The following is a 121,896-nucleotide window of genomic DNA, read 5'->3' on the forward strand; positions in this document are numbered from 1 at the left end:
ATATTCCCCCTATGATGTAACCCTGCAGTTAAAATTAGAATTGGCAGAGGGGGAATTATTCCTATAATCTGCTCACAGACAACTTCTAAACTGCTGGCCAACCAAGAACATTCCCTGAATTGATGGTCTTTCAGTGTTTAATACAGGTTTTTCCCAAACTCAGTCCTGGGGACCCCAAGGAGTGCACGTTTAGTTTATTGCCCTAACACCTCACAGCTGATTCAAATGATCAAAGCTTGATTAATTGATCATTTGGATCAGCTGTGTAGTGCTAAGGCAAAAACCAAGATGTGCACCCTTGGGGTTCTGAGGACAGAGAAACCCTGGTTCAGTGCTTTAATAACTCTCCACAATGTAAGGTCCTTGTAAAACCGGATAATGTAATAACACAGGATATTATATATGAACTCATCAGGTCCTGTCAATGCCAAATACATTTTATGTTGCTTGGTGTGCAGAATATGTAGTACAAATTAATAAGAAATTAGAAAGTAGAAATTAATCTATCACCAGTTCAAAAAGTTACATTTTTACAGTCACAATTCACATAACACTGTTTGAATAAAGGTCCATTAGAACTGTAATGTACAACCTGGTAATAAGGAATCAACTATTACCAGTCATGATACCTCTGGTGTTAAAGTCACTTCAGCAGTCTTTTACTTTGTCTGCCTCTGAAATCAGAGTAACGTTTGTATATTCAGGGAGGTCTGCGTCTGTCTATAAAGTGCTTGTCATTTCCACATCTGTGACAGTAGTCATACTCAGTGTCTCTGGGAGTTTGGGACCCTCTGAACACTGGGTGCTGGTTGCCGCTGGTTACCTGGTAGGGGCCCAGGGATTCTGTGGCCCCTCGGGGCCGGGGGGCTGGTGGCAGAAGGGGGAATTTGATGGTCGCTTTTTCCTTGATGTGTTCTGTGTTCCTCACCCTTCCTTTCTCTGTCTTCTTAGAAAGGGACAAGATGAGACGAGAGGTATGATGACATAACTTGGTGTGAATCACATTTTCAGATACTAAACAAAAACAAAACTGCTAACTAAATGTCCGGTCACAGTATTCTTCTCACCCCTATAAGATTGCTGAGAGGCGTTGTTGTTTCTCTGTTGCCGCGGTGCTTCTGACCGAGCGTTTTGAGCCTCCTCTAAATCCATAGCAGCTTTCAGTGCTGCAATTTTAGTCTTCTTCTTGTTCTCTTCATTTTGCTGGAAATAAAGAAGCAGCTACTATACAGGAATGGCCCCAAACTTTCTGATCGAGATTACAGGGATCAGGGAATGTTTAGTTTAAGCAGTGTGGATGTGGATCCATAACTGCCTCTAATTCCCCACCTGAAAAAATATAGGACTGGCCTCTCTGCCTCCTGCTTATGTTTGTGATATTTGTAATATTGTAGCTTAAATATACTCTCATATCCTAAATAACTGACACTACCCTATAACATTTTGAAATGTTTATTGAAATCGGAGCAAAATGGGCTGTCCATCAGATGATGTAACCTCAGCTGCATGCAGGTGTGTAGATTTGATCAGTTTAGAGAAATTATATACTCTGACAATTGCTGCTCTCTGGTGGACAGACTATGTCAGTGCAAGTAAAACACGGAATATAATAGATACTGTATCAGCGTCAGAACCTTATTGACTTACGGTTTGAAGTTTCTTCTTTAACTCCAGGTTGGCTTGCTTGTAGCTTTTGGATGTAGACTGCAAGTAATAAATGGCCAAACTGTGTAGGAGGGGAACAAATACCAAATGTTTTATTTTGCATTGTTATCTTGTATATAGCCTGGGGACTGCCCTGTGGATGATTAGCCCTGACTACTCACACCATCAGCAGTAGGAAAGGCAGCACCAGGCCAGGGTTGGAGGCGTAGCTGAACACCTTCCCAAACCAGGCAGGGAAATCAGATTCCAGCGTCTCCTGGATCACATCAAACATGCGGCTTTTCCCACTGCAGTGGAGCAATCAGAGATGAGAAACTGTCATCACACAACAAACAACTGGAGTGTGTGTGTGTGTGTGTGTGTGTGTGTGTGTGTGTGTGTGTGTGTGTGTGTGTGTGTGTGTGTGTGTGTGTGTGTGTGTGTGTGTGTGTGTGTGTGTGTGTGTGTGTGTGTGTGTGTGTGTGTGTGTGTGTGTGTGTGTGTGTGTGTGTGTGTGTGTGTGTGTGTGTGTGTGTGTGTGCGTGTGTGTTTACATGCATGTCTTGTCATATACAGAATGCAGGTGTTTTTCTGTTACCTGAAGGGGCCACAGTCGAAGGAGGGGGGGATAGTGACTATGGTGTAGATGGCGGGCAGCGTTGAGAGGAAGAGGATGACCAGTAGCATGGCCATGTAGAAGTTGTTGGAGCCTGAGGCCTTGAACACCCTCTCCTGAGGAACATTACAGCACATGACGGCCCAGCACTGCAGGTACATTGACACATGCAGTCTCAGCACGTTCAAAGCAGGCAGGCAGGGGGCATAGAACGCACCCATCCTAGCAGAGAGAGAAAGGAGGGAGTTAACCCTTAAGGGGTTGGGGGTTCTACTAAACATATGGAGTTGTAACCAAGGATCATTTTAGCTATTTGATTGTGAGTTTTAGGATCCTTTAAGTATCCACCAAAAAAGATATACAAAATGTTTGATGAAACACTGAATTTGGCCTTACTGCTATTAGCCCATAGAAACACATTTTATTACAGATTCAGAAATGGAAAAACAGATAATAACATTTTTATCAAAAGGAAGTTTGTTTTACAGATACAAGAAATGTATTATTATCATTATTAAGATCATGATCCAAATTATTCATTTTTAACCATATAAAAATATATATAAATTGTCTCTAAACCACTTCCATACTTCCATTAATTTGTTCAACTGGTACCGGACTAACTTCAGACGAGTTTTTCGTTTTTAGGCCAAACCGTTCGGACGCTGCAGACTTTTCTGTGAGAAGACCGATTATCGGGATGTCTCATGGTCTGACAAACATCGCTGTAGCTCGGCCACCTTCCACCGCAGATGCGGAAGGTCGTTATTGGCGGATGCGGTAGATTGAGATACGGGCAAAGCTAGATATCTCTAGTTTAAACAGACAGATTTTTATGGGGATTTTTGTATTATGCTTATTAGATATATGCGGGGCGCGCACATCGACTCTGGGGGGTTTAAACAAGAACTGCATATGATAGGGGATGGAATGTCACGTAGAGCAGGTGTGTTGGAATGGGATATCCACACTGCTTACTTGCAAGTTCAATTTATTTATTTAAAATGCCAACATTTTGGACCACTGCTCTGACCAGCACCGGCCAAAAAGTGTATTCCCCCCGAAATATCTAGTCTATCATGGGCTACTGTGACAAGTTAGAGCACACACATTATAATTAATAGAATGGACAGTCCCACTTTAAACAAACACAAAATGTATAGCTTACATTAAACCTTCATAAGCAGCTTCACAAATCATCTATACACTTGCTTCTCAGCCCCAGCGGGGGGCAGACTTTGAGTATGTGACTGCAGAGCGCAGAAGCTACAAGGCACAAGTGTGTATTGCACCCGCGGGCGCTCTTGTTTGAATATACAAACGTCACACGGCAAAACTGCTGCCAAATGGCCTACAATGACTTCAAATGCATGACCAGGTTGCCTAAATGCAAGGCACATTTGCAGCCCCTAAGTTGTTGCTGAGAAGCTCCTGCCTTGTTTTTAAATGGATAATATCTGTCTATTTTTGTACATCAACCCCTGTATCTGTTCATTTAATTCTATATACCAGTGGGACACCTAGCCTTACTTTACTATCAGAAGGCCTCTCATACGTGGAGGTGCCACAATAAGATTACAGCAGCAACTGCCTACCATATCATGCCTTGGTTGAAGATCAGGCCCAGGACATTCCCACTGACATCGAACTCTGAGTAGGAGGGCTTACACAAAGGAAAACAAGAATAGTCAATGTCGGTGCAATTCATCAAATCAATGACCAAATCAGTAACACTTGAAGGGGCTATACATAAGGCATTATAAACTGGGTGGTTCGAGCCCTGATTGCTGATTGGGTGAAAGCCGTGGTATATCAGACTGCATACCACGAGTATGACAAAACATTTATTTGTACTGTTCTAATTAAGTTTATAATAGCAGTTTATAATAGCAATAAGGCACCTCAGGGGTTTGTGGTATATGGCCAATATACCACAGCTAAGGGCTGTATCCAGGCACTCTGCGTTGTGTCGTGCATAAGAACATCCCTTAGCCGTGGTATATCGGCCATATACCACACCCCCTCTGGCCTTATTGCTTAATTATAACACATCTCTGAAACCAGTCATGGCACCTTTATGGGTTTTGCAGTATCATTCATAACAACCTTCATCCCACATTTATTCAACATTATTCAACAGACCAGACTTCAAGTAAAGTGTTACCCCAAAAGCAATATCAATGCAAGTCAATGCAATGACAACATGGACTTGAAGTGTGGCTTAAACAGAGGGCAAGCCTAAATACAGAGTAGAGCAAAGTGTTCAATCCAGAGACTTACAAATCCAGCCTCCAAGTCCCAACACCAGCAGTAGTTGAGGAAACGCACAAGCACAGCACGCAAGAAGTCACCGATCAGCAGCGTGATGTAGGTTGTCATAGTATCCGACACAATGAGTCGGACAAACTCCTACATATTACCCAAAGTATATTAAATGGCAAATAATACACACATCATCACAGTACATTTACGCTGTAAAAACGACACTAAACATACACACAAGAATCATGAACGCAAGCCCCCCTTCCAATTCACCCAAACAAAAAGCTATTTATCATTACCAGACCTGGATTCAAATAGTATTTTACCATTTATTACCTGTCCCACCATGGTTTCCCAGCAGGGTCCTCGTGGGATGTCGGCAGGGTGGACGGTGATGGGAGGAGCTGTGCTATTCGCTCCCAAGGTCCCATTGTACAGACTGGCCTCCCACATAGTCATATTAAGCTTCAGCACCTCCTCCTCCTCCCGCTTAAATCAACAAAAACAAAACATTTAGTGCTCAACTTAAAGACAGGCGTCGTATCAGCCTGTTTCCTATCTACAGTAACAGTGGGCCGATACTTGCGTATGAAAACCTCAGGTTTAAACCAGAGGTTTAACCAGGCTGCAGGTTAAGACTAGTAACTCATTTGTTTCCTTTGTGGGGAAAAAAACAAAGGAACATGAGAGGGTTACACTTGTTCTAATAAAAGTGAAAACTAGATGATGATAAAATGGTGTAAAATAATCATCTGAAAATAACCATAGAATACGTTTTGGGGTCATTCGTATTCCTATTGTTAAAAACCCTTTACAAAGTGTTCAAGGAACCCTAGAGGGTTGTTGGTAGAACCATTAGAAGATAAAAGGATTGTAGGTAGAACCCTTCATGGGGGTAGGTGGTGTAACTAGCCACAGGCTTCCAGATTTACTTTGAGGTTGATCTCATCCATGAGTGCGATGATGAAGGTGTAAAGGTTCCCCAGGAACAGGGCGAAGATGCGTCCCAGCTGCCACTGTAGAGCAATGCGGGGGTGATAGTTCTCTAGTGCACTGATCACATCAAACAGCATGGGACAGAACATCCCCAGGAGGGACATCACCATGTTCACCTGACAGACAATAACACGCAATACAATACAGTATACTGTTATTCACACCTATGAATAAATGAATATAAACTCAATCACACAGACACGCAAGAGCATACAGATCCCACAAATAAACATAATTAATCAAGGTACTGATTGCAAACACATGTAAATCAGAAAAGGAGTAAAACAGGTGGTTTCTATATCTTTGATGTGTATGATAACTGTTCCATTTATACCACTGCAGCCTTTAAAATGAGCCCATCCTCCTATACTCCCTCCCACCAGCCTCCTCTAAGTCAAACACACACACACACACACACACACACACACACACACACACACACACACACACACACACACACACACACACACACACACACACACACACATACACACACACACACACACACACACACACACACACACGCTTGTACCTCATTCCTCTCCCACCAGCTATGGCTCTCCAGTCCCTCTAAAGCAAACTTCTGGGAGCGACGCACCACAAAGTAGATGAGATAGCCACTTCCTGCTAGACAGCACAGCACCAGGAAGTTGGCCAGAACCCGCAGAAAACGGGTCAAGTGGATGTTGTCATCCTTCCTGCTCTCCTGTTCCTCCAGAATGGCCTCCTAGGAAGTTGGCATCACAAGGGCAGAGAACACACACACACACATACACAGACACACATGCACAAACACACACACGCACACGCACACACACACACACACACACACACACACACACACACACACACACACACACACACACACACACACACACACACACACACACACACGCACACACGCGCGAGCGCGCATAGAGAGGGTGTTATGGGATTTTTGTGTTTAATGACTAAAATATGTATACATTTGACTTAGAATTATAACTAAACCGAATACTACTAATGAACCTTATTATAATCATAAATGTTGAATGTTATGTGTTCCTTGTTAGAAAGAATGGGTTTATCTTCAGACAGGCTAGAATGATGTCTCTACCCAGGGAGGGGAAAGACATTGGGTTGGTTGTAGATAGTTTAACAGGTGGCAGACAGTAATGAGAACTCAAACTGTATTGCCATTGTATCCGAGAGGAGGTTGGACATTAAAACCTATGACATCATCTTTATTATATAACCTGATGTAAAATGTATTATGATCAGTACTCTCGAGAATAAACGCTATTGATTGATTGATTTTAAGACTGGTTTCTGTCCATTTAATGCTGATAATTATCTTACAAATTCTTATATATGGGCAGAGTGTTTTAATTGAATTGGTTGATGAACAGGAATCAAAATTCCTTTAACAGAGGGACAACCAATCAAACGTTACCATACTAATGTATAACAGGGTGGAGGTGCCTTTATTAAAGTATACAGAGTTGTCATGTGAAATGTGTATGCTTTCCTATTGGTCCGTTAGAATTAATTGCTTGTGTGCTCTGATTTGTTGCAGGAGTGGCTCTGGAGAATGCACATCTACCTGTTCCTACAAAATGGTACTGCCTTCCCTGAACAGGATAGAACTGCTGTTGTCTCCGAGTCCCACACCAGACCTATGGTAGCTGCAAACTGACATTCATTCACAGTTGACAAATCTTCTGTCCAGTCTCTGTGTTGTGTATGTGTTCATTGTAAAGGGTCTATCAGAGTACCACACGTGTACACGTATGCAGCAGTGTTCTAGAATATTGGATGGTTGGCATTCCTACTTTCAAATTATCAGCGCAGCTCAAGCCATTTCTGTCAACACATTCAAATGAATAGAGGACGAGTACTGGGAGACGCAGATATGGGACTCATACCTACCTCACAATGGGACTCTGGACTATCTCCTCGTCTCAGCATCTGTGGACTGTGATTTACATATCCTGAGTACAACTTGTGTTTGGTAGATGTGGGGACTTGGAGACAGCCAGCAAAGGTGTAATTGTACAGGCGCTTGATTATCAATTGCAATAAGCACTTTAAGTCTTTATGACCCTTTTGATATGTACTCTTACTAGATGTGTTGTGTGAAGTTTGCTGTGCTTAGACTTGTTATCCTGATATGTGCTGTACTTGAGCTACACTACTTGAGAATTGCATATTGCATGTTACACTGAAATTATTATATCTGATTTTTGATTGCCACTTTAAGCCTGTCAGCCTGTACAGCTTGTAAACTATTTTAACCTTAGTTGTTTGTAATAAACAATATTTTTGATAATCCTGTGTTGTGTGAATTCCATACCGGTAGCCAGTTCAGAGGGGTATCCCATGAAGCAAGCTAGATCTACTCAGGGAAGGGCCAGACTACCACATTTGGGGGGGGTTAATTAATACACAAGCACCCTTTTCCCATGCCTATCACTATTTATATTTTATTAAGTCATACAAAAGTTACATTGCGTGGAGTTTAAAGTGCATTATTTCATTACTAAATGTGTCATGTGATATTTTAGCATGACTATTTTTAACACACAAAAAAACATTTAATAAAATATTGAATCAGTCGTCTTCCTCAAACGAAGGGGATGATGACAGAATCCTTGCGAGAGGGACTGAGGGAGGGAATCTGATTTCATTGGTCCTCTACTCGCAGCTCAGTCATTTCATTCAGGGTAAGTGGAGTCAGCTGTGAGTTAGCCTGCCCCGGAGCGGTTAGTTCTGAAGGATTCGTTGCCATAGAAATGTACCTGGCTACAAGGTGAGCCACTCTTGTATGACCGGTTATCCCGAGTTGAACTCAAAAGTTGACCAAAGTTACCTCGCTAACTCCTCAACCCTGTTTCGTATGATACCCCCCTAGGTCTCTATTGACCCTGCCCTATCCTAGTAGCTGTGGTTGTTACACTAACATGTGTTTACCTTAAAGCTGGTGGTGATGGAGGCAAACTTGTTGTCGGCTGTCTCAGGGTTGCCGATGAGGTAATCCCAGCTGGTGAACATCTTCCAGCTGAAATTGAAGTTGTTGTTGTCTCCGCCCCCGTCCTCATTAGCATTCCGGGCCATACTTTAACACGTTTCATAATAAACAGAAGAAGCGTCAAACAACAACATCATCAGAAATCATCGGATTTGACTGAGACTCTATCTGTTTCTCACTGGAAATGCCATCAATGTTTCAAAAATGTGTGTTGTCACAATTGGCAGAAAGTGCACACACCAGGGTCATTTTCGTTAGGCACCAAATGGAATACAACAGACGGAAACAGAGAAGGACCTGGACTTGTCCAATACGAAACGCTCATTTTAATTTCTTGTTTTTGCACAACCTTGTCGAAGTCCCCTGGTGTGTGGGGGGTGGGTGGGTGGGGGCTTTGAGGACCACTGAGAGACCAGTAAACATACAGGTACTCACGTCCTTATCACCACCATATAGCTATAGGCCACAGTTCCCACGCCAACCAGGAAGTAGGAGAGGGGCATGCGGAACTTGAGCCAGCCAATAGCGCGCTGGCTGTTGTAGTAGCCATAAAAGAGGACAGAATACTGGGCGTAGCCCTGGGACAAACACATGATTCAGATTTCATTCAGTATTAACAACTTCTTGACAACTTTAACAACACCATGCACGCTGTGCGGCACACACACATAAAGAGTCATGTTAGTGGTAACATTACACAGTGGTCACATTACACAAATAAACAATTAGTAATGACCCCAAAGTCCCATAGGACAGCAAAGTCCATGGCGTTGGCTTCGTCAGCTCTAGGGACAGTCTTTCTGGGCATGCTACCATACGGCCTGCCCATCAGAGCCTAGACAGAGATAAAAAGTTTAAAGCAAGTGGTGTAGGTGCTTGAGATGCTACTAGAGCCTGCCCACTAAGACATAATTTTAGTCGTCAATTTTTTTTATTTTTGTTTAGTTCTGATTTACATTTGGTTGAGTTGTCAACTAACATGAATACAACCTGAAATCAATGACAAAAACGTCACCATGTCATTGGGTTTAGGTGAAAAGTTGGGAGAAAATAATACGAAATTCCCTTACGTTGATGACTTTTTGCAAATCCAATCAGTTTTCTACATTGATTCAACGTCATCTCATTGAATTGTTTTATTGAAACGATGTGGAAACAACGTTGATTCAACCAGTTTTTGCTCAGTGGGTGGGGCCTCCTTTATAAATAAATACAAATTCTTAATTTTCATATAAAATTACTGAGGATATGAGGAAATGTGAATTATATCATGTCTACACCGAAGTCACAAAATTCGGGCATTAAATTCGGGCCCCAATTCTGATTTGAAGATCAAATGGCCCCCTACCTCTGGCACCATGACCAGGCCAAACGTCAGCCCAAAGAGGATCATGTTGATGCCATACATCCACCTCAGGAATATGAAGTAGGAGGCAACCGAGGAGCCAAAATGGCCTGTAGGAGGCACAAAAACACAGTCATGGTACTGTGTTTCATCACACTGAGGAGAATTACACAAATCAGTCGATCACAGAGTGACTTCCAAGGACTCCAAGGGGGTCGGCAGGGGTCCTCAAAAAAGTGATACACAAATTAGAGAAACAGGGTGTAAGGAACAGAGGTAGCTAGCTGTGTGCTAACCTTTTCAGCCAAGTTGAGAGAGAAAAGACAACCAGGAAGCACCAACAAAACCTTGCAGGGATACAAAAGGAAGAGGTAAGAGACATACTTACTCTCAATCTCTTTGATTTTCATCTCCCATGGAACGCAAGCAGTTTTGAAGTTTTCAAAGTCCCTCTGAAACTTCATCCATTTCTAACAGCAAAACCAGCAGTGTCATGTAATAGATCCCACATAGGCTTGCTGACTATACTTGTGTTGTAAGGGATCATAGATAACTGGTAGCATAAACATGACACAATAAAGAACACATAAAAACATTGGTCCAAGTATCGACAAATCAATGCCTTTGTCACCTATAACAGATGACTGTCCTCACCTTCAACATCATGACTTTATATGCGTACAGTTTTCTGCTCTTCCCTTTCCCAAGAGCTCCCTCATATTTCTCCACAAACTCATGGGACTCCCTGTGAAATATGAGGCAGGATTAGTTACTGGTACCGGTACTGGTAAAATAAATATAATCATATTGCACCATACTCCATGCTCTGGCTACTCTGTGCTCCTCCAATGTGCTAAACATTAATACCCTTTTCACACTACCGAGCAGAGCCAAACAAAGCCGGGCTGTAATGTGCTGGCCTGGCTATGCATCGACTATAATTGCAGGGACCATGCTGGAAAGGACAATGTGACAGGGAAATATCTGAGACCACAAAATATGTTTCGGAATCGAGACATACTGAGAAGATGGATGGACTTGCCACAAAGCCTGTTTTAGCATGGACAGTGCCATGGAAGGCTGTCAACATTCTACATTAGTCAACTGGGTGAGACTTTCCATGGGTTAAGGAAGGATCACTCAATTCCATCCAGGTCAGCGGGAGAGATCAGCCAATGAATCATACTCCTGGGCAACCATCCCAGCATTGCAGGTGGCAGTAAATTACTAAACCAGGCTTTATGCCTGTTCAGACTATGGCCTTTTCTCAATTGCATACTCCTCGCATCCTCTCTCCTCATCTCTTTCTCAAAGTCCATTGGATGAGAAAGCCAGATGTCCCTTTCAGTTTGTTTATTAACCGCCAATTAATCCACAGAAGTAGAAGAAATGGACAACATTAAAAAGGCGATAGCACTCAATGGCACTGCCCACTGAGGCGTCTAATGGCAAAGATAGGTGTACCCTCTTTCCATTTTTATGGGTCAACTCAACACAATAGTGTGAAAGGGGTAATAGTTTAGGGGCTGGGGAAATGCATTTGCTTTAGAGTTGGGGTTATCTCAGCACCGTAGAGTTAGCAGTTTCTTCCTCATGGGCCAAGGCTTTCCTCTTAGGGTTGAGATAAGTTTCTTCCTCTCATCCACTTCCTCCTTCAGCTTCTCCAACTCCTCGGGAGACAAGACCTCTGGTTTCTCCTCTCCCTCTTTCTCTTCCTCATCCTCCTCTTCCTCTGATGACTCATGTTCTGAACTGAGACAGCAAGAAAAGTAGTTTTGTTTTTGTTTGTAAGGTTGGTGAAGGTAGAGGGCAACATTTTTGTCACACAAAAGATAATTATAGAGATTCTTATCTGCAATCCGCAATTTAATGTGAAACCTTTTTAAACAACGTGCATTATGATGAGCCGATTATTTAACCATGAAGAGTTTAATACCCTGCACAAGGAATGTCATGATGCACATGTGATGATGGGTTGTGAGCTGTATATAAACGTGCAATGGATAACTCCAGAGTGGCTCAATGGTCTAAGGCACTGCATCTCAGTGCTAGAGGCGTCACTACAGACCCTGTTTCGATTCCAGGCTGTATCACAACTGGACGTGATTGGGAGTCCCATAGGGCGGCGCACAATTGGCCCAGCATCGTCCGGGTTAGGGTTTGGCCGGGGTAGGCCGTCATTGTAAATAAGAATGTGTTCTTAACTGAATTGCCTGGTTAAATTAAAAAAACTTCATTGCCCTTTGCTCATACAAAATGTTAGCCACAATGTTTTGAAATGTAAAATGCAATGCCAGATTGTACGCACAGGACCTTACCTTGTCTCAACCCTTCTTTTCTTCTGTTTCTTCTCAACTTTCTCTCCTCTTCCATTGTCCTCCTTTTTCTCATCTTTTTTTGAGTGTCCATTTTTCCTCTTCCCCTCGGTATCCCCATCCTCCTCTCCTACAACCTCTATCTCTTTTTGCTCCAGATTTCTGGTGTTTTCATTGCTGAAATTCTTTTGAATTTTTTCAACCGTGTCATTCTTTACTTCTTCCTGCCTCTCATCCTCTCCCCCTTTCCCTTTCCCTTTCCCCTCCTTATCCCTCTTTTTTCGTCCTCTCCTCTCCTCTCTTTCTGGTCTGTCCTCCAATTCCTTTCCTTCTTTTCTTGCACTGGAAGCTCTTCTTGCTACATTTCTTCTTCTCTTTCTGTGCCTCTCTTTCTTTCTCTCCATCTCTTTTGCCCTCTCCTGCCTCCCATCAGAGTCAATAACTGTGTCCTCTTCATCTGCAGTAAAAACACAAAACAGAGACATGGCAGTCGTCATACTGATATTTTAACCAAACAATAATATTAGAATGAAACAATAAGAAACAGGAAACAAATGAAGGGGTATCTCCTGCCACCTAAAGTTTCTTTGAAAACACATTCACTGCTAGAATAAGATGAAAGAGAGGGAAAAGAGATAGACATGCCAGTAGGTGACAGATAACCAACCCCAAAAGGACCCCTAGCCCTGTGAGATCTGAGTGGAATTTAGATGTTCCTTTTATATTAGCTCCACCTTGCCCTCTGATAGGCTAGGTGTAATTTTCACCATTTTACCTGTCAAATCCTCTCAGATCTCCACAATTTCATAGAGGTAGGGTCTTGACTGGGGATTGGGCACAAGAGTCACTTCTGAAATGGAAGATTGTTTTGTGATTTGTTGAGGAACAGGCACAGGCAGCATTTCAGTTTAGTAGGTACTCGCACTCAATCAAACCATAAAACCGGCTCATTTTTTTGTATTATACCTTTTGTATTATTTCGGGCAGGGAATTCAATTTAAGTATATTTTTGCATCGTCTTGTTTTTTTCTTCCTTTTTATGGTTTGAGTGCAAGTACCTACAGAACTCCACAGATATTTCTTCCCTCACACACCGGCCCCCATTCAGTCCTACCTCGAGCACAGACCTTCATACTGGCTTTCCAGAGGTAGCATTTCAGCCACGTTTCATACACAAGATACTGTACATTATCAACTGTGACTCCTGTCCATTTACTCTATTCCTTAACATACCACCCACTCTGCTCTCTCCCATCCTTTTTGCCCTCCCTCCCTCCCTCCCTCCCTCCGATGCAGGCTGTTGTCAGAGAGCCCTATTAATCCGGTGGTAATTGGGGACACAGGTCGTGAGAGGGGGACTGAGGAGTGCACAGGGTCGTGTGACGAGGATTTAGGCAGTAAGAGTGGGAAGCAGAGAAGGAGTGTTTCCTGACTTGGACACAATGCCACATGTCAACACCTCCAGCAGCCCCTCTCTAGTATTCCCCAGCCAACCCAGCCCCTCTCTAGTATTCCCCCGCCAACCCAGCCCCTCTCTAGTATTCCCCCGCCAACCCAGCCCCTCTCTAGTATTCCCCAGCCAAACCCAGCCCCTCTCTAGTATTCCCCCGCCAACCCAGCCCCTCTCTAGTATTCCCCCGCCAACCCAGCCCCTCTCTAGTATTCCCCCGCCAACCCAGCCCCTCTCTAGTATTCCCCAGCCAAACCAGCCCCTCTCTAGTATTCCCCAGCCAACCCAGCCCCTCTCTAGTATTCCCCAGCCAACCCAGCCCCTCTCTAGTATTCCCCAGCCAACCCAGCCCCTCTCTAGTATTCCCCAGCCAACCCAACCCCTGATAAAATACTGTGAAAGCTGGTATACTTTACATAGAAATAGAATGACTAGAAGTTTGAGTAAACCAGAGGGATTGACATGTCTTGCCAAAACAGGTGACCTTCACTAGGGCAGAAGAGGAGAGACTGGGTGGAATTCAACCGTAAAGCATTTCCATTAAGACCAACAAATCTCTGTGCACACTGCTCCGTATTGCCTCCCTGTCTGTGACATCTCGCCAAACGTTTTCAATTTGTCATTCGAATTCAACAGTTGTACAGGGCAGGTATGCCAAGTTAACATTTTGTAGGCTTGAAAATGCAATTTGTTTATTCTCCTCCAGCCTTGGTGAAGTGAAAGCTATTACATAATTTTACTGTACTTGCTGAAGCAGAGAGTAAAGGTATGCTGCTGCATGTGACTGACAGTTGAAAGAAGGTATCAACAATCACCCAGCCCAAGGATCTACTCACCTGCATCCTCCAAGCCAATGCTGACTGTGGGTTGAAGAGAAACAGTCATTCAAAACAGTTGTGTATCTCATATGTTATATTCATGGACATGGTGGAGATGACAAAGACGAGGATATCTAAACAACTGAATCCATTGCAAACATTCGCAGTGCAGTGCTCCCACTGTATCATTTTACCTACCACTTATTAATGACCTCAATAAGGGACGGGTAAAGTGATGCGGGAGGTGATAATATGAGGACCTCAAAGGCAGTCAACTGGAGGAGAGGGCTCAAGCCTGTATTCATAAAGCGTCTCGGGGCATAGGAGTGCTTATCTAGGATCAGTTGTAAGATTATAAGAACAGGGAGGACCTGATCCTTAATCAGCACTCTTACTCTGAAACATGTTGTGAATATGGGCCTAGGAGAGTCTGGGTCAGACGAGAAAGCTGCTGACGTTCGACGGGATTCAGGCTGCCTGTCCCCCTCCAGGCTGACGTGTGTTATAGCAGAGAGTGCCTGTCCCCCTCCAGGCTGACGTGTGTTATTGCAGAGAGTGCCTGTCCCCCTCCAGGCTGACGTGTTACTGCAGAGAGTGCCTGTCACCCTCCTGGCTGACGTGTTACTGCAGAGAGTGCCTGTCACCCTCCAGGCGGAGGTGTGTTATTGCAGAGAGTGCCTGTCCCCCTCCAGGCTGAGGTGTGTTATTGCAGAGAGTGCCTGTCCCCCTCCAGGCTGACGTGTGTTATTGCAGAGAGTGCCTGTCCCCCTCCAGGCTGACGTGTGTTATTGCAGAGAGTGCTTGTTCCCCTCCAGGCTGAGGTGTGTTATTGCAGAGAGTGCCTGTCCCCCTCCAGGCTGACGTGTGTTATTGCAGAGAGTGCCTGTCCCCCTCCAGGCTGACGTGTTACTGCAGAGAGTGCCTGTCACCCTCCAGGCTAAGGTGTGTTATTGCAGAGAGTGCCTGTCACCCTCCAGGCTGACGTGTTACTGCAGAGAGTGCCTGTCACCCTCCAGGCTGAGGTGTGTTATTGCAGAGAGTGCCTGTCCCCCTCCAGGCTGAGGTGTGTTATTGCAGAGAGTGCCTGTCACCCTCCAGGCTGAGGTGTGTTATTGCAGAGAGTGCCTGTCCCCCACCAGGCTGACGTGTTACTGCATAGAGTGCCTGTCACCCTCCAGGCTGACGTGTTACTGCAGAGAGTGCCTGTACCCCTCCAGGCTGAGGTGTGTTACTGCAGAGTGCCTGTCACCCTCCAGGCTGAGGTGTGTTACTGCAGAGTGCCTGTCACCCTCCAGGCTGAGGTGTGTTACTGCAGAGAGTGCCTGTCACCCTCCAGGCTGTTACTGCAGAGTGCCTGTCACCCTCCAGGCTGAGATGTGTTACTGCAGAGAGTGCCTGTCACCCTCCAGGCTGAGGTGTATTTTTGCAGAGTGACTGTCCCCCTGCAGAGAGACCCTCCAGGATCCTCATGACTGACTTAAAAGAGGAGCTAAATATCTGACTTAAAAGCCCGCTGAGTCGATCATGGGCAGAGAGGTGTATGGTCTTCCACCCCTGAAGATAGCTTCCCACCTTACCAGAGGAGAGGGCACTGCCCAGCTAAGGAAGCCAATACGTAATGTTAGAATAATTGACTGAAGGGGTGGGCAACATCGAGGCTCGAGAGCCACATTGGGATTTCAAAATTCATATCATGTGTCTGAATTCATATCAGCTGTTAGTGTTCAACGTTCCTTTGGGCGAAGGTATACAAAATAAAACATAGTCAAGCATCAAAGCTAGAATCCTTAGTTGCTACATTCTTTTTGGACTCATAAATGTATTAGATTTACCCATTGATTCTTAAAGAATAAAACTTATAAATGTCTCATGAGCTTAGTTCAACTGTCTTAACCCATCAGAACCCAAAATATAAGCTTGTTTTACTCCAATGTTTGTAAACAAAGTAAATGTAAACAAACACTGTATAGCCTCAAAACATGGTTAAAAGTATAATTGTGATATCATGGATAGTCAGTCCCTGCATCCATAGCGGTACATTCATTTGAGAGTGGTTACATTTCTCCAGGCCCATCCCTCATCTTTTAACCAAAACAGTTACGGATTTTAGCATTAAATGTGGATTGTTTGCGTGGTCATTGTCCTGTACTGTATTGTTCTGGGAGATAGATAAAGGGGGACCTCTGTCAGGGTGAACAGATGTCACTGGACAGGCTTTATTTCGTTTGTATGTGTGTCCGCGGAGTAACCGGAGTGGCGAGCGATACAGGGGTCATTACAGACATACAGAGCACGTACACACAAAGGACCCAATGAAGCCTAATGATGCATGGCCTGCAGCAAAGGCAGTCCAGGAGAGAAGGGGAGCAACTAGGGGTCAGGGGGCATTACGCCACCTGCCCTAAATTCAGCCTCATCACCTCTGTCTGTGTGTGTGTGTGTGTGTGTGTGTGTGTGTGTGTGTGTGTGTGTGTGTGTGTGTGTGTGTGTGTGTGTGTGTGTGTGTGTGTGTGTGTGTGTGTGTGTGTGTGTGTGTGTGTGTGTGTGTGTGTGTGTGTGTGTGTGTGTGTGTGTGTGGATAAGCCTCTGATCCTCTTCTAGTCTTCAGCTTACTGCAAAAGGTGATCACATTCTGAGGACTGAATTCATAGTTTTTTCATTGCTCATGACTCGATGCGATCGCGCAAATGATCATAAAACGGGCTCTGATAATATGAGCTGGTTTAAAAAAATTGAAACAATAACATTATACTGACATTCAACAATATAGGGCCATAGGCATCATTATAGACAACATATTCCACAAACGCAATAGCAAATGGACCCAAGTTTTTAAGCATATAAATCTCCTTAACATTTTACCATTTGAGTAAGCTCGGAAACAGTACATATCATTACAAATGTCCCCTGGGTCCAGGTAACATGCAGTCTGAAAGATATGAACAGAAACAAAATCGGGAAATCTTACTGTCACTCTCTGAGGTGATTAGACTCTCCCGTGGCATCCTCTTTTTTCTCCTCTTCCTCCTCCTCCTCCTTAGTGGTCTAGTACGACTGTAGCTTAGTGTGTGTCCCACATGTACCTCTCTACACCTACCTGCTGGTTCCTCAGAGGGGGAGAGAGCAGCCACCCCATCCCGGCCCACCCTGACCCAACCCAAACTGGGAGGGGAGTGAGGAAGAAGAGGGGGAGGCGGGGAGGGGGGGGGGGGGGGCATGATAAGGCATCTCGCATGAGGAGTTCACTTTTCCCCCGCCACTCAGCAACCCAAGGCGGGGACAATACAAGGCCCGAAACCCTAGAGCCACGCAATTTCACTACCTGTGAATAATTCATACATGAGTTATGACTGCCTTTATACAGGGAAGGAGAAGGGAGATGCATTAAAAAGGGTTGCCGATGGAACACTGTGGGACGTGTTGATGGGAGTCACAGATTCCATTGTGCGTTGCTCTGCTCCATTCTCAAATGCAGCCAAATTCATAGAGCTGTCCGAAAATCCGCGTGACAGTATTTTCCCTATTTTGTTCCCTCTGAACATGTATTATCAAATGAGTTACATGTAACATTTCCACCTGCAACTAACACCAGATGTCAAATACATACTTTACCAGTAGTAACAAAGGAATAGAAATCCATGAGAGTGAAACGTACTTTTTAGAACACAGCTGTCACGTTCCTGACCTATTTATGTTAGTTTTTGTGTGTTAGTTGGTCAGGACGTGAGGTTGGGTGGGCATTCTATGTTATCTGTTTCTATGTTGGTTTAGGGTTGCCTGGTAGGGCTCTCAATTGGAGGCAGGTGTTTGGCGTTCCTCTAATTGAGAGTCATATTTAGGTAGGCGGTTCACAGTGTTTGTTGGTGGGTGGTTGTCTCCTGTGTCTGTGTCTATGTTTGCACCATACGGGACTGTATACGGTTTGTTCATTTCGTTCTTCACGTTGTATGTAAGTTCGTCGTTCAGGTCTGTCTACTTTCGTTTTGTTATTTTGTTAGTTTATAGTGAAGTTCGTGTTTTTCGTCTTATCTTTAATAAATCATTATGTCTTCACAATCCGCTGCGCCTTGGTTCAATCCCTGCTCCTCCTCTTCTGATGAAGAGGAGGAGGATTATCGTAACAACAGCGCAACCTGCTATTTACCGTTTTTACCTCTAACTGGCTATTTTATGCTTTTCTAAGCAGTGTCCATCAAAATAACATGAAGAAATCAAATGTATGGGTTTCATGTTGCTCCTTAGTATATCAATTCACAATCACCTCTGTAATACATGGTTCTTTCTCAGGCACAGCATATGTTAAAATATGCAACATGTGTGAAACGGTTTTTCTAAACTTTTCTGCTCGGATTTCGGCAATCGGATTGAATTCAATCTTATAATTGGGTATTCCAAATCTGAAACAAGAAAATCTGATCACCCATATTGGGATTCGGTTTGGTATTCAAATTTGACCTTTAAATGAGGTTAAATGTTTTTTCAAAACTCAAGGGTAGTGATTAGGAAAGTTCTGATGCTGAAAATCTGGATAATCTTGATCCCTTTGGAAGCGTGGATTCAGGGTGGATTTAGAGAGGTGAAAGGCACTACAAGCCAGATATGTCAATGTAACTAAGGTGGGGAGGTTTTAAAAAACGTTGTTACATCTGAAAACCAAAGGTTAATTATGTTAAATTGACTGCAGTACAGGCATCTGATCATTTATTTTATTGAGAAGTGTCAAAAAAATGCTTGAGCTTAAAATTGATAGGCAGGTTCTATATTTTTTTATACTGTATTATACTGAACAAAAATATAAATGCAACATGTAAAGTGTTGGTCCCATGTTTCATGAGCTGAAATAAAAGATCCCAGAAATGTTCCATTTGCACAAAAAGCGTATTTCTTTCAAATTTCTCAATTCCACACAAATTTGTTTACATCCCTGTTAGTGAGCATTTCTCATTTGTCAAGATAATCCATCCACTTGACAAGTGTGGCATATCAAGAAGCTGATTAAACAGCATGATCATTACAGAGGTGCACCTTGTACTGGGGACAATAAAAGGCTGCACTAAAATGTGCAGTTTTGTCACACAACACAATGCCACAGATGTCTCAAGTTGAGGGAGCGTGCAAGTGCTATGCTGACGACAGAACTGTCCACCAGAGCCATTGCCAGAGAATTGAATGTTAAGTTCTCCACCATAAGGTGAGCATCTGCCCACTGAAGTCGGTTACGAAACCGAACTGCAGTCGGGTCAAGACCCTGGTGAGGACGACGAGCATACAGATAAGCTTCCCTGAGACAGTTTGTGCAGAAATTCTTCAGTTGTACAAACCCACAGTTTCATCAGATGTCTGGATGGCTGGTCTCAGACAATGTCGCAGATGAAGAAGCCGGATGTGGAGGTCCTGGGCTAGTAAGGATACACGTTGGCTGCGGTTGTGGATGTACTGCCAAAGAATTTCTCAGGGAAGCTCATCTGCATGCTTGTCGTGCTCAACAGGGACACTTGACGTGACTGCAGTTCGGTTTTGTAACTGACTTCAGTGGGCAGATGCTCACCTTTGATGGCCACTTGCATGCTGGAAAAGTGTGCTCTTCGTGGATGAATCCCGGTTTCAACTGTACCGGGCAGTTGGCAGACAGTATGGCTTTGTGTGGGCGAGCGGTTTGCTGATGTCAACGTTGTATTATGACACTAGGCGAGACCCAAATGCAGACACAGGAGGCAGATGGGTGGAGTTTAAGATGTTTAATAAATCCAAAGGGAATAGACAAGAGAATGGTCGTGGACAGGCAAAAGGTCATAACCAGATCAGAGTCCAGGAGGTACAGAGTGGCAGGCAGGCAGGCTCGAGGTCAGGGCAGGCAGAATAGTCAGGCAGGTCGGTACAGAGTCCAGAACAGGCAAGGGACAAAACCGGGAGAACTAGAAAAAGGTGAAAAGGCAAAGCAGGAAAACAGGAAAAACTGCTGGTAGGCTTGGACATACAAGACGAACTGGCACAGAGAGACAGGAAACACAGGGATAAATACACTGGGGAAAACAAGCGACACCTGGAGGGGGTGGAGACAATAACAAGGACAGGTGGAATAGATCAGGGTGTGACACGTTGTGAAAAGAATGCCACATGGTGGCAGTGTGGTTATGGTGTGGGCAGGCATAAGCTACAGACAACAAACCCAATTGTATTTTATGGATGGCAATTTGAATGCACATGAAGGCCCATTGCCGTGCCATTCATCCACCGCCATCACCTCATGTTTCACAAGGGTCAGTACAAAATTCCTGTAAGCTGAAAAGGTCTCAGTTCTTCCATGGCCTGCATACTCACCAGACATGTCACCCATTGAGCATGTTTAGGATGCTCTGGATCAACGTGTATGACAGCGTGTTCCAGTTCACGCCAATATCCAGCAACTTCACACAGCCATTAATGAGGAGTGGGACAACAGCCCACAGACCACAATCAAAAGCCTGATCAACTCCATGCAAAGGAGACGTGTTGCGCTGCATGAGGCAAATGGTGGTCACACCAGATACTGACTGGTTTTCTGATCCACACCCCTACATTTTTACAAGGTATCTTTGACCAACAGATGCATATCTGTATTCCCAGATTAGGGCCTAATTAAGTTATTTCAATTGACTGATTTACTTATGTGAATTGTAACTCAGTAAAAGAAAATGAAATTGTTGCATGTTGCGTTTATATTTTTGTTCAGTGGTCACTGACAGTGTAGAAGTAGTAACTAGACATGTCCAGTAGAAAGCAGAGTGATAGTTTAAAGAGCTAAAAGTAGCATGAAAAGGGTTGCAAAGCTAACGGTAATTTACTAAAGTTTCAAGAATCTTCAGTAATTTTGGTAATTAACAGGTAATATATGGCAATCTATGAGAACTTTGGTAATTTATACTTGAATCACTTTAAAAAGTCTATTCATATATCTACAGTCGTGGCCAAAAGTTTTGAGAATGACACAAATATACATTTCTACAAAGTTTGCTGCTTCAGTGTCTTTAGATATTTTTGTCAGATGTTACTATGGAATACTGAAGTATAATTACAAGCATTTCATAAGTGTCAAAGGCTTTTATTGACAATCACATGAAGTTGATGCAAAGAGTCAATATTTGCAATGTTGACCCTTCTTTTTCAAGACAAGACTACTTTTGCAATCCGCCCTGGCATGCTGTCAATTAACTTCTGGGCCACATCCTGACTGATGGCAGCCCATTCTTGCATAATCAATGCTTGGAGTTTGTCAGAATTTGTGGGGTTTTGTTTGTCCACCAGCCTCTTGAGGATTGACCACAAGTTCTCAATGGGATTAAGGTCTGGGGAGTTTCCTGGCCATGGACCCAAAATATTGATGTTTTGTTCCCCGAGCCACTTAGTTATCACTTTTGCCTTATGGCAAGGTGCTCCATCATGCTGGAAAAGGCATTGTTCGTCACCAAACTGTTCCTGGATGATTGGGAGAAGTTTCTATCGGAGGATGTGTTGGTACCATTCTTTATTCATTGCTGTGTTCTTGTGAGTGAGCCCACTCCCTTGGCTGAGAAGCAACCCCACACATGAATGGTCTCAGGATGCTTTACTGTTGGCATGACACAGGACTGATGGTAGCGCTCACCTTGTCTTGTCCAGACAAGCTTTTTTCCGGATGCCCCAAACAATCGGAAAGGGGATTCATCAGAGAAAATGATCTTACCCCAGTCCTCAGCAGTCCAATCCCTGTACCTTTGGCAGAATATCAGTCTGTCCCTGATGTTTTTCCTGGAGAAAAGTGGGTTCTTTGCTGCCCTTCTTGGCACCAGGCCATCCTCCAAAAGTCTTCGCCTCACTGTGCGTGCAGATGCCCTCACACCTGCCTGCTGCCATTCCTGAGCAAGCTCTGTACTGGTGGTGCCCCAATCCCGCAGCTGAATCAACTTTAGGAGACGGTCCTGGCGCTTGCTGGACTTTCTTGGGCTCCCTGAAGCTTTCTTCACAACAATTGAATCGCTCTCCTTGAAGTTCTTGATGATCCGATAAATGGTTGATTTAGGTGCGATCTTACTGACAGCAATATCCTTGCCTGTTAAGCCCTTTTTGTGCAAAGCAATGATGACGGCACATGTTTCCTTGCAAGTAACCATGGTTGACAGAGAAAGAACAATGATTCAAAGCACAGAATTGGATCCCTTGTTCGTACCCCCCAGTGCAATTTAACTTATCCCAGAGAATGCTCCAAGACGCCTCCTGTGGAGAAGAGGTATTCGGAGTGGACTTCTAGTCCGTCTCAGGAGGCGCTTCCGAGTATATTACTCGCTAATGTTCAGTGTCTGGACAATAAATTAGACGAGCTCAGGGCGAGGATCTCCTTCCAGAGAGACATCGGGGACTGTAACATACTCTGTTTCACGGAATTATAGCTCTCTCCAGATATACTTTCCCCATCCAAACAGCCAGCTGGGTTCTCAGTACTTTGCGCAGACAAGAATAAAGAACTCTCCTGGAAGAAGAAAGGTGGTGGTGTATGTTTCATGATTAACTACTCATGGTGTGATTGTGATAATATACAGAAACTCAAGTCCTTTTGTTCACCCTACCTAGAATACCTCACAATCAAATGCCGACCGTATTACCTCCAAAGTGAATTATTTTCGGTTATAGTCACAGCCATGTTTATTCCCACTCAAGCCGATACCACAACGGCCCTCAAGGAACTACACTGGACGTTGTGCAAACTGGAAACCACATGGTCTGACCAATTGGAATCCATTCTTTTGATCACGCGGACTGAGATATGATCCGGGTAGCCTCTGAGAATAACATTGACGTATACATGGACACGGCGACTGAGACAAAATGGAGACGCAATTCAATGGCTCAGACACGAGACGTATGTGGCAGGATCTACAGATAATCACGAATTACTAAGGGAAAACCATCCAAGTCGCGGACACCGACGTCTTGCTCCCGGACAAGCTAAACACCTTCTTCGCCCGTTTTGAGGATCACACAGTGGCACTGACGCGGCCCACTCCCAAGGTCTGTGGGCTCTGGTTCTCCATGACCGACGTGAGTAAGTCATATAACTGTGTTAACCTTCACAAGGCTGTCGGCACAGATGGCATCCCTAGCCGCGTCTTCAGAGTAGCGCAGACCAGCTGGCTGGAGTGTTTACAGACATATTCAATCTCTCCCTATCCCAGTCGGATGTCCCCACATGCTTCAAGAAGTCCACCATTGTTCCTGTACCCAATAAAGCAAAGGTAAAATAACTAAATGACTATCGCCCCATAGCACTCACTTCTGTCATCATGAAGTGCTTGAGAGGCTAGTTAAGGATCATATCACCTCTACCTTACCCGACACCTTAGACCCACTTCAATTTGCATACCACCCAAATAGATCGTCAGACGATGCAATCGCCATCGCACACTACCCTATCCCATCTGGACAAGAGGAATACTGTTCATTGACTATAACTCAGCCTTCAACACCACAGTACCCTCCAAGCTCATCATTAAGCTTGGGTCCCTGGGTCTGAACCCCGCCCTGTGCAACTGGGTCCTGGACCTCCTGACAGGTGGTCAGGAACTGGGTCCAGGGGGTGAAGGCAGGAAACAACACCGCCACTTTGATGATCCTCAAAACAGGGGCCCCACAAGGGTGCATGCACAGCCCCCTCCTGTACTCCCTGTTCACCCATGACAAGACTTCGCAGCCATGCATGCCTCCAACTCAATCATCAAGTTTGCAGACCACACAACAGTAGTAGGCCTGATTACCAACAATGACGAGACAGCCTACAGGGAGGAGGTGAGGGCCCTGGCGGAGTGGTGCCAGGAAAATAACCTGTCCCTCATCGTCAACAAAACCGAGGAGCTGATCGTGGATTTCAGGAAACAGCAGAGGGAGCATGGCCCTCTCCACATCTACGGGACTGCAGTGGAGAAGGTGAAAAGCTTCAAGTTCCTCAGCGTACACATCACTGACAATCTGAAATGGTCCACCCACACAGACAGGGTGGTGAAGAGGGCACAAAAGTGCTTCTTCAACCTTAGGAGGCTGAAGGATTTCGGCTTGGCCCCTAAGACCCTCACAAACTTTTACAGATGCACAATTGAGAGCATCCTGTTGGGCTGTTTCACAGTCTGGTACAGCAGCTGTACCACCCGCAACCGCAGGGCTCTCCAAAGGGTGATGCGGTCTGCCCAACGCATCAATGGGGACACACTGCCTGCCCTCCAGGACACCGACAGCACCCGCTGTTACAGAAAGGTCAAAAAGATCATCAAGGACATCAACCGGCAGGTAGCCTAGTGGGCGGCAGGTAGACTAGTAGTTAGAGCGTTGGGCCAGTAACCAAAAGGTTGCCAGATCAAATCACTGAGCTGACAAAGTAAAACAAAATGTTGTTCTGCCCCTGAACAAGGCAGTTAACCCACTGTTCCTAGGCTGTCATTGTAAATATGAATTTGTCCTTAACTGACTTACCTAGTTAATTAAAATCCCATTTTTAAAAACACCCAAGCCACAGCCTGTTCACCCCCCTAACATCCAGAAGGCGAGGTCAGTACAGGTGCATCAAAGCTGGGACAGAGACTGAAAAATAGCTTCTATCTCAAGGCCATCAGACTGTTAAATAACCATCACTAGTCGGCTACCACCTGGTTACTCAACAATGCACCTTAGAGGCTGCTGCCCCATAGACATGGAATCACTAGTCACTTTAGTAATGGAACATTAGTCACTTTAATAATGTTTACATACTGCTTTACTCATTTCATATGTATATACCGTATTCTATTCTACTGTATTTTAGTCAATGCCACTCCGACATTGCTCGTCCTAACATTTATATATTTCTTAATTCCATTCTTTAAACGTTTAGATTTGCGCGTATTTGTAACGCTCGTCTAATGCCTCGTCCTCCTCCGGCAAATGGAGGCAGCACGACGACGCGGTAGGAAGCCTGTTAGTCAAGCCCAAAAATTTCTTGGGGGGGGTGGCTAAAGGGTAGTGTGGCGAAGTCAGGTAGGAGACCTGCACCAACTTCCCGATCTTACCGTGGAGAGCAAGAGTACGGGCAGACATCGTGTTATGCGGTAGAGCGCACGGTGTCTCCTGTACGTGTGCATAGCCCAGTGCGGGTTATTCCACCTCCCCGCACTGGCAGGGCTAGATTGAGTATTGAGCCGGATGTCATGAAGCCGGCCCAATGCATCTGGCCACCAGTGCGTCTCCTCGGGCCGGCATACAAGAACGCACGAACAGGAACAGACTACATACACGAACGAAAACGAAACAGTCCCGTGTGGTGCGACATACACAGACACGGAAGACAATCACCCACAAACAAACAGTGAGAACAGCCTACCTTAATATGGTTCTCAATCAGAGGAAACGTCAAACACCTGCCTCTAATTGAGAACCATATCAGGCAACACATTAAACCCAACATAGAAACACAATACATAGAATGCCCACCCCAACTCACGCCCTGACCAACTAAACACATACAAAAACAAGAGAAAACAGGTCAGGAACGTGACAGTATTATTGTTGTGAATTGTTAGATACTACTGCAATGTTGGAGCTAGGAACACAAGCATTTCGCTACACCCGCAATAACATCTGCTAAATGTGGATGTGACCAATACAATTTGATTTGATTATAAAAAATAACATGTGTTTGTATATCTTCCCTCCTTTTCTTCCTCTCTCTCGTCTTACCATCTCACCTCTTTTTTACCTTACCTCCTTCCTCTTCTTATTCTCTGGAAAGATGTTGTTGATCATGAAACCCCTCTAGGAGTACACTTGCCTTTGGTTGTTCTGTAGAGTTCCTCTGTTAGATTCTTGTACATGAGTGGTGGGGATGGAGAGGAGAGAGGTATTGTGAAGGAGTGACAACTGGACTACCGACTCATTTTAAAGTAACTTATTTAGCTTTTGAAGCAAGTGATGGGTTTTTCTTTGTATTTCTGTTAGTTTGCCATTCCATTCAAGCATTCCATAGCCTGTGCGGATTGCCTATTGCACACACCCAAACTGCTAATTGCCTTTTTAATCGTTTCTGTACTTCTTTTAGATCGCGAAAACGTCTATCATACATTTCAGATTTCAATACTGTCCGGTGTCATAACTTGGGAGGTTGTCTTCTCTCGAATGAGCAATTGATCATATTTTTTGTGATATTCCTAGCTCGAGAAACTTGTAATTTGACATAGGGTCCACCACATTTCTCCCATTTTTTTATGTTTCATTTTTTTTATTTTACCTTTACTTAGCCAGGTAAGCTAGTTGAGAACAAGTTCTCATTTACAACTGCGATCTCGCCAAGAAAGAGCAAAGCAGTGCGACACAAACAACAACACAGAGTTACACATGGAATAAACAAGTGTACAGTCAATAACACAATAGAAAAAAATTGTCTATATACAGTGTGTGCAAATGACGTGAGGAGGTAGGCAATAAATAGGCCATAGTAGCGAAGTAATTACAATTTAGCAGTTAACACTGGAGTAATAAATAAGCAGATGATGATGTGCAAGTAGAGATACTGGTGTGCAAAAGAGCAGAAAAGTAAATAAAAACAATATGGGGATGAGGTAGGTAGATTCTAGATTTGATTTTGGATTGGAGATGTTTAATATGAGTCTGGAAGGAGAGTTTACAGTCTACCCAGACACCTAGGTATTTGTAGTTGTCCACATATTCTAAGTCAGAACCGTCCAGGGTAGTGATGCTAGTCAGGCGGGCGGGTGCGGGCAGTGAACGGTTGAAAAGCATGCATTTGGTTTTACTAGCGTTTAAGAGCAGTTGGAGATCATGGAAGGATGTTGTATGGCATTGAAGCTCGTTTGGAGGTTAGTTAACACAGTGTCCAAAGAAGGGCCAGATGTATACAGAATGGTGTCGTCTGCGTAGGGGTCGATCAGGGAATCACCCGCAGCAAGAGCAACATCATTGATATATACAGAGAAAAGAGTCGGCCCGAGAATTGAACCCTGTGGTACCCCCATAGAGACTGCCAGAGGTCCGGACAACAAGCCCTCCGATTTGACACACTGAACTCTGTCTGCGAAGTAGTTGGTGAACCAGGCGAGGCAGTCATTTGAGAAACCAAAGCTATTGAGTCTGCCGATAAGAATACGGTGATTGACAGAGTCGAAAGCCTTGGCCAGGTCGATGAAGATGGCTGCACAGTACTGTCTTTTATCGATGGCGGTTAGGATATCGTTTATCTCCTGCCTCTTGTCTACCTCTTCAGTCCAGGGTGCTTTGCATGGTGCTGTTGCAAATGTCAGACTCAACTCTGCAAGGCACATCGATCTGGTGAGATTGTAGAGTCCTAAATTGATAGTGCAGTTTCTTTTGGGGCGGGGAAGAAAATGTTCCCATGTGCAGACCTTAGAACTATCTTACTGACTTTCTCTTTGATGTGGGTTGAATAAACGTCAACAGAAAAGGGAGGTGTGTGTGGTGTACAGAGATTGCAAGAAAACTGTGTTGCATTCATTAGGGCACACAACGGACAGCTTTGGAAACATTTTGCCAATGAAAACGAAAATGAGCATCTCTTGGATATTTTCAGATAGACCCTGTTTCAGTCCATTTTCTTCCGTTTGGCGCCTTTACAGCAAAGTGGTGGGGCTGCTGTTGGGCTGAAATGTAAATGAAGGATTGCACTTATGTCTGTTTCTGTGTACATGCATGTGTGGGTCTGTGTGTCTGCCTGTGTTTCTTTGTGTGTAGAGAGCTCATAACCAGTGACCTTTTACTGTGCAATAGTGTTGAAGAGTTGTTGACACTAAACATGAAGAAGCATGGAGGGTTTCAGCCCGGGGGAAAACAAACTCTGCTGTTTGTTTCGGGAGAGACAAGTTCAGTGAACGGTAGAGGTGTCTCAGGTGGGGGAAGGGGTTTGGGTGAGGATTGAGTTTCAGGCATGGCGCACATTTTTCCCCAGGGCTCCACACATACTACTCTTGTAAGAAGTCAGAACAATTGATGTGTTGTTTCAGCATGACATAATTTATTTTCCTCTGCAGACAGTTGCAAAGAATCATTGTGGCTATTATGGGCTTGGCAATACACTTTTATTTAATTTTTTATTTTATTTCACCTTTATTTAACTAGGCAAGTCAGTAAAGAACAAATTATTATTTACAATGACGGCCTACCCCGGCCAAACCCAGACAACTCTGGGCCAATTGTGCAGTGAATACATACAGATATTAACGGTGGCTTTCAGTAAGGTCTAATGTCTATTGTTAATGATAACTTAGTAGCGCAGTTGTTTTGGTATTTTAGTCTCTCCAGGATTTCACCGGGATGTTTGGTGATATTTACGGGGGGAAATGTTTGACTGTGCTGCAGCAATTCTCACATTTTGCATGGGACTAAGCAATGATTTTGTCCAATTTGACATAGAAATCACTAACAAGGGAAAAAGTTGGTAAATGTGGTAAATGTGCGGTGATTGTTTGAAAGTGGGAGCCCACTTTTTGTACTGCGGTGATGCTCAATTACAAAACTACATTGGTTTCTTTACCCTGTAAGCAGTCTATAGATAAGGAATGACAACAACCCACGCTTTGGTTTTGTTTACCTGGCCACTGTTTCAAATGCTAACTTTTGTGGCACAAATCCAATGCAAGTGAAATGGTACCTATGAACATGCTAATATAGGTACCATTGACTTGCATTGGATTTGTGCCACGAACGCAAAAAAGTTTGCATTTTAAACATTGGGGGGGATCTAACTTGTTTCACCTAGTAACAGCAGCAGCAACAGCACCATCTAGTGGTTGAAACCTGGTAATATCAGGACGTAGTATGGGACATAAACCTAATAACTTTAATGACTCATTTCTCTGAATGGGGGAATCATCAAATTCACTGGGAATACATCACACAGGATGAAGAAACAATACTCTGAGCTGCAGCTCCATACTCTTGATAAAATGGTGCCAGAGAAGAAGGCAGACGTTTTACGTGCCCCCAACCGATTGTGTTTTTTGATTGCAACTAATTTTTGTTACTTATTATGTACATAATGTTGCCGCTACCGTCTCTTATGACCGAAAATAACTTCTAGACATCAGGACTGCGATTACTCATCACGGACTGGCAGAATCCTTTTTAACGTTTAACGAGTCTGACGAGCCCGACGCGAACAATATACTGCTTTTTCGGGAACAGGCGCAGATCCCCGTGATTTGCGTGAAGAGGAGGAGCCGGAGGGCGGGCTGCCTTCGGAGAATTCATAGGCGATCGAATAAACCCCCACTTCCTTCCATTTTGATAGCAAACGTGCAATCGTTGGGCAATAAAATAGATGACCTACACGAAAGATTAAACTACCAACGGGACATTCAAAACTGTAATATCTTATGCTTCACCGAGTCGTGGCTGAACGACAACACTATCAACATACAGCTGGCTGGTTATGTAATGCACCGGCAGAATAGAAAAGCGGCGTCTGGTAAGACAAGGGGTGGCGGACTATGTATTTTTGTAAATAACAGCTGGTGCAAGGTATATAAGGAAGTCCTTGAGCTATTGCTCGCCTGAGGTAGAGTATCCCATGATAAGCTGTAGGCCACACTATCTACCTAGAGAGTTTACATTTGTATTTTTCGTAGCCACCACAGTCAGAGGCTGGCACAAAGACAGCATTGAATGAGCTGTATTCCGCCATACGCAAACAAGAAAATGCTCACCCAGAGGCGGCGCTCCTAGTAGAAGGGGACTTTAATGCAGGGACACTTAAATCCGTTTTACCAAATTTCTATCAGCATGTTAAATGTGCAACCTTTACTCCACACACAGAGACGCATACAAAGCTCTCCCTCGCACTCCATTTGGAAAATCTGATGATAATTCTTTCCTCCTGAATCCTGCTTACGAGCAAAAATTAAAGCAGGAAGCACTAGTGACCTGATCAATAAAAAAAAGTGGTCAGATGAAGCAGATGCTAAGCTACAGGACTGTTTTGCTAGCACAGACTGGAATATGTTCCGGGATTCCTCCGATGGCATTGAGGAGTACACCACATCAGTCAGTGGCTTCATCAATAAGTGCATTGATGACGTCGTCTCCACAGTGACCGTACGTACATACCCCAACTAGAAGCCATGGATTACAGGCAACATCCGCACTGAGCTAGAGCTAGAGCTTTCAAGGAGCGGGACTCTAACCCGGAAGCTTATAAGAAATCCCGCTATGCCCTCTGACGAACCATCAAACAGGCAAAACGTCAATACAGGACTAAGATAAAATCGTACTACACCAGTTCTGATGCTCGTCGGATGTGGCAGGGCTTGCAAACCATTACAGACTACAAAGGGAAGCACAGCCGCGAGCTGCCCAGTGACATGATTCTACCAGACAAGCTAAATCACTTCTATGCTGGCTTCGAGGCAAATAACACTGAAACATGCATTAGAGCACCAGCTGTTCTGGAAGACTGTGTGATCACGCTCTCCGCAGCCGATGTGAGTAAAGCCTTTAAACAGGTCAACATTCACAAGGCCGCAGGGCCAGACGGATTACCAGGATGTGTACTGCGAGCATGAGCTGACCAACTGGCAAGTGTCTTCACTGACATTTTCAACATCTCCCTGTCCGGGGTCTGTAATACCAACATGTTTTAAGCAGACCACCATAGTGCCTGTGCCCAAGAACACTAAGGTAACCTGCATAAATGACTACCGACCCGTAGCACTCACGTCTGTAGCCATGAAGTGCTTTGAAAGGCTGGTCATGGCTCACACCAACACCATTATTCCAGAAACCATAGACCCACTCCAATTTGCATAGAGCCCCAACAGATCCACAGATGATGCTATCGCTATTGCACTCCACACTGCCCTTTCACACCTGGACAAAAGGAACACCTATGTGAGAATGCTAGTCATTGACTACAGCTCAGTGTTCAACACCATAGTTACCTCAACTAACCGGTGCCCCCGTACATTGACTCTGTACCGGTACCCCCCTGTACATAGTCTCGCTATTGTTATTTTACTGCTGCTCTTTAATGACTTGTTTCCTTTATTTCTTATTCTTATCCGTCATTTTTTAAACTGCATTGTTGGTTAGGGGCTCGTAAGTAAGCATTTCACTGTAAGGTCTACACCTGTTGTATTCGGCACGTGACTAATACAATTTGATTTGATTTGATACTACTAGAACTGATACTATACACTTGTTGTTGGGGTTGGATTGGCATGGGGTGTGGGGGGTGGGGTGTGGGGGTCCATGGGTGCCCTTTCATCATTCCTTTGAATTCCTCATGTCTAACTTACTGTTAGAAAACAGTTCGGTCCAAATTGGATGTTAGGTACTATATTTATTTGATATTATATGAATCCCATACATTAAAATGGCACATTTTGATGCAATCAATTAGCTTAATTTCTCAGATCAAATTATATTTCAACAAAATAGTGTTGCATGGATATTAATCTTATGTTTCTAACAACATAAACGATATCAGAACAATCTGACATGTTGGGAGTCAAAATCCTTTCTTGTGCTTTTTGAGGTGGAACGACCCTGTAGTTATGATTGACTGGAGAGAGCGAGAGAGAGAATGGGTGCAAATTATTCTAAGCTTTCTCTTCTTGGTAGACATGTGCATAATAGAAGTTTGCAGTCTGGAAGAGCAGGGGGGAACTTAGTGAGAGCAGAGACTACTATGTTTCACTAGAGAACTATGAAACATCATGACAGGTCCCCTAAGACAGAGGGCTGTGTTTACAGAGAGCTAGAGAAGGGGGAAGGGAAGGCCTGCAGAAGAGAGAGAGGCTTTGTGTGAGCATGTGATTGAAGTCCAACTGGTCAGTGTGTGTGTGTGTGTGTGTGTGTGTGTGTGTGTGTGTGTGTGTGTGTGTGTGTGTGTGTGTGTGTGTGTGTGTGTGTGTGTGTGTGTGTGTGTGTGTGTGTGTGTGTGTGTGTGTGTGTGTGTGTGTGTGTGCGAGCGCGAGAGAGGTAACAAGATAGTAAGAGGGTGGGATTAGGGGTGGAGATTGAGCGCTCTGATTGACAGCTCACACACCGATGGAGGCGGAGCAGCACTCAGCAGACACAGATGCACGTGGCCAGCCCCGTCTGCATGAGGGAGCAGCAACAAAGACCAGCCAGTCTGGAGAACAGAGGACATCTGCTGCCCTCACAGATGCACACGTGTACACACACACACACACACACTCACACACACACACACACACACACACACACACACACACACACACACATATTGTGCACAATACCAGGCACCAAAAAAGATACTATAATACTAACACTTAATTTCATTACTTATATTATATTTCAATGAAATTTACCTCATGATACAAACATTAAGTACACATCAATTGTAAATAAATTCTTCACCAACACTACCAACAGTGTTACTACACTGACTGTAGACAGACACGCTGTGTGTGTCTTCCTCTAGACGTGTCTCTCTCTCTCTCTCCCCCTTTGTGTGTGTGAATAGAATAGAACCCGAACGTGTTTTTGAACATCATACACATCAAAAACAGCAGGTCTAGCACACTATATACATAAGCAGAGGACGGTGACACGCTCACTCATAACTGACCACTGCCCTGTGTCTCTCCCTTTCTCTCCATCTGTGTGTGTGCCTATCTTAGCTCAGGGGCTGTACAGGCAGGCAGTTCCAGATATGCATACAGAAACACACACTGTATGTTGCTGTTGTCATGGCAACGTTGTCACCTACTGTATACCCCACAGATTCTCACATACAGTATAGGGGATGCTCCACATGACAGTGTTGGGGGATGGGGTATTTAATCAGTGGACACCACTCGTTTTTATTACGACACACCTGTCATAATTGTTTATTTACTAAAATAGAGGTTTATTATTATTATTATTATTGCTAAAGGTACTGCATAGGTGTAAACATAACATTTTTAGCAAGAGATAGCACTTGTATAGCCTAAGAAAGTAGCTGCAGTCTCAGGTGGATCAGGACAAGATTCAGCCCCATGAACAGCTTTCACAAGTGCTGCAGAGGCTGCTGTGCAGGGGAGTTGCTCCCTTATTTGAATGTGTGGGGTTACAAGTGCCTTTCGCAGCTGCTCCAGGAACACCCTCCTCTTCTTCCGCTTATCAGGCATCCCAAGTAGGGTTGATCTTGTTCCATATCATGAAGCCATTGTATGAGGACACATCAATGATGTGATGGAAGACGACCAGGGGCCAGCGCGCGGTCATGCTCCTGCTTCTGTATATTCCAATCACCTTGTCCAGGTTGTCCACGCCTCCTTTGATGTGGTTGTAGTCCAGGATGATGGCTGGCTTCCTGTCCTCACGATCATTGTTCTCGGCCATGTTGTGCAGTGTGCTCAGGAGGACCACATTCTTGTTCCTCTTTGGGAGGTAAGAAACTAGAGTGGTGGTGGGGGTGAATGCAAACTTTGATGAGAAGGCCTCCCTCCCCTTTGTTGCGAGGAGCGCAGGGGGGAGCTCAGGCTTGTTCTTTCTAATTGTGCCAACCATGGTGATCTTCCTCTTCAGGAGCTGCAAGCTAAGTTCAATCAGTAGCACACATAATCTCAATTTCTCATTGTGTGTGTGTGTCTTTGTGGTTTTTGTGGTGTGTAAATGTTATAACTGCCGGGACAAAAATGACCCCAACACAATCTTTGTACCCTGGTGGTGTACAGCTTTCATGGAAATATGAACAGAGGCAATGTTTCACTTTTTCTAAATTTGGGGTCACTAGGAAAAGTCATCAAATTTAAAGTTGAAAAGGGATCATTTAGGGGGGTTTCTCTGCTGTTAAACATAGTGGCGGATACTTTTTGACCCTTAAGACAACACAAGGGTTAAGCATGAACATATTTTGTTTCATTGTCAAGGAATGGGAGACTGTGTATTGCACACAACACCATATTCGTATGATAAAAGCACATTATCAGTCTCCGTATTAGACTCAGTGGCCCCTGAAAGGCTATGTCGTGCCAAAAGCAAAAGCTTGAGTGGCACAGTTTCAATCGTTATCTTTGCTTCCAAGAGAGAGAGGTCATGAGCAGATGATAGATTTAGAGTTAGATAAACTCTGACATATACAGGATAGGTCATACAGGATACTACGCTCCACAACATAACCTTCACTCCAAATCAAAACTCCAAACCTACAACCTGATTTCGGACAAAATTACCTGGAAGGATTCCTACAACCAAAGATTCTTATTTCCAAGTTATACAGCAAATGCTCTGGTAAACAAACAACAGAAACCTGAAAACACCATCCAACCTGGAACTGAGTGAGTAATGTTTAGTCCGAAACGATGTTAAAGCCAAGTAAAAAAATATATTGTGAGGATTTTTACTTTACTTTATAAGGACTGAAAGCTAAGTTAAGGCTACCAAGCTTGCTAGGACAGAAGAGATCCAACTTCAATTAGCACTGACGTGTGAAGTGACAGGTGTCAAAGCCCTTGAGCACAACAAAGCACTTGAGCCCCCCTGTTAGCCAATGGCAGAAGAGTCTCAAAGCCTATCCAACCCAAATGCAGAGGTCTTTGAAGCCCCCTCCCGTAGTTCAGAGGTAATTACAATACAGTACCCCCTGGATGTAAAAAAAATGATAAGGCATGAAAAGAGTACAAAAAGAAGGTCCTTATGGAAAATCCAGAGACACTTTTTGCTGACTATTATAAAAATGGGAACATAAGCAACTTAATCTTCCACACAGACCATCCCCTTGCAAGGCGCAGTGCTATATTATTACACAATACCCCTCTGTTAAGAGTGGGGGGGGGGGGGGGGGGTTACCAATGGGTGGAAACTCAGGATACTAGACAACAAGGACTCTGAGTCAGAAAATGTGATCGTGTACAAATCTGGAACAGTAATGGTTCCAGCTCTCTCTTGAGAAAGATACCACCACCCCGAGCGTGTCAGACCAGACCTCTTCATGACACAACTACACAGACGAGCAACCCCAAACGGAAAGTCAACCTCCCAGCACAGAGTACTACTCCCTCATGTAAATTATGGATAAATTCACCCAGCTGGAGGTAAGGCAAGTGGAGCTGGAACAGCAGGTGAACACACTCCAGTCATGACAAAAAAATTGTCCAGCTCAACAACACCCCCTCAACCAGACCCGGAAAGCTGGAGGTGAAGAGAGACATAAACTCAGCAAAAAAAGAAACGTCCCTTTTTCAGGAGCCTTTCTTTCAAAGATAATTCGTAAAAATCCAAATAACTTCACAGATCTTCATTGTAAAAGGGTTTAAACACTGTTTCCCATGCTTGTTCAATGAACCATAAACAATTAATGAACATGCACCTGTGGAACGGTCGTTAAGACACTAACACCTTACAGACGGTAGGCAATTAAGGTCACATTTATGAAAACTTAGGACACTAAAGAGGCCTTTCTACTGACTTTGAAAAACACCAAAAGAAAGATGCCCAGGGTCCCTGCTCATCTGCGTGAACGTGCCTTAAGCACGCTGCAAGGAGGCATGAGGACTGCAGATGTGGCCAGGTCAATAAATTGCAATGTCCGTACTGTGAGACGCCTATGACAGCACTACAGGGAGACAGGACGGACAGCTGATCATCCTCGCAGTGGCAGACCACGTGTAACAACACCTGCACAGGATCAGTACATCCGAACATCACACCTGCGGGACAGGTACAGGATGGCAACAACAACTGCCCCGAGTTACACCATGAACGCACAATCCCTCCATCAGTGCTCAGACTGTCCGCAATAGGCTGAGAGAGGCTGGACTCAGGGCTTGTAGGCCTGTTGTAAGGCAGGTCCTCACCAGACATCACCGGCAACGTCGACTATGGGCACAAACCCACCGTTGCTGGACCAGACAGGACTGGCAAAAAGTGCTCTTCTCTGACGAGTCACGGTTTTGTCTCACCAGGGGTGATGGTCGGATTCGCGTTTATTGTCGAAGGAATGAGCGTTACACCGAGGCCTGTACTCTGGAGCGGGATCGATTTGGTGGTGGATGGTCCGTCATGGTCTGGGGCGGTGTGTAACAGCATCATCGGACTGAGCTTGTTGTCATTGCAGGCAATCTCAACACTGTGCGTTACAGGGAAGACATCCTCTTCCCTCATGTGGTACCCTTCCTGCAGGCTCATCCTGACATGACCCTCCAGCATGACAATGCCACCAGCCATACTGCTCGTTCTGTGTGTGATTTCCTGCAGGACAGGAATGTCAGTGTTCTGCCATGGCCAGCGAAGAGCCTGGATCTCAATCCCAAGGAGCACGTTTGGGACCTGTTGGATCGGAGGGTGAGGGCTAGGACCATTCCCCCCAGAAATGTCCAGGAACTTGCAGGTGCCTTGGTGGAAGAGTGGGGTAACATCTCACAGCAAGAACTGGCAAATCTGGTGCAGTCCATGAGGAGGAGATGCACTGCAGTACTTAAAACCTCTAACGCCTCACTAACCCGGATCCGGGAGCACCCCCATCAAAAAAGCTGACTAGCATAGCCTAGCCTAAAGCCACAAGGATATCATATAATAAAATGTTCATGAAATAACAAGTCCAAGACACCAAATGAAAGATACACATCTTGTGAATCAAGCCATAATTTCTGATTTTTAAAATGTTTTACAGGGAAGACACAATATGTAAATCTATTAGCTAACCACGTTAGCAAAAGACACCACTTCTTTACTCCACCATTTTTTTACTCCATCAGTAGCTATCACAAATTCGACCAAATAAAGATATAAATAGCCACTAACCAAGAAACAACCTCATCAGATGACAGTCTGATAACATATTGTATAGCATATGTTTTGTTAGAAAAATGTGCATATTTCAGGTATAAATCAGAGTTTACCATTGCAGCCACCATCACAACTCTCACCAAAGTGACTAGAATAACTACAGAGACCATCGTGTATTAGCTAATTACTCATCATAAAACAGTTCTTAAAAATACACAGCATACAGCAGATGAAAGACACAGATCTTGTGAATCCAGACAATATTTCAGAGTTTCTAAGTGTTTTACAGCGAAAACACAATATAGCGTTATATTAGCTTACCACAATAGCAAACATCACAACAGCATTGATTCAAGGCAAAAATAGCGATAACGTATAAACCACCAAAATATATAAATTTTTTCACTAACCTTCTCAGAATTCTTCAGATGACAGTCCTGTAACATCAAATTACACAATGCATATAGAGTTTGTTCGAAAATGTGCATATTTAGCGGCACAAATCGTGCTTATACAATGAGAATAGTGTCCAAAACCTCAAGCAATCTGTCCGGCGCCATCTTGGAGAGGCACCTATTCTAATCGAAAACTATTCATAAACTTGACTAAAAAAATACAGGTTGGACAGCAATTGAAAGACAAATTGGTTCTTAATGCAATCGCTGGGTTACATTTTTAAAATTAACGTTACTTCAAGCATACAGCGTGCGCTAAAGCGAGGCCGCACCATAATTCATGGCGGAATTATTATTTGACATTTGTCAACATAAGTACGAATTAACAGCATAAAGACTGCTTACTATTTGTTGAGCTTCCATCAGAATCTTGGGCAAGGTGTCCTTTCTCCAGAACAATCGTTGCTAGGTTGGAGAATGTCGTCTTCCACGTTGCAATTAGCAGTAAACAATAGCATGAGAGAGAGAGATACCCAACTTCGTATAATGCCAGAAAATGAAATACCCGAAAATCGCAATATACTGACATAAACTGATATAACTCGGTTTAAAATAACAACATTATGATGTCTTTAACACCTATATCGAATAAAAACAGAGCCGGATATATCTAGGAGCTAAAACAGGAGCTTCTAACACGACATGCCAAGATCCTCCCTGCGTCAAAGCGAAGAGTCAAAAGAGGGGACACCTCGTTTCCAAGCAATTTATAGACTTTCAGATCTGCCTAGAGACTCCATTTCAAGTCCCTCTATTCGCTGAAACCCAGGGGAAGGCGTATGCAGTGCATCTCAACCAATAGAGGACAGGCAAATTAATAAACTGTTCTGGGAACAGTGAGCAGATTTCAGCATTTTCAAATCCTTATAGGAAAATTGCACTAAGTCCAGTTCTGTTTCACTCACAGACATAATTCAAACGGTTTTAGAAACTAGAGAGTGTTTTCTATCCAATAGTAATAATAATATGCATATTGTACGAGCAAGAATTGAGTATGAGGCAGTTTAATTTGGGCACTATTTTTTCCAATGGTGAAACAGCGCCCCCATATTGACAAGAAGTTAATGCAGCTGGTGGCCACCACATACTGACTGTTACTTTTGCTTTTGACCCCCCCTTTGTTCAGGGACACATTATTCCATTTCTGTTAGTCACATATCTGTGGAACTTGTTCAGTTTATGTCTCAGTTGTTGAATCTTGTTATGTTCATACAACAATTTACACATGTTAAGTTTGCTGAAAATAAACGCAGTTGACAATGAGAGGACGTTTCTTTTATTGCTGAGTTTATCTGAGCTCTGGACTGTGGTGAGACAACATCAACAGGAGAAAGAGCAGGAGCAGGAGAAGAACAGAGCAATAGAGGAGAGGATCAGAGTGCTGGAGGAGAGGGTGAGGGGGGTGGCGTGTGACAGAGAACAACCCATTAGAGAGCTGGCCACCGCCACAGAGAAGCCAGCAGAACAGCCCACCTCAGACCCCTACCAAAGTCTTGATACCACAGCAGAACAGTCCACCACAAACCATAGCCTCGATATCACAGCAGGACAGACAAATGACGAACCCAAGCCCAGGGATTCCCGCCCCTCTGAGTAACCCCCCTGTCAGCCACCCTGATAGCCCTCCTGACAACCCCCCCCCCACACCCACTGAGGACATACACATTGTACTCCTTAGGGACTCAAACGGGAAATATATACAAGAAAATAAACTTTTTTCCAAACACACAGTGTCTAAACTCTGGTGTCCAAACACCCAACGCGCCCTAGACCTTCTGTATGAGGACCAACTAGGGTCCCCCAGCCACATAATAATACACACAGGCACAAATGACCTGAGAGCACAGCAGGAAAGGGTGGCCACAGCACTCAAAGGAGTGATTGAAAAAGCTACTTTCCCCAACCCACAAGTAGTTATCTCCACCCTGCTACCACGAAAATACTTCCACCCTGCTACCATACAGCGGGTAAACGCAAGTATTTCCCGTGACTGTGCCTCAAAACCAAATGTTTACCTGGCCCAACACTCCACTCTGGACTTGAACAGCCTTTACGACCAGGTCCACCTATACAAGGCAGCAGTGCCCACCTTCGCCCGGACCCTAAAGGACATCGCCCTCAAAGGCAGCCCCAACACTTCACACACTTCACACAGCCCCCGCCCCCCGGACCTACACATAGAAGACCCACGCCGAGAGGACCTACATCCAGACCACAACACCACCAGCCACATCCACACCCCCACCCCCAACCCAACAATGCAACACCCCCCCCAAGTCAACCATGCCCACACCCCATTTAGGCCCCCTCAGATCAGACCTATGCCCCTCCTGCCCACCCCATGCCCCCCACTCCCGCAAAGAGGGCCTCGACATGAAAGCCACACATATGCCCAGGCCGTGAGCAGGCAAACAGGCTTAACCCCCACTCTTACACTAGCCCAAGACAATGGCATGTACCAGATGCTCAGAAGGCTCTGGTCACACTTACTGGTCTGAGGCCAAACCACACGACTAACAACATTGGACACTTTATGGAACACAAAGCCTTCGATTTCATCCTGGAATATCCAAGGCCTGAGGTCATCTGCCTTTGGCCTAAAGAGCAGGAACCTGGACTTCATCAAAGAAATCAGACATTGTCATCCTACAAGAAACATGGTATAGAGGAGATGGTCCCACTGGTTGCCTCCTAGGTTACAGAGAGCTGGTAGTCCCATTCACCAAACTACCAGGTGTGAAACAGGCAATTGACTCAGGGGGTATGTTAATTTGGTATAGAGCAGACTTAACTCACTCTATTAAATTAATCAAAACAGGAACATTTTACATTTGGCTCGAAATTCAAAGGAAATTATCTCAACAGATAAAAATGTCCTCCTGTGTGCTACCTACAGTATTTCCCCACTAGGATCCCCATTCTTTAATGAAGACAGCTTCTTCATCCTGGAGGGGGAAAGCAATCATTTCCAGGCCCAGGGACATGTACTAGTCTGTGGCAACCTAAATGCCAGAACTGAACAAGAACCTGACACCCTCAGCACACAGGGGGACAAACACCTACCTGGAGGTGACAGCATTCCCTCCCCCATATGCCCCCCTAGGCACAAGTACGACAACATAAACAACAAAAACGGGTCACAAGTCCTGCAGCTCTATCCCACGCTGGGTATGTACATAGTCAATGGTAGGCTTCGAGGGAACTCCTATGGTAGGTACACCTATAGCTCATCTCTTGGCAGTAGTACTGTAGACTATTTTATCACCGACCTCAACCTAGAGTCTCTCAAAGCGTTCACAGTCAGCCCACTGACACCCCAATCAGATCACAGCAAAATCACAGTCTACTTGAACAGATCAATATTCAATCATGAGGCATCAAAGCCAAAGGAACTGAATAATATTAGGAAATGCTATAGATGGAAGGAAAGTAGTGTGGAAACGTACCCAAAAAGAATTAGGCAACAACAAATTCAATCCCTTTTAGACAACTTCCTGGACAAAACGTTTCAATGTAATAGTGAAGGTGTAAACTTGACAGTAGAAAACCTAAACAATATATTTGAACTCTCAGCTTCCCTATCAAATCTAAACATTTCAAACAGAAAACCAAAGAAAATTAACAAAAATTACAAATGGTTTGAAGGATGCAAAAACCTAAGAAAGAAATTGAGAAACCTATCCAACCATAAACATAGAGACGCAGAAAACCTGAGCCTACGACTTCACTGTGGTGAATCACTAAAACAATACAGAAATACACTACGGTAAAAGAAGGAACAGCATGTCAGAAATCAGCTCAATGTAACTGAAGAATCCATAGACTATAACCACTTCTAGGACAAATGGAAAATACTAAACAAACAACAACACAAAGAGTTATCCATCTAAAACGGAAATGTATGGGTAAACACCTTCTCCAATCTTTTTGGCCCTATAACAAAGAACAAACAGCAAAAACATATACATGATCAAATATAAATCTTAGAATCAACTATTAAAGACTACCAGAACCCACTGGATTGTCCAATTATATTGAATGATCTACAGGACAAAATACCAACCCTCCAACCCAAAAAAGGCCTGTGGTATTGATGGTATGCTCAATGAAATAGTAAAATATACAGACCACAAATTCCAATTGGCTATACTTTAACATCCTCCTTAGCTCTGGCATCTTTGGATCTCTGGCATCTCTGGCATCCCCAATATTTGGAACCAAGGACTGATCACCCCAATCCACAAAAGTGGAGACAAATTTGACCCCAATAAATACAGTGGGGTATGCGTCAACAGCAACCTCTGCATTATCATTAACAGCAAACTAGTTCATTTCCTCAGTAAAAACAATGTCCTGAGCAAATGTAAAATTTGTTTTTTACCAAATTACCATACGACAGACCACATACAGTATTTACCCTGCACACCCTAATTGACAAATAAACAAACCAAAATAAAGGCAAAGTCTTTTCATGATTTGCTGATTGAAAAAAAAACACTTTTGACTCAATTTGGCATGAGGGTCTGCTATACAAATTGATGGAAAGTGGTGTGGGGGAAAAACCTATGACATTATAAAATCCATGTACAAAAACAACAAGTGTGTGGTTAAAATTGGCAAAAAAAACACATTTATTTCCACAGGGCCGTGGGGTGAGGCAAGGATGCAGCTTAAGCCCCAACCTCTTCAACATATATATCAACAAATTGGCGAGGGCACTAGAACAGTATGCAGCACCCGGCCTCACCCTACTAGAATCTGAAGTCAAATGTCCACTGTTTGCTGATGATCTGGTTCTTCTCTAACCAACAAAGGAGGGCCTACAGCAGCACCTAGAGTTTCTGCACAGATTCTGTCAGACCTGGGCCCTGACAGTAAATCTCAGTAAGACAAAAATAATGGTGTTCCAAAAAAGGTCCAGTCGCCAGGACCACAAATACAAATTCCATCTAGACACCGTTGCCCTAGAGCACACAAAAACAATACATACCTCGGCCTAAACATCAGCACCACAGGTAACTTCCACGAAGCTGCGAACGAGCTGAGAGACAAGGCAAGAAGGGCCTTCAAAAGGAACATAAAATTTGACAGTTATAGAACCCATTGGCCTTTATGGTTGTGAGGTCTGGGGTCCACCAACCAAAAATTCACAAAATGGGACAAACACCCAATTGAGACTCTGCATGCAGAATTCGGCAAAAATATCCTCTGTGTACAACGTTAAACACCAAATAACACACTCGCTAATTATGAAAATCCAGAAAAGAGCAGTTCAATTATACATCCACCTTCCATAACTAAGCCATCACCTACAGAGAGATTAACCTGGAGAAGAGTCCCCTAAGCAAGCTGGTCCTGGGGCTCTGTTCACAAACACAAACAGAGCCCACAGAGCCCCAGGACAGCAACACAATTAGACCCAACCAAATCATGAGAAAACCAAAAAAGTATTACTTAGTATTATACGTTGGAAAGAATTAACAAAAAAACTGAGCCAACTAGAATGCTATTTTAGCAATAAACAGAGAGTACATAGTGGCAAAATACCTGACCACTGTGACTGACACAAACTTAAGGAAAGCTTTGACTATGTACAGACTCGGTGAACATTGCCTTGCTATTGAGAAAGGCCGCCGTAGGCAGACCTGGCTCTCAAGAGAAGACAGGCTCACTGCCCATAAAAATGAGGTGGAAACTGAGCTGCACTTTCTAACCTCCTGCCAAATGTATGACCATATTAGAGACACATATTTCCCTCAGATTACACAGATCCACAAAGATTTCGAAAACAAACCCAATTTTGAGAGAGAGATAAACTTCGCACTTGTCACGAGAATTTTTATCCCAATGGTTGAACTCAACTATCACTATAGCTATGACCAATTTGCAGAAGTTTGTAAGATCCTGGTTAATGAAGAATTAGACAAAGCCCCCAGTCTGCAATAGATCAATCATTTTATCAGAGAGTACTCTGAAGTCAAAAATGAGAACACAGTAATTTTATAACTCCCACACACACATACCCACACACACACTCTCACAAACACACACACACACACACACACACACACACACACACACACACACACACACACACACACACACACACACACACACACACACACACACACACACACACACACACACACACACACACACAGTAGTAGAAACTCCACCTCCCTTTAGGTGGGCTGTATTTTTTCACAATACTAACACATCATTTCTCATTATCTTCTACAAGCCTTTCCTAACAGTTACTCCCCCTACCTAAGTAGGGGAGGCCTCTTTCCTGTTATTTTGTTTCAGAGTTATCACAAGTCGACAGTTCAGTTGGCCTTGAATGTCTCAAATCTACTCAGCTCATATTGCGAAATAGTAACACAATGGTCTAGTCACACACATTATGGATTTATTACTCTAACACATTTCATACAATTATATGATTTCAGGGTGGAATCCTTTAGTCATTACTTTAAACAAATAAATTCCTTTATCAGCACTATAGTCCGTGTTCACAGAACCATGAGTACAAGCAAGCAGGACGCCTACAAATCAAAATCACATTTTATTTGTCACATGCTTTATAAACAACAGGTGTAGACTAACAGTGAAATGCTTACAGGTCCTTTTCCAACAATGCAGTTACAGATAAAAAATATATATACATATACTGAACAAGAATATAAACACAATGTGTTGGTCCAATGTTTCATGAGCTGAAATAAAAGATACATATGCACTAAAAGCTTATTTCTCTCAAATTTTGTGCACAAATTTGTTTATATCCCTGTTAGTGAACATTTATCCTTTGCTAAGATAATCCATCCACCTGACAGGTGTGGCATATTAAGAAGCTGATTAAAAAGCATGATCATTACATAGGTGCACCTTGTGCTGCGGACAATAAAAGGCCACTCTAAAATGTGCAGTTTTTTCACACAACACAATGCCCCAGATGAGGGAGTTGAGGGAGCATGCAATTGGCATGCTGACTGCAGGAATGTCCATCAGCGCTGTTGCCAGACAACTGAATGTTAATTTCTATACCATAAGCGGCCTCCAACATCATTTTAGAGGCAGTACATCCAACCAGCCTCACAACCGCAGACCACACGTAACCACGCCAGCCCATGACCTCCACATCTGTCTTCTTCACCTGAGGGATCACCTGAGACCAGCCAGGGAAGCTCATCTGCATGCTCATCGTCCTCACCAGGGTCTTGACCTGACTGCAGTTTGGCGTCATAACCGACTTCAGTGGGCAAATGGCCACTGTCATGCTGGAGAAGTGTGCTCTTCACAGATGAATCCCGGTTTCAACTGTACCGGGCAGATGGTGTCATGTGGGCGAGCAGTTTTCTGATGTTAATGTTGTGAACAGTGCCCCATGGTGGCGGTGGGGTTAAGGTATAGGCAGGTGTAAGCTACGGACAATGAACACAATTGCATTTTATTTATGGCAATCTGAATGCACAGTGATTCTGAGGCCCACAGTTGTGCCATTCATCCGCTGCCATCAATTCATGTTTCAGCATGATAATACACGGCCCCATGTCGCAAGGATCTGTAGACAATTCCTGGAAGCTGAAAATGTCCCAGTGCTTCCATGGCCTGCATATATCACCTAACTTGTCACCCATTGAGCATGTTTGGGATGCTCTGGATCGATGTGTACAACAGCATGTTCCAGTTCCTACAACTTCGCACAGCCATTGAAGAGGCCACAATCAACAGCCTGATCAACTCTATGTGAAGGACATGTGTCGCGCTGCATGAGGCAAATGGTGGTCACAACAGATACTGACTGGTTTTCTGACCCACGCCCCTACCTTTTTTAAAGGTATCTGTGACCAACATATACATATCTGTATTCCCAGTCATGTGAAATCCATAGATTAGGGCCTAATTTATTTATTTCAATTGACTGATTTCCTTATATGAACTGTAACTCAGCAAAATCTTTGAAATTGTTGCATGTTGTATTTATATTTGTGTACAGTGTATGTACATATAGGTAGGGCTTAGATAAATGAGTAGGCAAAAGGATAGATAAGACAGTAGCAGCAGCGTACAGTGCCTTCAGAATGTATTCACACCCTTGACTTTTTCCCAATTTTTCCCAACTTTTTCCCAATTATTTTTTACAATGTGGGATTAAATCAATTCAATTGTCTTTTTTTGTCAATGACCTACACAAAATACTTTCATGTCAAAGTGGAAGCCAAATTCTAACATTTGTAAAAAAAAAATAATAATAATAAAAATAAAAAAAAGACTAATATATCTTGATTACATACACTACTGGTCAAAAGTTTTAGAACACCTACTCATTCAAGGTTTTTCTTTATTTTTAGTATTTTCTACATTGTAGAATAATAGTGAAGACATCAAAACTATTAAATAACACATATGGAATCATGTAGAAACCAAAAAAGTGTTAAACAAATCAAAATATATTTTATATTTGAGATTCTTCAAATGGCCACCCGTTCCCTTGATGACAGCTTTGAACACTCTTGGCATTCTCTCAACCAGCTACATGAGGTAGTCATCTGGAATGCATTTCAATTAACAGGTGTGCCTTCTTAAAAGTTAATTTATGGAATGTCTTTCCTACTTAATGCATTTGAGCCAATCAGTGTGTTGTGACAAGGTAGGGGTGGTATACAGAAGATAGCCCTATTTGGTAAACGACCAAGTCCATATTACAGTTCTAGTCAAGATTCTAGCAGCCGTATTTAGCACTAACTGAAGTTTATTAGTGCTTTATCTGGGTAGCCGGAAAGTAGAGTATTGCAGTAGTCTAATATAGAAGTGACAAAAGCATGGATACATTTTTCAGCATAATTTTTGGACAGAAAGTTTCTGATTTTTGCAATGTTACGTAGATGGAAAAAAGCTGTCCTTGAAACAGTCTTGATATGTTCGTCAAAAGAGAGATCAGGGTCCAGAGAAATGCCGAGGTCCTTCACAGTTTTATTTGAGACTACTGTACAACCGTCAAGATTAATTGTCAGATCCAACAGATGATTTCTTTGTGTCTTGGGACCTAGAACTAGCATCTATGTTTTGTCCCGAGTTTAAAAGTAAAACATTTGCCGCCATCCACTTCCTTATGTGTGAAATACAGGCTTCCAGGGAGGGCAATTTTCGGGCTTCACCATGTTTCATTGAAATGTACAGCTGTGTATCGTCCACATAGCAGTGAAAGTTAACATTATGTTTCCGAATGACATTACCAAGAGGTAAAATATATAGAAAAAACAATAGTTGTCCTAAAATGGAACCTTGAGGAACACCGAAATTTACAGTTGATTTGTCAGAGGACAAACCATCCACAGAGACAAACTGATATCTTTCCGACAGATAAGATATAAACCAGACCAGAACTTGTCTGTGTAGACCAATTTGGGTTTCCAATCTCTCCAAAAGAATGTGGTGATCGATGGTATCAAAAGCAGCACTAAGATCTAGGAGCACGAGGACAGATGCAGAGCCTTGGTCTGATGCAATTAAAAGGTAATAAGAAATAAGCAGATTTAAAGAGGAGTCCGTAATTTGCTTTCTAATGATCATGATGTTTTCGTCAAAGAAGTTCATGAATTTATCACTGCTGAAGTGAAAGCCATCCTCTCTTGGGGAATGCTGCTTTTTAGTTAGCTTTGCGACAGTATCAAAATACATTTTGGATTGTTCTTATTTTCCTCAATTAAGTTGGAAAAATAGGATGATCGAGCAGCAGTGAGGGCTCTTCGATACTGCGCGGTACTGTCTTTCCAAGCTAGTCGGAAGACTTCCAGTTTGGTGTAGCGCCATTTCCGTTCAAATTTTCTGGAAGCTTGCTTCAGGGCTTGGGTATTTTCTGTATACCAGGGAGCTAGTTTCTTATGACAAACGTTTATTGTTTTTAGGGGTGCGACTGCATTTAGGGCATCTAGGGTATATTTTGTACTCTGATGTCCTTGGGTAGGTGGAGTGAGTCTGGAAGGGCATCTAGGAATATAGAATTTATAGCACAGCTTTTGATGCTCCTTGATTGGGATCTGAGCAGATTTGTTGCGATTGCAAACGTAACTGGGTGTATTCATACACCATCTAAAGTAGTGGTGCAACGAATAAAAAAACTCACAGTTCGGATCGGATCACGGTTTTGAGTCACGGTTTGGATAATTTTTCGGATCATCAAAAAAAAAAAGGGAGACAAAAATAACTTTAGTTTCCATTTATTACTTAAAGAACACAAAGCAAGGAACTGTTCAATGTTTAAATAAAATATTAAAATAAAATATTCAATACTCAATTGTTAAATTAAAGTGCAATATGAACAATAGTGAATGAAAAAATTGCCTGTGTCAACATCATTAAAAAGAAGTTAAGAAAGAAAGCAAAGCAGACCTGTGCTTATAACTTCAAATTATTTTTCAAAAAGATGAGGATGTCTACATTGTCTGGGGAGAGGGTAGACCTCTTTGCAATCACTATGTCCCCTGCCGTGGAGAACACCCTCTTGCTAGGAACTGAAGTGCCAGGCTCAGCCAGGTAGCATCTTGCCATCATGGCAATGTGAGGGTATTTACACTCATTGCTTTTCCACCATGTTAGTGGATCACCATCCACTGGAATGCCGCTTGCTGCCTTGTAGGATGCCACCTCCTCTTTGATGGTGTTGGCAAACGTCTTGCCTGTGTCCTTGCTCGCAAAGGTCTCCCCGAAAAGCTCCTTCATGGCTGAATTATTTTGTGGAGGAGATGCCTCTGAGTCTGCTCCTGTCGGCTCTGTCTCTTGACCCTGCAGAAAAAATGACTTGATCTATTAAACAAATGATTTATGTTCATATTTCATAGAACTATATTTATGGCAACAACATTTTAAAAAAGCCATTATTATTCCAAATAAAAAATGGATGATTCTAATAGCAATAGCATAGACTAAGATTATACTGCAATATATTTATTATTTAAGTAATTCACTCTTATTTTTGGACCTCTTCAGTGGCCACAATCCTCTGACGTGGGGCAGGGTCTAGGTGAGACAGGGACTTTAACCTTGGATCCAGTGCAGTAGATCTATGAAGATAGTCCTGTACATTAGGAGGGTATCTGGGGTTCAGGTCCTCTCTAATGGCAGCCTTGACATCTCTGTTTTCAGAGGTAGGATCATGGACACAGGCGGTGCAGTTTCAGTGCTCAGTGCTCAGTGCGCGAGGGGATTTCCTAGCGTGGCTCAAGCACTTTCATCATATTTTTAAACCCTTTGTTTTCCACAACAGAGCATGGCCTCATGTCTGCAGCGATAAACATCCCAATAGATTTGGTGATGGCTTCAGCCCGGTCTGATTCTGCAGCAAAGGGCTTAGATGCTGCGGTGAGAAGTTGTTGTCTCTTGGCTGAGTTGCCTCCCGTTACTGACACACCAAGGTGATGACGCTTTAAATGTGTGGCCATGCTCTATGTTTTTCCATGGTCATATGGCTTTCTTGTGTTCACAATGCCTACACACCGTAATGGTGGTGGTGTCCACCCCCCTTCTTCCGTCATCATATTTGACAGGGAAGCCAAAATGCTCCCATACATGAGACCTAAATGAAGCAGGAGGCTTTTCCAGTTCTTCAGCTCCTCCGCTAGCCATGGCTGTCACTGCTCTTTTTTCTTCTTTGCTTTTTGCAACACGAGCATCCAGGACTGATTCCTTGGGATTCAACATGCCTGGTTCATGTGAGCAGTACACACAACTGTTTTTTTTAAATAATCAAAATCAACCTTCAAGCTTCAGAGTAATACACAGCACCCTTCTGTCTTGTCTTTATCTTTTCACTGCAACTCTGTATCGAGATTTAGGGAATTATTACTTTAAAAAGTACCAGCGGCAGTAAAACTACATTTCACACTATGATGGTTAAAATGTGCAATTAATCCACGGTTCACATGCGTGCCGAAACGTAGGAGGTGATCTGTACGGATCAACTACGGTCCGTTACACCACTAAACTAAAGTGTAATTAATAACGTCAACATGCTCAAAGGAATATTCAATGTCTGCTTTTTTTTTTGGTACCCATCTACCAATAGGTGCCCTTCTTTGTGAGGCATTGGAAAACTTCCCTGGTCTTTGTGGTTGAATCTGTGTTTGAAATTCACTGCTTTACTGAGAGACCTTACAGATAATTGTACGTGTAGGGTAGAGATGAGGTAGTCATTCAAAAATCATGTTAAACACTATTATTGCACATTTTTACTCCTGAACTTATTTAGGCTTGCCATAACAAAGGGGTTAAATACTTATTGTGTCACGGCCATCGAAAGAACTAGACCAAAGCGCAGCCTGGTGAGCGTACATATTCCTTTTATTAAGATGACGGCGACAAAAACAATACAAAACCAAATGTGAAGCTTAAGTGCTATAGTGCCACAAAAAAAGACAACTTCCCACACAGAAAGGAGCGAAAAGGGATACCTAAGTATGGTTCCCAATCAGAGACAACGATAGACAGCTGTCCCTGATTGAGAACCATACCCGGCCAAATCAAAGAAATACAAAAACATAGAAAATAGAACATAGAATGCCCACCCAAATCACACCCTGACCAAACCCAAAATAGAGACATAAAAAGCTCTCTAAGGTCAGGGCGTGACATATTGACTCAAGGCATTTTAGCTTTTACCATTGTTAATTCATTTGTAAAAATGTCTGAAAAAACACAATTTCACTTTGACATTATGGGTATTGTGTATAGCCCAGTGACACAAATTCTCAATTTAATCAACTTTAAATTCAGGCTGTAACACAACAAAATAAATGTGTAACAATTCAAGGGGTGTGAATACTTTCTGAAGACACTGTATGTGGGTGTGTGTGTGTAGTGGCATCAGTATGCATGGGTGAGCATGTTTTGTGCGTGGGCGTATGTAGTGAATGTGTGTGTTGGGGTGTCAGTGTAAGTATGTGTGAGTGTGTGGGTATAGAGTCAGTGCAAGAGATTTAGTGCAAAAAAGGGTTAATGCAGGTAGTCCAGGTAGCCATTTGATTATCTATTTAGCAGTCTTGTTTAGCAGTAATATGGCATGGGGGTAGGAGCTGTTCAGGGTATTGATGATTCCAGACTTGGTGCAATAGCGCACTCCAGAAGGCGTATTTTCTTCTGTTGAAGCCATTCTGTTGTTGATTTACTTCTGTGTTTTGGGTCGTTGTGCTATTGCATGAGCTTCAATTGGCAGACAGCTAGCCTAACATTCTCCTGCAAAATGTCTTGATAAACTTGGAAATTCGTTTTCCCGTCTATGATAGCAAGCTGTCCAGGCCCTGAGGCAGCAAAGCAGCCCCAAACCATGATGCTCCCTCCACCGTACTTTACAGTTGGGATAAGGTTTTGATGTTGGTGTGCTGTGCTGTGCCTTGTTTCCCCCTACGCATAATGTTGTGTGTTCCTTCCACACAACTCAATTTCAATTGAGCATCCAGGTGCACTTTAATAAACAGCTATGTTTTTTTGGACAGCAGTGGCTTCTTCCGTGGTGTCCTCCCATGAACACCATTCTAGTTTAGTGTTTTACGTATCGTAGACTTGTCAAGAGAGATGTTAGCATGTTCCAGATATTTCTGTAAGTCTTTAGCTGACATCTTTGCAGGACGGCCTCTCCTAGGGAGAGTACCAACAGTGCTGAACTTTCTCCATTTATGGACAATTTGTCTTACCGTGGACTGATGAACGTCAAGGCTTTTAGAGATACTTTTGTAACCCTTGTTAGCCTCATGCAAGTCAACAATTCTTAATCTTAGGTCTTCTGAGATGTCTTTTGTTCGAGGCATGGTTCACATCAACGAAATGCTTCTTGTGAATAGCAAACTCAAATTTTGTGAGTGTTTTTTATAGGGCAAGGAGCTCTAACCAACATCTCCAATCTCATCTCATTGATTGGACTCCAGGTTAGCTGACACCTGACTCCAATTAGCTTTTGTAGAAGTCATTAGCCTAGGGGTTCACATACTTTTTCCAACCTACACTGAATGTTTAAATTATGTATTCAATATAGACGAGAAAAATACAATAATTTGTGTGTTATTAGTTTAAGCACTATGTTTGTCTATTGTTTAACTTAGATGAAGATCAAATCAAATTAGACTGGCAATTTATGCAGAAATCCGGGTAATTCCAAAGGGTTCACATACTTTTTCTTGACACTATGATGTCTCAGCCCTCATTTGCTTTGACCAAAATGGGCTTTTGAACATCAGAACAGCGATGACTAACCTTGATTTGGATTAAGATTTCTACTTTAACGATTCAGCAGCTCTAGACGTCCTGCTCTCCGAGGCTCCAAACCCTAATCTCCGAGGCTCGAAAGAGGAAACCGCGGCCAAATAGAGGCAGGCTATGTGGCCTTCTAACAAGATTACATTGGTGAAACAAATAGACCGCTAGAGTTTTATTCTACAGTGAGCTCCATTGGTTTTGTGGTTTTCTCCAGCACTTTAGAATTGGAATGATATCATGACTGTCGGCTTTCATTTGATAGTATTTTCATCCATATCGGGTGAACCCGTTTAGAAATTACAGCAATTTTCGTACATAGTCCCCCATTTTAGGGGACCAAAAGTATTGGGACAAATTCACTTGTGTATTAAACTAGTCAAACGTTTAGTATTTAGTCCCATATTCCTAGCACACAATGATTACATCAAGCTTGTGACTATACAAACTATTTGGTTAGCGTTCTTGGGGGTATGGAAAGGCTTTGCTCTAAGATGCCCACAAGCTCATCTGAAGGTTGCCGGTTTACCAGTTTAAAAAATGAATGTAACTATAGTGCATTCGGAAAGTATTCAGACCCCTTGACTTTTTCCACATTTTAAATTACAGCTTTATTCTAAAATTGATTAAATTCTATTTTTTCCTCATCAATTTACACACAATAACCTATAATGACAAAACGAAAACAGGTTTTTAGACATTTTAGCAACAGAAATACCTTATTTAGATAAGTATTCAGACCTTTTGCTATGAGACTCGAAATTGAGCTCAGGTGCATCCTGTTCCCATTGATCATCTTTGAGATGTTTCTACAACTTGATTGGAGTCCACCTGTGGTAAATTCAGTTTATTGGACATGATTTGGAAAGGCACACCTCTCTATATTAGGTCCCACAGTTGACAGTGCATGTCAGAGCAAAAACCAAGCCATGAGGTCGAAGGAATTGTCCGTAGAGCTCCAAGACAGAATTGTATCGAGGCACAGATCTGGGGAAGGGTACCAAAAAATATCTGCAGAAAATGTCTGCAACTCCTCTGTAAAAGACAGATGACAGCACATTTGGTTTGCCAAAAGGCACCTAAAGAGAAAAGGCACCATGAGAAAAGGCACCATGAGAAACAAGATTCTCTGTTCTGATGAACCCAAGATTGAAGTCTTTGGCCTGAATGCCAAGCGTCACGTCTGGAGGAAACCTGGCAAAATCCCTACGGTGAAGCATGGTGGTGGCAGCATCATGCTGTGAGGATGTTTTTCAGCAACAGGAACTGGAAGACTAGTCAGGATCTAGGGTTAGAAGAACGGAGCAAAATGTTCCTCCTTCATGAAAACCTGCTACAGAGCGCTTAGGGTCTCAGACTTTGGCAAACGTACACCTTCCAAAAGGACAACGACCCTAAGCAGACAGCCAAGACAATGCAGGAGTGGCTTCTGGACAAGTCTCTGAATGTCCTTGAGTGGCCCAGCCAGAGCCCGGACATGAACCCAATCAAACATCTCTGGAGAGACCTGAAAATAGCTATGCAGCGACGCTCCCCATCCAACCTGACAGAGCTTGAGAGGATCTACAGAGAAGAATGGGAGAAACTCCCCAAATACAGGTGTGCCAGGCTTGTAGCGTCTGTAACGGATTTCTTCCTGGGATGAAGGAGAGGACCAAAATGCAGCACGGTTAGTGTTCAACATGATTTAATAAAGAAGAGACAATAACGTGAACACTATACAAAATACAAAATAACAAATGTGAAAACCGAGACAGTCCTATCTGGTGCAGAACACAAAGACAGAAGACAACCACCCACAATCCCCAACACAAAACAAGCCACCTATATATGATTCTCAATCAGGGACAACGATTGACAGCTGCCTCTGATTGAGAACCATATTAGGCTGAACACAGAAACAGACAAACTAGACACACAACGTAGAATTCCCACCCAGCTCACGTCCTGACCAACACTAAACAAGAAAAACACATACGAACTATGGTCAGGACGTGACAGCGTCATACCCAAGAAGACTTGAGGCTGTAATCGCTGCCAAAGGCACTTCAACAAATCAGTGAGTAAACGGTCTGAATACTTATGTAAATGTGATATTTCCAGTTTTTGATTTTTCATTATTGGGAATTGTGTGTAGATTGATGAGAAAAAAACAACAATTTAATCTATTTTAGAATAAGGCTGTAATTTAACAAAATTTGGAAAAAGTCAAGGAGTCTAAATACTTTCTTAATGTACTGTATATATAGAAGTAGTTAGCGCCAAAAAAGGGTTAAAAAAAAATACAATCATTTCCTGATCTTTCTTATATCACTCAGATATAGGACAGATGTGTTTCCATTGGCTAATAGCAATTCAATGTTTTCATCAAATAATGTTTTAATATTTTGGGGGATACCAAAAGGGGTCCTAAAATTCAAAATAAAATAGCTAAATGATGCTTGGTATGACCATCTTAAAACATTTCCATATGTTTGATTAGTAGAACCCCCCCATCAGTCCATTTCTATATCGAGCACTGGTACTTTCTGTTTCAGTTTTTGCTTGTAAGCAGGAAGCAGGAGGATATAATTATGGTCAAGGGGAGTCCCAACATGAGAAAGGCAACCAGCCAGATAACAGTTCGGTACATATTTGAACTAGAATTAACAGGTTGTCTATCCCACCCTACAATAACACCTCCCATTTCCTCATTGTGATTCACGTCTTGGGGGAACACGCTCAACTTACCACCAATGGTATGGTTGAGGGGAGCGTGTAGGGACTTTTATGTATACCCACAGGGCAAACACACTGAATGTTCAGTGTTTATTCCCCATGTTCAAATACACACCCACTGAAACCACAAACATGTTTTCAACATAGGGTGCCAAGTGGCACATTTAATGTGTCAATGTGTGAAGATATTTTAGGGTCTAGTGCTGTTTTTGGTGTATAATGGTCTATAATTTATTTTTAGAGTTTGTAGACTATAGGATCTCGACCTCCTTGGCAACATTATCTCACTCCACAAAGATGTTTCTGTTACAACAACACCTGCCGGTCAAGTTTCTCATGAAAGAGCAGAGCAGTCAGTACCTCTTGACAAACAGTAGGTGTGTGTCTGATAGGTATGTCACCCAGTGCTGCCTCTAGCCCATGTGGGGCCCTAAGCGAGATTTGGTTTAGGTGCCCCACTCTGCGAATAGGCCCCTCTGCGTATAGGGGACCCCTCTGCATAAAGGCAAAGCACTGCTGAGCAAATTGAGTGACTGTCAATAACCTGGGCAAATTGAGTGACTGTCAATAACCAGGCTTCCATCCAACATTTTTATGTGAGTAAAGTACATGTCAGATAAGAAATGTCACAACAGGCCTGAAGGAAATAGCAAATTTGTCTGTAAACTTTCCAATCAACAAAACAAAATAGGCTAGACAAGTTGAGACTGTTACTAGCCGGCTACCACCCGGTACTCTACCTTAGAGACTGCATCTTAGAGACTGCTGCCCTATGTACATAGAGTCATTGAACACTGGTCACTCGAATTATGTTTACATAATATTTTGTTGTTCTGAAATCGTTTCTGTAGTTAGATTCATAGCTCACTCTAATATATCTATGCGGTACACATCATTATCAGTATCTTGAGTAAATTCACCCAGTGAACGTATACGTACGTATAGACGACATTTGGATCACTGACTGCTATTTGGGTTTTTAATTACATTCGTTCCGACATTTGATCTTATTTTTTATTTTTTATTGTTATTATCTACATTTTACTGCATTGTTAGGAGCTAGTTACATACACATTTCCATGCACCTGCTATTACATCTGATAAACTGTGTGCGCATCCAATGAACTTTGACTTATTCACATATAAACCATCATATCGAAGTAAACTTGCAGTCACGCGACGATATGTTGTGTGGTCCTCCCACTACGACTCGAGAAAGCATGCAGTTTATTAGGCTACGGATTAAAAAAGTTATGAGGACATTCACAGGGTGAACAAAGTTAATGGTGATGAGCTTGATGCTCCTTTCCAATAAATATGGAGGGTCTTATTATGGTGACATGAGGATCGATGCTTGGCTGCCGTTTGACAAATACAAATTATCTTGCTGAATAATAATCTCATCATGTTGGCTATACCCACACTGCATATGCTAGCTGTTGACTAGAAAGCATATGAAAAGACCAGAGTGGGAACATTCACTATATAACGCAACATTTTGTGGAAAAAAAACATCAGTCGAGTTGAAAATGCAATGAAAAACCATTTAATTTGAATATTTTTGTTTTGTTTTTATGTTTTGTTTTTATTGATCTCGTATTGCAACACCCACACACCTGTCTGTGGATACAAATCTGATATTCACACAGAATAAACACACATATGTTACCACAAGCCTGTCAGTGTTATTTGAAAGACTCATTTAGACACATTGACTCATTAAGAATCATGGTATGGCTCGATATTCAAACTGTGGGTGGATGGATGACAAATGAATGTGCAATAAAGACGGTATACTCACCACACCTCCCCATGCTATTACACGCGCTCCGGGGCTTCTAGGGTAGCGAATCACTGTACGGTATTTTCACCGTGACATCATCTGCCACTCCTCTTACTAAAGTAGGAAACAAACACCGCTCGACAGAGCAGAGGCGGGGGGGTAGAGAAAGAGAAGACATTTACACCTCACAGCCTCGGTCAGAGAAAACAGCGAGAAAAGACATTTGGTGGACAGTCCTCAACCAGACCATACATCGTGTGTGCTTTTGATCAAATTGTGCAGGTGAGAATCGACATTTGAAACGGTTGGGTTGTCGTGGTGTATGGTTGAAGACAGAAAAAGGACACCGAAAATTGGATCAACATCAACTTAATATGGAATTTCGTAAGGAAACATTTTTATCAGAACATCAATGAACTAGAAATATGTGTTGTCTTGTGGAGGGAAGGTCATATTTATCCTTGGTCGTTAGCCTCTGGTAAACAAGGTATGGCGAGCAAAAGCTGTCACCACCACCTCACTGAAAATATCACAAGCCTTCGAACGTGACCAGTCTGTCTGGGCCTGGGGAAAAAAACAAGCCAGGGAGGGTCGCTAACTAGCCATCTATGCTATAGTATCGGTTTTCGAGACTAAGGGTAAAATAGCGATATATAAGCTAATTCTCTGTGCTTGTACTTTATCTGAAAAATCATTTAATACGATACTAGTTAACAGCTACTTGCAATTGCTAACCAATTTTTGAGAATTGATAGCATGTTAGTTGATGCTGGTTGATTTCAATTAGTTTCATTTTAACGCTTAAGGAAATGTTAACATTGAATTCGGACATGCACAAATAGGGAATAGGGTGCCAGCCTATGTGCAAAAATTCATTTTAGTATGGAGGCGCTAACGTTATCAAAAACGTCCAAACAGGAAGAGATGGTTGGCAGACAAAGAAGGCACAAAAGAACAAGGGTCAAAACATGGCTTATATCTAATTTACTAATCTAGTTACAGAACATTGTTAGCTAAATAGTTGTGTTAATTCGTTCCAGACGAGTGTGCGACAAAGCACTATTATTGCCTTTGCTCTCGACTATACTCCTTGTCATGCTAATCTACGTTAGTTAGCTGGCTAACTCTTGTCTCGTACTTAGCACTTTTTAGCTGTAGCGTGACTCAGTGGTTTTGGGCCATATCAATCTATTTAATTTTGTTCTTTGTCTAACCATGACCATATATAGTAACTAGGACTCCCCGCAGCAATGTTTCAACATCTAACGTTAGTGGAAAGCCTTCCCAGAAGAGTGGAGGCTGTTAAAAGGGGGGACCAACTCTATATTAATGCCAATGATTTTAGAATGAGATGTTCAACGAGCAGGTGTCCACGTAATTTTGGCCATTTAGTCCATCTGTAGGCTAGCTTTAGAGAGTAATTTCTTTACATTTATGTTATAATCTAGGCAAATCTGTCGTGAATAACCACATTGTGCCAATTAATAAGCCCCCCCCCCCCCCCCCCCAAGGGTGTGCTTAGGCTACAGTCAGATACATTAATGCGTGTTTTGTTTCGTGTTGATTGCATTAATTAGTTTAAACAAATTAGCCTAGCTAATATTCACTACAGGCTCTGGAGTGGTGGACGCATGTGGAGCACTTTGATTGAAGTGGGCTCATAGACCCTGCTGCTCTCCGACAGATGTCAATGACAGTGAAACTATTTTGTGTTTCCAGGAAAATGGATGATTGCTTGCAAATGCTATTTATTTCTCTTTGAGAAAGCGATGTGTTAGAGCATTTGTGTTCCATGCATACCCAGGTGGCAAACAGGTTGTCGGGCATCTAGCAGGCCACGATCATCCAAGTACCGCTCGTGACAATCGAACATTTTGGCCCAGACAACATGGTCTTCACCACAAAGTCATAAAAACACCACCTGTTTCTACAATTTCGCTTTTGGTGGAAAAAAATAAATAAATATTGACTTTGTGGCTGTGGTAACTGGTGTAAACCAGGCAACGTCAACAATTGTGGCGCTTGCAGGGGGCTTTGCAGTCAGCAGGCAGACACGTGATACAGTCGAAGAGGCTTTTCTAAGGAAATCCTTGCGTGACAGGCCACCTTGGTGGGGGTTGGAGAGTGCAAAGGGCTGTCAGAATTGTATGTTTGTCCTTCGCTTCCTCGCAGGGCCATAACACTGACATCTCTGAATGTTCTGAGCAGGCTGCTGTGGCCCCTTCATGGCAGATTTTTTTTTCTAATGTTATCGTCATGATCTATAATATAAATCTGTTTATTTCTCTTGCAAAGTTACCCGTTGTTCATTACCTGGAACTTAAAGACATGCTCCTGAACTTTGGCGCCTAAGTATTTTTTTTAACCTCCCACTTTGGGCTGGATTTGACAATGTGTAGTTCGTACATGCATAATCTATGAGCAGAATTACTGTTTTACCTTAATTAGCTACGTAATCCCGAATTTGAAAACATGGGCCAGCTCCCTAGCAATTCAAGTTCAACCAATGAGTTTCAGCCCCTCAGCATTTGAGTGACACCAAGCAAGAGGCACATCATGCACACACAGCAGAGCGAGATGGCAATGAGGTGGGTGCACAAATCTGCACATCCAGTGCATTCGCAAAGTATTCAGACCCCTAGACTTTGCCCACATTTTGTTACGCTACAGCGTTATTCTAAACATTTATTCTTTTATTTTTTTCTCTCAACAATCTACACACAATAGTCCGGAATGACAAATGTAGAAATTTTTGCTAATTTATTTTAAAAACAATACCTTGTTTACATAAGTATTCTGACCTTTTGCTATGAGACTTGAAATTGAGCTCAGGTGCATCCTGTTTCCATTGATCATCCTTGAGATGTTTCTACAACTTGATTAGAGTCCACCTGTGGTAAATTAAATTGATTGGACATGATTTGGGGCGGCAGGGTAGCCTAGTGGTTAGAGCGTTGGACTAGTAACCGAAAGGTTGCAAGTTCAAATCCCCGAGCTGACAAGGTACAAATCTGTCGTTCTGCCCCTGAACAGGCAGTTAACCCACTGTTCCTAGGCCGTCATTGAAAATAAGAATTTGTTCTTAACTGACTTGCCTAGTTAAATAAAGGTAAAATAAAAAAAATACAAATAAAAATTTGGAAAGGTTAACACTTGTCTATATAAGGTTCCACAGTTGACAGCGCATGTCAGAGTAAAAACCAAGTCATAAGGTCGAAGGAATTGTCCGTAGAGCTCAGAGAGGATTGTGTCGAGGTACAGATATGAGGAATGGTACCAAAACATTTCTGCAGCATTGAAGGTCCCCAAGAACACAGTGGCCTCCATCATTCTTAAATGGAGAAGTTTGGAACCACTAAGACTCTTCCTAGAGCTGGCCCCCCGGCCAAACTGACCAAGAACCCGATGGTCACTCTGACAGAGCTCCAGAGTTCCTCTGTGGAGATGGGAGAACCTTCCAGAAGGACAACCATCTCTGCAGCACTCCACCAATCAGATCTTTATGGTAGTGGCTAGACGGAAGCCACTCCTCAGTAAAAAGCACATGGCAGCCCGCTTGGCACCTAAAAGACTCTGACCATGAGAAACAAGATTCTCTGGTATGATGAAACCAAGATTCTACTCTTTGGCCTGAATGCCAAGCATCACATCTGGAGGAAACCTGGCACCATCTCTACGGTGAAGCATGGTGGTGGCAGCAACATGCTGTGGGGTTGTTTTTCAGCAGCAGGGACTGGGAGACTAGTTAGGATCGAGGCAAAGATGAACAGAGCAAAGTACAAAGAGATCCTTGTTGAAATCCTGCTCCAGAACGCTCAGGACCTCAGACTGGGGTGAAGGTTCACCTTCCAACAGTACAACAACCTTAAGCAGACAGCTAAGACAACACAGGAGTGGCTTTGGGACAAGTCTCAATGTCCTTGAGTGACCCGACCAGAGCCTGGACTTGAACCCAATCAAACATTTCTGGAGAGACCTGAAAATAGCTGTGCAACGACACTCCCCATCCAACCTGACAGAGCTTGAGAGGCTCTGCAGAGAAGAATGGGAGACACTCCCCAAATACAGGTGTGCCAAGCTTGTAGCGTCATACTCAAGGCTGTAATCGCTGCCACGGTTCTGCAACAAAGTACTGAGTAAGGGTCTGTATACTTATGTAAATGTGATATTTCAGTTTATTTTATTTTTTTTAATAAATGTGCAAACATTTATAAAAACCTGTTTATAGCTTTGTCATTATGGGGTATTGTGTGTAGATTGATGAGGAAAAAATGTATTTCAATCAATTTTAGAATAAGGCTGTAACGTATCAAAATTAGGAAAAAGTCAAGGGTTCGGAATACTTTCCAAATGCACTGTATGTGACATGGTAAACAATTTTCTGCAATCACTTTTGGCTCATGAGCACTACTTTGACAACTACTGGCTAAAAAGTATATAAATGTTCCGGAGAATCTCTATGTGTCTTGCTACAGCACCTTCGAGGGTTAATGACAATCCAACGCGGAACATTGTTTGACGGAAACTGATCAGCAAATGTGACTCCTCAGTCTATTCTCCCCATATTGGCACTATTCTGTCCTTGTTCCACAGTGTAAATAAATATCCATCAACATGTGCTTTAATCGTGACAAGCTGGAGGAGGAACAGCTGACACTATTATAGGCCTAGTCATTTATGGTAATGACTCTTTGACACATCCTAGTCCTGACTCCTGTTGATGTGAACAGCTCCTGCCAAGGAAGGGAGCTGAAAGTCTTAGGCCTAATTCGTCTCGCCGTTCGTTCTGTTTTCTTGTGCACAATGAGGAATTTCAACCCTCTAACTTTGGTAGTAGAATCCTTGCTTCAGTGGATGTCTTTTTTATAATACATTTTTCTCTCCTGTTTCTTCATTATTTTTAATGTTCCTTCCAGGTATGTTATTTTCAAATGTATGTGCCTAACCACCACACCTACATTTGGTCACCTAAGACGCACTGTTACGCATGCAGACACACGCACACATACTCCCACACTAACAAGGCACCTTGCTCCCATTTGTCGACAGCGATGGCCCAAGAGACGAACCCGAGCCTGACGCCTGTGCTTTGTGCCACTGGCTGTGGTTTCTATGGCAACCCCAGAAACAACGGCATGTGCTCGGTCTGCTACAAGGAGCATCTGAACCGACAGCAGAGTAGTGACTGCAGCTTGAGCCAACGTAGCCCAATGGGTAAGTTCCCCCTCCACCCTCTCTCTTACTGACCACACAAATCTACTTCAAACAGTGCGTCCCCCTCCCCTCCACCCCTTAAAAATCACTATTTGCATTAGGGTTGTCACGATACCAGTATTGCGATACTAAGATACTATTTGGTTCTTTAAAAAGCCTACTGTATGATACATATTGTGTGCTATTGCTTGGAAAGGAAGCATGTGATTCTGGGTGACAACATAAGGCTGCTTGTTTCCAACAATAGGACTGTTTTTCTCAGGAAATTTAGCCCGCTTCATGTTTTGTTTCCTTTCCAAGATACCTTGGAGTATTGCGATACTGTTATCGTGATAACGCTAATTTGCATACACGTTATGGACCAGCTGCACTCTTGAGCGGAAACCGTTGAACCAAAATTGAGTCTCGTCTCCCATCTGAGGTTGATGTTTTGCTTTTGCTGTGTCACAGGAGCAGTCGGTAGTCCTACCTCTGAGGCCTCAGCCATCCAGAGGCTAGAGGCCAGTCTCGCCAAAGTAGACCCTTCATCTGGCTCTGCTGCAGACATGGCTAGGTAAGGTGTGCTTGTTTGTCCACATGTGCTACAATGGATGTCTTATTGCTTTATGCGCTCTCATATCTGTAACTTATCATTTTCTTTTCTTTCGCCCCCTCTGCAGAACTATTCATGGCTCTCTTCCAGTGACTCAACAAATGACCGAGATGAGCATCTCAAGAGAGGATAACCCAGATTCCCTAGAGCCTGGTAAAACACACTTCTAGAGGGAAACATTGCTCTGTTCGACCCACTTTAGCATTGGCTATTTCGATGCACCCTGACTTGTATACTTTCCACCCAACTGTGGTTTTACATACAGCCTCCAAAACACAGAGGCTGCCTAAAATAAACCAGTTTAAAAATACCCTTGTATGTGAGTGCTAAAACTGCCTTAGAAAAAACACAGGAACAGTTCTATTTGAATCCTAAGACTGAAAGAAGTGTATATTTAAGTGCTTTTCCCCTCTGTTTTCTCCTTCAGTTGTGATTCAGCCTACTGCGTCTAGCCCCGTCACTGCCAGCGGTGATGAGGCCAAGGAAGACACCCCCAAGCCCAAGAAGAATAAGTGCTTCATGTGCCGCAAGAGGGTGGGCCTCACAGGTGAGCATGCCGTAGCAGGACGTGGTGCTTCTCCATTGAAGTGGGATGACAGGATTGAGCAATGCATACGACGTCATGCGGTTCTTGCCGAAAGAGGTTGGCCATGTTCCAGGCCACCTACACTGCAGTTGCACAAATAGTCCTACTTCCGCAAACTACTTCCGCATTTGTGATTGGCCTCGGATCTCTACTATGCATAAATAGTGTGTAACACGCAGGAACCCCCATCAATAGCACTTATTTATCTGATCATCTGCGCAACACGGCTGTAACGTAGTTGGTTTGGAATGTAACCCTAGTCTTCCTGTGCGTTTGGTCTTATTATCAGAGGTTAATTCTTATTGAGTTGGTGTTTGGTTCATGCTGTGGTTCCCCTCTAATCTCTGACCTTTTGAACTCTACTCCAGGGTTCGACTGTCGCTGTGGGAACCTGTTCTGCGGTGTCCATCGGTACTCCGACAAGCACAACTGTCCTTACGACTACAAGGCTGAGGCAGCTGCCAAGATCCGCAAGGAGAACCCTGTTGTGGTCGCTGACAAGATCCGGAGAATATAGGGTCAAGAACCATCCACACAGAGACTAGAGTATGATGTCGAACCCTTGACATGAACACTGGCACGAGTGGCAAAAGGATGTCATTTTTAAAGTCACAACCTTGAGAAAGGACAGAGATCCTGCCCGTGGGGGAGATGCATGAACGGTCACTTTTTTTGTTACTTTTATTTAGTTGTTTTTTTGTCTTTGCTGATATTCTGTAAAAAAAAATATATATAGATATATTTTAAAAGAGCAGCCCAGGGTAACTTTCCAGGAGAGACGTGTCTGTTCTGCAGAACCCAAATCTATCTGGACGTTCTATCACAACTGAATACTTGTTGCTGGCCACTTTGTTGCCAAATAGCCGACAGCTATTTTTTTCTAGTTGTGTGCACATGCAGTATCCCGACGAGTTCAGTTGAATCTCCATTTCTACGTTCCGTTCCCATTAGTGTCAGTCGGGTCAGTTGTCCGATAGGTAAGACCACTCGAGAACTGCAACGCTCTCCCAGAATGCAGGTGGGCTTTTTCCCCCCGACTGTGACCTGCCTACCTCGCAGCAGCAGGTCATGTTTCTCCTCATCACATTGTCCAGGTGGAGCTTTTGCCTAATCATCTCCTCTTACAATCACTTCATTATTTCCAGAGGAAGGGGTTACCTCTGACATTTTTAAAGCAGTCCTTAGGCACCATTTCTGTTTGATCACCCGAACGCCGCGGCCTGTCTTTATGGTCATTGTAAGAGGTGTGAGAAGAAGGACAAAAACACATTTTTACCAACTATCATGTGGGACAGGACTTTTAGTCAAGTAGGTCCTAGACTAATCTAAGGTCAGAATCTCCCAACTGTGGTCTCGGCAGAGGGTTCCCTGGTGCAGTTCTCTGGGTGAGGCTTGGGCACTACCCATCTGTTTTATTGACTAAATGAATGAATGGGAGAGCAACCCCATGCAGTAATATCTTAAATCATGTAAAATATCTGAATGAATTGCTAGGTCATTATTGTATCTGCTGAGAGACATGTTTAATCCCTGTTTTTTATATACATGAAGATGGTACGGATATTAGCACATGTATTCAGTGCAGTTGAAGTTAGGGTATATGAGACAGCTTTGCTTTGTGTTGATTTTGGTGTGTGTGTTCAGTGAGTTTGAGTGAACACATGGGTGTCAGATTGTGTGCACCTCATTTTGTGAAGCAATATATCCCGTAGCTCTGCACATGTTTCCAAGGCTACAGGAGCATGGCAGAACGGAGGTTTTGAAAACTAGATTCCAGAGTTGGATTCCAACGGATCTTTTCAGCTTTCTTTCCGCTATTGGTCTGTGCGACTGATCTAGAGCAGCAGTGTGTGTGAGACTTTCCTTGGCTGTGTGAAACATTGATACAAGAGTGTGTCCCGAGTAGATCTTTTTTCTCCCGTAGGGATGAGGTTTTTACTTATTAAAAGAAAGGTATCCATTTCAGTTTTTTCCTTTGTTAGTTATGCAAATTTGTACAAAAAACAAACAAACTGATATTTATGAATGACATAATCTTGCTACCCAGCATTACAGCATAATTGTATCATGTAAATAAAGACTGTGTACAGAGACATTACAAGGCCTGGTTGTTTACATTATAGGAGTAAATATGTGGGCCAGTCAGACTGTTTGGAAGCACCCTGTTTTCAAACCCGGTGTTTTTTCACACACCTGTCACAGGCTTGGGGGGGATTGCGTCGGCAGAAGGAGTCATGCTGGCAGCTGCTCCGGGAGAATGCACGAAAGGAAGACTGCAAAGATGACTACTCGGTCCTGCTCCCCCGGTACCTCAATGCCATCCCTCCCTGCCTCTGCATGGAGGAAAAAAGAACGGCTGTTGTGGAACATGTGCCGGGGGCTCAGAGAACCAACGTGTTCTGCTCAACCTGACCGATGAACAGCTGGGGAGGTCCTGTAGCCTCTCTCTAGGGGTTGGAACAGACACATTCCTACCCCCTAGCGGACAGACCCTTAATCTCTTATGGTTGTCTGTGTTTCACTTGCCATTTGTATGTGTGTGTATGTCTGGAAAGCTGATTCAGTGTTTGACATCACAGTGACAGATGTGGATATGACATGAATGCACCTCTGTCTACTGTGGGGAGTTGGGAAGGAACACTGTAAGCTAGGGGAACTAAGGAGATTGTTTCTGAATTCCAAATCGACCTCTAGCCCCTACACCCGAGCCACTGATGTAGATCTGGGAGGATTGGATAAGTGTTATGGTAATAGCTTCTTTCCTTTAGATTGACAACCTTTCCCCCCAGCCATACAGGAGGGGCTTGGGGTTGGTTTTGGATTCAGGGAACGAGAGCACGCTCACAAGTAGGGCCATAGGGGAAAGTGGGAGTGTTTTGAGAGGTCAGGGCGAGTTCACAGTGAACATGGGAAATGGACAGGCTTGAGATTATGAAGGGGTGACCCGAGGTAGCGCCACTAAGCTCTCGGAGCGTAACCAGATTAGACCAGTCTGAGCCCGGACCCAACGATCAGAGACACTCCCTTACCATACAGAACACTCTAAACACTAGAAATACAGACACCTTTTCCATTCCTTTTGACCTATTCTCTTCTTCTCCATCCTTATCTACCTTCTGACATGTGTTCCTCTCTTTTGCCCAGACTAAATGGATAAAGAGAAAATGAGAGAGGGGGAGACAGGTTCGCAGGCTTGCCCTTGTTCTAGGTTTAAGATTAAGTGTCAGTAGCCACCGAGGAAGCTCCTTTGAATCACTGAGATTTGAATCATTGAAATGGAACAGGGGAGGGGTAGTGGGAGAAAAGGGGGAAGATTGATAGCGGGTGTAGGTGAGTCAGTTGATTAGTGATAGAGGAGTGAGTGATCAGGGATGGGGAAAAGTAACTTATTGTGAAAGTCAAGTGTTTCATTAACATGAGGAGGTCACAACTTTTGAGTGATTGGGACAAAGAAAATGTGCTATTTGTCTTGACCTAGTTTTACATGACAGTGTTTGAAAATGCTAACCACCTGCTGGGGACAAGCATTTAGAGGATATTGTGACAAAGGACCTGCCCGGGGATACTAGGCATTCCAGAAATTCTTGGAGTCAACGCAGCAGCCAGAGTCAGGTAAACCACAAAGTCGGCAACTTTGTAGGTGAAGAATATATTTACGAATATATTGTAAAGATGGATCTATTGAGTGCAGTATCATTTTATGTCATTTTATACAATACAAAAGTCATTAAAAAGCTATGACAAATTATTCTTGTTATAAGAATATGGTTTTTGTCTTCTATAATATATATATTGATAATATACACTGCTCAAAAAAATAAAGGGAACACTTAAACAACACAATGTAACTCCAAGTCAATCACACTTCTGTGAAATCAAACTGTCCACTTAGGAAGCAACACTGATTGACAATAAAGTTCACATGCTGTTGTGCAAATGGAATAGACAAAAGGTGGAAATTATAAGCAATTAGCAAGACACCCCCCAAAACAGGAGTGATTCTGCAGGTGGTGACCACAGACCACTTCTCAGTTCCTATGCTTCCTGGCTGATGTTTTGGTCTCTTTTGAATGCTGGCGGTGCTCTCACTCTAGTGGTAGCATGAGACGGAGTCTACAACCCACACAAGTGGCTCAGGTAGTGCAGTTCATCCAGGATGGCACATCAATGCGAACTGTGGCAAAAAGGTTTGCTGTGTCTGTCAGCGTAGTGTCCAGAGCATGCAGGCGCTACCAGGAGACAGGCCAGTACATCAGGAGACGTGGAGGAGGCCGTAGGAGGGCAACAACCCAGCAGCAGGACCGCTACCTCCGACTTTGTGCAAGGAGGTGCACTGCCAGCGCCCTGCAAAATGACCTCCAGCAGGCCACAAATGTGCATGTGTCTGCTCAAACGGTCAGAAACAGACTCCATGAGGGTGGTATGAGGGCCCGACGTCCACAGGTGGGGGTTGTGCTTACAGCCCAACACCGTGCAGGACGTTTGGCATTTGCCAGAGAACACCAAGATTGGCAAATTCGCCACTGGCGCCCCGTGCTCTTCACAGATGAAAGCAGGTTCACACTGAGCACATGAGCACATGTGACAGACGTGACAGAGTCTGGAGACGCTGTGGAGAACGTTCTGCTGCCTGCAACATCCTCCAGCATGACCGGTTTGGCGATGGGTCAGTCATGGTGTGGGGTGGCATTTCTTTGTGGGGCCGCACAGCCCTCCATGTGCTCGCCAGAGGTAGCCTGACTGCCATTAGGTACCGAGATGAGATCCTCAGACCCCTTGTGAGACCATATGCTGACACCATATGCTGCTGGGTTCATCTCACCCTTCTACACACAATACCCTATAATGAAAAAGGAAATGTTTGCAAATGTATTGAAAATTCAATTCAGAACTCTCATTTACATAGGTGTGCACACCCCTGAGTCAATTCATGTTAGAATCATCTTTGGCAGCGATTAAAAGCGGTTAGGTCTCTAGAAGCTTTGCACAATATTTGCACATTCTTCTTGAAAAAAAATCTTCAAGCTCTGTCAAGTTAGTTGTTGATCATTGCTAGACAGCCATTGTCAAGATGATTTAAATCAAAACTCTAACTAGGCCACTCCAGTGTATATTTGGCCATATGTTTTAGGTAATTGTCCTGCTTAAAGGTGAAATAGTCTCCCAGTGTCTCTTGGAAAGCAGCCAGAACCAGGTTATCCTATAGGATTTTGCCTGTGCTTGGCTCTATTCAGTTTATTTTTTTCCTAAAAAACGTCCTAGTTTTTGCCGATGACAAGCATACACATAACATGATGCAGCCACCACCATGTTTGAAAATATCAAGAGTGGTACTCAGTGATGTGTTGGATTTGCCCCAAACATACAGTATGTGTGAATGAGGGTGCCCCCGCCTGGCAGCCTGTTGTCAGATGTAAAGCACATCATGTCCAGGTGATAGTGATACAACGTTGCCTCCTGGTGGCTGTCCTCTGTAACTGCCTCATGTTGTCCAGGCTCACTGCCCAGCAGCCTCTCAGGTCCAGGCTGCTCAGACGCCTGTTAATGGTCATCAGGCCCGACGCAGTCTCCATGGAAACATCACTGCGAACAAGGCTGAGGTGGCATAGTTGTTGTAGTGGAGGGCTGTGGGGTCGGGCGGCGGGGCGCTTCAGAAGCTTCTGGAACACAGGCTCCAGTGGACAGGGCACTGCCACCAGAGAGACCCTCTCCAGGAGGGGAGAGCCGGATAGTACGCGCCACAACGCCCCCCCCAGAGACCTCCAGGACATGACGGTCTTCATCTGGCGCTGGTCATAGGAGAAGCTGGAAGAGAGAGAGACAGATGAGCACTGAACAGGATATCACAACTTCAATGGGAAGGGATATACAGAAGCTTAAACAATGGTGCAGTCAACACCATAGCAGAGGGGAGGGGGGTGCTTACATCCTGGTGAGGTCAACACTAAATACAGATATCCAGAGGGTACAGGGGATTGCATGACCCACTCACCAAGACAGGCCCTGCGGAGAAAATTACTGGGGATTCCCATTTGGCATGTGACCCTTCAGTCATACCTCTTGACAGTGGTATGACGCCCTACAGAGAGAGCATAGCGAGTTAACCCTATTTGTGTAGCAGTTGACCTACTTTAGGGAGAGAGAGCACAGTTGGGGTAGACAGGGTAGATCCCTGTCCTCGTCCTCGTCCTCCTCTTCCTCCTGGGGGGCTAAAGGAGGCTCAGCATGGACGACGAGGCTCCTCAGCCTGGGACAGGCGTGGAGGAGCTCCAGCATGGGTGTGTGAGAGTTGGTTCTGACCCCTTCTAGGGTGAGAGAAACCAGGGAGCCCTTCATAGCACGCAGGGCAGGCAGCAGCTCATCCAGGGGCCCCGGGAAGCGCACAGAGAGTCCCCTCAGCTGGCCCGCCCACCTGGCCAGGCCTGCAGCCAGACAAGACCCCTGGCTAGGCCCACCCTCCTCACAGTCCAGTGATATAGAGCGCAGCTCGGGGCAAAGCTGACTTACAGCCTCCAGAGTCCCACCAGACATGCCCTGCGCCTCCCTTAGACGTAAGGTAAAGCCCTCACCCCCTGCCCCCCCCACTCCCTCTTCTCTTCCTTTCTCAACACTGTCTTCTTCTATTTCCTTCCTTGTTCTCATCTGGGCGTCACCTCTTCCACCTCCAACTCCCATTGTCTCCTCACCTGTACCCTCATCCTCACTCTCACCCTCACTCGCCCACGAGAAACGGTTGTCATTTTCCTCCTCTTCAATTTCCTCCACATCTGCTCCTGATATCTCTCCTGTGTCTGTGGCCCTCCCACTCTGCCTTCTCTCCCTCCACACCTCCCAGAGACTGGGCAGCCCCTCTCTGGTCATGAGCTCCTCAGTCCCTCCGAACTCCCTGCTGTGTATGAGGCCACAGGCCTCCCCCAGGCCCTCCATTGCCACTCTCTCCAGCCACGGCAGGGAGAGCAGGAGGAAGGCCACGGCAGCCACCCCGTCCTCCTCCCCAAAACCCACATCCAGAGCCAGCAGGCTGCTGAGGGGTGGTGGGGAGGCACAGGAGGAACCCCTCAGGCAGAGCAGGCCTGCGGGGGGAAGGAAGTGGCAGCGGGACACGTCGAGGTGGCGCAGCGCGGGACAGTGGCGGGCAACCACCTCCACAACCTGTCTGTCACAAGGGGTGCCAGCCAGAGAAAGGGAGCGCAGGGAAGGCAGACAACCCAGCAGGTCACATTGGACATGGGCAGACACCTGCTGGGCTCCAGAGAGGTCCATGGAATGCAGGCTCTGAGGGAGATAGTGAGAACCCATACATACAGTGAGCTCCAAAACTATTGGGACAGTGACACATTTATTGTTGTTTTGTCTCTGTACTCCAGCACTGAGTGACGATGAGTGAGAAAGTTAGAGGGGTACATTTCATACTCCCCCAGAAACGCTAACCTCCCCTGCTATTGTCATGGTGAGAGGTTAGCAGCATGTCTTAGGGTTATGGTATTTGTGCGTCTAACTTTCTCACTCATCATTATTTACGATTCACTCAGGATTATCCGTAATTATGGTAGCATCCAAATTAATGTAGAATTGTTGCTACATATTCTATTCTTATTTACAATAAAAGTGACTCCAAAATGACACAGATTATTTACAATTAATTTACAAAATAATCTGAAGCACAACCAAAACAAACAGCAAATGCATCCAACAAGTTTGCAGAGTCACAAGCTTGACGTAATCGTTGCGTGCTAGGAATATGGGACCAAATACCAAACTTTTGTCCCAATACTTTTGGTCCCCTAAAATTGGGGGACTATGTACAAAGTGCTGTCGTTTCTAAACGGTTCACCCGATATTGATGAAAATACCCCCCAAAAAGTTGGCAGTCTGCACTTTAACCTCCGTCATTGTATCATTTCAAATCCAAAATGCTGGAGTACAGAGCCAAAACAAATAAAAAAATGTGTCACTGTCCCCATACTTTGGGAGCTCACTGTAACACATACTATAAATTATAAGGGGGACCAAAGCCTGTCCTAACCTGGCAGCGAATCCCGATGAGGGTGCAGAGGCTGGGGGTGACCAGGGCAGAGTAGCCCCCAAGAGATAGGGTTCTGAGCTGAGGGATCAACAGGAGGTGTAGCGCCGCACGGGACAACTCACGCCTGGAGGACAGGACAGACAGGAGCTCCTCCACCAGCTCAGCCGCTAGAGAAAGAAACAGACAGAGGGGACACACAGACACATACACACTTTAACCAGTAACTAGTGGACTAATCATGTGCACATTTACAAATGACCAGAAATGGCATCATATACATACACAATCCCTTCCAGTTCCTATGACAGACTCACGCAGCACGGTGAAGGGGCCCATGACATATCTGAAGAAGTACTGATCCATGTAATTGTCAGCGTAGTCTTTGACCCACACTTCCTTCATGTTCTCCGCCAAGTTCCACAGACAAAGCTGGGTCAGCCGGGGAGGGTGATCATCATCCTCCTCCCATCTTCCTCGTCCTCTAATCTTCTTCTTTCTCACTACCCGTTTCTCAGCCCTGGGCTCCATCATGGCACGGAATAGAGGCATCTCCAACTCTCAGCTGGCGTCTCGCTGGTTCAAGGATCAATGTAGTCTACAATACTGGCACCATTGTGTCCTTGCCGGTATGGAAAATATATGCAGCTGAAGGGCAGAGAATAATAACATTGTATTAAAGAGAGTAATAACATTGTAATAAAGAGAGCAATTACATTGTAATAAAGCTACAGTCTACAGTTCACACACATGCAAAATAAAGGTTAATTACAAAAATAACATTTTTCACATATTTGAAATATAATAAAACTTACGAGTTCGGCTGACATACATTTTTCTCAGCAACCCTTGAGCCAGAGGGAGGCGAATCCGTATTGTTGAAAGTACGAAGTAGGTCAGATCTACTGTTGAATTTACCGTAAAAGGTTTATCAGCTGTACCTTAAAATAACAACTTTTGATTTAGGGGTATCGTTGCCAACAAACAGCACATGAACACAACATAGAGCAAACGTACTATCGCCAATAACAGTTTATTTGTGGGTGCGAAATTGGACGCAACACTGTCAGATCAACGTTATTGTTTACTTAGACAACAGCTTAACTCGCAATATAAAACTTAGCTGAAAACAGGCAATACAATATTTTACAATATTCTTTCCAATTTACCGTTTACTTCCTGGTGTTAGAATCCGACTGTAGGTGTTCGGGTCCGGGGCGTTGACATCGGGTGAGGAATTATGGGGAATGTTCAAGAACCCCAACCGTTAGTGTTTAAAACGGATGTTGATGCGTCTAGCTCAGTCTATAACCTATCACACATATAAATACATTTGTATGTTGCATAAGATGAAAATATATTCATAGTGACGTCCTATGTTTATTTGTTATTGTACACCCAAATAGGTATAGAGGCTACTAGTATCCTAGTTCTAAGTACGCATCATACCTCTTTATCTTGAGAAATTGGTATAACATAATTTAAATATAAATGGTATAACATCCAATGTTGATAGGTATTAGGATGTTAAAAACTCAATGTGTATTTTAAAATACTGTATGTAGGCCTACAGGAGATTATATTTACATTGGAATAATCAAACTAGTCCCAGCAGTTGTAATCAAAATGTTATGCGCTTGATTTCCTCTCTGGATCATTGTCATGCTGGAGGGTCATGTCAGGATGAGCTCAGTCCCTCAATCAGCAGAACGGAGCAGTATCGTGTGTAAAGGTGGTTGGGTTCAAATCAAATGTTATTTGTCACATGCGCCGAATACCGACTTTACAGTGAAATGCTTACAAAAACACAATAGTACAATTGGTTACGGGATCGTAAACTGGCAGCCATCTCCTTTGGCGCCATTCTTCTTAAAGTTAACCTCCACTGTACGACTGCCCCATACTAGTCTCAACCAGTGATCCTCTGCTTCGCACTGATAACACGTACAGCATATGTGCCCACTTGTAAAAAATAAAATTAAAATGCCATGTGTAACGGAGTTAAGAACATATCGTGACAGCCCTCCTTGACAACTTTCCAACGGGTTGAGCCACCCAAAAGGTATCAATTGGACGGCTCCATCCGTGACATTTCAAGCTTTAACTCTTAAACGTTATATTTTTATTTTGGAACATATGCTGTAAATGTTATCTGTCACATAAAGCCTACCTACATGTAAAGTACATCGGTAAACAGTACATCTGTTTACCTACAGTAAATTTGCAAATCGGGAGGCGACGGAACAAAAAGTGAGCGCGAGAGGGGTGTGATCTGGGGAGCTGAGGTACTCGTAGGCAAGGCATACATTATATATATTTTTTAAACATTGCATGCATATGTAATGTTTAAAATGTAATATCATCGCATTTACGTAGTGGCATAGAGCTGTAGAGGCACTTACAAAACTTGCATACATGGGTAACATTTTTTAGTAGCCTAGGGGTCCGGGAAAAATGTGGCCTTTTATAAACGCATTCCATGCAATTATACGTAATTTAACAACAGAGGTAAAAAACAGTTTCAGGTTGGATATTCGACTTGGATATTCGCCTGTAGTTTTCCTTACGTCCACCAACAGCAGCTAGGGACCGTCAACATAGTGACAAATCAAAATGTTCAAATTTCAATAGCTCTTTAACCATTACTCCTAAAACTTTCAAAACGGGTTCTAGATAACCCGATGGCATAGACACACATTGCACACACTTTTTTTTGTCTCGCACTATTTTAAATTATTTATTTACATTTTTGAATTTCAATAGCTCTTTGGTCATATGACCTACTGACTTCAACAAGGTTCAGAATGTACACTCAGTAGACCTACACATTGCACACCCTCCCAGTTTGTCCATTTTCATCTCACACGTTTTTACATGGATTTTTCAAACAAACATTCTAATTTCAATAGCTCCTTGGCCATGTGACCTACCGACTACAAACAAGGTTCCGAATGTCCAGTGACTACCCTTCTATACTCATAAAAAAAAGAAACGTCCTCTTACTGTCAACTGTGTTTATTTTCAGCAAACTTAACATGTGTAAATATTTGTATGAACATAAGATTCAACAACTGAGTGTAACAGTATAACTTTAAACCGTCCCCTCGCCCCGACACGGGCGCGAACCAGGGACCCTCTGCACACATCGACAACAGTCACCCACGAAGCAGCGTTACCCATCGCTCCACAAAAGCCACGGCCCTTGCAAAGCAAGGGGCAACACTACTTAAGTCTCAGAGCAAGTGACGTAACTGATTGAAATGCTACTAGCGCGTACCCGCTAACTAGCTAGCCATTTCACATCCGTTACACTCACCCCCCTTTCAACCTCCTCCTTTTCCGCAGCAACCAGTGATCCGGGTCAACAGCATCAATTTAACAGTATAACTTTAAACCGTCCCCTCGCCCCGACACGGGCGCGAACCAGGGACCCTCTGCACACATCGACAACAGTCACCCACGAAGCAGCGTTACCCATCGCTCCACAAAAGCCACGGCCCTTGCAAAGCAAGGGGCAACACTACTTAAGTCTCAGAGCAAGTGACGTAACTGATTGAAATGCTACTAGCGCGTACCCGCTAACTAGCTAGCCATTTCACATCCGTTACATGAGACATAAACTGAACAAGTTCCACAGACATGTGACTAACAGAAATTGAATAATGTGTCCCTGAACAAGGGGGGGGGGGGGGGGATCCAAAACAAAAGTCACAGTCAGTATCTGGTGTGGCCACCAGCTGCATTAAGTACTGCAGTTCATTTCCTCCTCATGGACTGCACCAGATTTGACAGTTCTTGCTGTGAAATGTTACCCCACTCTTCCACCAAGGCACCTGCAAGTTCCCGGACACTTCTGGGTGGAATGGCCCTAGCCCTCACCCTCCGATCCAACAGGTCCCAGACGTGCTCAATGGGATTGAGATCCGGGCTCTTCGCTGGCCATGGCAGAACTCTAATATTCCTGTCTTGCAGGAAATCACACGCAGAACGAACAGTATGGCTGATGGCATTGTCATGCTGGAGGGTCATGTCAGGATGAGTCTTCGTTCATTCCTTCGTCGATAAACGTGAATCTGACCATCACCCCTGGTGAGACAAAACCACGACTCGTCAGTGAAAAGCACTTTTTGCCAGTCCTGTCTGGTCCAGCGACGGTGGGTTTGTGCTCATAGGCAACATTGTTGCCGGTGATGTCTGGTGAGGACCTGCCTTACAACAGGCCTACAAGCCCTCAGCCCAGCCTCTCTCAGCCTATTGCGGACAGTCTGAGCACTGATGGAGGGATTGTGCATTCTTGGTGTAACTCGGGCAGTTGTTGTTGACATCCTGTACCTGTCCCGTAGGTGTGATGTTCGGATGTACCGATCCTGTGCGGGTGTTGTTACACGTGGTCTGCCACTGCGAGGACGATCAGCTGTGCGTCCTGTCTCCCTATAGCGCTGTCTTAGGCGTCTCAGAGTACGGACATTGCAATTTATTGCCCTGGCCACATCTGCAGGCCTCATGTCTCCTTGCAGCATGCCCAAGGCACGTTCACGCAGATGAGCAGGGACCCTGGGTTTTTCAGTCAGTAGAAAGGCCTCTTTAGTGTTCTAGTTTTCCTAACTGTGACCTAAATTGCCTACCGTCTGTAAGCTGTTAGTGTCTTAATTACCATTCCACAGGTGCATGTTCATTAATTGTTTATGGTTCATTGAACAAGCTTGGGAAACAGTGTTTATACCCTTTAAAATGAAGATTGTGAAGTTATTTGGATTTTTACGAATTATCTTTGAAAGACAGGTTCCTGAAAAAGGGACATTTCTTTTTTTACTGAGTTTATATTGCACACCCTTTAGTTTAACCATTTATCTCACATGATTTTACATGTATTTTACAAACGTTCACATTTCAATAGCTCCTTGGTCATATGACCTACTGACTTCAAACAAGGTTCAGAATGTACACTCAGTGGGCCTCTACATTGCACACCCTTTAGTTTGTCCATTTTCATTTCACACGCTTTTACATACATTTTTCAAAATTTCACATTTCAATAGCTCCTTGGTCATGTGACCTACCGTATTGACTTCAAACAAGGTTCAGAATGTCCACTGACTACCCTTATATAGTAAGTGGACCATAGTTATTCCATTGTACTGGATCTAATACATATTAACATTTTACATCCATTCATACATGTACATTTTTTTCATGAAATACTATGAAAAACTCTCTTGGCTGCTGGCTCGGTCACTTTCAGATATGCGCAGAGCAGACTGAATGGGGAAGGGTAGCGATTGACTTGAACCACAGGGGTTCTCTGTAAAGAGAGAGTAATCCAAAAGGCACAGACACACCCCTTGACTTTCAATTGGCACCCTTGACCTGTATGTATTTTCTCCTGATTGGTCTCCGTGGTGATTAGTCAATGGGAACTCCGTTGCCGGCTCCATCATAAAGTTTTTACACAGTCTGACTAAAGTGCCAGAGGTATGAGGAGAGACATCCTCCTTTGTACAGTGGGGCAAAAAAGTATTTAGTCAGCCACCCAATTGTGCAAGTTCTCCCACTTAAAAAGATGAGAGAGGCCTGTAATTTTCATCATAGGTACACTTCAACTATGACAGACAAAATGAGAAAAAAAAATCCAGAAAATCACATTGTACGATTTTTAATGAATTTATTTGCAAATTATGGTGGAAAAAAAGTATTTGGTCACCTACAAACAAGCAAGATTTCTGGCTCTCACAGACCTGTAACTTCTTCTTTAAGAGGCTCCTCTGTCCTCCACTCATTACCTGTATTAATGGCACCTGTTTGAACTTGTTATCAGTATAAAAGACACCTGTCCACAACCTCAAACAGTCACACTCCAAAACTCCACTATGGCCAAGACCAAAGAGCTGTCAAAGGACACCAGGAACAAAATTGTAGACCTGCACCAGGCTGGTAAGACTGAATCTGCAATAGGTAAGCAGCTTGGTTTGAAGAAATCAACTGTAGGAGCAATTATTAGGAAATGGAAGACATACAAGACCACTGATAATCTCCCTCGATCTGGGGCTCCACGCAAGATCTCACCCTGTGGGGTCAAAATGATCACAAGAACGGTGAGCAAAAATCCCAGAACCACACGGGGGACCTAGTGAATGACCTGCAGAGAGCTGGGACCAAAGTAACAAAGCCTACCATCAGTAACTAACTACGCCGCCAGGGACTCAAATCCTGCAGTGCCAGACGTGTCCCCCTGCTTAAGCCAGTACATGTCCAGGCCCGTCTGAAGTTTGCTAGAGAGCATTTGGATGATCCAGAAGAAGATTGGGAGAATGTCATATGGTCAGAGGAAACCAAAATATAACTTTTTGGTAAAAACTCAACTCGTCGTGTTTGGAGGACAAAGAATGCTGAGTTGCATCCAAAGAACACCATACCTACTGTGAAGCATGGGGGTGGAAACATCATGCTTTGGGGCTGTTTTTCTGCAAAGGGACCAGGACGACTGATCCGTGTAAAGGAAAGAATGAATGGGGCCATGTATGGTGAGAGTTTGAGTGAAAACCTCCTTCCATCAGCAAGGGCATTGCAGATGAACCGTGGCTGGGTCTTTCAGCATGACAACGATCCCAAACACACCGCCCGGGCAACGAAGGAGTGGCTTCGTAGGAAGCATTTCAAGGTCCTGGAGTGGCCTAGCCAGTCTCCAGATCTCAACCCCATAGAAAATCTTTGGAGGGAGTTGAAAGTCCGTGTTGCCCAGCAACAGCCCCAAAACATCACTGCTCTAGAGGAGATCTGCATGGAGGAATGGGCCAAAATACCAGCAACAGTGTGTGAAAACCTTGTGAAGACTTACAGAAAACATTTGACCTCTGTCATTGCCAACAAAGGGTATATAACAAAGTATTGAGATAAACTTTTGTTATTGACCAAATACTTATTTTCCACCATAATTTGCAAATAAATTAATTAAAAATCCTACAATGTGATTTTCTGGATTTTTTTTCTCATTTTGTCTGTCATAGTTGAAGTGTACCTATGATGAAAATTACAGGCATCTCATCTTTTTAAGTGGGAGAACTTGCACAATTGGGTGGCTGACAAATACTTTTTTGCCCCACTGTATGTATGGGAACAAATATTTCCCAACACGTAGGATCCTATTCTTGGGCAGTTAGAAGACACAATGCAAATATATATATATTTTTTTACTAATTACTGTCCATGAGTAACCTCAACCTTGTGGGTCTGTGGGTGTTTGAGCCAATAAAGTGCCAACTCAATTCTACCACTGACTAGTCTCTCATGCCCCTATGAACAGGGACACAGGGCAATAGTTTTTAACCTAAACCAGCCCTTTTTTACTGGTGTACACTAATCCCTAATTGGGGCTCTTGACACACAACAGCAGTTTACCAGATAAGTCACGTGTATTACGTCCTGTGCTGGCCCCATTGTCATATCCATTCTGGATTCTGAGTGGTAAAATCATAGCTGAAAAATTCCTCTATGTATTTGTATATTGTATGTGGGAATGTCCGTCCTACATGTAGTGTTGGTACATGGAATGTTCCTCAACTGCAAATATCATAAATTGCTATTGCAAATACAAGTATTATGTTCAACAACAGACATTTTCAGATATTATTTTGACTAACACACTTTGGTGCTTACAATTAATTATCTATTGTCATAGACTTGATGGGCACTGTCATTTGTAATCTTTGTGATATGACTTTCTTTAAGCACGTACTGATGAAACTGTCACTTAATATTTTTTTCTTAAAGTCTATAAACGCTCTACATTTATTCACTCTGTGATAGGGTTGGATCCTATATGCTACTTTTATTATTGTCCTGTAAAATGGTTCAGTGCCTATAATTTAGGCTGTGTGTAGAATGGGGCATAAAATAAATGACCTACACTAGATTATAGTGATAAGGAAATCAGCATACAGTTTTGGCCTGTGTATTCATTTGCCTATAACTAATCAGAATTCCATTACGTTTACATAAAAAAAGAGAATACTTCAAAATGAGAAGATCCTGCCATGGAAAAGACGACTGGGTGGACATAAAGTGGAAAGGAGGTGAAATAACTCCCACCATGCAGCAGGACACCTTCAGCTGCGGGGTCTTTGTAATGCAGGTTTGATAGTTAAGATTTTCACTAATGAACGCTTAGCTGTTATATGACAATTAGGTCAAAAACTCTATTTGATTTTTTGGTGTAGATGGCCAAGGAAGTTGCAAAGAACTTCCCCAACATCCCCTCCCAAATTAATATAGAACCTTCACAAAGACACATGGAGCAAGTGCGAAAAGAAATGGCTGAGGATATACTAAAAATGTCTGGTATGTAATGACATTTAGTTAAAAGTAAAAGTAAATTCTTTATTTTTATGTAGTTGTGTGGGACAGCCATATGTTCAGTTCATGCCTATGATTTCAGAGTTCAACAAAGCCAACAACTGCTTCATGTGTGCCACTGATAAAGAACCTTCACTGTATATAGACTTTTTCTATTATGTTATTGACTGTAAGCTTGTTTATTCCATGTGTAACTCTGTGTTGTTGTTTCTGTCAAACTGCTTTGCTTTATCTTGGCCAGATCACAGTTGTAAATGAGAACTTGTTTTCAACTGGCCTACCTGGTAAAATAAAGGTGAAATAAAAAATGTATTTAAAAAAACCTGAATGTGACCCAAAGACTGGGTTAGTAACTTTATTTAACATGTTTCTAATCTTTTGACAACAGTGACGGCATGTAAGACAATTTATGATTTAACACAATGGATGGCTAATTCGTCATTCTGCATTGATATTTGATATTATTTATAACGTGTTACGCTTTGTTTTGGATTGAATGTTTTGCATGCCAACGGTGGTTCCATGTGCTGTAACTAGGAATGAAGACAAGAGTTCAACAGAGTAAAGAACACAAACTGGAAGTGCAGTCTTTGTTGTTGAAATGTATGCTATACCCCATCCACACTGAAGAGGCTCTGACGTGTACATCAACCAGGGATAAAGAGAAAGTTAACACTGTGAAATGTTTTGTACTTATGTGAAGTAAAGTGTCTGTTGACATGTTGGAAAAGATTAAAGATCTACAATTTGTTTAATTTGTCAATATAACATTTTTATTCATTGATTTTCTGACCACCATCACTCTGGTTACATGTTCAGTATATGTATTGCCCAGCAAACCCACTGCAGCCTACCTTACTAGCTCACTCTCCATCCCTGCTTTGGACGATGACTCTCGTACTTTGCCATTTTACTTTATGGTTGATATTAACGATGAAAGGAGATCTGTCTCTCTCCTATTGTGTACCACTTAAATACTGTGGCAAAATAAATAAACAGGGAAAATAAGTACTTAGAACTACCAATGATTATAGATAAATATTAAAGAAAAGGGTAAACACTGGATTTAACCCCCTAATTGTCAAACTAATATTAATTTACAACAATATAGAAGATACATGATAAAGGTTATGCAATATGGGTGTATATCCACTGCACGCTTCTTAGGTGTGTAATTGACATGACCAAGGAGCTATTGAAATGTAAAACTATGAAAAATGTGCATTACACTACGTGATTTTACAGGACACAAACAAGAGTGTGCAATATACAAGGCTAGTCCGTGGACATTCTGAAGTTCGTTTCAGTCCAGTAGGTCACATGACCAAGGAGCTATTGAAGTTTTAAATTCTGAAAAATGAATGTAAAATCGAGTGAGATGAAAATGGACAAACTAAAGGGTGTGCAATGTGGAGGCCCACTGAGTGTACATTCTGAACCTTGTTTGAAGTCAGTAGGTCACATGACCAAGGAGCTATTGAAATGTTAAAGTTTGAAAAATGAATGTAAAACGTGTGAGATGAAAATGAACAAACCAAAGGATGTGCAATATAGAAGGGTAGTCAGTGGACAATCTGAACCTTGTTTGAGTCAAGTAGGTCACATGACCAAGGAGCTATTGACATTTGAATGTAAAATGTTTACACTCCCTAACTAATTCAACTAGGAATACAAAATGCTGCTCACATTTCCACATGTTTTTAAGCTTTGGAAAGCAAATGAAAATGTCCAAATCATGACAATAAGACCTGTACAATTTTTCCAACATCGTGATTTGAAAGCTATTGAGGTTTGAAAGCGCGAATATCTGTCGAATATCGAACCTGAAACTGTCTTTACCTCAGTCATTTTACACAACTAGAGACTTTGGCAGAATCTGTTTTAATACCGCATAAATGATCGTAATGACATGCTACTTTGACACTATTGTATTTGAATTATTGCGATCCAGCCTAATAGGTTCCAGAACGAAACAGTCCAAAACTATTTTGTGTTGCTCTAGGTTCATTGTTGACCTCTTGAAGAAGAAGGTAACACTCCTGTTCCAGCAGTATCCGGCTCAAATTAAAAACTGCTGACAACTATAACAAATAATCTAATGGAATTGGATCATCCATTGTTTTGTGATGTGTTTGCTGTGGACCAGAAACTCAAATCTCTGTAGTCTTTATAGTGGACCTGTCTATGACAGATTTCCCACATTGTGCTATGGTAGGCTGTCAAATGGACATGGTCACTTCTAGCTTTTCATCTGTCACACACAGATGGGTCTACAGTGCAGGAGATATAAATGTGTGAGTGAGACAGGGAAAATATCTGGCAAAATAATTTTAAAGCTATGCTGTTTGCAGTGTTCAGCCTCTATATTTTCATATAACCTCACGCTTTATCCTGGAACCACTATCAATAATGTGTTAAAACCTTTGCCTCCAGGCGGGAATACTCTCGAAAAATGTTACAAACAAAAGAGACACATTTTCACTTAAAATCATGCAGATACAGAATATTTGTCCCTTTTACTTTGTAGATTTTTCTGCAAAACTCAGCACTGTAGCATGGAACAGCAGTTGCATAATAAATACCATTAAGTGATAATGCCCAAGAAACCGGTGTTTGGAGGATATATTGGCACTTGTGTTGTTAGGCCCGAGACGAAGTCAAGGATGGTGTAAAAGCCTGACAAATGCAAAGCTACAGATACAATAGGGGGAACAAATAGCTTTGGACCTTACACACTTAGAGAAGTCTTGGACCAGTACAACTCCCTTTCCCCCCTGGCGCAGATTTACGTAGATCTCTGGCATACAAAGTCTAAGAGAGCAGCTTCTAGTTTTGTACCATCATCCATCAAACTCCTCAACCCTTGACATTTTTATTTATGTTTATATACAGCCTATGGTTGCATCTAATCTATTATACTGCACATGTTTTCGTGTTCTATGTTGCTGTGTTGTTTTATATGTTGTTTATATCAAGCCGTCACCATACATGAAGTTCCCACTCAGGAAATAAAAGTTACTTTAATTGAATAAACCCACATTCATAAAACACACACATTTCCTTCGACTTTGAAATAACAAAAACAACATAGACAATGATGTTCTTTGGGTTAAGACATAAGTATGACAACATAGGATTCACTCTGAACTTCACGATGAGCAGCAATATCACCCATTGAATTTAACTAAGTAATTACACTAGATGATTGAAAACACACACACTGTATATTCAGTAATAATCCCTCTCGTTGAATACATTTTCCTCATCACCTCCTGTCACAACAGCAGTCAGGTAAACTGGTAGAGGGTTCAGACAGATGATAACAAGATGACAACAATCCAGCAACCAAACCCAAATCTATGGTGTTTCTACGAATGGGACCACTCTCTTCCCTGCCACGTACACCTCCGCAATGTTCCGATCATCCCCTGAAGGAGGAAGGGAAAGGGGGGACAAAGAAGGAGAAAAAAAAGAACCTGAAAATACTTGAGATTTCACAACACCTAGTGACCTCGAGAGTTTCGGACCTCTTGGCTGACAGCTGCAAGGACCCAGGTTTGAGTCCCTGTCGTGGCTATCAGCGAATTTGCCACAATACTCTCATGGCACGTAAAAGGGCCCATCCACCAAAGTCTGAAAACATGTAACCTATTGTGTGAGAGAGACAGAAACGAAACCCTTACCCAAATTCAAGAACTTCTCCAGGAGCACCTGAAATCAAATTGAACCAAGATGAATGTTAAGTATTGGGAGACAGAATGACTCAACAGGTAACAGGGTTTCCCATTTTATTTAGCCTAAGTTTTTTTTTTTTAAAGAAAATAAATATTTTTATACATTTCTTTGGGACATAAGACAGTAAAAACACAGGCAAATCAGCTCAAAGTGATTTTAATTGTGGAAATCTGTTCCAATGTATTCCCACGCATAACAGAGAGATATACAGGTATGTGATCGTATACAAATGAAAGCAAAGTTTGAAATTATTATATCTGTTTGGGCTTCTTGCGATCAATTTGCAATCTACAAATTATTTGTTATTATGTTCCGGCCCCCTGACCATCCGCTCAAGAAAGAATTGGCCCATAGCTGAATCTAGGTGATGATCCCTGCTCTATGTATTGGGAGATTGGTTCCTACCTTAGGCCCCTCTCCGTGGTTGATGAGATCAATGGGTCCTCCTTCTATGGCCGTGTTTACCCGCAGAGCATCAAAGTCTTTCCCCACCTGAAAGTTTCCTGTATGCTCATCCAGGGACAGGGCTACAAACCAAACAATCAATCCAGAGCTCAGAATATCAATCAATTATTCATCAATCAAGGACTCAAACAAATACACAGATGTACAGTTGGGTTCATTAAAAGGTTTTTGACTGTAGTGCAGGTCAAAAACATGTGCTGCAAAGTGGATATACCTGTACTGTCAGTGGAATATATTTCAGAAATGTCACCTATGTATTTCATTGCAGTTTAGGTGATTGCAAATAAAGTTGTTGGCTTGGCATCACTCTATGAGAAAGTTTGTGCTATGATCAATGTATCGATGCTGCAGCACAGGCGTTTTGAAAAGTAACGCATGAGCGCATGAATCTGTCTCAATTCATAAATCATCATGTATCAAATCATTCATACTGATTGATGTATTGATTTAATAATAGTGGTGATGATGATGACCGTCCCACCCCATGCCCCACCCCTCCGGCCAGGTCTACCACCTTGGCTGCCTCCCAGTGTGGCCAGTCTGAAGACCTCCTCGAAGGTGAGCGTTTGGTACTGGGGGTCCTGGATGGTCAAGGCTTTAGAGGTATCCAACGTTCTCCGCACAGCATCCAGCATAGAGGGAGAGTAGCCTCCTGCCACATCTGCAAGGCCGGAAACACAGACACACGCACAAGTGCATACACAGACAAATGTATTAATGCGTTAAACACAGAGCCAATTGCAACAAAAAAATCACTGGTTTTCTAAAAACGAAACTAACGGGAAATAACATGCACCTGTGTGCTAAAATAAACCAGCAGATCAGCTAATCTCATGTTGTTATGGTGTGAAGCCAGTTTGATACCAGACAGGGAACCTAGAAGAAAGTTGCCTCCATTGCCGGCCTCAATGAAAAAACAGGATCATCATAAATCGTAATGAATGTAAAATAAATATTCTAAGAAATAATATCTGTGCCATTTGAAATAACTTAATTAGACTTTAATTTGATCAAAAATATATTGATTATTATATAACTCAATCACGATTGCCTTGATTTAGTTACAAATTTAAAATATGGACAACTCAGGGATATTACATTCTGTTTTTTTTTTTTATACAGCACACATGGGCTAAAAACGATACAGAACACAGTGCGCTCAGGTAAAAGGAAGATGATCTGCTTTGTAGTGTGTTGTCATGGACTCACCTGTGCCCAGCCCCAGCTTTACTTTGTGGTTCAGAACCCTGCGGGCATCTAGCATACCACTGCACAACCTGAAGAGGGAAATGAGCGAGAGAGAGGGGGAAATGAGAGAGAGAGAATAGAGAGAGGAGAGAAATAGAGGAGAGAGAGAGAATATGGGCAGGTTCTATCTTGAGTGCTAATATGATATCTAGTATCACTGCTGTGTTCTTAAAAGGATAGGGTATGATATAAAAATAAGAATCGTGATTTATTTCTAAATCCTAAGACATGGTCTTTCCTTTCACATCTTCCATCAATGACCCTTGGGAATACACAGGCATAGTCAGGGAACGTGAACTGTAGGCTAATGAGAAACACTTACGAGATGTTGGAATTGGGACAGTGAGCGACGGACGCCCCTTTCTCTCTGAACAGCTTCAGCTCTTCATCGGTTAGGTGACAACCGTGAGCCATCACAGTCTGTGAACCATCACCATCAACATACTTACTACCATTACCACCGCTATCATTATAATCATCACCAGCATACTTACTACCATTACCACCGCTATCATTATAATCATCAACATCAACATACTTACTACCATTACCACCGCTATCATTAAAAATCATCAACATCAGCATACTTACTACCATTACCACCGCTATCATTATAATCATCAACATACTTACTACCATTACCACCGCTATCATTATAATCATCAACATACTTACTACCATTACCACCGCTATCATTATAATCATCAACATCAACATACTTACTACCATTACCACCGCTATCATTATAATCATCAACATCAGCATACTTACTACCATTACCACCGCTATCATTATAATCATCAACATCAGTATACTTACTACCATTACCACCGCTATCATTATAATCATCATCAACATCAGCATACTTACTACCATTACCACCGCTATCATTATAATCATTACCAGCATACTTACTACCATTACCACCGCTATCATTATAATCAACATCAACATACTTACTACCATTACCATCGCTATCATTATAATCATCACCAGCATACTTACTACCATTACCACCGCTATCATTATAATCATCACCAGCATACTTACTACCATTACCACCGCTATCATTATAATCAACATACTTACTACCATTACCACCGCTATCATTATAATCATCAACATACTTACTACCATTACCACCACTATCATTATAATCATCAACATACTTACTACCATTACCACCGCTATCATTATAATCATCTTCAACATCCGCATACTTACTACCATTACCACCGCTATCATTATAATCATCAACATACTTACTACCATTACCACCGCTATCATTATAATCATCAACATACTTACTACCATTACCACCGCTATCATTATAATCATCATCAACATCAACATACTTACTACCATTACCACCGCTATCATTATAATCATCAACATACTTACTACCATTACCACCGCTATCATTATAATCATCATCATCAACATTAGCATACTTACTACCATTACCACCGCTATCATTATAATCAGCAATATTATGATCTTCATTATCCATAGAATGTCCTTGTACTGTGTGTGTGTGTGTGTTGGGCTAACCTTGTCAGTGAGAAGGTTGTGTTTGTGGTAGACGTCTGTGTAGGAGTCGTAGTCTGGGAACAGTTCCTTCACCAGCTTCACCTCCTCCTTCGTCTCACTGATGTGACTCTGGGGATCACAGAGACGATCAATGTATTTTTTAATATCTTCAGGTGATTATCAATGTGTATGAATTAAAGGGAGATAGAGAATGGAAGGGAGATAAATACAGATAAATTATCACCCTCAAAGCAACATTCCCATTGGATTCTCTTGACTTGGTTACTGTGGCTACAGGCTGGCAAGGCTCACCTGGATGTGCAGGTTGTTATTCTGGGCGATCTCTCCCAGGTGACCCAGCAGGGCAGCAGAGCAAGACAGGGCAAAGCGCGGGGTCACCACCGGCCTCACAAGGGGGTACTGCCCCAAACAAGACAGAGACACCCGGTGAGCAAAATCCTAAAAAGCTCCTTTCACAGATTCTGATCACAAATGTGTTTTTTTTTTGGGGGGGGGGGGGGGGGATACAATCCCTACATTGCTACTGACTTGTACATGTTCCCTTAGATTCTATTAGACTTAGAAACCCCCCCTATGCTAGCAGGGCTAAGGAGTCTTACCTTCTTCTTCAACATCTCACTAATGAACCTAGAGCAACACAAAACAAAACACATTTTTATTTTTTATTTAAAAGAATGCCAGACACAACCAACCCCCAAAAAACTCTTGACTCAGGAGTTGACTGCTGGGGTGTATTCATTAGTTGCACACCGTAGAAAAACAGAAACTGTTTACTCTAAACAAAAAAACATTTTACAATGAAAACACATATCTATCAGGTAGGTCCCTCTCTGTTTCATTCCATTTCCTTCTGTTTGTTTCCCAATTAATACACCTCAGATGTGTGTTGGGCAAGATGTGAGTGTAAGGAAGGACTCAATCCTGTTTTTCAGACTCAGAGACAATGATTTCCTCACTAATTTCTCCTTTCAGATTTGCTTGGAATGTATGCCATACTTGGAATGTACGTTGAAATATGACAAATGTTGTGAGATATATTGTGAGGCTAGAGCAGCAGTTCTCAAACTTGGGACTGGATATGAAAATAGGGGTCACGACTGGATATTAAAATAAGGTTGCGCGAGAATTTCCAAAATAAAATAAAAAATAAAATATGTCCCTTTGTGTCTCAAAATTATTGTATTGTGGTTAACCTTAAAAATAAAAATGATGCAAATCTAAATGATAAAATTCAACCAGAAAGCACCCGTAGATCATGGGAAAAGGCTGCACTTGACCGTTGCATTTGAAATCATTCCCATGGTGAATGGCTAGGCCCGCTATGAAACCACACACTAATGCAGATACTTTGATATTATCGGCCGCAATTGATACGGTGAAAACAATGTGTGGGGAGGCAGACACACAGAAACTCACATCAATACCCTTGCCAGATAACACTTTTAAACTAAGAATGTAAACTATTGCTAGAAATCAAGAGGAAACTGACTACATTACTCAAAAACGCCCCAGCATATGCTCTCCAAATGGACGTTAGCTGTTAGGGCCAAGATGCCCATGCATTGACTTTTGTTCGCTATACATGTTGGGGGATTCTATTCACGAGGACATATTATTCTTAATGCCGCATTCAAAACTGGGAACTCTAAAATCTACGACTTCAGTCTTCAGTGCATTTAAGACAACTGGGAACTCTGTAAAATAAACAATCTCCGACTGCGGAAAATTGTTTTGAACGGTTACCCAACTCGAAATTCCAACTCGGGAACTCAGGCCTATTTCTAAAGCTACGACTTACTGACCTAGTATTTTCAGAGTTCCCGGTCTTGAAAGCACCATAAAACTCATGGTACCCTTCGCCAGCTCATGTCTGTGTGAAGCTGGAATCAGTGCTCTCATCTGCATTAAAACCCCTGACTTTGAGAAGCTCCGACGTGACATGCATCAAGCTCACCCATCTCACTAGTGGTGAGTTGACAAGATACATTATGTCAGACTCATTTGCAATTGACTGTCACAGCCCCACATTAAAAGCATGCGATGGTGAGTTGGGAAGACAATCCGAAATACTGTTAGAATGTTTTTCAATTGACTGCCATAGCCGCAAATAAAAATGAAACAGTCGCTGCTAATACCATATATTTTTTTTTTTTACATAGTTGGGGCCAAGATATAAAAATGTGTCAGGACAAAAAGGTATGGGAACCCCTGTGCTGGAAGGTCCCATAAACTCATGTAAAGTCTAGAATGACATTTCTGTTCCCATTGGTTCTTGCTGCACAAGCCAGTCATGACTCAATATGCTTTTCTTAGTCATTACTCTATCCTCCTCCGAGGAAATTCTTTTCCATGTCACCTTACGGTCTTGAGGCATGAAAAGCCATTGTGAGAGCCCATAAACCCCTCCTCTGCAAAGCACCTGCTCTAATCATTTAACTCTTCATTATGTATACAGCTTTGCCCCCTATTCTGTCTATTACCTACCTGTTGGTTTCATCATGGGACTCCTCTGGCGTCTCTCTGTAATGTGGGACAAAGTTGTTTGTATCCATACACACCTTGCCCACAAGGGCACGCTGTCCAAAATCATCTGGAATGACAAGAAACATTGGGAAAGGTCACCAAACTGGTGAAATCACCCATCAGGGGAGCTGCATTTGGTGTGATTAGAGTAGCACTCTGTCGAGACCGTATCAGACTGGAGTCAAAAGGGACATTTGTAATGTTGCTCATCAGCATTATGGAATAACCTAAATAATAAACTAAAGCTAACATTAAATCTCATAAACCAAACGGTGGGCGCTGTTGGTTGTGGTGAAACAATTCTGGTGTCCTCCCAAACTACAAACTCTAGACGGTTTAGGAGGAGTAATGCAACCAACAAAAAACAAACATTCCATGCATGCAGTAAGTAGATAAGAAAGTGACAAACTCCTCTACATACAAAACCCTATGTTCATGTCTTGTTCTGAGCTGGTGTTCGTAAAAATCATTTTCATTACAGTGGGTAACCATAATGACGGAATGCAGCAAATTAATATGTTCATGCCCAGCCAATCCCTGTACCTGAAACTCAATACTTTCATTACCTGCTATCCCTGCCCTCATTTAACTTCACACTGAAGTATTTTATCATTTTATTTCCAGAACAACAAGTACAACACAAAACAGTTACATTCATAAGTTTTATTGCCAAATGTCAATAAAAAAAAGGTCTGGCAAGCAAAAACCTCAAAAAAGTTTTTTTTGCAGAAATTGTTTCCTTGTTTCCTTCCTTTATACAACTAGTCAGTGACAACTGCGTGGAGTTTGGACTTTGTGACAGCAACTATGTGATCTTATTACATACAGTATTATAGACACAAAGTCCAGGGCAGAAATTGAACTTTGTGAAATAAACTTTAATATCCACAGGATAATTCTGAAATGGATCTGAGAGATATAGCAAAGCTTAGGAAAACATCAGGGACGATCATAATGCAATAATTGTGTATGATTTTCTATGTAGAAGAACCTTACCTTCTAACGAGTCTTGTGCGGCGTGAGTGTCAGAGCAAAACAGTCTGCTTTTCATAGTGGGGTCAAAATAGTTTTGTAGCTCAAACTGCTTGGACTTTACAGACGTTTTTGTGAAAACAACAGTTTTCGGGATCCGCCCGATCAGCCGTGGTCTCACAAACACCGCTCTAGTTCAGCCTCCATCAATCGCACAGGCTAATCATCGGCATCAGCAGATGCAGAAGACAGAGGAATCCAACGGGAAAAAAAATATATATGTTTAAGAGAGTTCGGAACAGAACAACAGACCCATCTTATTGAAGCCACCAAAGTTCAAGGCCAACTGCGATACTGCAGGCGTTGTTTGCAGAAAACAGGATCCCCATTACAGTGAATGGGAAAATGGCCATCTTTGTGGTCAATCTTCATGTAAATAAAATAAAAATTTGAAGACAATCATGGTACCAATAATTGCTTCTAATACACCATATGCAAGTCCTTCAAACGATAATGTTGTAAAAATCACACACAGAAGTTAAAAGGACAATTTAGTTGCTAATGGCAGCCTGCAGTACCCCAGTCAGCCTTCTACTGGAGTTACTCATTGAGAGGGGGCAGCACTGAGCTAGCCTGCAACGCCACTTCCTGAATTAGCTCAAACTGCGCATGTTATGTATCCATGAGATGCTATCTTAACCGACTTCATTTGGCTTCAATGCGCTATCGAGTCTTCACATAGGAATGAATGGTGTCACGTGATCGATGGCTTTGTCCATTCCTATACAGTCATTGGTATAGAAGCACAAACATATTTCCGATTATAGCACGGGACTCAAAGCGTAAACAAAACATTCACACACTAGACTCCTCCCACAATGACATTTGCACTGTGAAATTGAACATTGTCAACGTAACCCAACTACATAGCGAGAGACTGGGTGCCGGAGGCTGGCCTAGGAGTCAACACAGCTGCCTCCAGACCACTTGTATTGTGTCCCCCTGCAGCGAGGTTATAATCTCCACAACGCCACTTGTAATACTGTCTATCCCCTGCTGTCTGTCTCCCTACTTTCCTGTCTAAATAAATATAACACATTTGAAAGAGTGGAGTTCCAATCCCCCTTTAAAAAAAAAAAGAAACTGATTGATTGATACATTGTTGCATAACAACTTATGCAGTGGAGGCGTGTGTGTGGGTATTCCAGGTAGTTGTACATTGTGACTGAGGTTAATGTTTATAGCCAGTCAAATAACGTCCTGTGCCCTTTTATCACAGAGCATGCCTTGTCCTTCCCTTCCTCTGTCATTATTACTTATGTAATAAACCAGAGTTAAACAGGCGAGAAGAACACTGGGAACAGGTCAAAGTACAACCACTGACTAAATCGCACAAACATCTGGGTTATATTCAATGTTAAGCCATTGTGCAAGTGAGCGGTAGAGTGTGTCAGCAGGTTTGTGTATTTATGTGTCTGTTTTCTCACCTGCGATTTGGCCCAGCAGGAGAGAAGCGTCGGTGTGTATGGTGGCAAAGTAACAGGCCGTAGTCGTACCATTTCTCAGGGTTCTTTTCTGAAATAGACAGAGATTGTTTTAGTATTCAGGCCCTATTGTTCATAAACACCACTCCATCACTGCAAATTTCACCTGCCCTAGCCTGCTGTGTTACAATGTATCCAGATTCCATCGGATTTTCTATGCTACTGTCACTCTGTGAGCTTTCCTTACAGTAGCCAAGGAAGCAACCCAAATAGTTAACATTTTTATTGTTTTTGCTACACTGCAGGTCATTTAAAATAAGCTAAAGCTTCACATACATAAACTCTCTTTAACCTTTATTAAAATGGCCATAGCAGCCTGTTATTGGCCCTCCTTTGGAATTCCTATCCCTGCAAGGGAGCAAAGGCGGCAACCAAAGTTTCTGCTCCGGAGTGTCCATTATCATTGCAATATTAACTTCTGCAACACAAGGCTTTAAATAAGTATAACAGACGTATATATATATATAAATATAAATAAGGATAAGAATGGTCTATAATCCTCTATGCAAGTGGGACGGATTCATTCGGGTGCGCAAAGGCATATATTTTAAAACATTGTGTGTTTCTTATTAGACAAGTCCAGGTCTGTTTCAGTTCGTTTTCTTCCATTTGGTGTCTGATGAACACGACCCTGATGACTTCTATAGGCTGAGGTTTGTTAGTTTGGCCCAGACAGCTCACCACGACATGGGTGTAGACGTTGCGGGCGAACTCCAAGTCTTTGTAGCAGGCCTCCACTGGGAAGGTGTACGTGTTGAGCCACTGTAGCAGGGGCAGGTCCAGGGCTGTGCCTGCATAGCTGTACTGAGACGCGTGGATGTGGGTGTCCACCATCCCTGGCATGAAGAACTCACTACAGACAACAAAATGAACTTTAGGATAATAACTTGGTTGTGTTCAGTCACAAATAGATTAGGAATTAGTGTTACACTCATAGGATGGACTCATCACTCACTACTGTCCAAGCTGTGTAACAGCCAAGGCCTCAAACCCCCACTTCTGTGAAAGACTGTCGACTTCCTGCCCACTCCCAATGAAGGCAATCTGTCAACATGAGAAGCAACCAAAGACAAGGTGCTGATTAGAGCAAGAGAGACAGAGCCTGACTCAACAAGGTGTTCATTCATTTAAATATAATTTATCCATGCTTTGTTAATTGATCTACTGTAACACATTAAGGCAGTCAGATGACACAAACACCCTCAACATACAGTACATCCGGAAAGTATTCAGACCTATCCACATTGTTAATTTACAGCCTGATTCTAAAATTGATGAGGAAATGTTTTTCTTTAATCTATCTACACACAATGACAAAGCTAAAACAGTTTTGCGGAAAAAAACGAAAAAAAAACTGAAACACCTTACTGTACATAAGTATTCAAAGCTAAAACAGTTTTGCGAAAAAATAAATAAAATGAAACACCTAAACTCAATTTAGAGTCGCAAAGTTCCCTTCCCTGGAAGCCTATGGTTCAGACATAAGGAAGTGGATGATCAAATGTATTTATGAAGCCCTTTTCACATCAGCCGATGACACAAAGTGCTATACAGAAACCCAGCCTGAAACCCCAAACAGCAAGCAACGCAAAAGCACGGTGGCGTGGAAAAACTCCCTAGAAAGGCCAGAACCCAGGAAGAAACCTAGAGACGAACCAGGCTCTGAGGGGTGGCCAGTCCTCTTCTGGCTGTGCCGGATGGAGATAACAGTACATGGCCAAGATGTTCAAACGCTCATAGATGACCAGCAGGGTCACAATATAATAATCACAGTGGTTGTAGAGGGTGCAACAGGTCTGCACCTCAGGAGTAAATGTTGGTTGGCTTTTCACAGCCTATCATTCAGAGACAGCAGGTGCGGTAGAGAAGGAGAGTCGAAAACAGCAGGTCCGGGACAAGGTAGCATGTCTGGGGAACAGGTCAGGGTTCCATAGCCGTAGGCAGAACAGTTGAAACTGGAGCAGCAGCAGCACGACCGGGTGGACTGGGGACAGCAACTAGTCATCAGGCCAGGTAGTCCTGAGGCATGGTCCTAGGGCTCAGGTTCTTAGAGAGAAAACTTACAATTCACAGGACACCGGATAAGGCAGGAGAAATACTCCAGATATAACATACTGACCGTAGCCATAAACTATTGCAGCATAATTACTGGAGGCTGAGACAGGAGGGGTCGGGAGACACTGTGGCCCCGTCCGACAATACCACCAGACAGGGCCAACCAGGCAGGATATAACCCCACCCATTTTGCCAAAGCACAGTCCCCGCACCACTAGAGGGATATCTTCAAACCACCAACTTACTGCTCTGAGACAAGGCCGTGTATAGCCCACGAAGATCTCCCCCGCGGCACGAACCCCGAAAGGAAGATCACGCCAGTGACTGAACCCATTCAAGTGAAGAACCCCTCCTAGAGACGGCATGGAAGAGCACCAGTAAGCCAGTGACTCATCCCCCATAATAAGGTTTAAGGTAGAGACTCCCAGTGGAGAGAGGGGAACCGCCAGGGAGAGACAGGAAGGGCGGTTTGTCGCTCCAGTGCCTTTCCGTTCACCTTCACACTCCTGGGCCAGACTGCACTCAATCATAGGACCATGACCTACTGAAGAGATAAGTCTTCAGTAAAGACTTAAAAGTCGAGACCGAGTCTGCGTCCCTCACATGGACAGGCAGACCATTCCATACAAATGGAGTCCTGGGACCGTAGCGTACGTGTAGGTACGTACGGCAGGATCAAATCAGAAAGATAGGTAGGAAATCAGCCCTCGCCTTAACAGGAAGCCAGTGTAGAGGCTAGCACTGGAGTAATATGATTTTCTAGTCAAGATCCTAGCAGCCGTATTTAGCACAAACTGAAGTTATTTAGTGCTTTATTTGGGTATGTGCTATGTAGATGGAATAAAGCTGTCCTTGAAACAGTCTTGATATGTCCATCAAAAGAGAGATCAGGGTCCAGAGTAAGGTCTAGGTCCTTTGCAGTTTTATTTGCGACCTCTGTACAACCATCAAGACTAATTATCAGATCCAACAGAATATCTCTTTATTTCTTGGGACCTAGAACTAGCATCTCTGTTTTGTCCGAGTTTAAACGTAAAACATTTGCCCACATCCACTTCCTTATGTCTGAAACACAGGCTTCCAGGGAAGGGAACTTTGCGACTCTAAATTGAGTTGAGGTGCATCCTGTTTCCATTGATCATCCTTGAAATGTTTCTACAACTTCATTGCAGTCCACCCCTGATAATGTCAATTGATTGGACAAGATTTGTAAAAAAGGCACACACCGGTCTATATAGGGTCCCACAGTTGACAGTGCAGGTCAGAGAAAAAAAATAAACCATGAGGTCGAAGGAATTTTCCGTAGAGCTCCAAGACAGGATTGTAGAGGCAAAGATCTGGAGAAGGGTACCAAAAAAAGTTTTCAGCATTGAAGGTCCCCAAGAACAGTGGCCTCAATCATTCTTAACGGAAGAAGTTTGGAGCCACCAAGACTCTTCCTAGAGCTGGCTGCCGAGACAAACTGAGCAGTCGGAAAAGAAGGGCCTTGGTCAGGGAGGTGACTAAGAACCCGCTGGTCACTCTGACAGAGCTCCTCTGTGAAGATGAGAGAACCTTCCAGAAGGACAACCATCTCTGCAGCATTCCACCAAATCAGGCCTTTATGGTAGGGTGGCCAGACGAAAGCCACTCCTCAGTAAAAGGCACATGACAGCCTGCTTTGAGTTTGCCAAAAGGCACCTAAAGGACTCTGACCATGAGAAACAAGATTCTCTGGTCTGATGAAACCAAGATTGAACTCTTTGGCCGGAATGCCAAGCATCACATCTGGAGGAAACCTGGCACCATCCCTACGGTAAAGCATGGTTGTGGCAGCAACATGCTGTGGGGATGTTATTCAGCAGCAGGGACTAGGAGACTAGTCAGAATCAAGGGAAAGATGAACGGAGCAAAGTACAGCGAGATCCTTGATGAAAACCTGTTCCAGAGCACTCAAGACCTCAGACTGGGGTGAAGGGTCACTTTCCAAGAGGACAACGACCCTAAGCACACAGCCAAGACAACATAGGAGTGGCTTCGGAACAAGTCTCAATGTCCTTGAGTGGCCAAGACAGAGCCCGGACTTGAACCCGATCGAAAATCTCTGGAGAGACCTGAAAATAGCTGTGAAGTGACGCTCCCCATCCAACCTGACAGAGCTCGAGAGGCTCTGCAGAGAAGAATGGGAGAAACTCCCCAAATACAGGTGTGCCAAGCCTGTAGTGTCATACCCAAGATGACTGAAGGCTGTAATTGCTGCCAAAGTTGCTTCAACAAAGTACTGAGTAAAGGGTCTGAATACTTATGTAAATTGTTGTTTTATTTTATACATTTGCAAAAATGTATAAAAACCTGTTTTTGCTTTGTCATTATGGGGTATTGTGTATAAATTGATCAGGGGAAAAAAGCTATTTAATACATTTTAGAATAAGGCTGTAATGTAACAAAATGTGGAAAAAGTCAAGAGGTCTGAATACTTTCCTAATGCATGGTATACACACACACAAACAAAACTATACAAACATGCATCCAATTACCAAATGAAATAACCTCCTAAACTCATAATTAGGATCTGGGGGGCATGAGTCAGTTTGGGAAACCTTTGTAATAAAAACAACACATGCATGACAAAGCAATATAAATTGCAAGAAACAATTTCCATGAAACTATTATTACAAAGTCCAGACCACATTTCACAACTTTTGTGACAGCTGTCACAGGCCCTTTGTAGCCTCTACTGGAGTTACACACTGCACAATTATAATGATTGCAGGAAACAGGTTTATCTTCTTTTGAAGAAAATGTGTGTAGGTCAATGGTATCCATACAAAAATGCTGAATCCAATTCTGGCTTGGGGCATTTCTTTGGCCAAAGCTAGCAATTATAGTGTTTTGAAAAGATTTACCTAGCCTATGCAGGTTTATAAAATGTATAGAAATTGGGGCAGCAAATACATAAAATGCAACAATTTTTAAAAATGTATAAAAGAGATGGAAAACATAGGCCTATAAAACAATGCCAGTTCCACTTAGGCCTAGGTATATGACACTTTGGCAATATAAAATAGCCTAATCATAAATTAAAGTCTTTACATACGATTTGCTAGGATTATTTCTAAATTAACAACATAATGTATGCTGTTCATAGATATTGAAATATACTTTCACGGTTTAATTCTGACAGACCTTCCCCTCTGTGTCCACTCCCAGAAGCCTATCCTCCTGAATTTCCACGGCTGTGTGATCGGTGGAGTGCACAAACGTCCCCCTGTAGACGTGCGCAATGTCCACAGCGGATTCGTTGGAGCTAGTCATATCTAGAATGTTACAACAGCAGGGTTTGGCAGTTTGATGCTGAAAATGAATCTTGTCACATTTATATCCTCGGCAAGGATAGTGGGCGGTTAATCTGTGCGCACCAAGAAGAGACTCCACCTGCCGACAGTGCGACTGGCCACAAGCGTAGTGTGTGCCCGCATGGGACAGCCATAGCAGAAATGTTATTAGCCTACAGTGTTGTAAAAATAGGTTGTGAAGCATTACTCAGCAATGGCTCACTTTCACTTTCATATCGTATGATAGTTTTCACTACTTAGACACAGGCAGAACTAGAGTTTTATACATGGGGTGGCCAGGGGGTGGCAAAGGCTACTTCAGGGGGTCCATAGACCATGACAGAACATTTGTGTAACCCTAACCTGGCATCTAAGGAGCATGAATGAATCCTATGATTGCTGATTAGAGGTAGAAGTGATAATTCACTTACCCAGGAGTTCTTCAATGTGGCAGATAGTGTGGTCCAAAAGGGTTATTTTACTAGAATTCTTTAACATACTATGAATAGTCAGTGTCTCTACCTCGGAACTGCAGCTCACTGTCTTTCACACACACACACAGAGAGAGTACTGTACTCACATACTGCAGAGACTTGGGTCACTGTTTTCATTAATATATAATATGGGTCTATAAGCGTTTAATAACATCCAAAATATTATTTTCAGAAAATAAAGCTCAAGCACCAAGGAGATAAGATTTGTGTTACATAAATTGCATAGTTTATTTACAAAAAAGTTAATTTACAACAACAAAAAACTGCAATTTGACATACCAGGTATCAAGCAGAAATGGACTTGAACGATAAAAATAATTTTGGTGCCTATCAACATTACAGTATCATATATATATATATATATATATATATATATATATATATATATATATATATATATATATATAAAAACATATAACTATGTTAACTAACAGCAAATGAAAGTTAAAAAATTGGCCTAATCAAGACCAAATTAAATCTGTGTGACATGATACCCTTTGGATTTATCATTTTAGAATGTCAGTGTACTAGTTAGTACACAGTGCAGGTGTTAATCATGACCAGAGGGACCGCCAAAGGGCCAAATTATCCTAGGTAGATTTAAAACTGCATAATTCTGCTGTTCTGGTGAGAACTGGCAAAATGTTTCACACACTCATCCATGTTGAAGGAGCGTGCCCTCCTTGACACAACGCTGAGAATTCAGAGGTGACTTAACCTGTTGTCAACCATTGTTGTCCTAAGGTGGGTTTTAATCAGTTTTAAAGCTGAGAAGCTTCTCTCGCAAGAAGCACTGCTGACTGGTGTAACAGAAATCTTACAAATTTGAAATAGCTCATGGAAGACCTCTTTATAAGGTTCTAGAGACACAACAAAGTCAAGGAGAGTAGACAGTCTGTCCCTTCCACTTTTCTCTCTCCTATCAAGAAGCCGCTTGGTTCGATGAACCTCATGTTTGAGGTCCTCTAAATCTGACTCAAAAGGTCAGAGCAAAGGCAAATAGAGGCTCCTCATTCAAGAACGTTGTACCTTTTGGGTTGAGAGACTGGACCCCTTGCATTATCTCACAATTCTTCTTTGAAAAACACCTCTGCAGCTCAGCTGTGAGACTGTCAAGCACCTGATAAAAGATAACTATTTGGAAGCTCTCACCATCACTTTGGTCACTATTTCTCTGTCCTACAGTGCTCATCAATGAGTCATGAAATCTTAAGCTTGTTTTAGGCTGTCTTTTACAAACTGTACACTTATTTTGCAGCGCTCTGCGATCTCTTCAACCTCTTTCCATAGTTGTCCAAAGTAACCCTCACTTCTGTAGTCCTGTAATGTATCTGTAAGGGCATCTACTAGATCCACAGCCCATGCTGGGTCAAGAGAGCTTGATTGGAGCATGTCAGAAAGACTTTTAGCGTCACCAAGCACTTTACAATAGGTAACCAAAAGCCCTATAAACTGTAAATCTGAGAAAGATCAGCGGAGGCAAGGGGCCTTCCATCATAACAATTTTAAAGTGTGATATCCTGTAGCACTCTCAGTGGAAGCCTGTCCCTCAGATTACGGCATACCATGCATCTGCATGCCCACCTTCCATCCGTAAGTCTCTGTAGTTCTCTGGACTGCTGGTGGATACAGCTCTTTCTGAACTGCAAGCCACTTGAGATGAACGTACATACCAGATTCAAAGTTATAAAGCTTCTGCAGGAGAGCAAAAAAGTGAAATGCCTCAGGCACTGATTTTACAGCATCGACAAGAACCAAATTCAAACATCGACAAGAACCAAATTCAAACAATGTGCATTAGTGCACATGAAATGCAAATCTTACTGTTTTTAATGCGTGCACACACAACAGAATGCTTTTCGCTCATGACGGATGCACCATCATAGCCTTGCCCCACAAGATTATTTCTGTAGTCCAGACCATGTTTTCAAAACAATCAATTATAATTTGTGAGACCTGCTGCATCTAAGCTTTCAGCTGACTGAAAGTGATAAAAGCTTTTGTGGACGGCCCTGTTGTAATAGTACCTCACAAATAAAGACATTTGTTATTTTTTCTTTAAAATCTGCAATTACACTAAAAACTTCTCTTTTACTTCTCTTATTTCACTTTGTACCACCTCAGCTAAGCCCTCAAGATCTTTGTTCTGGATTTGGTGGCTTGTGTACTTAGCAATGCCACATGCATTCATCTTTTCTCTATGAGAGGGTCATGCTTTGCTATTTATTCTAAGATTGTCAAAAAATGACCCTTGTGAGAGTCAGTAGACTCTCGATGACCTCTCTGCGGTAGATTGAGAGAGTTAATAGGAGCACATCTGCAATTGTTTTAATGTAAGTACAGTTTCCTCCACTTTCTTTTTCCGATCCTCATTTATGACATCTAACATTGATGAGTTGCTGTCAATCGCCCTTTTCTGCTGATTCTAAGCATATATAGGATTGATATGATGCTCTGCCTGCGAATGGAGCTTAAACCCAGAATCTTTAAACAGCGCCTTTTTCCAGTTACAAAAACCTAACTGTGAAGGCAGATTCAAGACCATGGTGCTTGCCTACGGAGCTGTGAGGGGAACGGCACCTCAGTACCTTCAGGCTCTGATCAGGCCCTACACCCAAACAAGGGCACTGCGTTCATCCACCTCTGGCCTGCTCGCCTCCCTACCACTGAGGAAGTACAGTTCCCGCTCAGCCCAGTCAAAACTGTTCGCTGCTCTGGCACCCCAATGGTGGAACAAACTCCCTCACGACGCCAGGACAGCGGAGTCAATCACCACCTTCCGGAGACACCTGAAACCCCACCTCTTCAAGGAATACCTAGGATAGGATAAAGCAATCCTTCTGCCCCCCCCCCCCCCCCCCCCTTAAAAGATCTAGATGCACTATTGTAAAGTGGCTGTTCCACTGGATGTCATAAGGTGAATGCACCAATTTGTAAGTCGCTCTGGATAAGAGCGTCTGCTAAATGACTTAAATGTAATGTAATGTATTCAGGTGTATTGGGCAGAGAAAAATGCCTACAGGCAAAACAATAAGTTGAATCTTGACTTACAGAATATTCAAGCCATGAATTGTCCTTATACCAGGAGCTGTTGAAAGCCCCTTTCCTAGTACCATGCTGAGTTCAGGGAAATGTTTTCAAACACAGCTGTACAGGACCCTCTTCTCTGGATCTTGAAATGTCTGAAATACACGTTAAATAATGTGTCATAGCTCTATAGAAATACATAATTAAGGGATCAACAAGATTAGATACCAACAGCTGCTAACTAAAAACTGTTGTTTAAAGTATAGCCCTGGCCTACCATTGGGTCCTCTTGGAACAGCATATCTGGTGCTTGATGCAGTTAGGAGGTGCTCGATGACCTCCCCTGGCAGCTCTGGCTCACTGTCTTGCTCAGAGAGGTCTCTGTGTCATCCCTTGATACATCTATTACATTAAAATAACAAGAACCATTAGTGTATAATCACAAACAAAAAAAATGCCACAGCCATCAAACAAGAACACACATGAATCAACAACCAACATTTTAAAGTAAAGCTTAAATCTGACAAAAATAATCTATTACAAGCTGAAGCTAAACTTAAATTTTGAACTGGGCATGTGACTGACTGCCTGGTAGACGCTCTGACCTGCTGGTGGTAGACTGGGTCCTTGTGAAGTCTGACCACACTGACTCCGACTAGCCTCCGGTAGGGAGGGAGCTGCTCTGGGGTCCAGTGGTGATGAAAGGGTTGGGGTCTGTTTGCACCTGATCTGCCTGTTTGTGCTTCTGTAAAAATAAGTCTGATATATCTCTCCCTTTCTTTTCATGTTTAATTGATCCTATGCAAAAAATAAGACAGACAGTCTATGGTTACATCTAAGCATCCTATTACCCACATTTTAGTCCAACCTAAATCTTAATTAGAAATCCCCATTATCATAACTGTACCTTAAAATCAACTACCAGCCTAAATGACTAGTTAGATCATGGCTAGCCCTACTCTGCAGTAAGGAATTTAGCAAGCTATAATTTCTTACACCTTTACGATAGCAAACAGGCTATATGCAAATTGTGGTAATCTTTTGAGTAATGTTAACAGATTGATAATAATAATTGTTCGTTTTGAGTTAAAGTACGAAAATCTAACTGAGTTAATGGATTTCAAATTTGCTGAATGTTAACTTGCTGAACACTTGTCATGAGAATTTTCAATCCCAATGATAATAACTAAAAATGAATAGCTTTGACCAATCCCCGAGGTTTGTAAGACCATGGGTTTAATAATAATTAGGCAAAGACTCAGCTTATGCAAAAGTTTAGTAAAGTTTATTCAGAGAACGTTCTAAAGTCAAGAACGCAAACACAGTCTTTATAACACACAAACAAGTTCAAATCTTAAGCTATGCCTTGCTCAGACAGTCTGTGTTTTTCCACTAAACAGATAAATTGTATCTTTAATCAGCTACATATTTCATAATTTTCTGCAAGCCTAACAGTTTCTCCCCTCCACGGGTGGAGACAGAATGTCCTGTAAGGAACACAGTAGTACAACTCGTCTGTCGATAGCTCCTCTTATCATTTGTTTCCCACTTGCACCCTGTTTACGTACTAAAAAGGAACAAAAGGTCCTTGTTCTAATTCTGACTAAAACTACACACCATCAGATTATAGTTTCATGATTCGAATAAATTTCAAACAATTATATGGTTTCAGAGTGGAATTATTTAATCATTATCTTTAAACATATAAATTATTTTATCAACACTGACAACTGTAGCCTACTAGTTACCCCACATTAGCTAAACATTCGCATACTGTAACTTACGACACTGCACTGTATATGCGTGTATTACTAGCACAGATGTAAACATAATGTTAGGCTAAATTGGGAACCGACCTCTCTTATCTGATTAACTGTCTGTTAATGGAGCCAAAGCCCTAACGTTAACTTACACAGCGACTCTACTTTCATAAAAGTTGTTCATGAAACCTAAACCGATTCTAAACCTTAAAACGTACTTTAAATATGATGCTTTCGAAAAGAGCTCGTGGAGCTGTGGAAATATTCTCTCTTCTTCTGTATATCGCAACAAACGTTCATTTTCTCTCTTCCTCAATTTAAATTATCCAAATGTCAAAATAAATGCTTCTTTCAACAAGAGGTGAAACGAGATGTCAATCAGCATCAAACTGCCAGCAGCGAATTACATTTTGGGGTGGCCAATCAGATGTCAGGGGTTTCCAGTGTCACCTCGTACACCCCTCTGGCTCCGCCCCTGGAAACAAGCAGTAGTGCTGACAACATTGCAAGTACAGTACAGCATCTCAATCGTTTCTGTACCAAGCATTGACTGGCGAGACATGGTCCTCCTTTTTTTTTTTAACAAGCTCATGTTTAAAACAAATACAATATGCGGTAACATCACTGGAGATACAACTCACCACTATAACCGCGTCTCTGTTCTAGCTATTTTGTTTGCTTCCCTGTTGTGATTTTTGACCAATCACATCAGAACTTTTCACATCTCTTTTTCAGAGCTACTGTAATTGCTTTTTTTCTCACTAATTGGCCTTTTGACCAATTTGAATTGGGCTGCCTGTGTAGAAGCAGCAATAGTTGTATAATCTTCTCTGCCAATACTCCATGCTTCTTGTTCTCTGTTTGTGTCTGCCTTATACTTTATAAAAACCCAAACTAAGGACTTAGAAGTTATATTGCAAATTAGTGCCCATCAAATGCATTATGCTGAATCAATACCTACCATAAGTGCTCATTACTATTACAGGGCTCCAGACTAACTTTTTCCCCTGGAGTCACTGGTGCCACTAACTTTTACAGTTGGTACCAGCCCCATGATTTGGTTGGACCCAAATCATGAATAATCTTAAAGTAATTCATAGTGCTTTATTAAGAAGTATAATAGACTATGGAGTTAAACAATAAATATAAGGAATGCATGATTAACGATTTTGATGTGCAACCTAATCCAGTGATTGTCATGAATTTCTGGTTGACAATTAAACTATAGTGGCTATATTTTACAGTCAAAATTGGACACCAGAATTTCCCGTTTATTTATTTGTTCAAGAAAGATTAATTGAATAGGCCTACATCTTTATGTGCACTAACTAACAGTGTCGTAGTACGAGACCACAGTGTCTCTCGGTCTTGGATACATTTGTACTCTGTCTTGGCTTGGCCTCGGACAGTGAGGACTCATACCGTCTTCCCGAGACCAGCAAAGTAAAAAAAATACTAAATGATCAGTTTCCATTCAGTCAGCACACAAAACCTCTTCGCCAGGCCAAATATATACACTGCTTTCTTAAAACAATATCCTAACAGTCTTTATATCTATTATGGACATGTTTGCGCAATGGTGAAACTATAGGCCTTCAGTGTGAGACAGGTTCGTGATTCTGAAAGGACAGCAACCGTAATACCAGCGCACTCATGTAGGAGAGTAGGCAGGTATACTATGTATACCCTCTTGTTTTTCAGTGGGTATTACATATAGTCACTTCTTAAACCCTACTGGTGCGTATCAAGGTAGTGTAGTGGAGGTACGACTTATTAATTATGTAACACAATAGAGAAATCATGCATAAAGTAGCCTACACAATCGCAAAATATATTCACATGCACGCCACACACAGCCTAGTTTCAAAAGAATATCATCTGCAGGCAGCAAGAGTGCAGCGCTCAACTAGTTTTGGCATGGAGCAGCTCACAGAAGAATCACATTGGTAACCGGTAGGTTAGGAAATACATTTCACCGTATGATATCTACCATGATATGCTAAATCAAGGAATCAAACTGTAGGCAAACCAAGTATTGAAAAGTTTAGTCCGAAGTGTTGGTTAGTAGGCAGTAGGCTATTTGCAGTGCTTAATTTGTAAATCGGGAGGTGCCGTAACAAAAAGTGAGCACGAGGGGGGTGACCTGGGGAGTTCTGAACAGATAAAAGAAATACAAGCATTGTATGCATATCATCGCATTTGCGTAGTGGCAGAGAGCAGTAAAGTTTTTTTTAAAGTGTGTAACCTAGGGTCCAGGAAAATAAAGTGTCCTTTTAAAAACGCATTTCATGCAATTCTACATAATTTCACATGACTGGAGACTTTGGCAGAATCTTTAAATATACCTCACAAAAGATCAAAATATATTTTTTACCTTTATTTAACTAGGCAAGTCAGTTAAGAACAAACTCTTATTTACGATGACAGCCTTGTCTTTGAATCCATCAATAGCCTAGGCGTGTGGAGACACATACAGTATTTCAGGCTACAATATGTGGAGGAAATTATAGTAATAAAAATGCTTTCAAGTTTCACTGACTCACCCAATGATGAGCAGCTTGCTGGTGATGGCCAATGGCTTGTGCCAAAAGCTCCTCTCCCTCTTTTGTAAAACATAATTTGGAAGTTGATCAAATATGTTGGTCTTTTGTTTTCAGCAGGACCCATTTGCTTTCCAACCCATTTTCCCTCAGACTGTATTTGAAATATTGCGAAAAGGCTGTTATGTCTGTTTGCTGTTTTTTTTACTGACATATTTGCCACACGTCCCGACTATAGGCTATTCCTTGTTATTGGGCTACGATCCACAGCTAAGCTATTTTTTTTAATAAACTATTGATCCTCTGTGGCTATATTTTAGGCCTTCTCATGGCGTAGTAGGCTATTCTGAACGATTTCATGCATTTCTGAACAGACAGCGGTTATTCTATAACTTTGACAAATGTATTTACATTTATCAGGGGTAGGAAATAAATGATGAAGTGCAACACTGGAGAGATAAGAGTTGCAGACTCATGTCTATCAGGGTAGAGAGATCATAGAAAGTGAATATCATTGTAGTTATGAGAGATACTTGCACGCTTCTCACACAGCCACGGCCAGGAAATGGTCTCAAACATAGGTTACAATGTTGCGCAAACCATAAACCGGGCCTGCCCAACCAGAATCAACTCTTAGAATATTAGACCGGGGCTGAAAACCTACTTTTTCCACAGTTTCTTTTGTGAGGGCAGGAGAATTAACTAAGGGGCAACTCGAATGAACTTTTATTGTTTTTATTATCATTTTTAAATTACAAAAAGTGGCAATTATTTTTCATGCCAGGAGAGGTAAACAGTCCAAAACAGATGTCAACAAACAGCACTGGCTATTTGTGATCACAATTGTCTTCATGCGCTGTTTGCATCAGGAGCGTATACACACACACACCGGCCTGGGTGAACAGAGTCCCACCCACTGGGGAGCCAGGCCCACCCAATCAGATTGATGTGGTTTAAGCATTGTTGTGGACTTAAACACATTTGTATTTTTTCTATTAAAAAAAAGGGTGATTTTGAGAGTGAAAATTCTACAGGAAAACAGGACTTTTCATACAGAGTGCCTTTCCTTCACTGGAGGGGTTTGGAAAATTAGACTATAACACCTCCTCCAGGCACCACTACACCACTGCATAGGGCTGACGGAAAGACAGCAGTCACACACAGCCTGAGGTTAAAGGATAAGCAGCCCATAAACTGGGACATAATCACAAGAAAACAAAAACACAACCATTAAAGCATTTCCCAATCGAACTAAGTAAAAGTAACTAGTGACCTAGTTTAAAGTGGAAATGACAGTGTTTTAACTACTTCACAGATATGAAACATATTTTTTACTGATATAATTATCAAATTCCCAGTTTGCTACAAAACATTGTCAAATATTTAAAAAAAAATAGGTTCTATTTGACTCAACGTTCCAAGACCTACACTAAGGCATTGTTGACAGAATAGATGGATGCAGTTCAATGCTCATTCAGTTTACAATTGGCTCATTCATCCCCCTCCTCTCCCCTGTAACTATTCCCCAGGTCGTTGCTGCAAATGAGAACATGTTCTCAGTCAACTTACCTGGTAAAATAACGGTAAAATAAATAAAAATAAAAAAATGCGTGATTAATATAATTCTCCAATGCATTTCTTGGTAGTCCCAAAAAATATTGATATCAGGTTGTAATTCTCAGATGGCCTGGTACATTGTTTGCTGCCTCCATTCGGGATGCACTGTTTCAGTTTTAATGCCTCAACATTCTGGACAAAAACAGACAAATATAAATAAGGCTGGGAATGTCAATACAATCAAACTAGCAAGGGCAATTATCACAAGTCAGTCATAACGTAGCTAATAGGCTAGCGTATCTATTTGTGTAGCAAGCTAAAAACACGGAGTTCAACGTTAGCTAGCTAACTTAGCTGCTAGGAGGATGTCATGTCATGCCAGTGGAGGAGTGGGTGAGTGACTGACTTTTCCCTTCGTGTAGTTTTTCAGTGGCTATACACAGCTAGAGATGCAGGTGTCATTTGGTTAGCTAGCAAGACCTTAAGCGACTGTTATCCAGTTAGCATATCTCTTGCGTTTGCAAATTCACTCTGGCTATCTACTCCGATTTCAGCGCACTCATCTGAGTGTGCCAGAGAGCAGAACGACTGATGAATTTACTAACGCGCAACACCCGCTGAACATGACCAGTGTCAGTAAAGTAGGCAAAAAAGTCAGTCAAGAACTCATTAGATAACATGTAAACAGCCTATCCAGCTCTGCTACTGCGAGTAAAATGGTCAGAGTGAGGTGTTCTCTCAGTTGTGTCTGGAAGTAGCTAGCCAACTTTGGTCAGTTAGCTTGGGTGCTTGGTTGGGACAAACATGCATTGGCAGGGAAGCTGCAGAAGGATGAGGAGGCTACAATTCCCCATCGTTTATCAGTGCAATTTTGACAGCCAACTAGTTAAAAAAAGTTTGAGAGAGTTTATCTAAATGTTCCTTCGTTTTGAGCTCATCTTGCTCTGGCTAGCATTAGTTGTTGATCTTGTTGATGTGCATAACTGAGGGAGAGAGACTAGCTTTCCATGGTTGTTTGATCAATAGGACTGTAAAGTCCCCAAATGTAAGAGGACCCCTGTGGTGTTTATATATTTGCAGATATCCATTCGGGTGTATTTTGTGGTTTTTGGCAAATGCGTTCTAATGATCTAGAGTCACACTGTTGCAACTGCCTGTAAACACACAGTCCAGTTCAAAGCGAATTATGGCAGGTCCGTGTGGCGAAGGCCTACTGTAGCTCTGATTGGCTATAGCGCACCGGTGTGTGTAGACTCCTGTCCTAGACAGATGTATTTATTCGGTTTTATTTACTGCAATGTCTATTAACTGTCCAAACGCACGGCCGCTTTCCCACTCTATACAGCTATAGAATTTTCACAACTCCCAAACGTTCTAAGAATTTATGAAAACGTGAAAGTGACCATATCTAAGAGGCCGCTTGTCATTAAATGTTTAAAGTGACATATTCTTCCTGGGGGTGTCAATGAACAGATTTGAATAACATTTAATGATACTAAAATGCTGTCAGTTCCACTTTAAATGCAACAATGTTTCCCAAACATTAGCTATTTTCAGAGAGATGGCTGACAACAGCAAGCGCACAGCAATAAACACAGTTCCACTCACCAGATGATGATAATTTGAAACTTAACTTCTTGTTGAAAGTTATTCTTGAAAAGGGAGAAGCTAAAAAATTAGCACAACATCCTCTTTGATAACACCTGGTGCAGCTGCTGCAAATTACCCAACAGAAGCAAGCTCGCGAGACCGTGGGAAAACTACTGCTCGCTACTGCGCAGTGACCTATTGGCCTTCAACAAGGCAGAAGTTTCATACGTTTTTATAAAAAAACGGTCCCACCCATTAAAACAAAATGTGATTGGTTGATTCCACTGTCACTCCAAAATGTTGCCCTAATACAGTCGAATGACAGACGCCTTTATCTACTGTAGCTTCTGATGGCCTAGCCAATGGCTGACTTTGCTGGCCTCTGGGGAGCTAAATCTAGCTAAGATTTTTTCCCTGTTCATTATTAGCCCTTTCCAACACAAATTGACGAGATTAAAATCAGAACATCATTGAAAATAATATTATAAGAATTATTTTATACATCCTTAGCCCTTCTCTGAAGACATAGAAGCCCCATCGTTCCTCACTGTGTTTTGGTTAGTAATAATTTGTAGAGTGGTTCTATTTTTTCTCAACATCCATTTTTTCTCTATTCAGAACGTCGAAAAAATCCATATGTTGTTCTGAAATATGAACACAGAAATACTGGACATTTTTTACTGTTATGGTGGTGATTTGACAAAATTATAATCATGGTCTTGAACTTGATTCACATTTTTCTGGTCTCGGTCTCCTTCTTGTCTCTCTTCCGGTCTTGACTCGGTCTCGCCTCCGGTGCTTGGTCTTGACTCGAACTCAATTTGTTCCAGTCTTGGTCCTGAAATCGGTCTCGCTTTAGGTGGTCTCGAACACAACACTGCTTACTAATATCATAGGCAAAATTATTTGGGGTTCAATACCAGAAGTCGAAACTCAAAGCACATGAACTAGATCGCTAACTAAATAAAATACCCACTTTTAGTAGCTATGTATTCATCCAACAGTACATTTAATGTCCTACAAAAAGTATCAGTTGTAGGTAGCTATGTCCGGCCATGTAGATAGGCCTATAGATCTCATGGCCGGTTCGCCCTATGTCCTTTCAATGGCCGGAGGGGATTGCAAGTGTGCGCCATTCCATATCTCAAATATCTTGGTTGTAAAATAGTTGCTATTGAGCTGAATATTGAGAGTTGATTAATAAAAATACCTACAGACAACTGAGACCCTCTCTTTGACAGGGACAAGGGAGTGATTGTATAAAATGCAAATGCAGGACAATCAGAATGCATTTTTTCACGAGTGCATGGGGGGGTTAAGTAAGAGTGGCTCGCTCATCACAGCAGCAGGCCCCAGCGAGGGCTCAGGTACAGGGCAGACACTTTCATTGCAGGAATTATGAGGATAAAGCACTTAACTGTTTGACCAAATCATGGTTTTAGCCACCCAAAAAATATGTTTTGAGTGAGGTGACAATGTAGAATGAGCTCTTCCTACTTTTATAAGCACCCTTTCCGTTTTTACGATCCATTATCTTGGCTGTCTAACTGATGACAGTCGGAGCAGGTGAATGCACCAATTTGTAAGTCGCTCTGGATAAGAGCGTCTGCTAAATGACTTAAATGTAAATGTCTCTTTGCTGATGCCGCATTTGACTTTGAATGCGGGTTTGCGTGACATCAACTCAGCCGTTGCCCACTGATCAGCCAAAGGCTCATTATAGATTAGTAGAACAGAAAGACTGTACAAAACTCAACCCCAAAATATCTTAACAGGCCCATAGTCCACCGGCCATGTCATGTCGTTGTATTATTTAAACCATTATTTTGGGGGGGTCAATTTCAACCAGCCCAGCCAACTAAAAAATGGTCCAGCCTATCTGGCATTTGCTAGATGGCCAATCCTCCCCTGGGTATAGGCCTACCCACATCCCTCCTTAGAACTCAGGTTGATTTTTAAACAATTATAAATGGGGGACGTTATTGAAATTTCTAGAATAATATTCACCACTTTTGTTGTGGAAAGCCTAAATTAGTTAAATTATACTGAACAACAACAAATGCATCAATTTCAGTTATATAAAAGGAAATCAGTCAATTGAAATAAATTCCTTAGGCCCTCATTTATGGATTTCACATAAACGATATCTTAACCGCCATCGATAAGAAACAATACTGTGCAGCCGTCTTCATTGACCTGGCCAAGGCTTTCGACTCTGTCAATCACCACATCCTCATCGGCAGACTCGATAGCCTTGGTTTCTCAAATGATTGCCTCGCCTGGTTCACCAACTACTTCTCCGACAGAGTTCAGTGTGTCAAATCTGAGGGCCTGTTGTCCGGGCCTCTGGCAGTCTCTATGGGGATGCCACAGGGTTTAATTCTTGGGCTGACTCTCTTCTCTGTGTACATCAATGATGTTGCTCTTGCTGCTGGTGAGTCTCTGATCCACCTCTACGCAGACGACACCATTCTGTATACTTCTGGCTCTTCTTTGGACACTGTGTTAACGTCCCTCCAGATGAGCTTCAATGCCATACAACTCTCCTTCCGTGGCCTCCAACTGCTCTTAAATGCAAGTAAAACTAAATGCATGCTCTTCAACCGATCGCTGCCTGCACCTGCCCGGCCGTCCAGCATCACTACTCTGGACGGTTCTGACTTAGAATATGTGGACAACTACAAATACCTAGGTGTCTGGTTAGACTGTAAACTCTCCTTCCAGACTCACATCAAACATCTCCAATCCAAAGTTAAATCTAGAATTGGCTTCCTATTTTGCAACAAAGCATCCTTCACCCATGCTGCCAAACATACCCTCGTAAAACTGACCATCTTACCGATCCTTGACTTCGGCGATGTCATTTACAAAATAGCCTCCAACACCCTACTCAACAAATTGGATGCAGTCTATCACAGTGCCATCCGTTTTGTCACCAAAGCCCCATATATTACCCACCACTGCGACCTGTACTCTCTCGTTGGCTGGCCCTCGCTTCATAATCGTCGCCAAACCCACTGGCTCCAGGTCATCTACAAGACCCTGCTAGGTAAAGTCCCGCCTTATCTCAGCTCGCTGGTCACCATAGCAGCACCCACCCATAGCACGCGTTCCAGCAGGTATATCTCACTTGTCACCCCCAAAGCCAATTCCTCGTTTGGCCGTCTCTCCTTCCAGTTCTCTGCTGCCAATGACTGGAACGAACTACAAAAATCTCTGAAACTGGAAACACTTATCTCCTTCACTAGCTTTAAGCACCAGCTGTCAGAGCAGCTCACAGATCACTGCCTCTGTACATGGCCCATCTATAAATAGCCCAAACTATGCTTCCCCTACTGTATTTATTTATTTAGCTCCTTTGAACCCCAGTAGTTCTACCTTCAAATCTACCATTCCAGTGTATTAATTGCTATATTGTATATACTTCACCACCATGGCCTATTTTTGCCTTTACCTCGCTTATCTCACCTCATTTGCTCACAGTGTATATAGACTTATTTTTCTACTGTATTATTGGCTATGTTTGTTTTACTCCATGTGTAACTCTGTGTTGTTATATATGTGTCGAACTGCTTTGCTTTATCTTGGCCAGGTCGCAGTTGGAAATGAGAACTTGTTCTCAACTTGCCTACCTGGTTAAATAAAGGTGAAATAAATAAATTAAATAAAACATGACTGGGAATACAGATATGCATCGGTCGGTCACAGATACCTTAAAAAAAAAAAGGTAGGGGTGTGGATCCGAAAACCAGTCAGTACCTGGTAAGACCACCATTTGCCTCATGCTGTGCAACATCTCCTTCGCATAGAGTTGTTGATTGTGGCCTATGGAATATTGTCACACTCTTCCATGGCTGTGTGAAGTTGCTGGATATTGGGGGAAACTGGAACACACTGTCGTACATGTTGATCAAGAGCATCCCAAACATGTTCAATGGGTGACATGTCTGGTGAGTATGCAGGCCATGGAAGGACTGGGACATTCAGCTTCCAGGAATTGTGTACAGATCATCGCGACACGGAGCTGTGCATTATCATGCTGAAATATGAGGTGATGGAGGCGGATGAATGGCACGACAATGGGCCTCAGGATCTCGTCACAGAAGCTCTGTGCGTTCAAATTGCCATTGATAAAATGCAATTGCGTTCGTATGACTGCCTATACCATAACCGCGTCATGGGGCACTCTGTTCACAACATTGACATTAGCAAATTGCTCGCCCACATGACACCATACATGCAGTCTGCCATCTGCCCGGTACAGTTGAATCCAGGATTCACCTGTGAAGAACACACTTCTCCAGCGTGCCAGTGGCCTTCGAAGTTGAGCATTTGCCCCTGAAGTTGGTTACGATGCCGAACTGCAGTCAGGTCGAGACCAGATGAGCTTCCCTGAGATGGTTTCTGATAGTTTGTGCAGACATTCTTTGGTTGTGCAAACAAAGTTTCATTAACTGTCTAGTTGACTGGTCTCAGACGATCCCGAAGGGGATGAAGCCGGGTGTGGAGGTCCTGGGCTGGTGTGGTTACACGTGGTCTACAGTTGTGAGGCCGGTTGGAAGTACTGCCAAATTCTCTAAAACGACATTGGAGGCGGCTTATGGTAGAGAAATTAACATTACATTCTCTGGCAACAGCTCTGGTGGACATTCCTCTAGTCAGCATGCCAATTGCCTGCTCCCTCAAAACATGAGACATCTGTGGCATTGTGTAGCATGACAAAACTGCATATTTTAGAGTGACCTTTTATTGTCCTAAGCACAAGGTGCACCTGTGTAATGATCATGCTGTTTAAATCAGCTTCTTGATATGCCACATCTGTCAGGTGGATAGATTATCTCAGCAAAGGAGAAAATGATCACTAACAGGGATATAAATAGATTTGTACAAAAAATGAGAAATAAGCTTGTGTGTATTAAACATTTCTGGGATCTTTTATTTCAGCTCATGAAACATGGGACCATGTTGCGTTTATATTTTTGTTCAGTATAGTTTGCTTAACAAATAACTTGCATGATGGATTCCAGCTGTGTGCAATACTTGGAGTTAATATACCACAAACACCAAGGAGCTTTTCCAATGGCTTATAAGTAAGGGCACCAAATGGTTTGGGTCAAAAAGATACTGAATACCCCGTTGAAAATTGTATATATTTTTTTAAATTAAAGGCCTACTCCTTAATTTGAAAAACACCACAATGGTAGCCACTTAGTTTCAGAAGGATATCACAAGTTCATGAGCTTAGTTCATATGACTAACCACATCATAACCTAAAATATATCGTTGTTTACCTCCAGTGTTTGTAAAAAATAAAATAAAAATAGTCCTAATGTATTGCTTCAAAATATGGTTGAAACTATCAAGAGATAGTTAGGATACTAATGACTTAAAGGAGTAGTTTACCCAAATAACAAAACAAAATGTGTTTCCTTACCTTGAAAGCATAGTCTGTCCTCATGCATAGATTGCTTAAAGATACTATAATGATTAGTCTGTAAATGCTGCCTCAAATTTCCAGGGTGCGCGCTTTGCTACTTTCGAAAAATGTTTTAATTATTTAAATGCAGATTTCAAAAGTATGCCAAACATATAGGGCTCCCGAGTGGAGCAACGGTCTAAGGCTCTGAATCTCAGTGCAGAGGCATCACTACAGACCCTGGTTCGATTCCAAGCTGTATCAAACCCGGACGTGATTGGGAGTCCCATAAGGCGATGCACAATTGGCCCTGCGTTGTCCGGGTTAGGGTTTGACCGGGGTAGGCCGTCATTGTAAATAAGAATTTGCTCTTAACTGACTTGCCTAGTTAAATTAAATAAAAAATATACCCTTTTCTATTTTAATTTCAGGAAGATCCTAAACATAATAAACTTTGGGCCAAACTCGCATGGAATGCCAACCGGAGATTAAGACAGGTGTATCAATCATATTTCCTTTCTGCGTGAGATGATCTGTGTCTTTCTAGCAACTGCAACATCTGTGGTTTAGTGCTGAAGCAGCCCCTGTTTGAAATTGTCTGGATTATGACATAGAAGTTGCTTAATACAATTGTCTTCTGGTTTATTTCATTTGAAGATGTTAGCTCCTTTACTTGGCCTATTGGGACATATATAAAGCACTATTAATCAGGAGGAGCACTAAGGTCATGTGTTTGAATAAGCAGAACACAACTGGCATGTGGTCATTACCAAAGGCACTAAATAAAACCCACTGAGATCATCAATTAATTATGTTAATAGTATGGTAACAAGTTAGTGCGACTCACCATAAAGATTATGGTTCACTTGTAGCTCTAAAAAGGGAGAAATCTGAGAGAAGATGTTCCACTATGGCCTACAGAGGAAAGCATTCAGCTGAAATAATGCATATTACTCAAAATACATTGTCAGAATAAATAAAAAGATTCAATATGTTCTCAAAATGTATCTTTTGACATATGTGTACATACATGTATCTGGAAAAGTTCAAAAACAGCTGATGGGGCACTATAATGACTTCAATCCAGTAGTGCTTGTGAATATTCATTCACAAACAAAAGAATGCTTCCTTAAACCCATCAACGTATGACAAAAATTGCTGTCTCATGGGATTTACTACAAAACAGTTAATTGAAAGTGGGGGTTGTCCATTTAACGTCCCAACACAAGTAGGCTATTGTATTTTAGAGTTAATAAATCTACAGTTATGAGTCTTCTTAGCAAAAGTATGTATAATGAGAGGATAAGTATATTAATCAAATGGATAGGAGGTACATTTAGGGTCATCCTGGTTTAGCAGTCTTTGAAACTAACATGTGCCACATTAGGGACAAGGGCCTTGCTGCTTCCTGCCTTCTCAGGACCTGAGTCACTGGCAAAGTCATCATCATCACTGCCCAAGTCACCAAAGTCATCATCAAGCTCATTGAAGTCCTTCCTCTGAGTACGTCCGGTCATCTTTTGATTGGTGTATTCCTCATCTTCCTCTCCCTGCTTCTGTGTGTTAACCCTTTGGGAGGAATTTGAATTAAAAACGGAATGGAACACTTAGATTTTTACTGCCTGAAACTACTAGTGCCCAACAGCACACTTTTGGAATGTCGACCTAGGTTTTTTGTAGGTTCTTCAGAGACTTAAGCCGATTGAAATAGAAGTAGGGAAGACTCTGGATAGTTGTAACACTTTTTACCTTTTGGATAGTTACTCCAAGCTTTTTAATAGCTACAGAGTTCAAAATGGGATACAAACAACTTACATTTGTCTGCTACAAATTTATTTTAAAGCAATCAGAGAATGCATGATTTTGTCTCAAACACATGGAGAGTAATGTCACAACTGAACCCGGGGTCAATTAACAGTATTTGGGGTGTAATATAAAGATTATTTTTTAAATCCATTACACTCATACCTGTATTCAGGTTGAAAATGGCAGATTTTGACACTGATAAGTGCCTAAATTGGAACGCCGTGGCTGTACAGTAAAATGCTAAGTCAGAGCTCTGGCTCTGTATGGGTTTTGACGGACGACCATTCTGAACTTGAGCACCTCGTGCGACAAGACGCTCACTGTGCACACTTTGGAAAAGGTGTGTGGTAGCGCTGGGACGATAAACCGGAAATGATCAATACCGACCACTTATCACAGGCATTTTTCGGGATATCGTTCAATGCGATAAGTAGTCTAAACGAAAGAAATTTGAAATGAAATAAGTTTGCTAATATGGGTGATTGTTAATGGGATAATTGATGGCTACAACCATCAAACTAGTAGTAGTAGTTTAAAGGACAATAAAAAATGAAAATCGACACAACCCATAATGACAAAGCAAAAACAGGTTTTGAAATTGCAAATTTGTATTTATTTTTTAACCCCGGAAATATCACATTTACTTAAGTATTCAGACCCTTTACTCAGTACTTTGTTGAAGTATCTTTGGCAGCGATTACAGCCTCGAGTCTTCTTGGGTATGACACTACAAGCTTGGCACACCTGTATTTGGGGAGTTTCTCCCATTCTTCTCTGACGATCCTCTCAAGCACTGTCAGTTTGGATGGGCAGCGTCGCTGCACAGATATTTTAAGGTTTCTCTAGAGATGTTTGACCGGGTTCAAGTCCTGGCTATGGCTGGGCCACTCAAGGACATTCAGAGACTTGTCCCGAAGCCACTGCGGTGTTGTCTTGGCTGTGTGCTTAGGGTCATTGTCCTGTTGGAAGGTGAACGTTCGCCCAGTCTCAGGTCCTGAGTGCTCTGGAGCAGGTTTTCATCAAGGATCTCTCTGTACTTTGCTCTGTTCATCTTTCCCTCGATCCTGACTAGTCTCCCAATCTCTGCTGCTGAAAAACATCCCCACAGCATGCTTTACCGTAGGGATGGTGCCAGGTCTTCTCCAGACGTGGCGCTTGGCATTCAGGCTAAAGATTTCAATCTTGGTTTTATCAGACCAGAAAATCTTGTTTCTCATGATCTGAGTGTCTTCAGGTGCCTTTTGCCAAACTCCAAGCGGGCTGTCATGTGCCTTTTACTGAAGAGTGGCTTCCGTCTGGCCACTCTACCATAAAGTCCTGATTGTTAGTGCTGCAGAGATGGTTGTCGTCGTGTTAGGTTCTCGATCTCCACAGAGGAACACTGGAGCTCTGTCAGTGTGACTATCAGGTTCTTGGTCACCTCCCTGACCAAGGCCACCCCCCCCACCGATTACTCAGTTTGACCTTCCAAATCATGTCCAATCAATTGAATTTACCACAGGTGGACTCCAAGTTGTAGAAACATCAATGATGATCAATGGAAACAGGATGCACCTGAGCTCAATTGAGTCTCATAGCAAAAGGTCTGAATACTTATGTAAATAAGGTATTTATGTTTTCTATATGTTTTCTAAATTCGCTGTCATTATGGGGTATTGTGTGTAAATTGAGAGATTTTTTTATTTAATACATTTTAGAATAAGGCTGTAACAAAATGTGTAAAAAGGGAAGGGGTCTGAATACTTTCCGAATGCACTGTAAAACACAATGCTTTATGGGTAAATAATCACAATAAGACACAGGGTGATGTTGCCCAACCCCAGTCTACAATGAACAAGGTAAATTTGGATGATTTGTTTCACTTTGGTTGCGGATATGACTTTTCTGTACCATTCTTCCCGAGCGCTAAAAGTCCCGAAGCTTCTGCACATGTGCGGATCACGTTCTGCGCATGCGTTTCTTTACCTCTACTTTATGCAAAACAAAATGCGTGGTCTCCCTCACTTCACATTTCTCACTGTCAATCGTGAATGAAAATTCTCTCAAGTTTTACCGGTGAAACGTCTATACAGCATCTGCATACAAACCATTTGATCTCAGTCAGTTTCACTGGGATGTGAATTTAGATTTTCTTGAGTTAATTATACAGTGTTATTTTGAAGTAGTGTTGTTTTGAATTATGTACAGTGAGCGAATTTTGCCTAGTAGCGCACCGTTGAGGTTTGGCCACGTGAGACAAAAATGCGACCATTTGCACAATATTCCTTAAATCCGCAAAACTAGGTGGTGTTTTTGTCTTACAGTAGCATACTATTATATTCAGTTCTGCTATGTAGAATACTATCATTATGTGATCTTGCACATTGATTCAGCTTTGATCTAACTTTATTAAATGAGCACCATACGCCAGAGTAACCTGTTTTATACGAGTAGCTAAGAGTAGAGACTGTGCGTGAAGTATAGAATCCCGCGAATGCGCTGAAGCGTCGGAACCTTAAGTGCTCGGGAAGGTCCAGAAAAGTTGGCTCCGTAGCCACTCAATATTTGTATCCCTTCAGTAGATAGCAGTCTTTGAAACGCTGTGTTTATCTTATAGGAATGTTTTCTGGACTTTGATTGACAAGCTGCATTATGAACACCCCCCGAAACAGACAACACAGTTCCCAAGCAACACCTCTGCCAGCTTAGCCCATTGTGTGTGGGCTTTACACTCACACACACACACACACACACAATAGCGTAGGAAGTAGGAACACTCACGGAATTACGATGTCCTCTTTCTTCCCACACTTGGCACAAAGCTCCAGCTTCAGGGCACAGATTTTACAAATGACGTGATATGCATCCTTCACCGTCTTCTGAGAACATTTCACACTAAAACACACAAAAACGCTGAATACCCAACAAGCTTCCCTCGGTCTTCCACATTTAAAACAAGTATAGAGAAAAACATGTCCCTCACGAATGATGTAGCGCTCCTACTTGTGTCAATTATTCCAACGCATGTTGCGTGGATTAATGATATATATCTCTATTAGTTTTTACATGTTGGTTGTGCATTTTCAGAAGTCTCCTTGCACGGTTTCAACCGCAATGATGTGTATACACCGGATAGTTGACGCCTCTATCTGGCCAATAAGACCATTTAAAGCCACTGTGCCAACATCTTTGCACTCCTCCTTTCAGGGTTTTGAGTAATGGGAGTGCATTGACAAAAATCAATGTCCCCACATTAAGTAAGTCAACCTATCAATAATGGCACGATGTGTGCATATGGATGCAGCCAGTGCCAATTCAATGGATGTGGAAAAGCCATTTAATTTTAAAGTACCAAAATTATATACACTGTAAAACTTCAATTAAATTGCCAAGTCTTAACTGGGCAATGGCACACATTTCAGAAGAAAAAAAATGTTTTAAATAAACGCTGGGTCTAAATGAATTGTTTGAGGTTTCATGTTTGATTTGTTACATTAATTCAGTAATGACTCAAAAAAAATATGTCAGTCATCCGTTTTGAATCGTCAGTAAAAAAATAAAAAATAAATGTTGCCTGCGAACTGCTGAGAACTGCTAGCTAACTGGCAAGCACAAAAACAGTCATACCCCTAGATATCGAGAATGGTGTAATTGCGGCCAGCATTGCAGGAACCCCTCTTTATACCTCTATTGGTCAATTCTTAAGTTAGGACAGAAAGGAGGCGGGGACGCTCCAGTACAGTAGGTGGCAACAATGCACAATAACGTTGGATGCCAGCCGCCATAAACCCAAAAGATGAACCGTACACCGGTAGGCGGTGTCCTACGCCCCCGAATACCAGCATTGCTTTTCCGCAGTGCTGTTAACAACGGCAAGGACTGTTTGTTAGCTTAGCCAGCTAGTCTTAAAACCTCTCTTGGGTACGTGAGACATTAGCGTCCCACCTCTTCAACAGCCAGTGATACTGCTGGGTGCCAAATTCAAATACAGAAATACTCATTATAAAAATTCAGAAAACAAAACATATTTTAAATAGGTTTAAAGATTAAATTATTTTTTATTTATTTATTTTTATCCCCCTTTCTCCCCAATTTTCGAGGTATCCAATCGCTAGTAATTACTATCTTGTCTCATCGCTACAACTCCCGTACGGGCTCGGGAGAGACGAAGGTCGAAAGCCATGCGTCCTCCGAAGCACAACCCAACCAAGCCGCACTGCTTCTTAACACAGCGCGCCTCCAACCCGGAAGCCAGCCAATGTGTCGGAGGAAACACCGTGCACCCGCCCCCCTCGGTTAGCGCGCACTGCGCCCGGCCCGCCACAGGAGTCGCTGGAGCGCGATGAGACAAGGATATCCCTACCAGCCAAACCCTCCTTAACCCGGACGACGCTAAGCCAATTGTGCGTCGCCCCACGGACCTCCCGGTCGCGGCCGGCTGCGACAGAGCCTGGGCGCGAACCCAGAGACTCTGGTGGCGCAGCTAGCACTGCGATGCAGTGCTCTAGACCACTGCGCCACCCGGGAGGCCTGAAGATTAACTTCTTGTGAAGTTAATGCGAAAGCATACCTTACAATTATTTGAGAACATAGCCCAGCAGACAAATCATTACAAACAGTAACCAGCCAAGTAGAAGAGTTACACAAGTCAGAAATAGAGATAAAATGAATCCCTTACCTTTGATGATCTTCATATGGTTGCACTCAGCAGACATTCATTTACTCAATAAATGTTCCTTTTGTTCGATAAAGTCTCTTCATATCCAAAAAAACTCAGTTTTGTTCGTGCATTTTCTTCAGTAATCCACAGGCTTAAACGCAGTCAAAACAGACAGACAAAATCCAAATTGTATCTGTAAAGTTCATAGAAACATGTCAAACGATGTTAATATTCAATCCTCAGGTTGTTTTTAGCCTAAATAATCGATAATATTTCAACCGGACAATAACGTCGTCAATATAAAAGGTAAACAAGAAAGCCACTCTCTCGGTCGCGTGCATGAAAAAGCTCTGTGACACTTTAGGGTCCACTCATTCAGACTGCTCTTACTTCCTCATTTTTCAGAATACAAGCCTGAAACAATTTCTAAAGACTGTTGACATCTAGTGGAAGGCATAGGAACTGCAATTTGAGTCCTAAGTCAATGGATACTGTAATGGCATTGAATAGAAAACTACAACAACAAAAAAAACTACTTCCCGAATGGATTTCTCTCAGCTTTTCGCCTGCCAAGTCTGTTCTGTTATACTCACAGACACTATTTTAACAGTTTTGGAAACTTTAGAGTGTTTGTCGTCCAAATCTACCAGTTATATGCATATCATATCTTCTGGGCCCGAGAAGCAGGCAGTTTAATTTTGGCATGCTTTTCATCCAAAATTCGTAATGCTGCCCCCTACCCTAGAGAGGTTTTAAGGATGACTCTGGTACACAGCAGGTGGGGCCGACATACTAGAAAGCTACCTAGCATACGGTGTCGCCCTAGCTGTGCTAGCGAGAGGCGGGGGCGACCGGTAGTAGGCTTGGACGGTCTACCATATACCGGGGTATTTGGAAATAACCATGGCATGGTTTTTCAATACCGTTGAAACTATTTCTTGGAATTTTTTATACACATGTATATTTGTAGCTACTTTTTAAGTAAATATCTGCAGTCAACTTGTGCAAGATGTAAGGAGATAAAGATCGCGTTCTTCATTTCAACTGTCAGAATTTTTTAATTATGAAGTTTACCAGTAGTCCCCGGTCACGTGGTGTTTGTTTACAAGCACACAACTACGAGACTTGTGCAGCCAGGGGATCTAGTTACAGTATGGAATTCACAACTAAATGTTTGTCAGCTAGATATCTTATAAGTCAACTGTTTAAATTGTGCTAAATGCAAAACCAAGTTACGTTTGGTAATAACAGAGAATACAATCCTGGATCAAGAGCCTTGCTGTCTAATATTTTTTTTTGTGCGTGCAACACACTGATTGGCATTTTTTTTGTTACTTGTATAACTTTGAGCTGGGATGTGTGTCTGGTGTACTGGTGTGTTTCTTCTTAAAACCAAAAGAAAGAACCAACATATAACATTATCACAAAAGGGTTAAAGTAAGTATTGATGGACAGACAAATATACATCCACAATAACATAAGATGTTTGAGAAAACCTTATACTTTTTCCCCATACAGGTTAAGGTTGGAATAGGTTTAATAGGTTGAAGGAAAATAGGATTTTGAATGGAAAGAAATGTTAGGTGTCCACGAGGACAATAGAGACATAGCATGTGTGTACTCACCATGTTCGAGGTTGGGAAAGGGATTTGTATTTGTTGTATTTGACTTTCCATTCAATAACTTCCTTGCAGCGTTGACATAACCCGTCGTGGACCTTCGAGTTTGCTATCTGCAATAATAACATCCGATATACACACACAGAGAAAAGTAAACGAGTAGAGCTACAATTAGCCCAGCAGTATCCATACAAATGGTGAACATACTGTAGCTGACTTGCCAGAGTGGCTCCAAATGTACGTTAGCCAGCAAGTCATAAGACCCTACCTTTACTTGAACACTTGCTCCATATTTGTCGTTCTTGTAAGCAGTCGTGTTTTGGTGCTTTTGTCCTCGCGAGCGCGATGCGTTGCCCTTTTGAGAACTCATTTTGATCTCAACATAGGTTTCTAACGTTGATATCAGCTACCACAACACATGGACCAGCGACTCGTCAGCGACACACAAGAAAAGTCCTTCCGGGTCACGGATTTTTGAAGTTTCTAAATAAAAGCCTCTCAGAGAAGTGTCACTAACCACGTTTCATCCACAGTTTTTATTCGAGTAAAGGCATACCATATACAAAAAAATCACGACAGCTGTGATGGAAACAGGAAGTCTGGGGCTGTTTTTCATGGTTCGGTCCAGGCCCCTTAGTTCCAGTAAAGGGAAATCTTAATGTTACAGCATATAATTATATTAAAGTCCAGACGATTCTGTGCTTCCAACTTGTGACAACAGTTTGGAGAAGACCCTTTCCTGTTTCAGCATGACAATTCCCCCGTGCACAAAGCGAGGTCCATACAGAAATGGTTTGTCGAGATCCGTGTGGAAGAACTTGACTGGCCTGCACAGAGCCCTGATCTCAAACCCATCGAACACCTTTGGGATGAATTAGAAC

The 121,896-nt window shown here is 42.6% G+C and overlaps 5 protein-coding genes across 11 annotated transcripts; 1 reads left to right on the forward strand and 4 right to left on the reverse strand.

Moving 5' to 3' along the window:
* Nucleotides 1–276: 276 nt before the first annotated feature.
* Nucleotides 277–14,858, reverse strand: tmc1 (transmembrane channel-like 1). Its single transcript, XM_055886006.1, has 20 exons — nt 14,849–14,858; nt 14,472–14,495; nt 12,189–12,642; nt 11,440–11,622; nt 10,525–10,615; nt 10,259–10,340; nt 9,874–9,980; nt 9,262–9,360; nt 8,961–9,103; nt 8,468–8,612; nt 6,051–6,245; nt 5,455–5,634; nt 4,859–5,011; nt 4,541–4,669; nt 3,856–3,923; nt 2,243–2,482; nt 1,827–1,952; nt 1,648–1,726; nt 1,068–1,203; nt 277–943 (listed from the first exon to the last, which is right to left on the reverse strand). The coding sequence occupies exons 1-20, from the start codon at nt 14,856–14,858 to the stop codon at nt 765–767; spliced, it is 2,823 nt and encodes a 940-aa protein (XP_055741981.1). The 3' UTR covers nt 277–764.
* A 41,651-nt stretch (nt 14,859–56,509) lies between these two features.
* LOC129826056 (AN1-type zinc finger protein 5-like) lies at nt 56,510–64,883 on the forward strand. 2 transcript variants are annotated; one of them, XM_055886351.1, is made up of 6 exons: nt 56,510–56,780; nt 61,446–61,610; nt 62,061–62,163; nt 62,270–62,355; nt 62,630–62,749; nt 63,157–64,883. In XM_055886351.1, the coding sequence occupies exons 1-6, from the start codon at nt 56,771–56,773 to the stop codon at nt 63,303–63,305; spliced, it is 633 nt and encodes a 210-aa protein (XP_055742326.1). In that variant the 5' UTR covers nt 56,510–56,770; the 3' UTR covers nt 63,306–64,883. The 2 variants fall into 2 exon arrangements, with proteins under 2 accessions (XP_055742326.1, XP_055742327.1); XM_055886352.1 differs by having other exon boundaries at nt 56,510–56,678.
* A 1,598-nt stretch (nt 64,884–66,481) lies between these two features.
* Nucleotides 66,482–72,105, reverse strand: si:ch211-214j8.12 (uncharacterized protein LOC100000539 homolog). Of its 5 annotated transcripts, none has more exons than XM_055886350.1 (6): nt 71,981–72,105; nt 71,644–71,716; nt 71,129–71,459; nt 70,815–70,981; nt 68,919–70,063; nt 66,482–68,593 (listed from the first exon to the last, which is right to left on the reverse strand). In XM_055886350.1, exons 3-6 carry the CDS (start codon nt 71,361–71,363, stop codon nt 68,212–68,214), a joined length of 1,929 nt encoding a protein of 642 aa, XP_055742325.1. In that variant the 5' UTR covers nt 71,364–71,459; nt 71,644–71,716; nt 71,981–72,105; the 3' UTR covers nt 66,482–68,211. The 5 variants fall into 5 exon arrangements, with proteins under 5 accessions (XP_055742325.1, XP_055742323.1, XP_055742321.1 ...); XM_055886348.1 differs by having other exon boundaries at nt 71,627–71,716; XM_055886346.1 differs by having other exon boundaries at nt 71,627–71,746.
* Nucleotides 72,106–82,161: 10,056 nt separating this feature from the next.
* Nucleotides 82,162–96,599, reverse strand: gda (guanine deaminase). Its single transcript, XM_055886353.1, has 14 exons — nt 96,419–96,599; nt 92,154–92,242; nt 91,880–92,051; nt 91,142–91,229; nt 88,644–88,749; nt 86,759–86,786; nt 86,451–86,558; nt 86,160–86,267; nt 84,931–85,028; nt 84,570–84,637; nt 83,875–84,021; nt 83,301–83,422; nt 82,844–82,871; nt 82,162–82,588 (listed from the first exon to the last, which is right to left on the reverse strand). Exons 1-14 carry the CDS (start codon nt 96,545–96,547, stop codon nt 82,518–82,520), a joined length of 1,362 nt encoding a protein of 453 aa, XP_055742328.1. The 5' UTR covers nt 96,548–96,599; the 3' UTR covers nt 82,162–82,517.
* A 3,799-nt stretch (nt 96,600–100,398) lies between these two features.
* On the reverse strand, nt 100,399–121,463 carry c28h9orf85 (chromosome 28 C9orf85 homolog). 2 transcript variants are annotated; one of them, XM_055886356.1, is made up of 5 exons: nt 121,284–121,454; nt 121,022–121,128; nt 117,518–117,631; nt 107,554–114,520; nt 100,746–100,833 (listed from the first exon to the last, which is right to left on the reverse strand). In XM_055886356.1, exons 1-4 carry the CDS (start codon nt 121,383–121,385, stop codon nt 114,304–114,306), a joined length of 540 nt encoding a protein of 179 aa, XP_055742331.1. In that variant the 5' UTR covers nt 121,386–121,454; the 3' UTR covers nt 100,746–100,833; nt 107,554–114,303. The 2 variants fall into 2 exon arrangements, with proteins under 2 accessions (XP_055742332.1, XP_055742331.1); XM_055886357.1 differs by lacking the exons at nt 100,746–100,833; nt 107,554–114,520 and adding an exon at nt 100,399–100,490 and having other exon boundaries at nt 121,284–121,463.
* Between the last annotated feature and the right edge of the window lie 433 nt (nt 121,464–121,896).

This window comes from Salvelinus fontinalis, chromosome 28, assembly GCF_029448725.1.
Source record: "Salvelinus fontinalis isolate EN_2023a chromosome 28, ASM2944872v1, whole genome shotgun sequence".
NCBI classification, from domain to species: domain Eukaryota; kingdom Metazoa; phylum Chordata; class Actinopteri; order Salmoniformes; family Salmonidae; genus Salvelinus; species Salvelinus fontinalis.

Excerpts from the sequence above, each read along its gene's own strand:
- tmc1 (XM_055886006.1), bottom strand. Across the intron at positions 3,924-4,540 it reads GGGACTTGGAGGCTGGATTT|CCCTCCTACTCAGAGTTCGA; the intron begins GTAAGTCTCTGG and ends CCTTTGTGTAAG. Across the intron at positions 944-1,067 it reads CTCTCAGCAATCTTATAGGG|ACAGAGAAAGGAAGGGTGAG; the intron begins GTGAGAAGAATA and ends CTTTCTAAGAAG.
- LOC129826056 (XM_055886351.1), top strand. Across the intron at positions 61,611-62,060 it reads GAGCCAACGTAGCCCAATGG|GAGCAGTCGGTAGTCCTACC; the intron begins GTAAGTTCCCCC and ends GCTGTGTCACAG. Across the intron at positions 62,750-63,156 it reads CAAGAGGGTGGGCCTCACAG|GGTTCGACTGTCGCTGTGGG; the intron begins GTGAGCATGCCG and ends ACTCTACTCCAG.
- si:ch211-214j8.12 (XM_055886350.1), bottom strand. The coding sequence starts at position 71,363 with ATGCCTCTATTCCGTGCCATGATGGAGCCCAGGGCTGAGAAACGGGTA. Across the intron at positions 70,982-71,128 it reads GGGCCCCTTCACCGTGCTGC|CGGCTGAGCTGGTGGAGGAG; the intron begins GTGAGTCTGTCA and ends TTCTTTCTCTAG. Across the intron at positions 68,594-68,918 it reads CTGTGCTCTCTCTCCCTAAA|CTTCTCCTATGACCAGCGCC; the intron begins GTAGGTCAACTG and ends TCTCTCTTCCAG.
- gda (XM_055886353.1), bottom strand. The coding sequence starts at position 96,547 with ATGACTAGCTCCAACGAATCCGCTGTGGACATTGCGCACGTCTACAGG. Across the intron at positions 83,423-83,874 it reads CACACTGGGAGGCAGCCAAG|CCCTGTCCCTGGATGAGCAT; the intron begins GTGGTAGACCTG and ends TTTGGTTTGTAG. Across the intron at positions 82,872-83,300 it reads ACCACGGAGAGGGGCCTAAG|GTGCTCCTGGAGAAGTTCTT; the intron begins GTAGGAACCAAT and ends ATTTGATTTCAG.
- c28h9orf85 (XM_055886356.1), bottom strand. The coding sequence starts at position 121,385 with ATGAGTTCTCAAAAGGGCAACGCATCGCGCTCGCGAGGACAAAAGCAC. Across the intron at positions 117,632-121,021 it reads CTTTCCCAACCTCGAACATG|TGTGAAATGTTCTCAGAAGA; the intron begins GTGAGTACACAC and ends TGTGTGTTTTAG. Across the intron at positions 114,521-117,517 it reads AAAGAGGACATCGTAATTCC|GGTTAACACACAGAAGCAGG; the intron begins GTGAGTGTTCCT and ends TTCCTCCCAAAG.